We start from the raw sequence: 144,179 nt of genomic DNA, 5'->3' as shown, positions 1-144,179 counted from the left end.
GTAGCAGTGGTTCTGGAAGACAATTTGGCTTAAGCGAGAAATGGTCTCGCTTAAGCCAAAGACCTTACCTGAACATGAAGAAACCTGCTCGCTTAAGCGACACCTTTATCAGCTTAAGCGAGATTGTTGTCCTGTTTTATAAAAAGCTCGACCAAATCAGAATTTAATGATCTCTTGACATATTTTGGACCTCTTAGAGAGAAAATTGCAGAGAGAAGGAGGAAAGGAACTTTGGGAGCTTTGATCCACCATCCATCGTGCTGGAGACACACCGAGGACGGCACGGGTCATCGCTTTCACCTTAGTTTCCTCTTGTAAGCTTTGTAAGCAATCCATGGATATGGGTTGCTAAGTTTCTTTGTTGGATTTGGATGTAGCCTTTAACCATGATTTGTTCTTCTTGATTTCTATATGAAAATATAATTTCTATTACATGATTCAATGGTTTTCTCTTGTTCTTAATGCTATGTTTTAGTTTGCGCACCTAGAACATATCGATTGATTCGGCGTAAGAGCGGAAGCTACGGCGTCTAGAGTCCGACCTATAGTTAACCATCTAATAAATCTAATTGCTAGGAATAGAGTTAGGTTTGTTAGTCCCTTAAACATCTGAGCTTAAAGATAACTTAGCTTTTCTATGCATGTGAGGAATCAATGTTTAGGAAAGTGAGTTATAGATATCCACTCATGTGAGGAATCAATGAAGTAGGGTAGAAATGGTGTAGATGAATCATGGATAGGAATGAATATTCATATAGAATCATAGGACACTAATAGTTAAACGGTGAACTCCAATTCCAACAACTTTCTCATCTTGATATCTATCCTTTTTATTCTCGCTTTGTTTAATTTGCATGTGCTTTGGCCACCGAAACAATTATCAACCTTTTGAAAATCTATTGCTTGGGTAATTTTACTAAAGAACGGCATTTGTGTTAGCAATTCCCTGCGGATACGACAAAACCCTATGCTATACTACAATTGAATCTTGAGGATTTTGAAAGTAGTATCAGTGTAGAAAAATCTCTCAGCACGCATCATAAGCAGATTTAGAGGAGAATATGCTGTCATTAGTAAGACCCCAAATTACACGATCGGGGCCAATATTTGGAGCAGGTTGAGGCTTGGCCATGATCTCAGCCAACACAGGAGGAGGTAAAAGGTGTTGGAAGAGAGAAAGACGCCAGATACCGCTACCACTATCAAAGTAATCCCCCACTGATTTCATACTCTCCACGAGAGGCACTGGAGCAACAGCGACTGTCACGACCCGAAAACCTAAGTCGTGACCGGCACAGACTACCACCCTAGTCTGGCAAGCCTCATCCTCACAGAATCATTTTCCAAACAATTTATTCAACATAACCTTGTACACTTAATTTATAAAAACACCAGAATCTCATTTGTAATTTCAATAGTTACAAAATGATAAAATCTGCCAATAAGCTCTCCCATAACCAGTATTTCAGGTAAAATATAAAATCAACTCGAGCACTCAAGTGCCAACTCTTAAAATAAAATAAAAAGTCACAATCCCAAATCTAAATCCACCTAGGACTCCCTATAGCTGCATATAACCAAGATTAAATAAAAGACACCAATGTGACAACCGGCCCAAGGAAATAAGTCGAATGATCTGAATCTGACAACAGTCTGCTACTCAGTTGCCTGAAAATCTGTGGAGGTAAATAAGGAATGGGGTAAGTCACAAAGACTTAGTGAGGATTTAACAACCACCATGAACAGGAAGGGGAAACATATGAAGCACGAGTTTTTCAATGTCAGTTCAGAGTGTGTAATATATATAATATTAACAAAGTTAATAAGAATCATTTTAAATAAGAGATGATCAAACTGTCAAGTTTATAAATAACCATTTCAATGAAACTGAATAAAAATCATGTCAATCATATGAAAGCATTTCAAAATCAGAATATAATTTAATAGGGTCACACATGTAGAACCGTGAGGCAGCTCCATCTCGTTGATAGCCCTCTCCTCCTAAGGGATGGCCTATCCGATAGGGGCGGCTCCATCTAACGGATAGCCCTTTCCTCTCTCGTATCACATGTCACATCGTATCATATCATCGGGGGAAGCTACATCTCGTTGATAGCCCTTTCCGTGCACTGGCGGCTCCATCTAACGGATAGCCCTCTCCTCCCGGAATCAAACTAGCTAGGTGCACCTAGGCTGTTACCTCCGTTAACGGCTACGGGGTTCTATCAAGGATCCCCAAAACCGTTTTCTCAAACCAGTTCAAGTCTCGTCAAAAGTCTCATAATCAACTTTCTAAGTTCACAATCTCAGTTTCACATAATTTCCAAAATCAAAGCAATATAAATTACTTTCTCATGTCAGTTCATAATCAGAATCAAATAAACTTCATAAAATCAGCTTTCAGAGTTCAAGAATGATAATCAAACATATAAAAACATGTTTCCCCAATTTAGATAAATAGACAATATAATAAAGTAATTAAATCAGTTATAAGACTGTTAAAAATATGTCATAGCAGTTGAAAACCACTCACAGCTACAACGAGCCAACCAGACCGTCCTCAGCAATTTCGCGACAACCCAACGAATCTTCACCCGGCAAATCTGAACACCAAAATTAATTTTCAACCTTTAGCAACTATAATCTTATGTCGTACTACCCGTGAGCAACTACGAAAACCTCAATTGTACACCCAAAGCCCTAAATAATCATACATTTATCTAACATACAGTACAATGCTAATCTCCAAATTCGTGGGATTTAGAATATACCTTTAGTAAAATTAAAGTATACAATTTGAAGGACCAAGTACTCCTCTCGACAAACTCTGGTTTCCAAATACTATCCCAAGAGGTCTCCCACGTGAATGCCAAGGCTTTCCAATATGAATGTGTATTCAATATGGTGGGATTTGGTGACAAAGAGAACACTGAAGAAGAGAAAAGATGGAGGCACGGGCGCTAGGTTTCCATCGCAAAGAGAAAGAGAGAACTGACGTGATGGAGAGGGAGGGTTACGGTTTTATTTTTTTCTTCTTTGAATTGGTAATCAAGGTGGGGGGGGGGGGGGGGGCTACGCGAGTTTAAAGGTAGGCTAGGTTATTATTTGTTTTTTTTCCTATTTGTTTATTAACATTATTATCTAGTTTTTTTTTTAACCTTTCCTAGTTACCATTAAAACGGTGCGTTTCAATCTTCCCCCCTTATAAAAATTCGTCCTCGAATTTTATAGATTTAGCTAACTTTAAGTTTCTAATAGCGAGAGACACTTTTACTCCACGTTCCCAAGACTTCTCTTCACCAGGTGGTCCTCACCAAAGAACTTTCATTGAATCAATTCTCTTAGAATGCATACATTTCACCCTCATGTCAACCATGGCTACTGGATGTTCCATAAGATAAATGTTCATCTAATTATACATCCTGCAAAAGTTTCATGCCTACAAGTTTAGCTTGTCCAATTTCAAATTAACATATTTGGTGACCTGCATCACTGACCATACCAGACCTCAAGTAGTGTAATCCAATTGCTAGACTAACAATTGTTATTATAAGCAAATTCCAACAAGGACAACTTCTGATCTGAACTCCCTCTTTGTTCATGAACTCCAAGCATATCCTGCAAGCTCTTAATAGTCCCCCTCATACTTGTCTAAGCAATAGCTTGAGTATAAAAACAGTACTAAGTTCAAGTGAGTCCTCAAGCAAACCTAAACAAAACACCTCCAAAATTGTGCAATGAATTGAGCCCCTCAATATAAATTCACAACTAAGGGTACACTATGCAAATAAATAATCTCTTCCGAATAAAACATAGCATATTGAGTTGCGGTTTAAGTAGTGTTCACTTGTAAAAAGTATGCAAACTTAGTCAACCGGTCCATGATTACCTAAACAGAATCCTAACCTTTGATCCTAAGAAAACTTGTCACCAGATTCACCACAATACTTTCCAACTTCCATAGTGATATCTCGAAAAATTGATCTAGCTCTTCTAGATCTTAGTGATTTTCCTTCAATCCACGTCATACTAAACATTTGGAAACAAAAGCCACTATGTCTTTCTTCATCTCTTCCCACTAATAAAATTCCTCCACATCTTGGTACATTTTACTAGAACCAAAATGTATGGTTTAAAAATAATGATAGAAATCCTCTCATATTTTCCTTCCCAAACTATTGTATTAGGCACACACAACTATCATTCAAGTCATAAAATGTCATCAGATTCTACCGGAAATATGGAACCTTTTCACTTCAAAATTCCTCTACCATCTTCACCACCTATGAATCTTGACCTTGATCATGTTTAACATCATCAACCCAATCACCAACCAAATTAAAATGAATCTGCACAAAAGTCGATAATCCTTCGGGATGGACAATCCCAAACATAACTCTTCTATTAGCAAGCTTATATTGCTCTTCTTTATCCTCAGAATGAACAAGAATACCTTCAATAAACACAATATCAAAGTGCTAAAAGAATGACTTAAAGATGCGGTTCATTGAATTCTTAAAACAGCGTTGGCATCACTAAGTCTAAAGGCATGACTAACAACCCATTACAGTCATAACATGTTTTGTAGATGGTCTTCGAAATTCTCTTTCTTAATATTCCATTTATGGTACCTAGATCACTAAGTCTTTTTTTTTTTTACCATCATATTCTCCATTTGCTTGTAATCTACACATAACTACATAGTCTTGACTCTCTTCTTCACAGTAAATCTGGTTTAGAAACTAACTATATGGAAAACTCTATCCCTTTATTGGAAGGTACACCCGAAAATTCTCTAGGGAATACATTCTGCAAAATACACTACAAAAATCTCTTCTAGTTTCAATTTCGCTAATTGAGTATCTCTTACCAAGATCAATTGTCACCTACAACTCTTCCGTAGTAACTTTTTAACTTTCCATGCTGAAACTGGATTATGAGGTGTCCAACTTCACTCTCCCGGAAATGAGAAAAATGACTCTCGCTGTACTTTAAATCTCACTACCCTATTTATGACAGTCCAAAGTATCATTGACAAAAGATTATCCAATCTATATCCAAAGATCACATTAAAATCAATTATGTCTTAAGCTGTAACGACTATCAACAACTCTCAATCGATCTCCAATGGATACCTTAAAAATAATGGTTCACAAACTCAACTATCAAATACTCTCCAAGAGGTTCAGCAATGACCAACATCTTATTCATGAAAGAAGATAATTCACTAAGCTGACAACAATGATAAAAGAGTATATATCTTTAGCACTGATGACCCGGATTTAGTAGTGTTTTTAGGGTCATTTCTTTGTAGGTTTTGAGTCTTTTTCTTGTGTCTCATGTAGTGTTTCATGCATTCTCATGCATTTTTATCTTTTCTTGAGTCTTTGTTTTGTTTTGGTAATTTTGTAGTTTTATAGGGAGTTTTCTTGCATTTTAAGTTAAGTTTAGGACTTGCATGATTTTCTTTTGTTTTATGAAGGACCTCTTGTGCTAATGAGTTCTTTGAGCTTCTAGATTCTTCCTTGACTTGTTAGTTAGGTTTGGAGAGCAGAAACTGAAGGTAATAGAAGGCCAAGAAGCATGGAATTGAAGGAGGACTTAAAGAGGATTGAAAGAGGAGTTACAGAAGCCAAAGAGTCTTTTCCAAGCGAGCTGGAGCGCCTAGGCGTTGGCAGGCGCTGGGTAGGCGCCAATTAGCTCCAGAGAGCATGTTTTGGGCATGCAATTGGCGCTCCGGCGCTCTGAATTGGCGCCTGAGCGCCCAGAACAGCCCAGCCTCGTTTATTTTGCCTATAAATAGGATTTTAGTCATTTTCTTTTGTAATCTTGGATACTTTGTAAAATTCAGAGGTAGAGGATCATCTAGGAGAGTGAGAGAGGGCTTCCAAGCTTGTAATTCAGGTTCTTAGCCAAGCATGCTTGGCTAATCTCTCTTCTTTACTTTGATTTTCTTGTAAGACTTTTCCTTTTAAGTTATAATCTTAAGTTCTTTCCCACATGTTCTTCTTCTTCCCTTGAATCCCATATCCATGCTTTATGTTTCAAGTTAGAACATGTGCTAGCTTTATGCTTTTCTATAATAGAACGGAAGTTTGTTATAGATTAGGGACTTGTTATGGGATTACCTCTTCTATACTTGCTGCTAGGAATAGAGGAAGGGTTGGGGTTTGTTGGCCTGAACTTTATAATCTTTATGCTTCAAACAAATGTTTAAGTACACAAGGAATTGGGCTTATCTTTTGGTTTGAAAGAATTATCTATGTAAGGCATCGATAGGTAGTTGCTTAGGCTATAACATCAAGGAGAGATTCATGAGAACATGTGCTTAGAATGATGTGCTTGAATTGATTAGTTGAGCAAGAACCCAAAGTAAATCACTCTTTCTTTTCATTTTCTGTTTCATTTCTGAGTTTATGTTTATTTTCCCCTTTTTACTACTTCGACATTTCATCATTTCAATAATACAAACCTTCATACTCAAGGCTTGAACCGAATTCATTCACTCACAATCCCTGTGGTTCGATATTTAAAACCGGGTGGATTCCGTACACTTGCGGATTTACCAACAAGCACTAAGCAAAACAGAATCATCTCAATATCATATAGGGAGTATACTTACTGCCACTTCCTTGGTTGCCTAAACATCTTGATGGGTCAAAATAAAGACTCGAGCTCAACTCTCCTTACATGTCGTTAACATCGACTACTGTTTCATTTACCATTATTTTTAGATACTGCACGACCTCGGCGAAAAGAACTCATAGCTTGTCTACAAGTGTTGTAGGGGTTAAAGAAGATGCCAAATCTGCTTCTACTAACACTTACTCATGACCAAAGGAAGTTGCACAACCACCACTAGACAATCCTCCACAATATGACTTGTCTAACTGCACTACTATTACACCCCTCTATCTCCAAAGAAAGCTACATTATGATCTTTTGACAAGCAAAATAAGGTGTAGATCTCATGCAAAAATGCATTTGAGGAAAAGTGGATAGTAAGGGCCCCTTAAATCTAGTCTATGACTCTACATAAAGCTTTAAGATTATATACTATGATTACTCTAGAGAGTAATTATTATCAATTTTCTCCAGCAGTTCAAACTTATAAGCCAAGTCATATCTAACAATTTAGAAGTAAACGATTTATGAGTTTCTAGGAAAATTCATCCACGTTATCAGAGGCGATCCAATCGCTCACGTACCATAAAGTCATTAGATCAATCATGTGCTACAATCCTCCAACTGAATGATGTTAACTTTACCGCCCTTAAGGGTGAGCATCTAAATGCTCTCTATAGCTTCTCCAAAGCATTACTAAACCTTTATAGATTCGGCCTTGCACTAGTACTAGAAAATTAGGAGATTTAAGTTGTATGTGACCAGTTAATATGACCTCAATCTGTCCAGTGGCACTTACTTCTTGTTACTTTCCTCTATCTAACCTCAAGCTGACGCTCGTAAATTTTTTCTCATGTGGGCTCCCTTGTTGCTGTCCAACAACCACTCAAACACGTTATTTCAAATCATGTTAAAATTCCTTTGTACCAACTGTAAGCTCTAACATCCCTGAATTTCATAACCTCAATATAAGCACGTTAATATTGGCTACAACAGCAAACAACTAGCGCCTACAGGCAATGGTCCTTGGCCTAAACCACAACGCCGACCACGACCTCCTAAAAGATGGTCCTAATAAGTTAACTCATCTTATGATAAAAATCTTAATTTGGGTGACATCCTCACTAAACAAAGAATATTCATGGAATAAATGACATGACTCGGAATACAGTGAATGAGGAGCGAACTCAAATCACACTTGGAAACAACTTTAGGACTCTCATGAGGCGTTAATAGCATCTTTAAAGTAAATGGTGCCGCGGTTCACAATTTACTAAAAAGATTCTATCACTACCTCATGTCTGCAGCTAATAGGACCTACAACCAGGCTCTGATACCAACTTTGTCACGACCCGAAAACCTAAGCCGTGACCGGCGCACAGACTACCACCCTAGTCTGGCAAGCCTCATCCTCACAGAATCATTTTCCAAACAATTTATTCAACATAACCTTGTACACTTAATTTATAAAAACATCAGAATCTCATTTGTAATTTCAATAGTTACAAAATGATAAAATCTGCCAATAAGCTCTCCCATAACCAGTATTTCAGGTAAAATATAAAATCAACTCGAGCACTCAAGTGCCAACTCTTAAAATAAAATAAAAAGTCACAATCCCAAATCCACCTATGACTCCCTATAGCTGCAGATAACCAAGATTAAATAAAAGACACCAATGTGACAACCGGCCCAAGGAAATAAGTCGAATGATCTGAATCTGACAACAGTCTGCTACTCAGTTGCCTGAAAATCTGTGGAGGTAAATAAGGAATGGGGTAAGTCACAAAGACTTAGTGAGGATTTAACAACCACCATGAACAGGAAGGGGAAACATATGAAGCACGAGTTTTTCAATGTCAGTTCAGAGTGTGTAATATATATAATATTAACAAAGTTAATAAGAATCATTTTAAATAAGAGATGATCAAACTGTCAAGTTTATAAATAACCATTTCAATGAAACTGAATAAAAATCATGTCAATCATATGAAAGCATTTCAAAATCAGAATATAATTTAATAGGGTCACACATGTAGAACCGTGAGGCAGCTTCATCTCGTTGATAGCCCTCTCCTCCTAAGGGATGGCCTATCCGATAGGGGCGGCTCCATCTAACGGATAGCCCTTTCCTCTCTCGTATCACATGTCACATCGTATCATATCATCGGGGGAAGCTACATCTCGTTGATAGCCCTTTTCGTGCACTGGCGGCTCCATCTAACGGATAGCCCTCTCCTCCCGGAATCAAACTAGCTAGGTGCACCTAGGCCGTTACCTCCGTTAACGGCTACGGGGTTCTATCAAGGATCCCCTAAACCGTTTTCTCAAACCAGTTCAAGTCTCGTCAAAAGTCTCATAATCAACTTTCTAAGTTCACAATCTCAGTTTCACATAATTTCCAAAATCAAAGCAATATAAATTACTTTCTCATGTCAGTTCATAATCAGAATCAAATAAACTTCATAAAATCAGCTTTCAGAGTTCAAGAATGATAATCAAACATATAAAAACATGTTTCCCCAATTTAGATAAATAGACAATATAATAAAGTAATTAAATCAGTTATAAGACTGTTAAAAATATGTCATAGCAGTTGAAAACCACTCACAGCTACAACGAGCCAACCGGACCGTCCTCAGCAATTTCGCGACAACCCAACGAATCTTCACCCGGCAAATCTGAACACCAAAATTAATTTTCAACCTTCAGCAACTATAATCTTATGTCGTACTACCCGTGAGCAACTACGAAAACCTCAATTGTACACCCAAAGCCCTAAATAATCATACATTTATCTAACATACAGTACAATGCTAATCTCCAAATTCGTGGGATTTAGAATATACCTTTAGTAAAATTAAAGTATACAATTTGAAGGACCAAGTACTCCTCTCGACAAACTCTGGTTTCCAAATACTATCCCAAGAGGTCTCCCACGTGAATGCCAAGGCTTTCCAATATGAATGCTTTCCAATATGAATGTGTATTCAATATGGTGGGATTTGGTGACAAAGAGAACACTGAAGAAGAGAAAAGATGGAGGCAGGGGCGCTAGGTTTCCATCGCAAAGAGAAAGAGAGAACTGACGTGATGGAGAGGGAGGGTTACGGTTTTATTTTTTTCTTCTTTGAATTGGTAATCAAGGTGGGGGGGGTGGGGGGCTACGCGAGTTTAAAGGTAGGCTAGGTTATTATTTGTTTTTTTTTTCCTATTTGTTTATTAACATCATTATCTAGTTTTTTTTTTAACCTTTCCTAGTTACCATTAAAATGGTGCGTTTCAGCGACGTCCTGCAGGATCACTCCTGAATGAACCCAGCGATCCCTCCAGAAAGAAATCTGGGAGCCATCTCCTACGCGCCACCTGAGCTTCTGGTTAAGATCATCCTAGGTTTGCCTTATCGAGCGCCAGACATGGGATTCCGAGTTCCGCTTCTGCACCACAGGGATCTGGTTACTACCACAGGCATACTTGTCACGGAGCACCCTTTCCCACAAGGCATCAGGGTTGGAGACAAGACCCCAGCCAAGCTTTATTACAAGGGACCGGTTAAATGCTTGCAACTGACGGATGCCCAGACCACCTTCCTCACGAGGGCGACATATCTTTGACCAAGCTAATGGATGAGCTACCCTATTACCCTCCACTGAGCCCCAAACAAAATCCCTCTGGATCTTTTCAAGTTTATAGCACACCTCTTTGGGGAGAAGATTGGTTTGCATGCAGTACGTCGGAAGCGCAGCAATAAAAGACTTGGTGAGAGTCGCTTTCCCGGCAAAATTCAACACATTAGTGCGCCAAGATGCCAATCTATTTTGAGTACGATCAAGGATATATTGATAGGAACTAGTTCGCAGACGTTGGTGAGCCAAAGGCACACCCAAATAGCGCCCCAAGTCACTAGTGAGAGAGATCTCAGCTATAGAGCAAAGTTGATTGGCAACTGTGGCTCCCACATTTGTGGAAACCATCATTTTAGTCTTGGCTACACTGACTTTCATCCCAGAAGCTGAGCAAAAGGATTCCAAGCAGCTCACAATAACCTCCATTTGATCCAAAGAGGTCTCCCTGAACAAGAGAAGATCATCAGCGAAGAATGAGTGAGATAGAGGAGGCCCATTACGAGAAATCTTGATGGGAGTCCAGTCTCCACTCCTAACTGCATCATTAATAAGATGGGCCAAACGTTCCATGCACAGAACAAATAAGTACGGGGATAGAGGGTATCCCTGGCGGAGGCCTCTTTGAGGAGTAAATGAATCAGTTCTATCCCCATTAAAACAGACCTGGAAGCTGCACGAAGAAACACATTGCATAATAAGAGTGCACATGTGCTCCCCCAAACCAATAAGCTGCAAGGTCTCAAGAAGAAAAGACCATCTCAAACGATCATAAGACTTTTCCAAGTCAACTTTGATGGCCAACCATCCCTTTGCTCGCTTCAGGTTCCGCATGGAATGAAAGACCTCCTGAGCAATAACAATATTGTCTAAACTGTGTCTACCAGGAACAAAGCTACACTGATTCGGGGAGACCAAGTCGCTCATGACACCCCGCAGCCTATTAGTGATCACCTTTGTTACTGTCTTGTAGATCACATTACACAAAGAAATGGGGCGGAACTGGGTAATTCTTTCTGGGCTCTCCACCTTGGGAATGAGTACTATTAAGGTCTCATTTACCTGCTTAATCATCGAAGGGTCAGAAAAACAATTCAAAACAAAGTTTACAGTAGACTCACCAACATGGTGCCATTGGGAGTGAAAGAAAATGGCCTGGAACCCATTACGACCCGGTGCTTTGAGGGGACCCATGCTGAAAACCGCATCCTTAATTTCCAGGCTATCCAACTCATCTTGCAAGAGCTCTAGGGAAACCTGCGAGAGCACAGGAAAGGATGACTGACTCGTCAGGGAAGCACCAACACCATCCTCTAGATAACTCTTTCTGTAGAACTCGAAGATCATGCCCTTAAGGACATCAAAATCGGTGACAAGGTTGCCATCCTCACCAAGAATATTTGACTTATTAGAATATTTGTACTAACATTAATTAACATTTTTCTTAGAGTTAATTCTCAAATTAGTCTTTGTCTCTATCTGCTGTCTGAACTAGGTTCCTCCCGGAAAAATTATTGAAAAAAACTCTTCTTCTGTGTAAATCATTTGGAGCAGGTCCTCGTCGGAGCCCGGGGCTCCGACGAGTGATAAAATGGCATGTTGACTGGTTTAAAGATGCTTACGTGGATTTTAAAAATAAATTACACATCAGAAAATTAAATTAAATTAAAAACTCAAATTACTCCAAATTAATTAATTAAAATTAAATTATTAAGTAAAAACTAAAAATCACAACAATCTTTTCAGAAAAACAACTTTCTACCGTCATCATCATCATCATCATCTTCTACCATCTTTCATCAATTCTTTTCTCAAACAAATTTTCTCCATCTTCTCATCTTCCCCCTCACCCACCATACCGACTAACTCCCCACCGCCACCCTTAACCTTAACCCCACCGACACAAACACAAACACCAACCCTAAACCCAGCCCACCCGAAAGGAGATGAACAAAGCAATCACCACCTTGCCTTTCCTCTATCTGAACCACCATGGCCGAGGCCATCCCCTCCACTTTCCTCTGTGGGAAGGTCCATAAAGCTTCCACGTTTGGCCTCCTCAGTTCCTCAAAAGCATTTTTTGGGTTGGAAATATGAGTTCCTAGGCGAAAGGAGATGAAGAATGGAGACATCTCCTTCGCACTCCGTCGGGCTCCGACGCCGGATGATATTTCTGACAACAACTATGGGGAGCTTTTTTCTGAAAAAGGAGGGTCATTTCTTGAAGATCTTCACCCCCTCTCTTCGGATCCGAAGTCAAATCAGAGAAAACAAGAGCCTTTCCTTGGCCGGCATATCGATTAAACCACCATGGCCGGCACGATCTGGGAGCGGAGGCCCCGATGTAGGCAATCTGGGTTTTAATTTCTGCATCCTCTAAGTTCTTCATGCAATCTCCATGGAATTTGTGTTGTTTCTTTCTTTCTTCTCCCCTTTCTGGTGTTAAATAGGGGTTGGGGTTGAGGTTGGTGGTGGGGGTGGGGATTGGGAGGTTTGGGTTTGGGTTGGGGGTGGGGTTGGGGAGTCGTGGGTTTGGGTTAGGGTGGGGTTTCTGTTGAGGATGGGGGTGGGTTTGTTTGCTCCGGTGACTGATGAAGCCCCGGTGGGTTTGGGTTTGGGGATTTCTGTTGAGGTTGGGGGTGGGTTTGAGGTTGTTGGGGTTTGGGGTTGGTGTTCTGGGTTTATGTTGTTGTGTTCAGGGTTTGGGGTTGGTTCGTTCTAGATTCGTGGAGATTGAGGTGGTGGTGTTGTGGCTATTGTGGAGGTTAAGCGACGGTAGTGGTGAGATTGGGAGGTTGAGTTTTCTGGTTATGGGTTTTGTGTTGCATATTTGATTGAGTTTGTTGGACCTCACCTTCTATATTCTGAAAATTGTTGTTGTTAAAAAAAAACATATGAAAGTCTCTTGAAATGTATGAAGAACTGATGAAGAAGTGTGTTCATGTAATTTATATTTTTAAGGGTTGATTAATCATCCATAAGGTTTTTTTAATTGTTTTTATTTATTTTAATTAAATTAAATTTCTGATGTGTTATTTAATTTTCTTAAATCCACATAAGCGTCTTTAAACCAGTCAGCGTTTCATTTCATCACTCGCCGGAGCTCCGAGTTCCGACGAGAACATGTTTCAAATGATTTACAAAAAAATGAGTTTTTTCAATAAAGCCTTTTTAGTTGTTAAAAAAAAATAAAGCCTCTTTTATTAACCATAAAAAAACTCACTCTACTAATTGAGTTCTCATCCCAAATGAGTATCTACTTAATATTAGTATTGTATATGGAATTATGAATCCTTCTTTGCTGGATTTGCACGCTCGAGCACGAGCATATACGGACACACTTGACCAGAAGGCTGAAACCAAACCCCATTTACATTTTCTGTTGACTTTTACTCCATATACAGGGAATCTTTCCATTAATGGAAACTGTTTGGTGGGAAGTTATGCCAGAATCAAAATACTTATTTGTTTATTCATTTAATTATTTATTAATCCAAGTTGTTTTTCCTTTTTCGTTTCTATTTTTTTTAGATTATTGATTTTTGAGTAAAGTACACTCACCCCCCTCAAGTTTTGTTAGAATAACACTCCGCCTCATTCTTATCTAAAATCTACACCCCACCCCATTTTATATAGAGGCAAATTTAGTGACGAAAAATATTCTTCATTAATAATTAGTTATTATTTAAATTGTGAATCAATAATTTCAAAAAATATTTTCAATATAATCCAATAAATATAAAAATGAAAACATCACAGTCCTCCTCATTCTCTCAATCGCGTTCTTCCTCCGTAAATTCACAATGCAAATTCTGCAATAGCACACATGACCGGTTGACAAACCATATCTCGAACATAGTGAAACATGCTTGTGTTTTCATATTTGGTAATAATTCAATTTTAATCAAAATAATCTATTTATACCTCCAATTTTTAAAATTGGATTGTATCCGGATAACGCTTGCATCCTCTGTCTTACCGCGGCTGCTGGCACAGAGTTAGCCGATGCTTATTCCCCGGATACCGTCATTGCTTCTTCTCCTGGAAAAGAAGTTCACGACCCGTAGGCCCTCTACCTCCACGCGGCATTGTTCCGTCAGGCTTTCGCCCATTGCGGAAAATTCCCCACTACTGCCTCCCGTTCCAAAAAGCAACACAAATGGGTGGTGAAGAAAATAGAGAAACAAAATTAAGAAATATGAAGTGGATCAGAGGTTATTAGAACCCAACGATGCGGTGGAGCACCGTTTTTAACAAAATTCAACAACATCTTAAACCAACAAAGTGTTCGCTCACAACTTAAAGGGGTGAAGTTCACAACAAGTAGTTGAACAAGTGGCTTTGGGGATGTGCGATTCACGTTCTGGGGTTCAGGTCACAACAAAACTTTGAGGCATGGTGGTGCCATGGGGTTTCACATTCTGGGATGGTGGTCGTCGTGTTAAAGGGAGCAAAGGTTTGGTGGTGACCGTTTGTGGTGAGAAATACGATTTGGAGATAGATGAGACGTGGACTTAACAGGCAGAGTGGATGGTTTTTTTAAATGTAATTCAGTAAAATTATTTTCATAAATTGATGTATGATAGTGTATATGCATTTAATTTATATAAATTTTAACTAATTAGTAATTATTTTTTATTAGTGACGAATTTGTTTTCGTCACTAAATTTTGCCTTTATAAAAAATGGGGTGGAGTGTAGATTTTAAAAAACAATGGGGTGGAGTGTCATTCTTGCAAACCTTGAGGGGAGTGAGTGTATTTTACTCTTAATTTTTAGATGCAAATTGCGTCACTTTCTTTCACACGTCCCAACAAGTGCCCATGCCCATCCAACCCTACAATACCCTTAAGTGGCAACATGCCCTGACACAAATACAATGCACTCCTGTAATTAAAAGAAAATGAGAAAAACTTATTTGCATTTTTACTTTGTTAGTAAAATCAATGTGCATGCCCTATCATTAATACTTATTTCCTCTTTAAAAAATGAAGGATGTACATGAATAAATTAAAGTATAATCACATGACTAAAATCACGTCGAATAAAAAGACAATCTCTCACCTATTGGGTGGAAAAATAAAATAAAAATTCAATTACGTTAATAACTATTTTTTTTTTGTTACAGGAGGAAAATAATTACGCTAATAACTTATATAATTTGTAGAATTGATTATTGATATAGAATAAATTTATATATATGTTCAAAGAGTTTGAATTTTTGTAGTATTTCATTATTTGGATAAAACATTTTAATATATTAAGAAACAAATCAATACAAAGAATCAGAAGACAAAGGCAAGAGCCAAATTAATATGGCCCTCCTCCAACTAAGTACAATTTAGTGAAGATAAGGTGATTTTAACCATAAAATTAGCAGTGCACTTGTCACTTCTCTTAACAAAAGACTAACTAACAAAAGAGAAATCATGAGCCAACGCTCGACGTTGAGGTTAGTACCAAAAGTACTATGTTTGTTCACCTGATGTTATATGGGCTAGAAATAACTTTGAATTTCGAGGTCAAATACTGATGAAAGATAGTTTGAGTAAGGCTCATAGATTTGAGAAAAAGCCAAGGTGGCTTGGAGATCATGTATGAGATGGGCTATGTGAGCATTGGCAAACTGAGAAGTTCAAGGAGAAAAGTGTCAAAGCAAAGGCAAATCAGGCATCTGATCGTGAAGGATTTGGAGGGACCCTTCACATTGGTGACTCTATCACAACGTCTCAACATAGAGACAATTTGGTTAAATTTTTTCTCTTGTAGTGTATTCTCTTAATTTAGATATAAATGATATTGTCCTAATTTTTTGGTACTTGTTTTAGATGAAGAGAAATGGATTCAACCCTTCTCCACTAGAGTTGTTTCGCTATACACATCAACGCAAGGATGGTACATTTGTGGATAAGAAATCAGAGCATGTAGATGTATGATATGCTAAACTCTTCTTTAATTTAGTATACATGAATTGTATTGGACTAGTCTATGGGACAAATATTTATGGATTGGTTGGGCCCTTGTGACATCTTTTAGTGTTTTTGTCTTTGTTGCTCATACAAGGTTGTGCCTGAAATTATGGTAAATATAGGTTAGGTATTGTAAAAGAGAATACATAGTTGATTTTATTGTAACTAATTCTTGCTAACACGGTACATTTGTGCGTGAAATGGAAGATAAGACGCAAAGAGCATCTGAGCAAAATCTTCCTCCGCCCAATGAGCTAGATGTGTGGCGTGAAGTGGTTGGTGTAAAAAAAGGTAGAATATATGGGTTGGGATTGGAGTCTACTGTTATCAATAAACAGTATCATGACTCATGTTCTTCATCATCTGAATGGGTAAGAAGATCAGAATTTGATCAATTGAGAAACACATTATTGGAGGAGACTCAAAGAATAGTAATACAAATGATGGAAGAAAAGATGCAACAACCACCAATACCAACCCCAAATCAAGAGGAGTCAGAGAATGAGGAGAATCTTGGTGGTTCTTCATGAAAACTTTGTCAAGCTTTTTTTCTATATTTAATGTAATAGACTATGTTTAATGTAATAGACTATTTTGAAACTACTAGACTAGTTTAAGTAGTTCATGGTATACTTTTTGTGATGATTTAGTGATGAATTTTGGTGGATATGTTAAAATTGTGTGTTTTGTGATGATTCAGTGCTTATTATGGTTATATTCATATTTTTAACACTAAAAAAATCCGTCGCAAAACTGATTATTATTGTTAATTTTATATCTATTTCCGTCACTGAACTCATCACTAACTTTCTAAATCTGTTGCTAAATCTGTCGCTATATTATAGGTGAAACCGTCACAAACGGTCGCTAATTTCTATCGCTAAATCGTTCGCTAAATTCCGTCGCTAAATCAATTGCTAATTGTCCTCGCTAAATCAGTCGCTAAATTCTGTCGCTAATTTCCGTCGCTAATTTTCGTCGCTAAGTCAGTCGCTAAAACAGTTGCTACAAATCGGTCGCTAACTTTAGCGACTTAGGTAATAACAACGAACAAAATTCGGTCGCTAACAATTTTAGCGATCGATTTAGCCCATTTAGCGACCGATTTTGGTCTGTCGCTAAATGACTGTTTTCTGGTAGTGAAATAAGAGCAATTATGAGCTTTTAAAAGTCCTTTGCCTATCATGTTCAAAAATAAATCCAGAAACCTAAGTCCTTTGCCTATGAAATAGCTCAACGAAAGAACAAAGCTACGCAAAAGCAGGGGAACCCGCGAAAGAGATCAAAATAATAGTACATGTAGCCATAAAAACACTTGCATGGTCACAAACCACCACTCCCCCAAAATAAGAGCAGTTAGGAGCTCTTAAAAGTCTTTTGCCTATCATGTTCAAAAATAAATCCAAGAAACCTAAGTCCTTTGCCTATGAAATTGCACAACGAAGGCACAAAGCTACGCAAAAGCAAGAGAACCCGCGAAAGAGATCAAAATTGTACATGTAGCCATAAAATCACTTGCATGGTCACAAACCATCACTGCCTCTGCTACTAGGCCAGACAAACCCAAAGTCACAATACAGTTGAGCTTTACCACACCCATTTAGGAGAACTCCAAACCTGGTTGTGGACCTTGGCTGGAACAAGAGCATCAAGCCACGAAAACACCGAGAAGGCCATCTGTACTACTCGCAAATCAATACTGTCAATGGTAGCTCTAGTGTTCTAAAAATTGAGGCCATTATGACGCTCCTAGATCACATACGCTAGGGACATGAAATCGCGAGTGGTGGTTTCACTATTCCTCGAGTCATCACCATCATTTCTCCTCGACAGATCACGATCCACCATCACCACCACTTCTACTCGACATATCACGATCCACCACCACAACCACTTTTTAAATAACAGACTTATACATTATTTTTAATTATTACAAGTAAATACCTTATAGAAAAACCAAAAACAATACCTTACAGCATCATATTTAAAATGTAAAACAATTTCTGTGTCAATAATTAATTAATTAATATTTTATTATTTATTAATTTTAATTATTAATATTTTCATATATAAAAATATTACTCCCTCCGTTCCAGAAAGTTTGTTGTTTTGGACCATCTTTCAATATCCCAAAATGTTTGTTGTTTTAGAAAACCAATGCATTTTTTGCTAATTTTTTCCACCTATACCCTCATTTAATACATTTTCTCTCACTTATCACCTTTCATATTAACCAACCACAACTCTTCTCTATTAATTACATTCTTTTCTATCTAAGTATAATTTAATAGTTGCACATCATACTAGTAAAATTAAATAAGGGCAATCTAGTCAAATTATACTATCAATAATTACTTTCTTAGTCTTTGTGCCACAACCTTAAACTACAAACTTTCTGGAACGGATGGAGTACTTAGTTTATTTCAATATTTTAAATTTTTCCTCAATTTATACTTATAGTTAATATTGTAATTAATACTTTTATTTAAAATGTCAGTAAAAAATTATTATATTTATAAAAAAATTTAATATTTAAAATTTTTAAAAATTTCAGAACTATAATATTGTATCTATACTTCAAATTGGAGGACCTTGAGACAAATGTGGCAATTGATTCATAATTTGGTCATTTGGACCTTGAAGTATATGCTCATGTATTTAATGTTAAACTCAAGTTTCCTTTACATATGTATCTTGAGTGTGATACTTGTAAGTGACTCAATAGATTATCATGGTTTGATGAATGAAAAGTGATAGGGTTCTGCCCGTCGAGTCTACTAACTTCCTTGTCGGGATGAGGGTGCCATTTGCAAAGTGATTATACAGAGCTTGATGATCCTGTTAAGAGCATTGAAGCATTTTCATTTCTGTCTAGAATTGTGATAGCCTTGTAGTTTGTTGTTTATTTTTTTTTTCTGTTCACAGAAAAAGTGGGAAGATACAAATGTACATCTAAGCAAAAATAAATTTTTTTGACAGAAAAAAAATTTATTGAACAACAAAATCACATGGAAACAATTTATGATAATAAATTTATTATTATATAATCACTCTTTTTCGTTTCTATTAATTTTTATACATTGGTCACTAGGCTAGCCTGTAAGACCTGGATTTTCAGAACAAGTTAATTTCCGACTCACGCGTAGAATCAGGGTAAGCGTGACAGGAGTTTGCTGTTTGAGAGAGATTAATGAAGAAGAAAGTTCAGGAATTGCTTGAGGAATGTTGCGTAGTCACTGTAGGAATTAGTGCGAGTTGTCTGCACACCTGCCTTATGGCGAGCGTGTCCAGAATAGGCTAATTTCGCTTTTAAAGCAATGTTTAGGCGATATTTCGAATCCTTGGAAAATTTAAAGATTCTCTTTATTTTTCCTTCGACCAGCGTTTCATTTCGGAACCCTGGACTGTACGCACGATAGTATTTACTTTTCGGAAGTCCGACGACGCTAATTTCTTTGCTTCGAAACCCTAGATTCGAGCGATGGATGAAGACTTTTTCTATTCGGGACTTCTAACGAAGTTTCGGTCTGCGTTGCCAGATTTTTTTCGACATTTCCAATCTTTCTTCAGAAGGAAGTTTTGTCGTTTGAGCATCACAGCAAAAAGTAGTTTTTCGGGACATATTAACTTACACCGCTTTTGGGATTTTAGATATCGTTTTTCCCAAATGTCAGAGATTTGTTTTGAGTTCTGGAATTCTGTCGCCAGAATCTCTCTTAGAATTCATCCGTGAACGTGCTGCAAAAATCGGAATCGCGAAATTTTCATTTTCCCGCGATTTCACCTGCCTATAAATAGCTCGAAAAAGCAAAAATCTCACCATTTGCAACCTTTGAGGCCGCGAGTTTGAGGGAGCTTGGGGGAGAAGAGATTTTCGCGAAACCTTGACCAATCTTCGTGCAGTTCGTCCCTACTTCTAGGTATTGAGGTAACTAGCATGATTCCTACCTCTGATTACTGTTTCTGTTGCGTTTCTGAAGTCGTTTATGTGCTCACAGTTTTGAGCTTTTTCTAAAATTGTCCGATTTCTTCGATTTCTTGCTTGGGTTATGTTCTCTAGGTTCCCAAGAGCCTAAAACCTCTGTCAGTAAACGCTGATTGTGATTCGGTTGATAAGGATCTGAAAAACTGATTCAAAACTCTTTTTGTCTCACATTTCGAAACTTTATTGTCTAAAAGCTGTAATCTGACTTCGTGCCTTTAGGATTTGTTGTCACGGATGTCATGAGGATCAATGCTGTCAAATTTGTTTTCAGAACTGATAACTTTGAAGTTTTGAGCCTTTATTTTGGACCAAAATGCCCCTGGATAGCCGTATTTCGACCCGATTGTCCGAAAATTGTTCTGACGGTTTCTTTGCCTTAGTTTTACCCTAAAACTACCTTGTAAACAGATTTGATCGAAGAAAAAGAGCCGAAGCCCTTTTTCCTCTGAGGCCGTGGGTTATTCCTTTAGGGGGGAAGTTTTTCGTTTTCGAAAACTTGTCTTTTCGTACCCAGATGTCGTATTCTGAAGCTTTAATGCTTTGTCTATCGTTTATGTATTGTATTGCGATCGAACTAATCGATTTTGTGTGGATTCTGCTTTGTTTTTCCTCCGAGGTTCAGTTGAAGGAACTTTGGAAGGTTCAGAGCACTTGAGTGAAGGAGCTTGTGATTTCGAAGCTGGATCAGCTCGAGGTTAGGGCAACTTACATATTTAGCTATGATTGCATGATAGGTGTCGATAAATTCGACTTATGCTTTATCTGATATTGTTTATGATGATGAGTTGATGTTATGATGCTTTTCCATAACCTGTGATGTTGTGCTTTTGTTGGATTGAGCGTTTTGACGCGACTTCGGAGTGGAGATTCATTGATCTGGTGATCTTTGATAGTTCGGGTTGGATGAACAACCCTAGGCAAGTTCAGATGCGGGGTCTGAGACTTAGCCATTTGTTGGTATTCGTTGGTTTACTTAGACTTTCCCCGGGAAACTTCTTTTGGGTGGTTGGTTTTCGGAAAACCTAGAATGAATAGAATTTCGAAAACTAGAGACTTTGGGAGACTTAGACTTTGAGAAATAAACTCATAACTTGACTAATTCAATTCGAAACATTTTTACTAAACGAATAATCATAGGAGAACTAAAGGGGAAAATAATTGCGAAAGACGGGGAAAAGTCGACTTTGGTTGTGGGTTTGGAGAGTTTTGGAATTGGGGAAAGCCACTAAGGTGAGCTAAGGTGATGATTGAAAGTCACCGAGTACTCTAGTACTCTTGGGAGTGTTGTTCGAGTCGTGCTGTATTGACCGGCACAGACTCTGGGCTTTGTTTGTGGGTTTTGTGGTGGGAGTTGTGTTGTATTGACCGACACTAACTCCGAGTCGTGTTGTATTGACCGACACTGACTCTGGCTTTGATTCTGGGTCTTGTTGTTGGGGTTGTGTTGTATTGACCGACACTAATCCCTTGGGTTATCTTGTTGTTGGAGCCGTGTTGTATTGACCGACACTTAGTGCTCTTGTTGTTTGGGCTGTGTTGTATTGACCGACACTAGACCCTTGTGTATTCTTGTTGGTGGAGTTGTGTTGTATTGACCGACACTAACTCCGAGTTGTGTTGTATTGACCGACACTAACTCTTGGGTTTGTTTTGAGTTTGGGTTTGAGTTAAACACTTATGTGGTGAGGACGATTCGATGTTTGGCTAACCATATTGCATCAATCGGGTGAATAACGGGAATGGTTCACCTGTGCATCTCATGGTGAATAACGGGAATGGTTCACCAATGCATTAATGATGAATAACGGGAATGGTTCACCAAGGATGAATAACGGGAATGGTTCATCCAGGATGAATAACGGGAATGGTTCATCCATAGTGAAGAACGGGAATGCTTCACTTGTGGCGAACGGGAACGCGTCACAAATCCGGATCATGATTGCATTTCACGCATACATTCATTCTGACTTGAACTGTGTGCTGTTTGATTATTGAAGCATTGTTAGAGCCATAACATGCTAGGATTGTTTATATATATATATATATATATATATATATATATCAACATATATCTATACCCCATATCACATGTTGAGTGTATATCTACTTATTTCTGTGAGTTGACCCTAGCGCCTTGGCTTTGGTTGCATGTTTGTGTTTGGGTGGTCGGCCTGCTGCCAGATGTCGATGGCCGACTGGTTTTCGATGGTCTCTCCCTCGGGGGGGATCAGGCTTGAGTTGGAGGACCGAACTGACGAGCGTGACGTCTGACGAAAGGAGTCTTACGACGCATGGAGCTGAGCTTCAACTTGCTGTCTTCAGTTCGTTGTGGGCTTGGTACTGGAAGGGTAGGTTTAGGCAGGCGTCATACTTTGTGTAGAGCTCTGATTCGTTTTGCTTTTGGGACAGGGTAGGTTCCCGACGCATGACTTTTGTGTGGTCCTCTTACTGAGGGATCACAGTGAGTCGGTCGGACTGTAGGGGTCTTTGCTTAGGCCATTTTGAGGCCGACTTTCTCCTTGTGGATTGTAACTATAATTTTCTCACTTACACTTCTGGTTTTGTATATATTTGCCTGCGGGCACACTACTTTGGAGTCACTGCGAGTGCGCGTGACGTGGGAGTGCAGCTGAGGCTGTACATGTTTATATTTGATGTATATTGGTTAGTTTAGTGGTTGAGCTATGTCTTTATTTGCTATTGCTTTATTTAAAAGGAATCAAACGAAAAAAAAATTACCTATTTTCCGCGTAGAGTTATTTTTTGTTACTAAAGTGACACCCGGAAATCGGGGTGTTACATAGCCCCTCCCTGTAAAAAAAATTCATTGATCACTGGGTTTAATATACACAGAATTTGCCATATATATATAGTTATTTTTAACATGATATACAAAATGCCAAGGAACCTGATATGTTCAAAATTTCCATTAAAATCTTCTCCACTTTTTAAAGATAAAGGAATAGAGGAAAATGTCATTGTAGCAATTTTTATTCAACAACTATGTATGTCTACGGCTTAAAGGAATATTGGATGATGTTATATTTTGTGTGATTTTGTGTTTGGTGAGTGTGTAGCACCATTATTTGCTGTATTTTGTTTAATGGTGGGACCCAACAACAATCATTTGAGTATTTGACGATATTTAAATGGGAAAACATTAACAACTTTAAGCAAGAAAATTTGTTTTTAAAATATTAATTTTTTATACCTTATGAATTTCAATCTTGTGCATTATATATATAGTTTTTTTTTTTAAAGTGTGCATTATATATAGTTAGAGCAACACAATAGAGAGATCCTTTCAAACAAAATAAACCACTACCAATACATAAAAATTGATGAAAGCAATAACAAATTCAAATTAAACCAATACAATGATCCGTGCACAAAATTGATTAAGTTAACATCTCAGAACAGGAAAATCACCAAAAATAAAAATGCATCAGCTTTACAAATATGAGAGAGAGCAAGGGAGCATCGGATTTCACAAGCTATGTAAAGCAAACAACACAAGATATCCAATAATAACTTGAAAGAACAATGCTCCTATGAACACTTATATAAAACACGAAGTCCAATGAAAACTTTAGGTTCAATATTCCAGTGAGTATTGATGCAAAAAGAAAAAAAAAAGCTTGAGAAGATATTGCAAAAACTGAAATGATCACAAAAACAATTGGATTAAATTGTGCAAGAAATGAAAAAAAATACCAACTACTTACTTACGTGTGACACCTAGTTGATATTTTTGCAACAATAGATATAAGGTTTTTTTAGTGTTCAATTGTAAGATGTTCAACCCTAATTTTAAATGAAAAACTGCTACTTAGAGTCTTAGACCATCTACAATGGTTTTCAACACTCAACACCACTTTTTCTCTTCCCAACACTCCACATCATCTTCTCTCTCCAATTCAACATTCATTCAACTTTTACCCACTCCAATAGTTTTTCATTCAACACCCTACCCCACCACTCACCCTACCCCACCACTTTTTTATTTCATATTTTTATTTAATCTTATATTTTTGTTTTTATGATTACATAAAATTACAATTATCGATTTAAATTAAATTAAAACAATAAACATTTAAAAATTTAATTTTTTTTAAATATAGAAAATAATATATTTTATTTTCTTAACTTAAAATGCAAGACAACAAACTAATCACACAATAATTTAAGAAGATAAAAATCCAGCGACCCAATCAGGAATCGCCACGTGTCAGCAGCAATCCACCCACTCACTTTCTCTCTCCGCTCCGGGCTGCTCCCACGCGCCCTGTCAGGCCGTGTGGACCACGAGCCTGGTGCGGCCAATATTTGGCCGCCACGTGGCCAGCCCGCCCCACTCTCAACATGTTGAGTTTACTCAACACCTCTCTCCTTTCTCCTCAATCTCAACACACCACTACACTACTCTCTCAACACTCAACACACCACTCAACTCCCCCATTGCACTTGGTCTTATAATATTTATGATAATAACTACCAACTTGATCATACAAATGAAATTAGAAATGAAACATAACTTTCTAATCTATGTCATAAATCGGCCTAACACTGATGCTCAAACTCAACACCGCTGCTCGATTTGATCAGTAATTGTTGTGGGCTTATGCTCCCATAACATATGTTAGTGCCTCTCTCTTTGAAGCTGCTTCAAACCTTTGATGGTGGAGCTAGTTGATATGGTATCGAATAAACTTGGAAGATTGAACTTGGCTTGATCTTAAGTGACTTGTTGTCTTGACACCACCTTCGAACCTAAGCTTGTGTCTCTTAACACTAAAACAAATTGTGCATTTTGCGGCGGTTCTAACCCCGCTAAATTCATATCGTGGCGGTTGCTAAACCACCTCCTTTACAGGTATCGATATGCTTCCTGCGGTGGTTGTTGGAACCGCTGGAACAATCGCCGCAAAAATAATATGTGCATATTGCGTGTCAAACTCAGGAAAATGGAATGAAAATACTGTTTTGATGTTGAGTACACAACATAGAGCTAACATTATAATGATAACATATTACAAATATGGAAATAATACTTCTCTTAATTATGAGAATAAATTCTCTGATCTGTAACAGCTAATCAACAATTAATCATAATTACTGTCTTTGTCAACTACAATTATATACAGCAGTTAATCTGGTCAGTAACAATTATTCAATTGATTAATCAATCAATTCATTTGACATCCCCCCTTAAATAGATATCGGTAAGTCTACAAGCATCAATTTACTAGCTATGACAATGTGGCGCTGACGTGTCAAGGATTTGGTGAAAATATCAGCAATCTAAACAACAGTTGAGATATGAGGTAGAGTGATAACTCGGCAGTCATAAACTTCTCGTATAGAGTGACAATCAACCTATATGTGCTTTGTTCGTTCATGGTATACTGGGATTTGTTGCGATTTGTATGGCCCTGGTGTTGTCGGAATGTAGTGAAATTGGTTGTGTTTGAGGAAACCCAAGATCTGCAAGAAGACCACGCAACCAAATTATCTCAGAGCAAGCAACAGACATGGCGCGATACTCTGCTTTAATTGATGACTTTGAGACCGAATCTTGTTTCTTGCATTTCCATTAGATTATAGCATCACCCAGAAACATACACCAACCAATAGTAGATTTCCTTGTGTCTGGACATCCGGCCCAATCAGCATCACTATATGCTTGGAGCTGAAGTGATGATCCAGTAGAAAAGAATAAGCCACGTTTAGAGGTACCAAGGGGGTATCGAATGATGCGGTGCAATGCTGAAAGGTGCAAATGTCGAGGTGATTGCATGAACTTACTTAGTGTGTGGACAACAAAAGAAATGTTAGGTCGGGTGATGGTGAGGTAGATAAGACTACCTACCAGCTTACGATATAAAGTGGGATCTTCTAGAAGGTCACCTTCGTCCCGTCTATACTTCACATTAACTTCCATGGGGGTGTCAATTGAGGTCACATTGGTGAGGCTAGCTAATTGGATCAAGTCTTAAATATACTTGTGCTGATTTAAAAATATGTCTTTGGGCTGATAATGTACCTCTAACCCCAAAAAGTAAGTGAGTTGTCCAAGATCTTTCATGTGAAAAGTTGAATGTAACAATTGTTTAATTGTAGAAATAGCCTCTTGATCAGACCCTGTCACCACAATATCATCCACATAAACTAGGAGTACCACGATACCTTTTGAAGTCCTTTGTAGGAAAAATGATGGATCATATTGGCTCTGTGTGAAGGAAAATCCAAGTAGTGTGGATCGAAACTTCTCGAACCAGACTCTTGGTGCTTGTTTCAAACCATACAAAGAGCGCTTAAGTTTGCAAACTTCTTTAGGGTAGAGTGTGGGCATACCACTCGGAAGTTTGATGTAAACTTCCTCCTTGAGATCACTGTGCAAGAATGCGTTTTTGACATCCATTTGACGTAATGTCCAGGACTGGGAGGCAGCAATTGCAAGAACAGTACGCACCGTTGTCATCTTGGCGACAGGTGCAAATGTCTCATCATAGTCAAGTCCCTATTAATGCTTATTTCCAAGAACAACCAACCGAGCCTTGTACCGATCTATTGAGCCATCCGAACGAAGTTTTATAGAAAACACAAACTTGCTGTCAAGAGGTTTGACAGATGCTGGACACGGAACCACATCCCATGTCTGATTTTCTTCTAATGCTAGAAGTTATGTTTCAACAGCTTTTTGTTAACAGTCATGCTCCATTGCCTGTTTATAAGAGGAAGGGATAGAAACAAAAGATAAAGTTACCGTCAAAGACAAGAGAGAGGTGAAACCATACTTTTCAGGTGGATTACGAACGCGAGAACTGCGTCGTAAAAATACTGGTAGTGCAACATGTACTGGATCAGCATGCAGGGAAGGATCTTGAAGAGGCCTTGGAGGTTCTGGTGGCAGATTTTGAGTGACAATACCACACCTTTGATACGTCAAGATAGGTCTTGCTGATTGTGGTCCTATAGCAGAGTAAGAAAACAATGGCAAAACATAAATTGAAGGAGAGATATGGTCTAGGTGAGATTCAAAAAAATATTTATTTTCTTGAAATATGACATTTCTAGAGACCCGAATCCGACATTGACTAGGATCATAACATAGAAAACCTTTCTGGTGAGTAGAGCATCCAAGGAAAGCACATTCAATAGCGGTGAGTCCCACATATCAGCAACTTTGAATGGTCGAAGATTAAGAACGATGCTGGGATCAACAGAGTTGATGATCCATGTCTTGACTTGAGCATCTTTTACCTCCCACTTGGCATGTTCAGTCTTATGTTTGTCTTTATCAAGAGCTGGGTCGCTGCGATCAACATGACCCCAATGGTCCTTACCCGTGACAAATATTTCGAATTGGAATGCCCAGGTCGAGTAGTTCTTACCATTAAGGTGAACATATAAGACATCATATTTTTCTGTAGCCATGAGGTTGAGTAAAAAAATGCTAACGAAGAACCAATTTTTTTTTTATAAAGGATGTATCGATGATAACCACGAAGAAACGTGGTATGAACTTGGACAAGGCTAAGAAAAAAAACGTGGTCTAGGACAAGAGACTAGGAATTTCTGGCTAGGAAACGATATGATCGAAAACCAGCTGTGATACCATGTCAAACTCAGGAAAATGAAATGAAAATATTGTCTTGATGCTGAGTACACAGCATAGAGCTAACTTTATAATGATAACATATTACAAATATGAAAATTATATCTCTCCTAATTATGAGAATAAATTCTCTTATCTGTATCAGCTAATCAACAATTAATCCTAATTACAACCTTGGTCAACTACAATTATATACATCAATTAATCTGGTCAGTAACAGTTATTCAATTGATTAGTCAATCAATTCCTTTGACATTGCGGCGGTTTCGCAGATGAGATGAACTTATTGCATTTGGTGGCGGTTAAACCGCCACAAAGATGTCGTATTAAAATTAGTTTATTTATCCTGTTGCGACGATTCGATCCCCCTATTGTTCTCCTTTTTTTCTTAAGCTCGCAACTACCGCAATAAGTTTTTTATTTTTAATTTCTAGAATTTTTCCCATAATAATTTTTCTCCTGTAATTATATATTAAAATCAGCCTGATTTCTAAATAAAATTTAGTCATTAATTTTTCATGACAACAAAATAGATAATCATATGAAAATAACAGTACCTCTTATAACAAAAATCTCTCAACTGAGGATCCAATGCTTGAAACAGCCAACACATACAATGCTAAACATCAATACTAATTTAAAAACGAAAGCAACAGCAGCCCGTCAAAGCCTATAAGTAACATAATGCTACACTAACACAAAAATCACCACTAAACAAAGCGAAACATGACTTAAACAACCATGAACCAAAGACGCATGACCTCCAAGGATAGCACCAGATGCAACAAACCATGCGCCAAGCCTTGAGATTCAACCAAGTACCATAAAATCAAGGCAACATCAAACCACAAGTTGCTGCCTCCCACTATTTGAAAATTCATTCATCGATAAGAGCATCTCCAATGGGAGTGTCTCACATCAAAGAGACTCTTCCATTAGTGTCTCATACCATTGGAGAGAAATGGTTCTTCCACCATGTCTAATTTGGGTGTGGTAGTGTAGAAACTTCTCTCTTATGTGTCTCTCATAAATATGTTCTTATAAAATATTACTCCCTCCGTTTCTAAATAACTGACACTTTAAGGTTGTTGCACAAGTATTAAGAAATAGCAATTAATGTTCTTTTTTTATTAAAATTACAATTCAACTTCCTACTATACTCTTTATCTCTCATTAATTCGAACTTTTCAACTTTTCTACCACCAATAAATGAAGGGTACAATTGGTAAAGTATAATTAATGATTTCTTGAATTTTGTAAAGTAACAGATAATTAGGAATAAAAAATTTAGCTAGAAATAGTAGTTATTTAGGAACGGAGGGAGTATTATATTTGCTTATCATTTTATCTATAAAGTGTGTAGTTGAATGTGAGGTCTACTAGAGAAACTTTTAAGAGTTTTTGGATTGGAGTAAAAAGTTAGTAAAATTGTTTAGATGATGTGACACTATAGGAAATTGTAAAGAATGAAGTGTAGATACTCTAGTGAGTGTAATAGATAAAGATGCTTTAAAAATACTAAATTAACTTATAAATGATTTCTGAAAGTTCACTCTCCTTACTATGGATTGGTTGAAACAAAGGTGGTGAAGTGATTAAACCCAATGGTGAAAGGACACGTGTAACAATCTGAAACAGTGACCACTTCCTAGAGATCCTAAAAACTACTACAATAATTTGGGAGGATACCCAATAAGAAAACGACGACAGTTATGTTGTAACCGTGCATGGGACCCACCGCATCAACTTGTTGGTCTGTGTCATTTACCACCCATACATCTCAACCGTTTCATTGGCGGCTACCTCGGGTTCACCAAAATGTCCCTGCTCATAATTCATTTTTTGTTATGATATTAAATTATAAATCAGTATTTTCAACAAAAAAAATTTAAAAATATACCAATATAAAAATGTTCAGAAAAACAAGTATATGAAGGTAGGCGGTGATCATGAGAGATTGAGAGGGATTGAAGACTGGTCATAACGTTACACTTAGCTTGACTTAACTTAATTTCTTAAAATATGTGATATTTAGAGCAACTCCAACCCACAATTTCTTATCTGGTTTCTTAACACACTATTCAGCACTATTCCTGTGGGCCCTGTCTGCCACATCAGACTTAAGAAACTCCTAAGAAATTGAAGCAGATTTTGCTCCAACCCATGGTTTCTTAAATTACTATTTGAAGGATCACACCCGTGTCCCACCATACAAAATAAATTAATAATATTTATTTTCACTCAATTTAGATTTAAAATTTAATACTAAATCAATACTTCAACTTAAAAATAATTTAATTAAAATTAATACGAATTTAATTTAAATTTAATTTTACTTAATATTTAAAACAATTAAATTTAAATATCGGCATGTTAACTTGAAACAAAAATAAAAAAGTACATTGTGTTATTTCTAGCAAAAACAATTTTATTGAATGATAGAAATAAAGACGAAAGAAAATACATGACAATGAAAAATAAGCAACAATACATTTGAAATGAAATACATAATAACACTTGAAGGTTAATTTTCATTATTCTCGTTTTCGGGAAGCTGCCAAATATGCTCCACCAAGTCTGCTTGAAGCTGGTGATGAATTGACCTATCAATTTGATGTGCTCTTCTTTCCAAGATATTTCTAAAAGCGGGAATAAGACCACTTACTACTTCAACATCCAATATGTCATTATTGACCTGATCATAAACAAAATTACCTCGGTACGTGTTGCGCTCATCTTCAACAATCATGTTGTGCAATATGATGCAAGCATACATTATTGACTTCATCTCATTCGGATGCCAAAAGCGTGATGGACCACGAACAATTGCAAACCGAGATTGGAGAACGCCGAATGCACGTTCAACGTCCTTTCTTGCTCCTTCTTGTCTTTTCGCAAATTTTTGCCTTTTTTCTCCTTGCGGCATTGGGATGGTCTTCACAAATGTAGCCCACGGGGGATATATACCGTCTGCTAGATAGTATCCCATGTTATACATTGTTCCATTCACGCTAAAGTTCACCATGGGAGCATTTCCACTCAAAACCTCATTGAAAACCGGAGATTGATTTAGCACATTAATGTCATTGTTAGAACCTGCAATGCCAAAAAATGCATGCCAAATCCACAAGTCTTGTGATGCCACTGCTTCAAGCATGATTGTGGGCTTTCCATGATCACCTCGGGTGAATTGACCTTTCCACGCAACTGGACAATTCTTCCATTCCCAATGCATACAATCAATAGAACCCAACATACCTGGAAATCCACGAGACTCGCCCCATTGAAGTAAGCGGGTAATGTCTTCCTGGTTCGGGCGCCTCAAGTATGTTTCACCAAATACTGCACACACACCTTCCACAAAATTCTTTAAGCACTCAATTGCAGTACTTTCACCAATTCGAACGTACTCGTCAACACTGTCAGCAGGTGATCCGTACGCCAACATACGAATAGCGGCGGTGCACTTTTGTAATGGTGACAGGCCTTGTCTTCCAACTGCATCGACAGACATTAAAAAGTACGGGTCATGAGACCCAAGGGCCCCTACAATTCTGAGGAACACATGCTTTCGCATTCGAAACCTTCGTCGGAAAAGCTCTTCCGTGTACACAGGATTTTCGGAGAAGTAGTCATTCCACAACCGCTCGTTCCCAGCTTCACGATCTCTCTCTATCACCTTTCTTGTTCGCTTGGGCCTAACGGTGTTGGCACGTCGTTGATAAAACTCCATCTCCTCCTGCATCATATCTTCTATAGTCGTGTCATTGATAAGTTCGTCAATGACAACGTCGTAAATGTCCAAGTCGGCCATATTGTTTGGATCCATTCTATGACACAATGAGAAACTATCAGTGTAATTGGATAGGAGGAAGACAATATGAGAGGACAAAACAACTCTTGAATGTTGAGATGAATGAAATATGACATGTATAAATAAGAGAAACAACAACGGCTATATTCTCCAACGGCTATATTCCCCAACGGCTATATTCTACAACGGCTATATTCCCCAACGGCTATATTCTCCAACGGCTATATTCCCCAACGGCTATATTCCCCAACGGCTATATTCTCGAACGACTATATTCCCCAACGACTATATAGAACACATAAGTAGAAACGCAGTACACATTAAGAAAAATTCGAATACTGAAAGTACAACATTAATGCAGAATACATAAGTAGAAATGCTAAAATTACAACACTGATGCAATACACATAAGTAGAAATGCTAAAATTACAACACTGATGCAATACACATAAGTAGAAATGCTAAAATTACAACACTAATGCAGAATCAATAAGTAGAAATGCTAAAATCACAACATTGGCACACGCTAAGAAAGACAACAACAAGAATTAAGACATTCCTAGTTCTTTCATGGCGAATTCAACTAGGCGCTGATGCGTTGCTAACTGCACCTCGTTCATTTCAGATGTGTCCTCCATAAGGATATCTTTGTATTCCTTCAATAACCGCGCCTTTTGAAGTTTGTTTTTTTTCCTTTTTCACCTCCAGTTCTTCAGTCTTGAGCTTCTCAAAACTCGCAAGGAATCCCAGTTTAGCTTTCCCGATGGCTATCATCTCGGAGTTAGGAACATAATCGAGATCACTTGAAGCTGTGTCTCCTACTTTGGCCTTCCTTTTCTGGTTCTTTTTTCCCAACGGGCGGGTTGCTGGTTGTGTGGCCTCATATTCGTCGCCCTCAATTGATGCACTCCGGTCAGACGATGTTGCATACACCCCATCTCCTGACTTCTTCTGCCTCGTTGAACTGGTTGTCATAAATGTTCCCTTCCACTTTGGTTCATCCTTCACCAACCGCCATTCATTCTCATGTTTGAAATCTTTACCCGTATCTACATGATATAATTGATGCGCCGTAGCCATGATGTCCTTATCTGAGTGTCCACTTTTCCAATGATTGACGGCTTTAGTGTGGCAACCGACAAATTTTTGAAGATCAGCATTCAATTTATTAAAATGAGATTTCAGGGATAACCATGTCCTCGAAGGAGAGGCATCGTCGCGGTACTCTTCATATTGGGCTCGAATCTTATTCCAGAACAAATCTGACTTTTGCTCATTTCCCACGACCCGATCGGTAGAAACGTTGAGCCATGATTGAAGAAGAAGTATATTATCTTTACCACTCCATTTGGTGCGTTTCTTTCCGGATTCTTCAAGATCAATATCATCTAGACCCCGTTGAGTAGAAAATTCAGGCTCATCGGGCATAGCCTCACATTGTGTACTTGAGACTTTTGAACTACTGCTGCTACCAGTAGGAGGTGCTTGGTATTGTGTGAAGGTATGAAAAACGGTAGAAAGGGGGGGTTTGAATAACGTTTTCAGTATAAAACTTCCACCTTAAAGATTTTGACAAATCTTTCGCGAACTTAAGTGCTAAAGATAAGAGATAGAAAAGCACACAAGGATTTTATCCTGGTTCACTTGATAAATCACTCAAGCTACTCCAGTCCACCCGTTAAGGTGATTTCTTCCTTCTTAGAATGAAGGCAATCCACTAATCAGGTAAGAGTTACAACTGCACTTGAAACCTACAAGTGACTAACAATTACACTGACTTAGCTCACACTAAGATTCACTCTCTTAGTCTTCTCTAGGATCCGATCAACCTTGATCTCCTAAAGGAACTAAACAAACTGTTTATCAAAGAATTGTTTACAAGAGATTTGCTTCTAAAAAGCTAATAGTAAACTCAATGAATTTCAGATGAAAGAAAGCTTAGAAGAATTTAAGTTTGTCTTGCGCGTATGTGAATGCTTCTAGCCGCTTCTTTCAGTCTTCAGCCTCTATATATACTCCAAGGATTAGGGTTGAGCGTTGCATGGGAAATGCTACCGTTGGAGGGCAGTTCTGGAAAATCCAGCTTCTGCTGTGTCTGAGACTGTTAGGTAGGTCGTCAGGAAGGTACAGTTGCTTTTGTACTTGGATAGCGACTTGACCTTTAAACCTAGGAGACTTCTGATCAGGGGAATGCTTCATATTGGAACTTGTGAAGCCGGTTGATCAGAGTCAGAGGGAAAGCCCAGATCCTCTGACCATTGTTTCTTCTGATTCTGAACTCAGAGGGAAGAACATGGTCTTCAGAGTATCTTGCTTCTGGACATCAGAGTTTCCACTATTCAGCTTCTGGATCTTCAGAGTCTTCTACACCATCAGAATATCTGAGCCTTCAGTGTTTCTTGGTTATCAGACTTTCTGGATCTTCAGAGCTTCTAGTGACTGAGTCCACATCAGAGTTTGTATACCTTCAGAACTTCTGAAGCTTTTCCACTGTTCATACTGAACATGGTGAATGCGAAAGCGTTGCTTGGGTTGCTCTTTATACACAGTGCTTCTGATTTGTGTGAGATTGAGTTGAGGTCAGAGCCTGTAAATAGCACACTCAGAAAAACACGTTAGAGTACCACAATTGTTCATATCAAAAGGTTAACTTGTAATCATCAAAACATAGAGTTGTACTACTAGATCAAAACTTGATCTTACAATCTCCCCCTTTTTGATGATGACAAAACTAAGATTTTTGATGAACAATTCTTAAACATTAAACTGAATTCACTCAGAGTTTAGAGATATAGAATAAGACTTATCCTGATGTGAATAGTTTATCTTGCTCATTCTGAATTCAAGTCACTGCTTGATTCTGAGCTTAGCTCCCCCTGAATCTAATACTTGATGAAAACGTTAGTAAAGTCTAGATTCTGAGCTAAATGATATAAGAGTTCAGAGTGAAAAATTTATGACATAGATGAAAATCGAGTAATCAGAGCGCATAAGTAATCAGAGTCACGGACAAGGTATCAGAGTCTTGGGTATCAGAGTCAACTAGAATCACTTCAGAAGAAGTGAAATGTATTCCTTGTATTTGCCCAGTGACACATCTATGGTCATGAAGGTGGAACTCTTAAATTCTCCAAAAGAAAAAATAAATCACACTAACACATCTTACACATCAAAAACTGGGTTTACTCCCCCTTTTTGTCATAAGCAAAAAGCTTGGGGTGTGAAAAACTTAGCTTGAAGTACAAGGTACTCCCCCTTAGAGAAGGTCTAAGTTTAAAGAAAATGAAAATTATGCAAGAATCAGAGTTAGGCGAAATAAATAGAAGAGTTAATGCAAGAGAAGAACGTCTATCACCGGTCAAGGGAGTAAAGAGAAGGGTCAGTTACCAAGAACTTAACCTCGAGAAACCGTAGGAGCATTAACTTGCAGAGAGAAAGTGAAGCCTATATAAAGCGTTGGAGAGAAAGGTAAGCTTCACACCTCGAACAATTTTCAGTAAGAAAAAAAAATGGCATCATACATCGTAGCACTAGAAGAGCTGAGGAAGAAGGCCTTCGAGGAGGACTTGTTCATGAACATCAGGCATCCAGAGGGTACAACGACCATCTCGGAGCTAACACGGACACTGCTGGAGGAGGACCTGCGTCCAGAGTTGGAGAGAGACCTGAGGGAATTTCTTGCCTTCGTTGAGGAGGTGCAAGAACTCAGCCGGCTTGAACTCAAGCTGCTGGAAGAAAAAGAGAGTTTGGAAGAGAAGCTCAAGACTGCAGAAGAGATTCTGGAGAGGGATGAGCTAAAGAACAGGCTCAGCAACATCCAGCATGCACTGGAGCGTCTGGAGAAGGATAGGTCAGAGCAGCGCCAGGAGTGCAAAAGAATGAGGAGAGATCCTCCATTCTAGACTTTAGGGAAAGAATGTATGATGTAAACATAAAGATATTATGAATAAAAAGATTTTTGCAAACATATGTGACACAAATATATATAGATAGGCATAGATAATCACAAACGAACAAAGTAGAATAAATAAATAAAAAGAAACAGAAGTTAACAAAAATAAAACAACGTTAAAGAAAAAAATGAAGAGATCCTAAAACTAAGGTTTATCAGTTCGACGCAGAAGTTCCATCATCATGTGCTTCATTTCAATTTGCATGGATTCATGAATGTCAAGACGCTGTTCCATGATGTCGAGTCTGGATGAGCTTGACTGAGTAGAACCGGAAGGAACATTCTGAGCAGCTTGAGGATCTGGAATGGAAGCAGAAGCAGCAGGAGTAAACACTACTGGTGCAAGTGCTTGGCATCTAAGGGCTTCAGCCTCAGCTTCAAGTCGTTCTGCCTCTAGTCTGGCTTGTTCAGCTTGAGCTGCTGCTTGACGTGCAGCTTCTTCTGCTTGAGCTTTCTTTCTCTTGGCTTCTTCAATAGCTTCAAGAAGCTTATTTCTCTGTTCTTGTTCATGAAGAGCCACCCTTCGAGCAAACCTTTGCTTGGCAGCCTCAATCCTCTGACTTCCCTCTGCATGCAGGAGCTGCATCATAATTGGAACTTGAGCCACTAGCCAAGTGCCCAGAGTGTTCCACTCATCAGCCACACGTTCAGCATTCTCACTTAGGTCAGTCTGACCGTGCACATTGCGTAGCCTCAAGGAGGCTTCATGATAGAAAATATTGATGCACTCAGAGAGAGATGTGGGTCGGAGGGGAGTATAAGAAATTATGGAGAGGTTGGTTTCAGGAGAGGCTGGGTGATTGCTGCTGTGAGCTTCAGAGGCACCTTGTGGAGAGCCAATGTTAAACATTTGAGCATTGGGTTCAGAGGTTCCAAGGTGAGGTTCTGAAGTTTCAACCAGAGGATGAGGTGATCTAACCGAGGATTGGTTAGACACAGATTGTTCTGGTTCAGGTTCTGGTTGAATAGGCTCTTGTTGGTCAGGGGCAGGGTGAGCTTGTTGAGCCAAAGGGTCTGCCTCTTGTAAAGGATTGGCCAAGATAGGTTCATCTGGGTCAACTAGACGTTCAGGTCTAGGGCCAGGATATCTCCTAGGGCTTGGACAAGTGAGATAATACTCTTCTAAAGTAGACACCTTTTCTTTTCTGACCTCCATGAATTTTCTAATGGATTCAGAGTTATTGGAGGGAGAAGAGTCAGCAACATTGGTTGGGAAGGATACAGGTGTATAGGCTGTGGAAGAGTCTGTATCAGTAGTTATGGGAGCCAGACGTTCTGATGCTCTTGGGACAGAGTGATCAGAGGTTCTGGGTCCAGGTTCTGTTTGGGTAGGCTCTGGTTGGTCATGAATGATGGGTTCAGAAGTCAATGGGTTGTATGGAATGGTAATGGGAGAGGTTGGTTCTTCTGACCTAGAGGGTTGGTTCTGGAGCAAATTCCAGAGAGGTGCTTCAGTAGGGGAAGGTTGAAAGAATGAAGACCTTGGGGAATGTGGTGGAGAGGTGGTTTGTGCAGCTGGTTGGGATTCAGGAATAGGAGTGAGGGGATTTGAAGAGTGTTTGAGCATGGCAGATATGGGGAGTGCATCAAATAAGTTCAAATCATCATCAGAAGCAATTGCAGACTTACTTGAAAGTGCTGATGATCTTGTCACTCTGGCAGGAGGTTCAGTCCTTCTGATCACTTCAGCAGCTGGTTCCACCCGAGTAGGCTTCACCACGATTCTGACCTGCTTCTTCTTCTTCTTAGGAGGACCATCCTCATTATCACCATCATCACCATCATCACCATCATCAGGCTTGCTGGTTTCATCTTGCTTTCTCTTGAGTTGACCAGCCTTCTTCTTTTTGATCAGAGGGACATCTGATTCCTCAGAGGATTCTTCTAGGACCATCTTCCTCTGAACTTTCTTCTTGGGAGGAGAAGGAAACTCTGGAGCTGGCGGCAGTCTGCTGAAGAAGTCATCGAGATCAATCTCGAATCCTTGAGCCCTTAGGTCTTCAACATAGCACCTAATGGCGTCAGGATTGTCTGCCTGAGTCCACAGAGGGTAGTCATTCAGAGGCATCCTTCTGCTTCTGATCTCAGAAGATGTGTCTTCATGGGCAGGAGCAATCTTCTTCTTGATTAGGCCCATCTTCTTTAGAGAGTTTGCCGTGAAGACATCACTGACAATGGTGGTCAGATCCTCTGTGCATCCAGCATTTATCAGATCTTGAACGAGGCCACTCTCAATGAAGAGATCAGACAAGAGTCTCCCGAAGGGAATATACTTGATCGCTGACTTGATGGAGGCAGTGGTACGAGACTTCCGGATACATTCCTTCAAGTAGGAGAACAGGAAGTAGGGAAGGCAGATCTTCTTCTGGTCTTGGATGAAGAACAACATCACCTTCTGGTTGAAGTTGATGTAGTTTGGAGAACTGCCCTTTGGTCTCTGGTTTATGCAGTGGAGCAAAATTTTGTGCCAGATCCTGAGCTTGGGATGAAGGTCCATCACCTTGTAATTCGTCTTGCCCGGTTTGTAAGTGGTGTACAGGGCCTGGTTGATTGTATCCTTGGTGCTGGGTTTCAGCTTCGATTCCGTGAGTTGGAAACGATACCTCTGCACCCAGCAAGTTTACGAAGGACTTCTCTGTGATGATGATCTTTCTTCCAAGAATGTAAGATACCACCTGAGTATCATCGCAGTCGGCGTGCTTCCAGAATTCCTTGATTAGTTTATCATACACCGGTCCTCGAAGTCTGTTGAAGTAATTTCCCCAACCTTGAGCTTGGACTTCGGGACGAAGATCATACCCATTTGCAGCCAGGTTGTCGAGGTCGAATCTCCATTCTGCCAGGACTTGAAGTTCCTCAGGAGAATATACGCAGTGAACGGCACAGCCCCGTTCTGCAATTGGAAGAATCTGCTCTTGAGCTTGACCTTGATCTTGTGTCGGATTCTCAGGACCCCTTTGACCCGTTGCTAGACCAACTACCATGTGAGGGAACTGGGTTGCATCTGCAGTAGTTCTTCTGGTTTGACTCACCATTTTTGAAGCGGTTGAAGGTTTAAGGTAGAAGATGAAGGTTGAAAGATGAAGAGAGATCGAGAGAGAAATCGAGGATAAGCGGTTTTGAAAATCAGAGAGAGAGAGAGTAAAAACCGGAAGTGAACGAGATCGTGTGTGTATAGTGGGTTTTAACAAATAACCGTTGTTGATTCAAAAAGCACTTTAAGATCAACGGTTGAAAATTAAAGATAGATAGTAACAGTAAATACACAAATCACACACAGGAGAGAATCACATCTACACGCAATCATAACAGACTGTCACACGGGCACAAGGAACTATGCATCAGAAATACTGACACACGTGTTGCTGTCTCAGCTTCAGAGTCAGTACCAGTGGGTACACACACTCTGATTGAGTTACCTTCTGGACTAGACATCTTCTGATCAAGAAGTATCATAGTCAGAGGTTCTGATCCATCTTCACTCTGGACAAAAGTCCATGTTTAGATTTTTCAGAATAAAATTAAATCTATCCTCTGCTAAGGGCTTTGTAAAGATATCTGCCCATTGATGGTCAGTATCAACAAACTTCAGAAGAAGTACGCCCTTCTGTACATAATCTCTAATAAAGTGATACTTTACCTCAATGTGCTTTGCCCTTGAATGCAAGATAGGATTCTTACTCAATGAGATTGCAGCAGTGTTATCACAATAGATTGGGATATTGCTCTCAAGGATCTGATAATCCTCCAGCTGATGTTTCATCCAGAGCATCTGAGTGCTGCATATTGCTGCTGAGATACATTCTGCCTCTGCAGTTGATAGTGCAATGGTTGATTGCCTCTTGCTTGCCCATGAGACTAGATTGCTTCCCAGAAATTGACAATTTCCAGAAGTACTTTTTCTCTCTGTTCCATCTCCAGCATAATCAGCATCACAGTAACCTGAAAGCTTATACTCTGATGTTTTCTTATACATCAAGCCAAGGTTAGTGGTGCCTTTCAGATACCTTAGGATCCTCTTAACAGCAGTTAAGTGGGTTTCCCTTGGATCTGATTGGAAACGAGCACATAAATGAACACTAAATAGTATGTCTGGCCTAGATGCAGTTAAGTATAGAAGTGAACCTATCATGCCACGATAGAGCTTCTGACATACTTTACCACTTTTATCTTCTTTCTCCAGAATGCATGTAGGATGCATTGGAGTCTTGGCCACTGTAGATTCCAGCATATTGAACTTCTTCAGAAGTTCTTTAGTGTACTTGCTCTGATGGATATATGTTCCTTCTGGTGTTTGATCAACTTGTATTCCCAGAAAGTACTTTAATTCTCCCATCATACTCATCTCAAATTCAGCCTGCATCATCTCAGAAAATTCTTTGCATAGAGATTGATTAGCAGAACCAAATATAATATCATCAACATAAATTTGCACAATTAAGATATCATCTTTATAAGTCTTGCAAAAAAGAGTTGTATCTACTTTACCCCTTACAAACTCATTCTCCAGAAGGAATGAGCTAAGTCTCTCATACCATGCTCTGGGAGCTTGCTTCAGACCGTAGAGTGATTTCTTCAATTTGAACACATGGTCTGGTTTCTTCTCATCTTCAAAACCTGGGGGTTGATGAACATAGACTTCCTCTGAGATATAACCATTTAGGAAGGCACTCTTCACGTCCATCTGATGTAGAACTATGTTGTGATTTACTGAGAAAGAGATCAACAGTCTGATTGCCTCCAGTCTTGCTACTGGAGCAAATGTTTCAGTGTAGTCTATTCCTTCCTGCTGGCTGTAGCCTTGAGCAACTAGCCTTGCCTTGTTTCTGACTACATCTCCTTTCTCATTCAGCTTGTTTCTGAATACCCATTTCGTTCCAATAACATGGACACTCTCAGGCTTCTTCACTAAGCTCCAAACATCGTTCTTGGAGAATTGATTCAATTCTTCTTCCATGGCCAGAATCCAATCCTTGTCCTGAAGAGCTTCATCTATGGACTTGGGTTCAATTAAGGACACCAATCCTTTCAGACTGAGCAAGGTCTCTTCAGAGGGTCTAAAGGCAGATCTAGTTCTGACTGGTTCGTCTTTGTTGCCCAGAATCAATTCCTTAGGGTGAGCTGCAGTGATTCTGCTCTTCTTCAGAGTTTGTGAGTTAGAGGGACCAGCTTCTTCCTCTGGTTCATCTTCCTCTGGCTCATCTTCCTCTGGAGCTTTACCTTTGTCAGAAACATTAATGCTTAAATCTGCAAACTTTTCAACTAGCTTTGACTGGTCAGAGTCAAGCTTATCGTCAAATCTAACATGAATAGATTCTTCAATAGTTTTAGCATCAGTATTATAAAATCTAAAACCTTTAGATCTCTCAGAGTAACCGAGTAATAGACATTTAGAAGACTTAGCATCAAATTTATGCAATCTATCCTTAGTATTGAGAACATAACAAACACAGCCAAAAGGATGAAAATAAGAAATGTTGGGCTTTATGTTCTTCCACAATTCATAAGGAGTCTTATTCAGAATTGGTCTCACAGAGATTCTGTTCTGAATGTAACATGCTGTATTTACTGCCTCTGCCCAAAAGTGCTTAGCCATGCCAGTTTCTTGGAGCATGGTTCTAGCCATCTCCTGAAGAGTTCTGTTCTTCCTCTCAACAACACCATTTTGTTGAGGAGTTCTGGGACAAGAGAAATCATGTGCAATTCCATAGGAATCAAACAGACTCTCAAACTTGTCATTCTCAAACTCTCCACCATGGTCACTTCTGACACGCACAATCCTACAAGCCTTCTCGTTTTGCACTTGAGCAATGAAGGTAGAGAACACAGCATAAGACTCATCCTTGCGGGTTAGAAACTTTACCCATGTCCAGCGGCTATAGTCATCAACGATAACCATCCCATATCTCTTGCCACCTATAGACTCAGTTTTCACTGGTCCAAAAAGGTCGATATGCAGAAGTTCCAACGGCCTTGAGGTTGAGACAACATTCTTTGCCTTGAAAGGGACTTTTGTGAATTTGCCTTTCTGACATGCTTCACAAAGAGCGTCTGAAGCGAACTTCAGATTGGGTAAGCCCCTGACAAGGTTTAACTTGCTCAGCTGAGAAATCTTTCTCATACTGGCATGCCCTAACCGTCTATGCCATACCCACTGCTCTTCATTAACAGACAGAAGGCACTTCACATTCTGAGCCTCCAACTCAGATAATCTGATCTTATAAATGTTGTTCTTCCTCTTGCTGTTAAACAGAACAAAGCCATCGATTTGACTTACAGCCCGGCAGGACTTTTGATTGAATATAACATCATAACCCTTGTCAGCTAATTGACTTATAGACAATAAGTTATGTGTTAAGCCGTCTACCAATAACACATTATCAATGCATGGACTACTATCTACACAAATAGTACCAGTACCAACAATTTTACCCTTTTCATTTCCTCCAAAGCCAACTTCGCCTCCAGGCTTAAGTTTCAGCTCTCGGAACATACGCCTTTCTCCCGTCATGTGACGCGAGCATCCACTGTCCAGATACCATGATTGGTGTTTCAGTGGAGCTATCAAGGATATCTGCAACATAGATAATCTTGTCCTTAGGTACCCACTTTCTGGGTCCTCTTTTGTTAGTTACCCCAGAGGTTCTGATCACCTTGGGTGTCTCAACATGATATTTTAAAGGAATATTTGCATGATATTTAGTCATAGAGAAGGATCCCTTTTTAAGAGGGTTTTTAGCAACTTTAGCAGGTACAGGATCAGGCAATATGGTACCAGAGGGAACAAAGCATTCATACAAGGATTTAGCTTTAGACACAGAGGGCTCATTTCTAATTGGTTTAGAATAGCCAATGCCATGCATTCCATTTCTGCTTACGCCATAGATCATTGAAGCCATTAAGCTTCTATCCACGCTTTTAGCTAGGAATCTTTGAAAAGACTTTTCATACTTAGATTCATTTCTACAATCAGAGGCATCACAGGCAACAATTTCTTCTAACTTAGCAATCTGGTTCTTAAGCACAGAGTTAGAATTGATCAAGGCATGATTATCATTTTTCAAATCAGAAATAATTTTCTCATGTTCAGAAGGAGTCTTGGAAACAACAGATAAGTTCTTTTTAAGCTTCTTATGCTTAGACAATAAGGAGTTATACTTATCCATAATATCAGACAATGCATGTTTCAGTTCAGAGGTAGAGAAAGAAGCGAATACCTCATTTTCATCGTCTGAGTTAGGATTTCCTTCTGATTCTGAGTCAGAGTCAACAGCTCCCTTTGACTCTGCTTCCTTGTCCTTGACAATAGCCATGAGTCCTTGGACTTCACCATCAGAGTCAACATCCTCTGACTCTGATTCATCAAATGTCACCATCAGACTCTTCTTTGTCTTGAAGTGCTTCTTTGGCTTCTTGTCCTTCTTCAATTTTGGACAGTCACTTTTGTAGTGCCCTGATTCTTTGCACTCAAAGCATGTGACTTCCTTAAGTGAGGACTTCTTCTGACCTGAGGATTCAGACTTTCCTCTTGCCTTTCCAGAGCCTTTGTATTTGCTCTGCCTGTGCTTCCAGATGCGATTGAGTCTCTTGGAGATCAGAGTCAGCTCATCTTCATCAGAATCTTCTGATGCTTCTTCAGATTCCTCTTCTTCAGCTTGAAGAGCTTTTGACTTCTCAACCTTAGCCTTTTCAGATTTAGATTTCAAGGCTATGGACTTTTTCCTTAGATCTTGCATCTCTGAGCGCTTCAGCTCATGGCATTTCAAAATGCTGATGAGTTCTTCTAAACTCATATTCTCAACGTCTCTCGTGAGCTCTATTGAAGTCACCAAAGGCATCCAACTTTCAGGAAGACACCTGATGACCCTTATGACATGATCTTTTGTTGTGTAGCTCTTGTTGAGAGGTCGTATGCCAGCTACAAGCAACTGAAATCTGGAGAACATTTCTTCAATGGACTCATTTGGCTCCATGATGAAGGATTCATACTTTTGGATCAAAGACAATGCCTTTGATTCTTTGACTTTCTTGTTTCCTTCATGAGACATCTTCAGAGATTCGAAAATGCCTTTTGCAAACTCACGATCTGTAATCTTCTGGTACTCTTCATAGGGAATAGCACTTAGAAGAATTGCTCTTGCTTTGTGATGTTGTGAGTACAGCTTCTTTTGATCTGCAGTCATCTCTGACCTTGGGATCTTCTTGCCATCTGCATCAACTGGACGCTCGTAGCCATCCACAATAATATCCCAGAGATCTGCATCGAAACCCAGAAAGAAACTTTCCAGTCTATCTTTCCAATATTCGAACCTTTGACCGTCGAACATAGGAGGCTTTGCATTGTAACCATCTCTTTGAGTTTCACTGGTGGTGGCAGCCATTGTTTTTCACACCGGCCCGGATCACTGAACACTGTTAGGTGTGGTAATCAGAACTTGCGCTCTGATACCAATTGAAGGTATGAAAAACGGTAGAAAGGGGGGGTTTGAATAACGTTTTCAGTATAAAACTTCCACCTTAAAGATTTTGACAAATCTTTCGCGAACTTAAGTGCTAAAGATAAGAGATAGAAAAGCACACAAGGATTTTATCCTGGTTCACTTGATAAATCACTCAAGCTACTCCAGTCCACCCGTTAAGGTGATTTCTTCCTTCTTAGAATGAAGGCAATCCACTAATCAGGTAAGAGTTACAACTGCACTTGAAACCTACAAGTGACTAACAATTACACTGACTTAGCTCACACTAAGATTCACTCTCTTAGTCTTCTCTAGGATCCGATCAACCTTGATCTCCTAAAGGAACTAAACAAACTGTTTATCAAAGAATTGTTTACAAGAGATTTGCTTCTAAAAAGCTAATAGTAAACTCAATGAATTTCAGATGAAAGAAAGCTTAGAAGAATTTAAGTTTGTCTTGCGCGTATGTGAATGCTTCTAGCCGCTTCTTTCAGTCTTCAGCCTCTATATATACTCCAAGGATTAGGGTTGAGCGTTGCATGGGAAATGCTACCGTTGGAGGGCAGTTCTGGAAAATCCAGCTTCTGCTGTGTCTGAGACTGTTAGGTAGGTCGTCAGGAAGGTACAATTGCTTTTGTACTTGGATAGCGACTTGACCTTTAAACCTAGGAGACTTCTGATCAGGGGAATGCTTCATATTGGAACTTGTGAAGCCGGTTGATCAGAGTCAGAGGGAAAGCCCAGATCGTCTGACCATTGTTTCTTCTGATTCTGAACTCAGAGGGAAGAACATGGTCTTCAGAGTATCTTGCTTCTGGACATCAGAGTTTCCACTATTCAGCTTCTGGATCTTCAGAGTCTTCTACACCATCAGAATATCTGAGCCTTCAGTGTTTCTTGGTTATCAGACTTTTTGGATCTTCAGAGCTTCTAGTGACTGAGTCCACATCAGAGTTTGTATACCTTCAGAACTTCTGAAGCTTTTCCACTGTTCATACTGAACATTTCAGAACTTCTGAAGCTTTTCCACTGTTCATACTGAACATGGTGAATGCGAAAGCGTTGCTTGGGTTGCTCTTTATACACAGTGCTTCTGATTTGTGTGAGATTGAGTTGAGGTCAGAGCCTGTAAATAGCACACTCAGAAAAACACGTTAGAGTACCACAATTGTTCATATCAAAAGGTTAACTTGTAATCATCAAAACATAGAGTTGTACTACTAGATCAAAACTTGATCTTACATTGTGGTGGATACATGCAATATTGTGGATTGTTTGGATAAGGCATTTGTGGTGGATATGGTCCCATTTGACCCTGAGGTTGGTTTTGATGGTAGAACGATTGTGGAAACATTTGATACGAAGGATTTTGAACATTACCACCGGTGTGAGGAGGTTCGTTTTGAGGGTGACACATCTGCGGATGTTGGCTTTGTGGTTGATACATTTGCGGATGTGGGTTTTGTTGTTGGAACATCGGCATAGGTTGGCTTTGCGGGCGAATCATCTGCGAATGTTGGTTTTGTTGTTGGAACACCATCATAGGTTGGCTTTGCGGGTGAATCATCTGCGGAGGTTGGTTTTGTGGCGGAAACATAGGCGAAGGTTGCAAACCTTCACTGGTAGGAGGTGTTTCATTGTCGAGCAGTGGATAATATTGCTCATAAGGATTAGACATTTTGAGAAATTTGAGAATTTTTGGACAAGAGAGAAATTGTGAGAGTAAAGAAGCTGGGAATTGAAGGTTAAATACTGGTTTGGGCCAATGAATACAATACTTGTTGTTGTTCTTGTTATTGCTGAGACTATATATAAGGTAAAGATGCTGAGAATTGAAAAACGGTAAGAAAACCGGTCAAACCGGTCAATTCAAAAAAATTCAAAAAAAAAAAAGCCCAAACGGGCATAAAACCGGCTCCAGCCGGTCTACAACGGTGGGATGACCGGCTCAGCCGGTCACCCACTATAAATACATTTTCTTTTCTCCCATCCCCTTCATTCTAACCCTAGCAGCCTCCCTTCCAATCCCTTCCACGCTCTCTTCCTCCTAACCCAGCAGCCTCCCTTCCACTCCCTTCCACGCTCTCTTCCTCCTAACCCAGCAGCCTCCTCACCCATCCCCTTCCTCCTAACCCTAGCAGCCTCCCTTCCACGCTCTCTTCCTCAAGCTCTCTCCCTCTCCACCTAGCCGCCTCCTTCCTCCTTTCTCGCTCACCCACTCACTGTCTCCTTCCTCCTTTCTCGGTCACCCACTCACTGTCTCCTACCACGCCACGATCCACCCACGAATCAGCCTCCACCGCCCCTCTTCCATGCGCTCAAGGCCTGATATCTCTCAAAAGAGTTTTCTTTTCACACATGCAAGCCGATTTGAGGCAAGTTTATGTTGATTTTGTTGATTTTCGTCAGTTCCTGTACTCTTCTATTGAACTTCTCTCATTTCCCTTCCAGATTGGAGCAAAAAACAACCGGATCGGAGCTCCACCGACCCTTTCAGCTGCTGTGTTTTTTGGTTTTTATTTTTTCTATGTAAAAAATTCATCTTCACAACATTTCATTAGCTTTGTAATTATTTTCTTATTTTGTTGAATAAAATTTATGGAATTGTGGTATATGTTCATGCTATGTGTGTTGATTCCACATTCTGTTTCTTTCCCTCTGAACATTTCATTAGCTGTGTGTTGATGTTCATTCTGTTTCTTTCCCTCTGAAATCCGTTGATGCAAAGTGAGAGAAAATATCATTTTTTTAATCTAAGAAACCAAAAAGCAGAGTTCCTTGTGGAAGGAACTCTGCACTGTTGCTAAGAAACCAAAAGTGCCAAGTAAGCAAACTCCAATGCAGCCACAAAATAAGAAACGGATCTTAGCAACTTCAGCTGGGTTAAGAAACCAGCGTTGGAGTTGCTCTTATATTCTATATTAGGATTGACATACAATTCAGATTAACTTGGTCTGATTTAGATGTCATACTCATATGACACTTTTCTTTTTTTTAATTTAGATAAAAAAATTCTAAACGTCACATACTCACATTTTTTGTATGTTATTTAATGAGAAAATGATTGATACATTATGCATGTAAACTTCTTTTGTACCTGCATTTAATTGATTTCCAACACATCAAAAAATTATTTTTAATATAATTAAAATTAATTTAAAATTTTATTAATCTTTTATTTAATTTAATTTGTACATGCATTTAATTGATTTCCACAACCCCAAAAATTTATTTTTAATGTCATGTTCATTAATCTTTTATTTAATTTAAAATTATACTGTATATAATAATATTTAATCTATTTATTCTTATTTAAATTTAAATTGACCCGGTCTCTACTTGATGATTATGAATCTTTCTTGATGATTATGAATTTTTTTTTGTTTACATGAGGAAAAGATGATTATGAATCTGATCGTGTCTTAATTTGAATAAAAAGGGGCTAAACTCAAATATTAGATTAAAGTTTAAACCAGTTTGAATATATTCCAACTCAACTTATGAACATATATGACAGAAAAATTGAGTCAAATATATAATTTCATAAACAAATTGTGCACAGTTGGCTTAGCATGCTTTGGATGATATAAGAAATTTATGACTCGTTATAGTGCGGAGCAGGTGAGCTTCCATCATTCATGGTGAGCTGCCAATCCTCGTTTCTTTTGACAACTCCAACCAAAAGAAAAATTAAAAATAATGAATAAATTAATCATTCTAAGTCTCTGATATATTTTTATTTGAAAAGATTGATAGACACCTTGATGAGAGAACTGAAAGCTTTATAATTTTTTAATTTGATTACAAGATTTGTTCACTAATCACAATTTTATTTGAGTTAGGAACATTTATATTTGGACCGTAATTTTGTTTTCACATTAATATTTTTTTCTATACACGACATTGCTTCAGAAAAACTAATTGTTTACCACTTCAATTAATTACATGTTAGTAAGGGTTGGAGCTACTATATGAATAAAAAATTAATATTCATGTATCACTTAAACCAATTACTCGTTAGTAAAATTTGGACCTACTACATGTGTACTAAATATGATTTTTTAATCATATGTTTTGTAAAAGAATGCACATAATCTGAGATTATATTACATAAAAGCGGTATAACTTTTCACGTCTCTCCTTCGTACTCATTTTACACACTTATTATTTCTCTTTTTTTTTATTATTGGAGAGATAGATGAAGTCTAAAGTATGAGACCATACACCAATGAATCAACACTGAAGACCACCAAGAGAACTCGATAACACAACTTTACCCAAAATCGAAAGGAATTGACATTTTAGATGACATTTTTTATAAAGTTTTCACCCCATTCATCCTTAATTAACATGAGACTGTAACTCACACTTGAATACTTAACCATGTCACATATTCCATCATAAATTTCACTTTTTTTTTCATCCCACTCACATTCACACAGATGTCACATCCCATTACAAACTTTTCTTTTTTCTCATCATAATCACATTTACAAGACTGGAATGTAAATAGAATGCCCAACAACTGAGAAACAAACATCATTTTCTATATAATAAGAGGGAACTTTTGCTGTCACTGCAACAAGTACCCACACACACACACATTATATCCAATCACAGCTCACCAGCTTTTCATAACTTTCTTTTTCTTGGTGGTTCCTCTTTGTTGGAAAAACTTAGCAATCTTTGTTTAGATTCATTTCTCCAAGCCTGGTTACTTGCTTTTCATCACCTTGCATATAATAGCTCTTTCCTATTTTGGGATCCAATCTTTTTCTTTTCTGTGCTTAATTGTTTTTCTTTTTTATCATTATTTCTTCTCTTTTCTTTGTTGCTCAGACAGGGAAAAGGAAGAAAGAACAGTTTTTTTTTTGAACCAGCTTTTCTGTACCTTCACCTGCTCATAAATTCTTAGCTCTCTCTGCTGTTTCCTAATTTGGTTTGCACATTCATTGTGTTCAGTTCCTCTCCATCTATTTTCTTTCCCAATTGGGGTTGTCTTGTTTTTCTCTATCCCAGTTCCAGTTTATTGAGTTTAGATCTTACAAGTGTTTCAGTGTTATCTTATTAGACCAATTAGATAACAGATAAAAGTCTTTCAATCTTCATTCAATATCAATTTGGAGCATTCTCTCTGAATTTTCTGTCAAGTGGGTCTTTTCTAGATTCTTGAAAAGTATTCTATCATAAAAGGGTATTCTGATTCCCTTCCAAATGCTTGTGAATTTGTCCCTGAGAAAATTGTTCTGGTAAAACCTCCACCTCTGCTCTCATTTTTCTTTTCTCTCTGCTCTATCTATCTTCCTCTGTTTTTCCTCTGTTTCCTTATCAAGTTCAAGTTTTTCCTGTGAATTCCTTGAGCTTACAACCATAATCACTGGTCTATTGGCTCAAATTTGATTCTATGCAGCAATAGCCTGTGCTTGTGAATTGATGCAATGAAGTGGGAAATGGAAATCCTCTCTCCTGCACCTTTTTCACCCAACTCCAGTTGGTGTGTGGAAGATAACAATAGGAGCACAAGATGGACTTCTGCAGAGAACAAGCTGTTTGAAAATGCCCTGGCAGTGTATGATAAGGACATGCCGGATCGTTGGCACCGAGTGGCTGAAATGATTCCAGGGAAGACAGTTGAGGATGTGATCAGGCAGTACCAGGAGTTAGAAGTAGATGTTTGCAATATAGAAGCTGGTTTGGTCCCAGTTCCTGGATATACCACTCCAATCTCACCCTTCACCTTAGATTGGGTGAACACTCCAGGGTATGATGGCTTCAAAGGAAGTGGAAAGAGATCTTCCTCAGTTAGAACTCCTGAGCAGGAAAGGAAGAAAGGAGTGCCATGGACTGAAGAAGAACACAAGTAAGTTTTTGCCTTTTGCATTTCTTTTCCAACTTATTATGTATATGTAGTTTTAACAGTTTATAAAGTTTTTCATATATGATATTATGATCAGTTGGTAAATGTTTGAATCAGCTTAGTCAATTCCAGCACCTAGACGTTACTCATATAAGTTTCTCTCTACAATTGATTTTGCTTTCAGAATTGTAGATAGATATCCAAACATGCACATAATTGGTGGGTGGATTTTGAAGTTAATTTTAACCTAGAAGGGTAGGAACAATAATTCTGTGTAGATATTAAAGGATTGGATACATCAGATTGGTAGGAAGGTCTTTTAGCTTTTATGACATAGCTATAGGTTGTTTGTTAAGTCAAATACATTTGGTTACTCTCTATTTTAGTATTGGAGTTTTAAACTTTGTTTTGATATTTCCTTCCAGATTGTTTCTACTGGGTCTGAAGAAGTATGGCAAAGGTGATTGGAGGAACATTTCGCGCAATTTCGTCATCACGCGAACCCCAACTCAGGTGGCTAGCCATGCTCAGAAATACTTCATCAGACAACTCTCAGGAGGCAAAGATAAGAGGAGGGCTAGCATCCATGACATAACAACAGTTAATCTCTCAGAAACCACCAACAATTCTTCTCCAGAAGACACCAATAGATCCACTTCACCACAACATTCCATGATGCTCTCGCACCAGCACCAGTATCAGCAGCAGCCAAATTCTACTCCTATTACACCCAGATCCCATTTTCAGTGGAACAATCAGCCGAATTCGGGAGCAGCAATGAATTTCAATCCTGCACATGAAAAAGTTTTCATGTCTCCACATGGTGTTAACTCCTATGGAGTTAGTATGCAGGGTCAAAATCTGCACAAGGGTGCTCTTCATGAGTCTTCTTACTTAGGACCTCTGTCACAGAATATGGTTTTCCAAGGGCAACAGTCTTCCCAACAATATTCCCATGCATAAATGGGTAGAAACAGAATCTTTGTTTTATGCAGTAGTGCAGTGTTTGTGCTTTTTCCCAATTTCTATGTGAATATCTTACATTAGGATTTTATTAAGTCATTGGTATATGAACTTGAAGGAAGGTGCATGCATTTGTTTCTTCCATGGTAAAAAAAAACTTCCTAAAAGGTGAAAGCCTCCGAGGCAAGCAAGTTCCCAATGTTGGGTCTGGGGTTGGTTTTTTCTATGTTGTTGCCTTGTTGGAGAATAATTGGTTTCAAGCCAGGTTTATAATGGAAAATGTCAAGCTCACTTTAAATTTGAAAAGCTGCAAGGCACATGTGTATCTGGAGGATACCGGTACTAATGATTATTTGATGCCAAATATCATTGGGGAAGATATACATTATTTGATAACTTGGCATTGATTCTTCAAAGGTGAAATTAAGATGGTACTGTGCATTAGTAGACCAACCCTCTGAGCTGCTTAGTGAAAGACCAAAAGGACAGTACTAAGATTAGTATTTTCACAAAAGTTTGAAAGTGCAGCACATGCTATGCAACTGTAAAGTTGTCTATTTTATTTTGAGGGGGTGCATCACAAGTGTTCTCCATGACAGTTAGTCCTATACTCCTATTAGAGCCAAAAACATCTACATCATAGTCGGGCAAGCTCTTCCACTATGGTGTTTTCCATTCACAAGACTCGAACTTCAGATATTGTTTAAGGAGAATCAGACATGTATCACCTGAACCAACCGAACCATTATCTTGTTGTAGAGTGTAAAGTTGTCTATGCCAATAAAAAGTTTATACAGGCAACTTTTCAAAAGTAAATGTCTTTGAAACCTGATCTCTTTTATGTAAATTCCATAACTTCATGGAGATCTTGTGATTAAGATACAAGGAGTCAAGTAATGAGATTAATAAAACAATAAAGACTGGTGCCCGCTAGGGTGGACAACTTTGAAATTGGTCCACCCATGGACCAAGGGGTTCTTTAGTAATTTACAACAGATAAAAAAAAATTAAACCCTAAAATTTTCACCCCTTCACCCACTCTAGTCGTTTTCACCATCTTCCTCTCCTCTCTGATCTCTTCTGCTCTCCACCACCACCACCTTCTTCTTTTTCCTCTTCTCCGGCCATCTCTGCGGCTCTCGTCTCTCGGTCTCTTCTTCTCTTCACTTGTCATCCTCTCCGCCGCCATCACTTTCTTCCTTTTCGTTTCTGCACTTCTCCGGCCACCACCTTCGCCTCTTCTTCTTCTTCGACCCTCTCTTTTCTACACCCAACCTCCTCCGCCCCTCTCCGACCCTTCAATCTCCCTTAAATCATCAAAAACCTCACCTTTCTCCCTGAAATCCGGCATCCCCATCACTTCCCGTCATCAACTTCATCAGATCGGAGCAAAGGTGCTTCCTTTTCCACCAGATCGGACCAAAGGTGGTTCATTTTCTACTTGATCGGAGGAAATAAAGATCTTTTTCACACATGCAATCGATTTGAGGTATGCTTTTGTAGATTGGAGCAATACTGCAAGGTTGGAGCTTCTCAATCAAGACCAAGCTTCTGTAATTTTTTTTTATGTTTTTTTTTATGTAATATTGCAAGAAATTCCCTCTTCTGTTCTGCAGTTTTTGTGTTTTTTTCTGTAATATTTAAAAAATTTATAAATTCGTAATAAATTTTATGACTATTCAATGCAAAGATGTTGAGAAAGTGAGAATGACAGTGTTTTTTGGTGCTGCTGCTGCATTTCCTTTTCCGTTTCTATTTTGAAGATGTTCAACACTTTGATAAGAACAAAGAACTGAGATGTCCTTCTCACTTGCCATCTTCATGTTTTTCTTTAACCAAGATTAACTCAAATTAATTCCGAGTTCAAAAAAAATATCACAGTTACTTTTGTATTTCGATTTCTGGGTTAGTGTATACAGAGAATGGTTTGTTGGTGGGGAAGAAGTGTGACACTTACATTTTTACCATTTTTTCATCTATGAAATCCTGACCCTTCAATTAGAGAATATTCTAAAATGCTAAAATCTAATGGTTATAAATCATGGTGCACTAGTGGACCAGTTTATTAATAGTCCACTAGAGAGAGATTGAAAGAGATAATAGACAAGTGATAAATGTAATATGTGATGTAATGTGACCGGAAGAGAGAGGGAAAAAAGTGTCCCAAGATATATGCATTGTTTGATGGTACACGTATAATTAAGTTACTAATAATTTGATGCAAAATATCATTTGAGATATTCATAAATTATTTGAGCCGGCATTGGTTTTTCAAAGGTGAAATTAAAATGGTACTGCGCATTAGTAGACCAACCTTTGCATCAACTTGTTTTTCCCTTGAGTTAATTTACTAACTCAATATCTACTTGCTTTTCCTTATAATTAATTTTGGTTTCAGAATAGATTATAGAATGATTTTCAAACATATTATGAGTGAGTAACAAGATGTTGGTCAAGTGATAGGTAAGTTAGATCTCGTAAGAATGATGACATAAGTTTGAATTCATACTATGAGTGAAAGAGTAAAAGGAGAGTCCTAAGATTAGTATTTTTACAAAGTTCGAAAGTGTAGCACATGCTATGCAACTCTAAAGTTGTCTATGCCAATAAAAAGTTTATGCTAGCATGTTGTTAAAAGGAAATGTCCTTGAAGCCTGATATCTTTTATGCAAATTCCCAAACTTCATGGAGATCTTGTGATTTATAGACAGAGTCAAGTCATGAAATTAGTAAAAACACTAAATTTAAAACTCACTATTAAATAGAGACAAAAGTTCAATTTGATTTGCAGATATAACCGCACCCAAAAGATGATGGTGTTAACATTTTATCAAACCTTTTAAGTATTCAGTGTGATCTTACTAGTGAAGGTCTCTTCCAATATATATATATATATATATATATATATATATATATATATATATATATTACTTCTTGCTTTATTACTAGAAAAGTCTATCTGTATGATCGGATTCTCATTTAAAATTGGTTGAATAATATATCACTCAATTTATAATTTTTTGCTTGGAGTTGGCTCCATTGTGTCAAAGTATTTAATGATCTGCCATGCATGGTAGATTCAAGTGATACATGTTCGACTGTATTTTAAACTGAGTTTTGGTTCGAGCCTTGAATATGAAAAATGAATATTGAATTGTCTCTCATGAAAAATACATGTAATCAAGCAAAAAGAAAAAAATGTATTTGATGACCTACTTTCTTTTCTATCCCAATTCTTTTTTTTTACAATTGAATTCAAGATAGTATCAATATTTAGGATTTATACACTTAAAATGGACAAGTTGACTTGGTATGCTCTTGCTAACTGTGCTTGCACAAGAAAATGAATTCATGTTCCTCTTTTGTTTGTTAATCCTTGTGATTATATGGGATCTTTCTTTTTAATCGAATCATGAAGAGGAAGATTCCATCCAGGTCTACTCTTAATTATGTAATTAGAATAATATAATATATAGTACAAAGAGAGATTCAAGAGTGATTAGACAAGCAATATATTGTTAACAAAGCGAGTTTGGTCATATAGTGTTGTAAATTGTAATAGTACACATAGTCCAAACAAAGCATCATAGTCTTTGTGATTCTTTATGTACGGAGCCTACCATTAAACAAGACTTTGTTCTCCACATCATGGTTTGAATAGTTGATCCCATTTATGGAGACAAACCTAAGCCTTTTATTTTACCAAAAGAAATCTTAGCTTTTCCTAATCAGATCCCTTCATAGATTTCTTTCCACAAAATATAGAGGATTTGGGATCCTCTGTTGGTAAGAAAATTAAGTGACCACATGTTGCTTTCTTTCAAATTTAGTGTGTTTAAGAATTGATTTTGAATAGAACGTGTGTATTTAGAAGTGATTTATATTTGAATCATCTACTTTGTATCATATAAATTAGAGTCGTCACTTTGGAGAGTGAGACTATAGTGAATTCTACTCTTTCAATGAGGTTATGTCCAATACTCTCTCTTCTTACAATGGAGAGTGAGTTTCACACACTGTCTATAAGAGTTTGATTCTCCTAACTTAAATTAATTATTTAAATCCAATCATTTTTGAATTTTAATGTTTACATTTTGTTTTAAAATTCGAATTTAAAACGTTTACTTTTTTGTTTTAATTATAATTATTATTTTTAATATAAATTTAAATTCCTTTCTAATAGTTTAAATTTTTTTGAATAGCCCCATACAAGTATAAAAAATTATTTAAATTAAATAATCATACTAAATATATCAGAATTTTATTTTTAATTAAATTATCACTGTATTTTTTTTATCTTTAAATACTTATTTTTTAATTCTTACTTTACTTTCTATGATTCTTTTTTTTTTTTTTGAAGGAAACAAAAATTCCATTAATCAAGATGAAACCAAATCCGAAGAAAGCACCGTCTCTAAACCGACAGGGTACTCCTCAATCCCAACAAAACAGTAACTAGACAAAGCAAATTTGGCCAAAAAGTCTGCAGCCATATTACTAACTCGCAACACATGAGCTATAGAAAAGCGGTAAAAAGACTGGGAAATAAAAACTGAATCAGAAATCACTAAAGCTAAATAAGAAGCTTGCTGACGATGGTTCCTCCAGGAATCTACCACAAGCTTGCTGTCAAGTTCCACCTCCACATTAAAGAAACCAAGCTCCAAAGAAAGTTGTAAAGCCCACCTCAATGCCATAGCTTCTGCAAGTTCCACTGATGTCGCCTTGGGCCACTTCGAAGCTGCAGTTGCTAAAACTTGTCCCAAAGAATTCCTGGCAATATAACCGTAGCCCATCACCGAACCAGCAGGGACCGAAGCATCAACATTAATCTTGATCGTTCCCGGCTGTGGAGCGCGCCAGCGATCCCTCCGTCCATTCCGCAGCTGATCTATGATTCTTATTATCACAATGATATCATTAAAATTTTAATTCATATCTTAAGATCTTTTCAATAGATATGTACAAAAAAAAAGATAGATACTGAATTAAGATTAAATTTAGACTTGAAATTCTGGTTCTCGCACAGGACAGATGTTCTACGCGATGCTGAAACAATCGGTTCAACAATTGATTAACAGTAACAACATAAACTTTAAAAACATAAGTAAATAAGACACAAGAATTGTTAACCCAATTCGGTGAAACCTCACTTACGTATGGAGGGCTTCGCCCAAAGAAAGGAAATCCACTATCTCAAGATTTAGGAACTACAGACACTCATGAACACCTCAGCTCATAGTTCTTTTTCTAATTTACCCAGTGTTTTTCTACTTACTATATCGACCTAAGTATGAGAGTCCCTCTCACTTTCTCTCAATCATTGCCACAGTGATTGGTAACAACAATCAACACATGTTTGAAGAGACTACAACTCAACTAAAACAAACCAACTCTATGCCATATGATGATCAATGGAGGCAGTAGAGTGGTGTACAAAATAACAGAACAAAGACTCACAAAACACAACCCTAAAAACCCAATCCTTGGGTGCCCAACGCACACTTAACAACTAGGGTTAAGCCTCCTTAAATAGCCGTTCTTCAGGTCTTGATCTTCAATGGGCTTGCACGAAAATAGAGTCCACAAAACAGATCTGAAACAAATCTTTTTAAACCAGTACCAAATCTTATCAAATAAGATTTGAAAATAAAAAGATATAATCTTCTAGAATTTAAACCAAATCAAATCTTCTTCAGCAGATTTGATTACACTATAATATATTCAGATAACACATAGAAGCTTCTTCAACAACCCTAACTTGTTGATCACGCAAACAATCCAAAGCTTCCTTTTTAAATCAGCCAAACGCACAGCAGATTCGCAGGGACACATGTCACAGCACGATGTTACAACATCTGTTTCGACATCAGGTTGTTTTTGACAAAATGTAGACAACCAAAAGTAACAACAAGACTTATAAATTAAAAATTTTAAAAATATTTATTTAAAAATTTATCCTTTAATATCTAAATATAAGACATTATCTATTTCATTTTAAATTCATAATAAAAAATTTAAAATAATTATTATAAAATTTATGTTAATGATTTTAAAATTATTTTTCTCATGCATTGCACGGTTAGCTAGTTTATGAAAAACATTGATCAATCTTGAAGATACCAACTAGTTTGGTTGATGCCGAGATCAGACACAACCCTCCTCTTTTATTTGAGTTTCAGATCTATCTATACTATATATAAATGAAGAGTTTTTGCAATCTTTGGGGTAAAACTGTAATTTAATACTTTAATACACATGGGTGGAAATTTTTCCATGGTCATATACGTAAATTTGTGAGTAATTCAATATGAAATCAATCCTGGTCATTCATTGCTTCTAATCCTAACCGTTGATCATTTTCTTATGAAACCTTTTGTACAACCTTTTCATATTCTTAGCCGTTTTATTTGTTGCTTTTGTAACTCCTGATTATGGATTATGGTTACAAAATCACCAAGAGTTTCTTCCTTCTTCTCCTATATATAAAACATTTTTCCATTTCCCTTTCAACTTATTTTCATCTCTCTCATTTTGACCTTCAGCATCTCCAATCATGTGCAGGTTATATCACTTCGATTTGAATTCTCCAACAGCATCATTCCAGCACAAGAAGATCTTCCATCAGGTTAGAAAATTTTCTTTTGCGTCTTTTCTTCTCCAACAGTCACTTCTTCTTCGTCACTTTTCATTCTCAAGCATTGACGTTTTTCTCCATCATCATCTTCCATCCGGTAAGAGCTCTTCTTTTTTCTCCTTATTTATCCTTTTGATTTATTTGTTCTGATTTCTCCATTTCTTCTTCTTTAGATTTTGTTCTCATGCTACGTTCTTCGCAAACGATCTTTTTTGTCTCATTCGTTCTTCTCATTCTTCATCTCCCGCTCCTGTAAAATTCAGTCTTTATTCGCAATATACACATTGTTATTGCTTATTCAATAGATGAAAGTTACAAATTTTATTTTGCTTTTGTAATTTATGCATGTTTTGTTCTTTGTTGTTGATTATCAATATTATTATGATCTGTTTGTAACTTCTATTTCATTTCAAAAATATTTTTTCTTCATAAATTATTAAGGTCATCTCCTTGACTATTTTACTAATTGTGTTTCATTATTTTTCTTGCACAATTTTATGAAGTTTGATTCCATTTCTTTGACAGTTTAATCTTCAACCAATGTAAGTTTCTTGTTTTTTTTTTTAATTTAGATTAGTTTATTATCAATTTAGTTGACCAAATGATAATCTTTTCTTCTAATCCGGTACAATGAAGCCTCTTTTTCTCTTTTATATTTCATTGATTTAGTTTCAATTTGTTTCTTTTTTCAGATTTTCCCATTGTTGTTTTTCATTCTTCCAATGTTACATCTTGAAAACATGTAAGTTTCTTGCATTTTTCGTAATTTTTATTGTTTCATTATGAACTTAGTCGACTAAATGAGAGTCACCTTTATTTTATTTTACAACTTGGTGTGGTGTTGTCATCTTCATCGTCTACCTTAAGTTTCATTCAATTTATGTCATTTTTAGTTGATATTTATACTATGAATGTGATCACTAATTTTACACTATTTTTTCAGTTTTTGTTTTGTTTTTCCTTCTTATTCCTTTTACCTATCAACTCTATTTGGAGAGTTTTGTTTTTTTGTTTTTTTCTATTGAAAGTAAATCCTTGAATTAAAAAAAAAATGTTTCATATAGTTGTTTTTACCTATGAGGTGTTGAGTAGTTAATTATAAATATTATTTTATATGTAATTACTTTGAACCCGTTCGATATTCAGCAGACTTTAAATCTCAGTCGTTCGATATTCCCCTTGAACATCCTTCATCAATGTTAGTATATAATTTTCTACTATTAAGATCAAAATTATTTTAAATGAATTTATTATTATTTAATTTATATGAGTTATAAAATGTCTTAGGTCAACATTAATATCAAATATGATATAAGTTATGAATTCCATAAGACGCATATCATTAGTTTAGGTTTGTTGAAGTATTAATCAATTAATATTTAATATTAATAATAAACCTTAAAAGTTAAAGGTCACTAAATAAAAAAAACTCTCATATTCCTTCCTCTTGAACTTCCTTCATCAATGTCATTCTATAGACTTCTACTATGAATTGAAATAAATAATTTTTTTTTGAAAATGAAAGAGAATATATTATAAATAATGAAGAAAACCTGTGCCAAAACGAGCAACAGGCAAATTACAAATGACCAAAATATTGAGCCAAAAAACTCACCACCAACCCGCAAAGTGGCATCAACGAAATAAATAAATTTATTATTATTTATTTCATATGAGTTATGAAATTCAAAAACATATTTATATTTATTTATATATTGAGAAGTTTAGTAACCTCGAGGGTAAAATAGTCAATCAATAAACAATGTTTCATATATTTATTTTTATCTATGAGCATTTAAGTAGTTATGCGTATTATTTCATATGTGATTTTTCAGAACCGTTCAATATACAGCAGACTTTTAATCTCAGTCGTTCGATATTCCCCTTCAATTTCCTCCATCAATGTTAGTATATAAGTTTCTACTATTAAGCTCAAAATTATTTTAAATGAATTTATCATTATTTAATTTATGAGTTATGGAATGTCATAGGTCGAAATTAATATTAAATATGATATTAGTTATGAATTCTATAAGACACATATTATTAGTTTAGGTTTGTTGAAGAGTTTAGGTTTGTTGAAGTATTAATCAACTAATAATTAATATTAATAATAAACCTTAAAAGTTAAATGCCACTCAATAAAAAAAACTCCACTATCACTTCCTCTTGAACTTCCTTCATCAATGTCATTCTAAACATCTACTATTAATTGAAAATTACTTTAAATCAATTTATTATTATTTATTTTATATGAGTTATGAAATTCAAAAAAGTATGCTTAATACTAAATAAGATCTTATCAAAAAGAAAAAAAAACCATCACTAACCATTTTCTCTACAACTATATAAATTAATAAGTGTTAATACTCATTCAACATGTGCACGTCACATAAGTTTTGTTGAAGCATTTGCTTTTGTATTTTCAAAGGCTCAAGCTTCAAGACATTTTTCAAGGTACATATATCCAACGGCTAACTATTGATGTGCTAACCTAGAATGTTAACATGTGTTATAACATGCTTTTTATTTCATGATGATCTTCAACTTGATTTCATCATCTAAAATTGAAACACCTAAAGAATTATTTTCTCATTGATTTGCTCAACTTTTTTGTTATGTAGGATGACTCAAACAGTTCGTATGTTCCATGTGTGGGAAACAAGAGATTTCAATACACCTGGAATTGTTAATAGTATTGAAGTGCTCTTAATCATTGAAAATGTATTCAATTTCTTTGTTATCCCCACTTTCAATGGTACCTAATTCAAACTATTTGTTGTTACCATAGCAAAGTGAATTTTTAAAATTGTAGTTTTTTAAATGTCACAGTTTAGTGACACACTATGTGCAAGACAAGTTTATGCGATTCAGAATTTTATGGTTCAAGCACCTGCTAGAAAATATAGAGTCACAAAGCACAAATACATGATTACTTGAATGAGCATCTCAAGAATTGAAGAGGCTACAAGTGACACTATTCCTAAAGTAAAATATAATTGTGTACAATTTAATATAGTTGATATCATAACATGTGATGCAAAAAGAAAAGGAAAACCATCTCTATCTCTTTACTTCCTTCATCAATGTTAGTCATATAACTTTCTACTATTAACCTCAAAATTATTTTAAATGAATTTATTATTATTTAATTCATTTGAGTTATGGAATGTCATTGGACAAAATTATTATTAAATATGATATCACTAAAAAAATATATATAGGGAATTTCATAAGACAAGTTTAGATTTGTTGAAATATTAATCAACTAATAATTAATATAATTAAAAAACCTTAAAAGTTAAGGCCATTCAATAAAAAATTCCCCTAACCCTTCCTCTTGATCCTCCTTTATTATTGTCATTCTATGAACTTATACTATTAACTTCAAATTATTATAAATAAATTTATTATTATTAATTTCATGAGTTATAAACCTCGAAAAGACAAACTTAATATTAAATAAGATCTTACCAAAAAATATCACTTCTATCTGTAAAGTACAATAAAATTGTTATATCAAAAGAATATATCCAAAACATCAATTAGATAAATAAGGACAAACAACACAAATAAAAAAGACAAGTACACTCATAAGAAAATCTACCACAAAAAAAAAAACAATTTTAAAAACATAAATTAACACTTCGAAAAAAAACCTAATTATCACAAAAAATATTGTTTTTTCTCTTTTCATATGAATAAATAATTTTAAAAAAACATAAAAACACAATAAAAAATAATAAAGAATGTCCCCGTGCAACGCACGGGTTAAAAGTACTAGTTGGTTATACAAGAATAGACAGACTTATAATAAAGACTTTTTTTGGAAAGAGAAAAACATTTATTAGAAGAATAAAACCTTCAAACTATCCCTCTCAAGTAAGAATAAACACAAGATTAAGCAGATTCAAATTGTTCCTAAAATTAAGGGTTGAATCCTACCACAACCAATCTTAATTAGCTAGATAGTCATACCACAACATTAATGTTATTTTTATTCTACTGCGACGGAAATTTCAGTCGCTAATAGTTCAGTCGCTAATAATGATGGATATATCTGTCGCTAAATAATACGTTGCTAATACGGCCGTTACTTTGTTTTGTTATTTTTATTTTACTTTTTAGCGACGAAAATTTCGGTCGCTACTTTGTTTTGTTATTTTTATACTACTTTTTAGCGACGGAAATTTCGGTTGCTAATAATTTCGTCGCTAACTCGATCGCTAATACGTCAAATGTGGAGTATGACCAAAATATCATGAATTCCGTCGCAAAATCATTTGTGACTGAAATATTTCGATCGCTAAATCCGTCGCTAAAGAGCGAATTTCTAGTAGTGATTTATTATAATAAAGACTTATATTGTTGTTGGTGTATGAAAAAAATTATTCATGTAGAGTATTTTAAAATCAAGTTGTGAAATCTATTATTTTATAGTTTTATCCCAAAATATTTAGTTACTTACAATTAATTGTGAAAGAAAACATTTAAACACATCAAAATTAATTTTACCCGTTTAAGGCAATTCTAACATTTTTAAACCCCTACCTAAACACTTTATAAGGAAAAAAAATCATACATTACCTTCTACGTGAATCCACATTGTTTAATAAGAATTCAAACGAGCACTAATTCTCTTGTGAACATTGAACACAATTGAAATTCAAGCATATGCGTGATAGACAAGTTTCAATGTTTGTCGCCTTCCAACCATAGGTTCATAAAACTTTATATTTAAAAAATTTTCTGAAGTTATCGAGAATTTTAATGATAGTTGTTTTGGCTATGCCTGCCATTTGCATAGCCTAATAAAACAACCAACATGTCGATCTTATTTTACCTGTGAAGTGAAGAATGTATGATTGGCAATTGGCATTAGCCTAATGGGCCTGCAACTAGCTTTTCCTACAGTATAGAATGAGACTAAGGACCATCTTTTTCAAAAGGCAAAGCGCGTTTGTTGTGCAAGTGGTACTAAAAAGTAGCCTGCCCACTTATTCTTACTTATAAGGATACACGGGTTGGATCGACTGATCAAATCGACTGACTCGAACTGATCCGAAGCTAAAAAAGCGGATGGAATTGAACTCGTGAATTGGATTGGTTATGGAAGGGGAAATCATATGAGTTTAGTTGAGACTTAAAATTTGAGAAAATGAAATCGAAACCTGTTAAGTATGGCTCAATGCAGTGTTAAGTGGGCAATGGGTCGTGGTCCGCGGAGCGGCCATATGACTTATTGCCCTTGCGGTTTGGCACAACGGTTGTTGGGAGGGGGGTGGGGGTTGGGCGATTAAGGTGTGGGGTGCGGGGGGGGGGGGGGGGAGTAGCTCCCCGTGGTACGGTTTAGGGGTATTATGTTAAGTTCAAACACATCATATCGTTTTAAAATCTAATTTTGATCAATAACAATTTTTATATATAGAAGCACTTCGCTGAAATCTAAGCTTCTAAATTAATTTGAATTTCAGGATTTATTCTATTATGAATAAAGGACTTCAACGTCAATCTATCCTAAAGATAAAGATTCAAATTTGCAAGACTGTCTTGTACACATGTGACACAAGCTGAGCCACATCCACTTCTGATCGTTTAATTCCAGCTCATCATTCAGAAAGTTGAAGACAAATGTCAAGCGTCAACGATAAAGTCATAATGGAAGCAGCTGCTAAGGATTCAAACGAGATCACGTGAAGATTTTCTCTTTCCTTGAAGCACGCTGACCAACGAGGAAAAGTACAATATGTCGACATCAAATTTCCCAATTGTCTGACTTCTGAAAAGTAGTCAACGTCTATTGTCACCTACTAGCTGACAAGCCTCGCCTTTTCGGCAAAAAAACAGACTTAAACAGTAGCATGCATTTAATGCATCTACCAACCGGAGCCATTTGAATCAACAGATGGATCTATCTCACAACGGTCAGAACAACAGTTGGATTTGTCTCACAACGGCTACAACAAATGCAAGCAAGTATATAAGACAACTATGAAGGAATAATATGAAGAAGAGTTAAGACCGAAAGAATAAGAACCCTAAGCATTCATTTTCCTTCATTCTTCTAAGCATTCAAAGCTCTTCAAGTTCACAACAGAAATTCTTTTAGTGTCAAATCTTTGAACACCAAATCTGCAAGAAAAGAGAGAAAACCTAGAACCTTAAAGAGTCGAATCTCTTCATTTATTTCCCTCTAAGAATCAGAACTCTTGAGTGATCCAAAATCAGATCTGTATCAAAACACTTAGAGTTCCAGTGCCATGAATTCTCTTCCATCACTCTTGTAAGAAGAGAATCGTTGTAGAACCAAACGATCTTGTAAAGATTGTAGGAGAAGTCTTGGACAATACTTGTAGGAGAAGTCATGTAGAATACTTGTAGGAAAAGTCCTGGAGAATACTTGTATTGGAGAAGTTCTTGATACTTGCTAGTGAAAATCTTGGTGGTGGCCAAGTACTGGACGTAGCCCATCGTTTAAGGGTGTACTAGTATAAATCTGTGTGTGTTGATCGTCTGATAACTCTGCTTACATTTCCGTTGCACTAAACGTTTACGAAAAGTTTTCAAAAACATATATTCTTTTCAAAAAACTAAGTTTTAAAAGAACACAATTCAAACCCTCCCTTTCTTGTGTTATTTACTTACATCTCATATTATTGTAATCTGGATCATTAGTATCCCTATATATGCTTATAACACTGAAACCCTAATTATTGTATTTAGAACGAATCAATAAATAGAACTATAGATGCTCTATAATCGCAGACGTAGGCAATTTAGCCAAACTGCGTGACCAAAGTTTTTGTGTGTTTCTCTCTACTCTGTTTCGTATTCGCGTTGCTGTTCTAACAAAACCATATAATGAAAGCGAACATATATAATTATTAGTGTATTGTTGAGATAAGTTTTAGGTGTCTTCTGGTTTATTGGGAGAAATTAATAACTTGATTGTTGATTCACCTCAATAACTTGTTGTATGATTCATTTAAATCCATGTTGCATTACTTTCTACTACTTTTTAATAAACTTTTACATTTTCTATTTCATATTCAATATTATTTTAATAGAAATCCCATCAATCCATCTGATCCAACTCGAACATCATCAGTTTGGTTCAACTTGGCTTTGAAGGTAGAAAAATGTAAAACCTCATCAAATCCATCTCAAACACTTTTGATTGGTTCAGATTTTGTTGGTCATGAAGCAATTCAATCTAACTCATGTACACCCCTATTTATATCGACATGCTAGCAACGCACTATTTTGTTTGGTACATCGAAATATAAATTACACCCTCTATAGATTGATCCATGGACCTTCCCCTTCCTAACATGTATGTCTTCAAATTCTTACCACTTGAACTATTTTGCGGGGACAACAACACACTATTTTATTTACACTTTTTAAATACATCATTTTAAGAAAAGTTAGGTAAATGTGTTGACTTTGTAAAAAATAAACCTATAACATAAAATGTGTAGGTGAATGAGGTTTAAGGACTGGCTTATTAGCATCTGCATTTCTCTTCTATCAAATCAAACACTTGCCTTTGTTACAACCGCATTCATTAAATGACTCATAACTCTTTAGTCTTTATGGTAGTGATGATTTTTAGTTTGGACAAAAGTGTTTATAAGAGAAAATTGTGGACCCAAACACGCGATGACTTTGACTCCTGGTGCTTAAGCAGTACATGTATGTGATTCTCCTTCATTAGCCTCAAGTGAATCAGGGTTGACCTTTCTATTGTTTATCAGCTTGTCTGAATTCATAGTTAAACTTTACATAATCAGTTTCTTTCCACAAAAGTTTTCTCAGAATCACTAGTCTATATTTGTATTAGCATTCCTTTCCAAGTTTCCATTGAACGCTAATGAAATCATATTGTTCCGTACATGTTTGTAATATAGAAAAGTGATATTTCACTTTCTCAAACAATACAAACTGACTTCAAAGGCATTCAGCCTGTTTGTTTTTAAGTTCAGTTGGACTGAACGTAGAAGTGATAAAATTTCCCCTTTCACGTTTTTTCTCTTGGAACGTGTTTTCCCGATTTCCTAGGTGTCAAACGTAGTAGCCAACAGAAAAACAAACAAGCACATTGTTGGTGAGTTTTTAAAGGAGTGGAGGGAAAAGCTGAGAGGGGGACGGGAGAGGAAGAGGAGAAGGCAAGAGAGAGGGAATGAGGTAAGCCCCCCTTTTCAAAACCCTTCAATTTGGGAAATATTTCAAATATAACTAAAATAGAGTTTTTGACGGGTTTTGGAGGGTTTTTAGAAATATCTAAAATAATTTTTCTTCTTAAAAGATCTCAAATAAGTGGAAGGTCTCTCATAGGTCTTCTCTAGTCTAAAATGTCTTAAAGTAATTAGACTTCTAAAACTCACACTTATTAACCGTTGTCTTGCTCTTCATTCTACCCATGTTATCTTTTATCACTCTCCCTTAAGTCCAACTCGACTTGTCTTGTCCCGTTGGACTTGCTCTGTCTAGTGTACTCGAGTGAAACTTTAAAAACCGTCATTTTGGGTTTGTGCTTCTATGTGAACTTGAGTCTCAATGCCCATTACTTGACTTTAGTTTTATTTTTTATTTTTTTATTTTGAGTCGTTGGAAAAGCGGGTTCTAATACTACTTGTTGGGTTGGATGCACGGCGGTCAAAAATTATGTTGTAGGTCCAGGAGAGTGATGTCTGGACTTTAGTCTCACAGGCCGTCTATGTGGGATTGTGGTCCTATGTCTAAATTCAAGGGCCAATGACTTGATTTAAGTTGATAGATTTTTATATTGTTTTGGATTATTGGGTAAGTGGACTTTGATGCAACTTATTGGGCCGGATGCGTGGCGATCCAAAATTATGTTGTAGGTCCAAGAGAGTGATATCATCTTTGTGAGATTGTGCTCTTATGTCTACTCAAGGGCCCCATGACTTAATTTTGGCCAATAGTTTTTTATCTTGGATTGTTAGGCAAGTGGAATCTAATATTACCTATTGGGCTGGATGCGTGTGACCCAAAATTATAGGGAATGTCCAAGAGAGTGATGATCATGAATATGCGTGTGATCTAGTCTAAAATATATTCAGACCCTCATTGTATGGTAAATGACTGACACGATTTGACGTGTATCAATAGGAAACCGACATCTGAAAGTGTATTTGAATTTTTTATCCATTTTAAAACATGAGATCTTAAAACATATATGGTAAAAAGAAGAAACACCCACTTAAATGTTATTGGTTCACGTCACGTCTTGTATCATACCCCAATTAAGTGTTGAGGTATCCTAGCAAGCACCGTTAAACTTTCAACACTCACATTTATAAACCATTGTTTTGCTCTTCATCTCACCCATGTGAGACTTTTTTAACTTTCATCGTTCACTTCACTCCCCTCCAAAACTCAATTACAATTTACAAACGCAGCCTAAGAATAATTCACACAAACACTTATTATTGAATAAAAATAAAAACACTTATTAGGTTTCCAAATTCACACAATGATGAATTGGAATTCTAGTAATCAAACATTGCAACCAAAGTTGAAGTCCCTGCTAAAGGGCTGTGAATAAATTGGGTAGGATTACGTACGCTCCTAATCGGCCAAGACTCTAACAATTTATTTTGGTAAGGCTTAAGTAGCAAAAGGACAAAAAAATAACAATTGATTGCAGTGTAAGAAGATTATAACATTCAATATTGGGATTCGAATCTCTAAATCACATTTCAGGGAGGGCTTTATATATATAACCACTATTTGTTTTACATTTTGCTGCTGTAAGTTCTACATTTTTAACTTTGTTCTCCTCTTGTATTTGGGTTAGCACCCCTTGTGCTACATTTGAATACAATTTTTGCCTTATCAAAAAAAATATTATATATATATATATATATATATATATATATATATATAACCACTATTCCGATTCCAGCTTTAGAGAGTTAGGTTTATAAAGATACCATTTTGAAAAAAATAAATGAAGAAGCACTATGACATAATGCGGGTGCATCATATCCAGTTGGGTGAAGCAATTGTATCCACAAGATTTGGCATCAATTTATGGGCATAAACCAGAATATCAGGCAACATGCTTAATAATTTAGGCATTTGTGGACAAATAGAAACGGTAAAGGTCATATCCTCTCACTAATATTATGATAGAAATATGAAATTCAAAGTTTGAAAGCATCTATCAACAAACACACGTTGACTCAATTGGCAATGACAAATCATTTTGGGAATTTGGGTTAAAAAGTTGTATGTTCGATTCTCATTGTTGATGTAAGACTGTGTTGCCGAACGATTTGTAAATATCCTTTATAAGCGACCTATACTTTTAAAGGTCTACCCTGATGCATAGTGATGATGGGAGCCGTATGCACCTAAACTTTCCTTAAAAAAGAAGAATTCTCAAGTATCCAATACATGGACTAAAATAAGCCAAACTAATACATATCATTGTAGACATCTTCAAAACATAACCCTGAATACTAACGGCGATAATCAATTGACCAAATTCATGAGTGCAAATGTCATGGACATTCAAATTGTAGGAGGGAAACCAATTAGATACATGCATAGATTGGAGGACTGAAAAATGATGTCAAGGGCAAAGCTTTTGGTAGAGCTTTCTGGTTCTACCAAAGGAAACTCTAGCAGAGTAGCAGAGATAAACAAAAGCAATCTAAGAACTCAAAATGGTTCAACGTACAACTTTATTGTGTCATATTCCTTAAACGTGTTTGTGTAAAACTGTTTATATTGTTACTTGTTAGTGTATACTAACCAATTTCTGTATTGAATCCTTGAGCTCAGTGTGTTTGGTTTCTAGTTAATAGCATAATGATCAACTGATATAATTAGCTTTCCAAGACAGTTTTTCCAACTAAACAAAGTTGTTGGATTGAGGAAAAACACATTCACATCTAATCTAAGGGATAAACAAACACACACAGGTCACATACATTTTCCTAATTATAAGCTAGCCCATAACCAAGAGGGAATAAGGGGTTACTATTATTCTCTCCATCAACTGGTTGATCAAGCTGTTCAACTCTTCTGAACCAAGTAATTGGTAATTGACCCTTGAAGTCATGATCCCCAAAGATAACATCTGTGATTCCTTGTCCTTCAGTACCTGGCAACCATGCAGCAACAAGAGCTTCAACCTTTTCCAACAGATATTGCTCTAAGACCAAAGGTCTTCCAGATATCAGAATCACAAGTGTTGGGATTTTATCAGCAACTAAGTTTATAATTTCAGCTCCATTTAGTGGGATAACAAGCTCTGAATTGTCACCACCGCACTCAGCATAGGGATCTTCACCAACAACAACAATGGCATAAGAAACTTCATTATATTCTACGCCTACGGTGTCTGTTGATGGAGATTGCTCGTAAACAACTTCTGTTTCATCTCCCACAGCTTCCTTAACAGCATCCAAGATAGTCATGCCTGAAATTGTAGTCAATAAGGTAACAAAAGAAAAAGCAATGGTATATAATATGGAACAATTTGAAGTAACAGCCATATATGGTTAAAACTTGAGGCTAGGTGACAGTATAGAGAAATTATTTCTACAATTATAGAATGGTTAATTATAGCAAAAGCACAACCAATCAGAAACTCAAAATACATAAAAATACCAATGAAAAAGATGACAAAGCCTTTACTGAGATTATTTAATAGTATTATTTTTAGTTTTTGGTTGATTGTACCAATAGGCACTGTGATCATGCGAAAATTGGGATCTGGATTCCCTGCAATCAAAATTGCCTAAAGTCACTGCCGTCATAGTTTGGCACGATCAAGATCTAATGGTTAATTGGGATTTAAAATTACAATCATTCACATAAAACTGATCTCTTGAAATTTAAACCGTTTGATTAAGATTTGACGGCTATGAAGCATGACTGCACTGACTAGGAATTTTTTACAATGTGATATTCGAATCCCAAAAATTGACATGAACTCTACCCAAGCAGCATCAAGATTAAGTGATTAAAAATGAATGTATAGCACTAGAAATGGCAGAAACAACAGCTTACCAGTTGTGATCTGGCCACTAGACCCATACTTGGTACCTGTCCATCCTCCACATTGATATCCAATATCATTAGCATGAGTTCCAGCAACAAGAATTCTCATAGCATTCCTGCTCAGTGGAAGAAAAGGTTTCCTAGGATCCTTTCCATTTTTCAGCAGAACCAAGGACTTTCGAACGGCTTCACATGCTAGATCTCTATGTATCTGTGGAAACAATTTGATGGTTAGCAAAATCTATCAATTACATTTGGTGAAGCATGCAACACATATAAAGCCTACTAAAGGCCCTATATGTATGTTAAAATAATTCAACCTGATCTGACATGGATGTATGTTAAAATATGCAAACAATATTAACCAACAACAGCCTAAGCACCTGAGAGAAACTATGAGCTGAATTCCGTTTACCTTGCAACCAACTAAATCTAATAAAGATCTGTCAGTTAAAGGAAATTCAAAAAGCTCAGCTGCAAACTTCACTCGCAAAATCCGCTCAACAGCATCATCAATCCTGGCTATTGGTATTTCCCCTGATTGAACTAGAAATGTCAACTCTTCCATAAAATTTTCATATCTAAGAGGGACCATCACCTGCATTTGTTCTTGAATATATGGATTAAAATCAAATCAAATAAATTATGTTAAAATATTATGGAAATTGAAGATTTATACCATGTCAATTCCAGCATTAATGGCAGTGGAGATGCAATAGCGATAATCACAGCCATAAGGTTGACATAATTCATCAATTCCTTCCCAGTCAGAAATCACAAATCCCTGCAGTGGAGCATTGGTCCAAATAAAATGCTTTATTTGAATTCATAGTTCAAAGAAAATGCAAAACAGCTTCAATCATGTTCTGTAGTTTATTTCACTTCACCCCGAATTAATAAATATGGAAGAAGTTCTCTTGTCTTCCAAAACAAAGAGAAATAATATGTAAATAATTTTCTAGGCCATTCTCTACCTTGAAGCCTAACTTTTCTTTCAAAATTTCATTTAGAAGAAAATGGTGACCGTGGAGCTTGTTTCCATTCCAGCTGGAATATGACACCATAATGGTTGTGTTCTGGGAATGAACATTGAAGAGAGGCATAGTACCTAGAGGTAGAGGGATAGTGCTAAGAGAGAATGAGAGTGAGAGAGAGTGCTGAATTTCGAGTGTTATTTCATCAAATGAGCCAAAAGTCCCTTACACTTGATAACTACCTCCTATTTATAGAGCTTGGGTACTACCTATTGGGCCAATTGGGCCTCCGAGGTCAAGGCCCATCTGAAGGCCAGGGCCCCGCCTCAGGGCGGGATACATGCTGGGCGTTGCCCCTCTAGGGGCTCGCCCAGTCCACTAGTCCACAAGACACCGAGCTCGAGGTATGAGAGCTAAGTGTGTCTTTTAAATGCTTTTACATATGTCTTACAGTACACCGGAATCTGCACTGCCAACATGGCTTGAGAAAAGAGAAGTAAACTATATCGCCAACATGGCGTGAGCAAAAGGAAACTAGCATTTTCGGTTACCCAGTCCACTGACTTGACGAGCAATCCGAGCTGGCAAGTCCACAAGTCCACAAGCGGCGAGAACGATTACTTCGTATTGGCGATAAGTTGGAGCAGGTGTATGATCGTTCGCCGGCGGGAAAGGTGGCAGGCATGGGTCATGTGCTGATCATTCAATCATTGACTGGCGGTAACCCCGGCGAGCGACTGAACTTTGTTGTTGGTGTCACCCGTCAGGCGATGGTGTTTGATCCTTATAGTGGCGAGGCTTTTCGCGCTTTCCCTTATTTTAAAACCCTTTCAAATCTCTATCTGCCTCACGTGGCTGCCCCACGTGATGTGTCGGTTACATCAATTTCCCTCTTTCTCCGGAACCGTCACTTCACCTTTCATAACCGTCCCATCGTGCGCAGTAACTCCCCATTGCACGCGACCCACCTCCCCAAAACCATCATGACTTCCAACCTTCCACACGCGTCCAACACGCGTCACCCTTCCAGCTTCTCCCCTTCTCCTATAAAAACCCTTCTTCCCCACAGTCATCCCTTTCCGAGACCCCTCTTTACTTCCCTAATCGCTTACCAAACTCCCTCTGCCCACTTCCGCTCCGGAGCCGTCGCTTATCACCCTTTCCGCTACCCACTCTTCACATCCTACTCCGGTGAGTCCCACTGTCCTTATCTTTGCATCACACACATACTCATCTTTTCCTTTCTTTCACTTCACTGTCTTCTAAAAATGGCTTCAAGCCCTGCCTCCCCTAACCACTCCTCTTCTTCCTCCGGAAGCGACCCTGATGCCACCGCCGCCGGCGGCCTCCGTTTAGAGGCCCCGGAGATCCCACCTTACCGACTAAAAACCTACGCCACTCTGCCCCTTCCAGTCCAAATAGCCCCCACTCACGAGGCTATAGACCAACCTTCTATTTTCCAGAACAGCGATCTCATCGTGCAGTTCGTGAACTCCCTGGGTGGTTTGTCGAATGACGATGAGTTTAGCGCGAAACTCAGGATCTGGATTTGCAGTCCTGGGGACCGCCCCTGGCTTCATAAGCCAGACGGCGACGTAAAGAGATCCCATTTTTTCTTTGCGTATGAATACATGTTTAGCGAGCTTGGAATCAGGCTTCCTTTCTCGCCCTTTGTCCAAACCGTCCTCCGCGACATCAACGCGGCTCCCTGCCAACTCCACCCTAACGCCTGGGCCTTCATTCGATGTTTTGAAATCTTAAGCGCCGCTGTCGGCATCGCCCCATCCCCCACCAGTTTCTTCTACCTCTACGACGTCGACCCCAAGTCCATCAAAAACAAAGGATGGATTTCCTTGAAGGCCCGAGCCGGCCGGAAGTGCTTGCATCCCCACAAAAGTAACGCGAAGTCCTCCTTCGCACGGAAGTACTTCCGTGTGGCGGTTCATCCCGCCTACCCAGAGGCATTCACCCTTAGAGACGGGACCGCCCTTTTTCCTCTTTACTGGACGGAGAAGCCCAATGGGATCACCGATCCTTCAGAGGAATCTTTGTCCGCCAACGACAAAGCCTTTCTTAATCTCCTTGCCCCACTTCCCATCCTTGACTGCACAACAGTCCTTGAGGGCGCTGACCTCTCAAGAACTCCCAAATACTTAGGTTGCCCATAGCTCACTTTTATTATTGACATTTCCTTTCTCGTCTCCTATGTTGTCACTGATCGTATTTTTTATTGTTACAGAAGATATGAATTTCACGAACGCCGAGCTCCTGAAGGCCCGCGAGAGGAGAATGGCTCGCTTTTCCCCAAAATTCAACACTGAAGGCGACGCGAAAAAACGGGGCGGTGCTGAGAACCAAGCCGAGAGCACCAAAGCTACCAAGAGGAGAAGATTGGTCAAAGCCTCCTCCGGCGCCGGCACATCCAACCCTGGCGCTCAGCCCACCACTGCTGCCGCGCCTAAAGGCAAAAATGTCACTGAAGCCTCCGTCGCCGGTTTGTCGAAACGCTTTTCCCAAGCAGCGGCGGCTTCTTGATGCTTAGCACTTTCGGCCTTCAACCGCTCAGCTTCAACGGTGGCGGCATTGAACTTCTCAAACGCGTGAGAAAAGATGCACCCAGCGCGTAGGAGGCAAGCAAGAGTCTCCTCCTTGGTGTCATTAAGGCCCCGACTCAAAACTTCTTTTTCTATGACGTCACGGTTAAGACCAGCAAGTAAGAATTCTGAGGGTTCAATGGCGTTGGGGAGCAAGTAATATACTCTCAGTCACACTGTAGTGGACTGGGCGAGCCCCTAGAGGGGCAACGCCCAGCATGTATCCCGCCCTGAGGCGGGGCCCTGGCCTTCAGATGGGCCTTGACCTCGGAGGCCCAATTGGCCCAATAGGTAGTACCCAAGCTCTATAAATAGGAGGTAGTTATCAAGTGTAAGGGACTTTTGGCTCATTTGATGAAATAACACTCGAAATTCAGCACTCTCTCTCACTCTCATTCTCTCTTAGCACTATCCCTCTACCTCTAGGTACTATGCCTCTCTTCAATGTTCATTCCCAGAACAGGTTGACACTCCCTTTGCTATGCAGTCCAAATAAGGAGCCATGTGGATCCTTTCCAAGTCTTCATATGATAATATAGCATTCCCTTCATTTACACCTTTCTCTGTGCCTCCTTCTCCAACAAAATGCTTGGCACAGGCAACAACATTGTTCCTAAAGCATTAACTATAAGTGTGGAAATGACTTTGATACAGAAAATAATGAAATTAATTGTTGTCCTACTGCAGTCTATTCTCTATAAATTGTTATCAAAATGGAAGTAGATATTTTAACAATTCAATATTGCTAAAGATATGCAAATTTTATGTGCAATGGAAGTTATATTGATGGCTTCTTCCTACCTTCCTGCCACAAATGGGTAGCCCTTTGGATGTCTTTCTGGAGGTTGGCCCTGCAAGCCTAAAACAAAAGAAGTCATCTTTCTGACAATTTCGGTGTTTTTGCTGTAACTCTCGTAGCATCTTCCCCATCTGGGATCCTTGCAGACCTGTGCATTTATCGATCCAAGTGAGTCGCACATTTGCAGTTCATCTATTTTGTTAACCAGAGAATTTTAGGAGGCATAAATAAATGATATATATCTTAATTATGCTGAAATTTTTTGAACTCTAAAGTTTAAGTCCCATCTGTATTTTCTTTATATAAAGAATGAACATTAGAGGATTGTGAATGTGTGAATATGTAACAAGACATCAGAGTAGTAGTAAGAAATACTCAAATACAATAAGAGTATAGCTGTTGTGTGAGTGTGTGTTATTTAACTATTTCAAGGCTTTAGATGCAATAATATTTTCATGTAAGGACAAATCAACCACATATTATACAGATTAAAATTTAAATTGAATTAATAAACTATGGAAGTTTTTGTTCCTTACTTATAGACATATAGGCTGGTTATCTATTACAGTTTTTCCAAGCTTATATTAAAGAACTCTAACATTCTCATCTTGTGGAATTGCCTCTATCATGCTACCAACACAAGGAGCAGGGAAAAAAAATACAAATCCATGTCTACCCAATGTCAGCATTATATGAATTGCATGAAGTTGATATACTCCCTTACTTCCGCTTATAGAAGATCAAATTATGGATGCAAAAGTTTATTGTATCAATCAACCAAGACAACAGGGAAAACACTCAAAACAGGAACTAGATGATCTTTCATGGAGAATGTTAGGATGCATGATTAGGACAGAATAAGGGTAGTTGTTAGTCAGTTAGCTAGTTAGTTAGTAAATTAGTTAGTTAGTTGGTTGGTTAGTTAGTTAGAAGAGGTAAGTCAGATAAATAGTGAAACTCAGAATAGGTAGATCCGGGAATTCAATAGTGTCAAGTGTCAATGTCCTTTGTGACTGGAAAACCCTTGGGAAGATTTTTCTTCTCCATTTTCTGTTCAGTTTTAATAAAATAGTTTTATTCTTTTATAGTTCATTCTATCACTCTCCCATTTCAACTTCTCTTGTGTTTAAGAAATTTGATCTTCTTAGTTTCTTCATTTCGATAGCAAGTTAAGTTCATAAGTTGTATTGTTTCCTTTCAGGAATGCTTTAACAAATTATGCAATGAATAATCAGGGATAAGAATAAACAGCAAGGGAAATGCCACTTAGAAGAACACAGCCACATATGTAGTCAAGTTAATTAGGATGCCTTACTGCCACACATGGAGCAAAAGTATAGTGTATTCCACATGCTCTAAGCTCAAGTGATGTCGCGGCCCCAATTCTTTGAACTAAATTTGCATCTCTACAAGTACACCAAGAATGAAAAATAAAGCTTGTTAATTAAAGATAGAAGCATGAATTGTTTGTCAAGACGAATTGTTTGTCAAGACAAACAATTTACTTGACTGTAAGGAGCAATCTCTGATCAAATCAGAAGGTGACTTGCTCTTGAGAATCTAGAAAAAATTAAGAACTTGAAATATATGGTATTGAACATCTTTTAACTGTGACAAAAAGCAGTAATGGAAACATTTATAGGTCTCAATAGCTACTTATCTTCCAAGTGGAATGATTACATTTTGAAAATTTTGATTTCAAGCACAGTTTTTTCTTTAGTAAATTACCAAATTGATCCTCCAAAATTCCACCTTTCACAGCATTAGTTCTTTCAGTATTTTTGTCACTGATCCCTTAAAAATCTAAAACATCCCTACATCAACATGCATCCTTGTTCGAAACTAAAAATGGGACACGAAAAGCAAACAAATTTAGTATCTTCTTTATACTTTTGAAAGACTGATCGATGATAAAAATACTTGGGCAATATTTTAAGTGTCAATTTAAGATTGTTTGCTTGCTAAATAGCTAAAATCTAAGAGTTGCAAGGTCAACTAATAACAAAGTGAATTTAATAACCCAAAAAAGAAAAAGAACAACAACAAAATGAACACTAAACCTGGTAGCTCCAAGTCCAACATTGTGAGGAAATATAGTAGCACCATAAACACTATTATTGCCATGAACAGCATCAATACCATAAATGATTGGTATGCCTAACCGTGATTCAAGTGCCAACTTCTGATACCCTTCCACCATATCAGCCCAATCAGATGACAGTGCCTTCTCAAAAGGTCCATTGTTTGGAGCACTGAATATACTCCCTTCATACAAACCAACAACAAAAAAACAAGTTTACCAATGAATAATGAGAGTAATAAAACAACAACATTGATCAGAGGCTTCAACAGAAAAAAATACACTCTTTCACTTCAAATTTCATATGGGTTTTAGTGGAGTTGTAGATACCAATGGAGAAGTCTTTAATGGCAGTGGGGGTAGCAACTGAACGCTCAATTTGAGTCATTTGACCAATCTTCTCCTTCAAGGTCATAAGAGAAAGAAGGTGTTTGACACGAGCTTCAATGGGTTCATTGGGATTCAAGTACATGCGATCCATGCCACTCTCTGCACTCTGCAAGTGCAAGTGTGTAGTGTCTCTCCACCGATGCAGGTTGATGCTTATATGATGTTGAACAAACAGGTTGATCAAAGACACACTTGAAGACTAGAAGTCAAAGGTTATGCAAAAGTCTTATTTTAAGGTTACATTATTAATGGCTAAGGACAACAATGTGGCACAATTAACCATGCTCTTAGGATATATATTTAAAAGGTTGTCTATATTGCTTATTACAGTGATTTAACCTCATCTAGCATATCAATATAATTTAGGCTTAAATGCATTTTGTGCCTCTGATGTTTCAGGGGCGTGCAAATGACACCCCTCTTCTAATTTTGTCGACGTTTGTACCCTCAATGTTTTGAGAAAGTATAGCGAATGCCCCTCCGTCAAATTGACGTTAAAAAGGGGCTGACGTGGCTTTTCTTTTTTATTTTTCTTTTATTTCCTCATATGACACGTCATTAAATAAAAATCAGAAACTTCAAAAGGGGTGGGGGAGATTCGAACCCAGGACTTGAAAGTGGCAAAACACACACTTTACCAGTTAAGCTACACAAACAATTAATAATATTACGAACAAAGATTTATTTATATCATGTTTATTCATCAAAATGCAATAAACATAAACCCAGATAATTCTCACAATTTCATTCCCTTCATCTTCATCCAAACACCACACCCATTAACGAAAATGTTCAAAGCATCTCAATTTAGCACAGAACAAATAGAAATTGAACTTTTCTTCTCCACTTAATTACCATGTCATTAGAAAACAAAAAGAGAAAGAATTGGATCAATTACAGACAAAATCGCAATCAAATCCATTAATACAACAAAAAATTATCAAATTGAAAAGAAAGGGAAAATAATACCAGAAGAGAAACTTAAGCCAAAGATAGTGGAGGAAGAAGAAGAGGAACAAGAAGGCGAAGAGGACGATGGAGCCCCTGATGCTTGTTTGAAACAAGAAGGAACCAGAGCTCACAGCGGTGGCATTTTCATGGGAGCCAGGGATCCCAAATCGAAGACAAATGGGGCTCGAAGCAGAGCAACCATGGTAATGGCAGAGGCGAGCATGATTGAGCGGAGGAACACGCGCCTCGCTATGGACCCATTGAGGATCTGAAATTTTAGGGTTTTCTTCTCCATGAAATTGAGAAGTTAAGGTTTTTTGCCGAAAGAAGTTTGAGTTGAGGATTGTTTGTTGTTGAAATTGAAAGCCAGAGAGGGAGAAATGAGAGGATTTAGCGAGTGAAAAACCTGGAGGATGAGAGGGGATGAGGAATTGGGTTTGCAGAATAAGAGGAGATGAGAGAGTGGTGGTGCGAGAGAAGAGAAGCTAGACATAAGTGTGGGTTTTTGGAGAAAAATTGATGGAAGTTTTGAAGGAGAAAATGCTGGATGTGGGTCTGGATGAAGAAATCAGTTCATGGATGTGGGGTGTTTGGATGAAGAAGAAGGGAATGAAATAGTGAGAACTATCTGGGTTTATGTTTATTGCATTTTGATGAATAAACATGGTATAAATAAATCTTTGTTCGTAATATTATTAATTGTTTGTGTAGCTTAACTGGTAAAGTGTGTGTTTTGCCACTTTCAAGTCCTGGGTTTGAATCTCCCCCACCCCTTTTGAAGTTTCTGATTTTTATTTAATGACGTGTCATCTGAGGAAATAAAAGAAAAATAAAAAAGAAAAGCCACGTCAGCCCCTCTGTTAGTTTCTTAACGTCAATTTGACGGAGGGGCATTCGCTATACTTTCTCAAAACATTGAGGGTACAAACGTCGACAAAATTAGAAGAGGGGTGCCAATTGCACGCCCCTGAAACATCAGGGGCACAAAATGCATTTAAGCCTAGAATTTAACATATGCGGGTAAAGAATTTCATAGCTTTTAATTTTATTTTTTAGAAATTATGTGGTTGGTCTACTTGGATGCGATTAAATCACTCTCAACTTCATATTAAAACTAGACCACGACCCGCGCGTTGCGTGGGCGTATACAACTGACTCAATAGGTAGGTAGTGAATTGCCATAATTTTTTTTATTATATTAATGGTCATTCTTAAGACATACAAAGTGTTATTTTAAACTAAGACCATGGTGTAATCAAAATATACTTTTGATTTAGAAATAAAATAGTCAAATACATGATATAAATTGTAGGAAATAAAATATAAGCTATGCATGAAATTGCTCTTTTTATTTTTTTGTCTTGTTATTCTTTTTGGCTTCCTCGTGGTGTTTGTATTGCTAACTTTGGTTCTCTTAGATGTGTTTGTCCTTAAGGTTTGAATCAAAATTTGTTCTTCATCAGAGGAAGTAATGACATATGTGTCGTTGATTTCTTCCTGATCAAATGATGCACATTGCCTCAGCTTTGTCGATGCTGCCTTTGTTTTCTTTTTGAACACCAATGGTTCTTCTTCTTCTTCAGATGATATTTGTTGTGGTGACATTGGATCCTTTTATAATCAAATGAAAGATATTTAGTATTTTGTTCAAAGTTAATAAAGCAATTATTTAAATAAGATTAAATGGGCAGAATAGAAGGCTTCTAAATTGTTAGTATTGCAGAACCAGAATCTAAGGGGAACCCATTGTTGAAGGGGAATATTTCTATATTCTTTCTATGTCCTCTAACCTCAAATACTATGTCAAAATAACACAAATCACATCATTAGATGAAAAATAAGAGTCAAAATTCAATCTTAGTACTGGATTTTTAAGTCTGAACCATAACATCTAATTGTTTCATCTGCTGCAATAATAATTAGAGAATATGAAAAGAAATCTTCTTATAGATCAAACTTTTCTCATAGAAGGTTAGCAAGAACCTAGAACACAAAATTTGTTCACAACTTCGTATAGAGCAAAATTTTCTCATAGAAGGTTAGTTTTGGTATCATAAAAATATGCGAACAATATTACACCATGATATAAAGTGGCATTAAACTCACCAAGGCATCGAAGCATCTCAACCACATGAGCTATTTCTGAATCCGGTTTCTTGGCAACCATCTTCATACGTCTCTTTAACCTCACTATATTGCTCCTTAATTTATGAAGGCCATATTTGAATTGGGGACAAATGTATCCCTCTTTAACCTCATTATATTGCTCCTTAATCTACGGAGGCCATATTCAAATTGGGGACAAATGTATCTCTGGACAAACACAGCAGATTCACTGTTATTCATGGCAGTACAACAACAAACAAAGAGAAAGATGCAAATGTGGATTGAAAGTGAATTGAATTTGTATGTCTATGCATATTTATACACACTAATGTGATAATTATTTTTAATCCTTTTCATAACGTTAAAATTTGAATTTCAACAAATTTGCATCCATTTAAGTGAATGTCAACAGATTATTCTTAGATATATAAGTGTGTTAACTATGTTTGAATTTTTCTTGTAACCTTCAGATTTGAATCACAAATACGTGACAGATAGTGTACAAATCTAGAGATTATATTTAGAAAAAATGACTATAAATATAGAGGCACGTAGAAAATTAGAAAAATGTCACTCTTTGAAACAACGGTGGTGGTCCGTCCCATATACAATTTTGAAACAGGCAGTCATCCTGCATAGAAAATGATATTACTATCAGTCCACCTCAATTGCTATATGCTAACACATATTGGCAGCAACAGGGAGATTGGCAGCACATTTGAAGCAGTGCTCATTTTGTTGGCTACATCATGAGCACATTACTTTCCTTTCTAAAGCTGACACTTACAAATATATACATGTACTGATTTAGATTTGAAAGTTTTAGATTGTTTCCCTGTTCAAAAAAAAGAATCCTATTAATTATGAAATTAAAAATTGAATAAATCAAAGAGAAAACCAGGATTACTATCAGCAATAAAAAGAGTCACTACTCCAAACTACTCCAATCTTGAGTATTGCAATCAGCAGTATTATGGTTTGTTGTATAAAAAACAGAGTAGGATTGGACACATGAACTAATCACAGGTTGAACAATCGTACTCAACTTCAGGTTTGGGAAAGTAACACTAACCACATAGCAATTGTTGTTTCAAATCGGATCAAACACTCAAATTCTCTAATAACTAGAAGCAAATGTAAGTTGAGAAAAAAATCTTCATTTATCACTTAACACGCATAAATATTCTTTGGGTCTCAATTAAGCAGAATTGAAAAACTAAAAATAGAGAGTAGCATTTTTCAAATAACATACCGGAAATTGGGGCATAGCAGATCCATTAGAGGCACAAGTCAGTGGCTCAAAGAGCATCAGCTGAAGGTTGAGATCGGAAGGAGGACACCGCTGCTGCGAGGACGCATGGAGGCGGAGGCGGGCGTCAATTGCTGATTCTGGACTCTGAGGATGCGACGCAGGGAGGTGGAGGCGTGCGTCAGTTGCTGCACTCGTTGATGCAGCAACAGTAGGAAGCCAGGACACAATTGGTCCTCTTGACGATTTTGCAACAGATGATAGTGCTAAGGTTATCTAAGACAACAGTTAGAGTAAAAGCTCAAAGCAGAAGGTTCTTTGCTTCAAATACCAAGCATATATTTCCTACCAGTTTGAAACTTGACCTGTTTTTAATTGAATCATCTCTAGTTGATCATAATTTTGGTTCAAGTCCAACAGACTATTGGAACTTTTTCCATAAAAGAAAAAATAAATAAGGAAACAATACCCTCACAAATGAGCTAGTAAAAAAAACCTCTCAAATGAAGAACCTATCGCATCAGCATGTAACAGAGGCTCCAACTCAGCAGAGGGTCCTGAACCACTCTATATGCCAAGGATTGGCGGGCACCAACCTGGGATCCCTCTGCACCAAGCGACTCGTGGCGAGATGATTAAAGGAATCGTTGGAGGCAATATGTGAAAGCAGAATATCTAGAGGCACCTGCATCTACTCAAAGGTCCAACTATTTCTTGCACACTAGAAAGCCCAAAGCATAGGCAAACTACTAAACTGAGTTCTAGTAAACTGTTTCTTGCGCAATGCCTTACGCAATGGAGGTTGTTTTCAACAACTCATTGGATTCAATACGAAAATATTTTTTCTAATTAAAGTTTTTTGACGGTGCTGCACATGGAGCTTCTAGCAATCTTTCATGGTTTGCAGATTGCTTGGAACCTGGGTCATCGTCAGGTGGATTGTTTTTTTTTTCAGATTCCTTGTTGCATGTTATCTTGATTCAAAAGCCCCCCTCTCATTTTCATGTGGATGTTGTTTTGGTTAGCTTTATCCTTGATTTGTTGATGCGGGATTGGGTTGTCTGGGTAGCTCATGTCTTGCGTGAAGGGAATGCCTGTGCAGATTTCTTGGCTAAAGCAGGAGCATCTTAGAAGCGTGATTTTTTCCTCCTCTAGGATCCCCCTCCTAGAATGGAGGCTTTGCTTTTGGCAGACTCTATGGGTTTTGTAAGAGTTAGGCAATAAGGGATTCTTTGTTGTTTTTTCCTTTTGTTCTCTTTGTTGTTAAGCATAAAAAAAAGTGTTACATATGTGTAATTTGATACATCCCATATATATCCAAAATTGTTATTGTTTTAGGTTTTATTAACCTATATCATTTATTATTCTCTAAAGCTTTCAATAACTTTTTTTATACAAGCAACAAAAGAGAAAAGCAAAAAAGAAACAGCATAAGAGGACTAGGGCCTCAAGACGCTAGTTCCAACAGCATCCGCAAGCAGCAGAGGAACAAGCTCTAGTGGGGGATCCTGCAGCAAGCAAAAATCTAAACCTTGGCTAGCATCTGCCTTAGCCAAACGATCGGCACACGCATTCCCTTCGCGCAGGGTATGAAGCAGACGAACCTCCCAATCCCTCTGAATAAGGTCCCTGATGCAACCAACTAGCCCAACAAGCTCATGGAACATCAAAGGAGGATGATGGACCAGAGAGATCGCTAGTTGAGAATCAGAAAAACACACAAGCTGCCAGTAACCCATGTTCCAAGTTTGAAGCAAACCACGGTAAATCACCATAAGCTCCAGGTGAAGAACTGAAGCACTACGACCAAAAACTATAAATCCAAAATTATACGCGCCAGTACTATCATGAAGACAACCGCCATATCCACTGCTATCAACCGCAGCACCACGACTGCTATCACAGTTCAAAGCCACCTATAGGGTCGCTGGTTGGGTCCAAGCCGCCCAACGAGGAGGCTGAGTCTGCGAGGCCACCACCCAACCCCGCTGAAACTCACCCCTAAGTTGGACCACCCAAGACAGCACCGCATCGTCTGCCATCACCCGCTGCTCCATGACTGCTATATTTCGCGCGTTCCAAATAGCCCACAAGGTAGCAAGCGTAGTGTGTTCTTCAGAACGAAGACACCTGGCCGCCCACTCCAAAGGATCACCTGTCAACGCAAAGGGGGTAAGAGTGGGGAGTCCAAGCCGCATCCAAATCCGCCGAGCATAGAAATAATCTCGAAGGCAATGGGCCACCATCTCTAAATAAAGATGACATTGGGAACACAGAGGAGAGGTCGACATGTTACGCCGGAAGCGGAGCTGATTGGTGGGAAGAGCATCCCTTCCGATGAGCCACACCAAGAAGCAAACCTTGAAAGGCGCCGAAAGCTTCCAAATCCCCTTCTAGGAACCTTCTCGGGCTGATTGACCAGTCCCTCCTACATCAGATACAACCTTATACATAAGCCAATGAAAACCCGACCTCACAGAAAACTCACCCGAAGCATCTCCCTTCCAAGTGTAACAATCCGAAATATTACCATGCATCAAAACCGAGGACTGGTAGATGACCTCTTGAAGCTCAGTAGGTAGGAGAGTGTAGAGACCCGAGAGATTCCTCCTTCCTTCACCATCTACAACATCACAGATCCTGACTTCCAGGTCATGAATATCCACCCAAGGAACTCTGTCACATAGATTGTACCTGCCCAACCAATCTAAGAACCAAAAGGAAGAGTTACCATTTCCAATTTTAAACGAAAATCCATCTCTTAACTGATCAAGCGCTCGAGATATGGATCTCCAAACCGTAGAGCCTCCAGACGGATCAGATGACAAAAGAATCCCATGAACAACATACTTCCCTTTCAGCAGAGTAACCCAAGGCTTACTCTCCCCCTTAATGATCTGCCACACATTTTTTCCCAGAAGAGCCACATTATGATCCCTGTCTTTTCTGAGACCAAGACAGCCTCGCTCCTTCAGCTGAGTGATAGACTCCCAACCCACAAGATGGATACCTCTGGCCGTTGTGCCCTTCCAAATAAATCTCTGAATGCTAGCATCAATGTCATCACAAATACCTTGAGGGATCCAAAGGTTATGCATACAATATGTGGGCATAGAGGAAAGAACTGACTAAGTAAGAGGGAGCCGACCCGCCTTGTTCAGCAGTCTATTCTTCCACGAAGAAATTCCGGGATTGACTCTATCCACCATAAATCGAAAGTCTCTCAATGTTGCCCCTCTATTAAAAATGGGAAAACCCAAATAGCGACCAATTTCTCCAGTAAATTGGATACCAGTTGATAGCAATTCCGCAAGTGTACGGATTGATCGAAGTAATAAAAAGATATCGAACCACAGAGATAGTTGTTTATCAATTTGTTCTAAGAGTTTTGTGTTCATAATGTGAAAAAGAAAGCAATATAAGTTTGAGGTTTTGTTGTGTTTAACACACTTTTGATGAAAAACAAGAATTGTAATTCAGATAAAAAAGTACCCTGGGTAAAGTTTCACTTAATCCAATTATGTTTCTTACAACCAAATCCTTATATGAACTTTAGAACCCCTTCTATGGTCATGTAGCCTTTACCTTCACTTGTTAATACCTTAATCAAGCAAATCATTCAATCTCAGGTTGCTAAGCCTAATACCTTAGTACCTAGTCAATTCAATTGAAGAATTATTGTTCTATGTTCAGGCCAACATAATAAGTTCCCACCCTTATACCTAAGTGGTAGCAAACAAATCAATCTAATCGCAAGTCCCTTAGTTCTTACCAACTACCGTTGTGCAAGAAGAAAGCCAAACACTTGCATGCATTCAAGAGAGTATTGAAACAGAGAAGAGATACATAGAAATGAAACTTTATTCATATAATAAACTCAGAAGTTCAAACCATAATAAGAACTAAGGTTCACTTTACCCAAAGTACAAAGATAATTAGCCAAGCATGGCAAAGGAATTCATAATGCAAATTAAAAGAACAAAAACCTGAAACAAGAGTGCCAAGAAGCCTCCCACAAGCTCCAAGAACCTAAACTCTAAGTTTTGTTCAAAAAGTTCCAAGATACCTAAAAGAAATAACAAAATCCCTATTTATAGAGTTTCCAGCAGTAATCCACGCATGTGCGTGGCCTCCTCCACGCACATGCGTGGGAAAAACGCTCAAAATCGCACAATTCGCAGCATCAGGTTTTGCCTCCACGCATGTGCGTGGATCAGGCGGCGCACATGCGTGGGCATCAGGTTTATCCAAGGAGAGGCCTGGATGTGGATGTTATATGTCCGGTTTGTGGAGAGAATGAAGAAACAACTGAGCATGCTTTATTTTTCTGTCCCTTTGTTATGCGTATGTGGTTTGTTTCTCCTTTGGCTTTGACGTTTGTAATGCAGCAAGAAAATTTCTCCTTGAAGGGGTGGCTGATGAGTCTAATGGAGGTGCGGGATGAGTGGGTGGTTGATCAAGTTTTTTGTATGTGTTGGGCGATTTGGGAGCGAATGAACCACTGGTTGTTTGAGCAGCGCTTAGCAACAATGGAGCAGACTTTGCATAGAGCTCAGACGCTTGTTGCAATCCAAAATGCTGATATGGAACTGGATTCTTGGCTGAATGCAGGGGGCAGTGGGTGAGGAGCAACAGCCGCAAACATGACGTTGTTGCAGCGAGGTTGGGCTGTCCACGGTCGTAGCAGCTCGCGTATTACAGTAGAGGGTGTGGCAACCTCCTCCACGAGGAGTGATCAATGTTAATGTGGATGTTGCAATGCCCCAAGGATCGACGATGGGCATGGGAATGGTAGCGAGGAACGATAGGGGACTGCTGATGGCTACATTAGCTGGAAAACAACATGGTACTTATGATGTGGCTATGGCAGAAGCTATGGGAGTAAGATGGGCTATGCAACTTGCATTGGAGCTTGGTTTTCGGGATGTGATGTTCGAAACAAATAGCTTGACGGTCTACAATAATTGGTCACGTCCGGGAGACAACCGCTCTTATTTGGGCGCTGCTATTGCAGATTGTGTTTTTATGTCGTGTTATTTTGCTTCGTTTCGTTTTATGCATGTTCGTAGGACTGGTAATTTAGCCGCTGACTTTATGACTAAATATGTTATTTCTTATCCATGTTTTGTGTGGATTGATGACTACCCACCCGGTTTGGGAGGTATTCTATCATCTGATGTAGCTAGTATTGTTTTTGAATAAATGAGTGCCATTGATTATAGAAAGATATAGGTGTTAATGGCAAAGCATGGTTTCACCATACCCACGAATAATTTTCCGACGTTATAGCCTTCAGCACCTGTTTGGTGGACAGGATAAACAAACAAGATATTATACTGCAATCGTATCTTGCTCTAATTTGTTGTTGGTTAGAATAAGGCAATCGTGTCATTATCAAATGATGCTTATCAGGAGTAAAAGTTATCTCGAGAGAGATCTGGGCTAGAATTATCCTAAAAGGATAACATTCTTCTATTCTTTTTTTCCAAAAATTCAATTATTTCAAAATTTATATTTTATATAATTTATATTATTATTAATTAATAAATATAAAAATTTTAATTTTAATAATATATTAATTTTATTATTTATCAAGTAAAGTTTTTTTGCCGAGTTAAAATTATTTAGTTACTCGTAAATTTAATTAAAATATGATATAAATTTTTAACTGTGATATTATTTAATTTAATCACATAAAATAATTAAATTATCATTATCACTTGCTAACACTTATTATTTTAATTGAATTTACTACTTGTTTTATTATCATAAAAATAAATAAAACAATTATTCACTAGCAATTGAATAACAGACTATTCACTTAAAAATAGGATATGTTAATAGTAAATATAGACTAATTTTATATTATTTAAAATTATTTCTCTACATATATAATAATTTATAATTTAAATATAAAGCACTTTTGAAATTTTTAATTATATTTTTTAATTTAATAAATTTTATTGTTTTTTTTACTTTACACTACAAAGTTAAAACCAATCGGTTGACTATTTATTTTTTTATTAAAATAGGCTCCCTTGAAAAAAAATTAAAATATACTAATTAATTAAAATTTAATTTTCGTTAATTTTAAAACATAGGCTCATTTACAAAAATGTTAAAAAAAATAAATTTAATAAAATAATCACTTTTTTTAAAGTTAGTTTAGAAAATTAATTTTTAAATTTTTTTATGTATCTTTTAATCAAAAGAAAATTTAATACATTTTTCATTGTTTATATCATATCCTATCAATATCCTGCTCAGGTTAAACACAAAATATGATAAGAGTTTATTATGCTCTTTTCATGTTCTACCTTTATCCAACTCTTTATTATATCATGTTCTTATCATATCTTGACCACCAAATAACAAATAAACACAGGGCCTACAATGTTTCAAGTTTCAAAATAAATGAAATTTTCCTTAAAATCAACTAGTTTCTGTCGATGATGTTCACTCAATTAAATTGTCCATTGAGAAAAGGGTGAAAAAATCAAATGTAATCTTTCAATTTAACCAAGTCATTTATTACAAGTCTTTTATTGTAAGAGATAACATTGACCTGTTTAGTGATTATGGTAGGATAAGAGTAGGATAAGTCAAAGAATTGGATAATGACAAGATATGATAAGAACATAATAGACTCTTATCCTATATATCATGTTGTTATTTGCATCTATATATAAATGGTAGACCTTACCCATGAGAGAATATATACTAGCTAGAGAGAGCATAAGGCTAACTAGCTTCATAGACTTAAAGACCAGCAAAAACATAATGGCTAAAATTATCTATGGATTTCTTCTCATATTTGCCATGACTTATGTCATTCAACTTGTCACTGTAAGTGAACTCTCTTAACTTACGCTTTCACAATCACATGTTACACCAATGAACATGTAATTGCTATTTACTTTCCCTTGACATCATACTAACATATGGTTTTTTTTCCTTTACAGGCGGGCGGTGAAGGATCACTTACTCCCGATCGTACTAATTCTAGCTTTTAATTTTATTCTATTTTTATGTAGATAAGAGAATTTGACGCAAATTAATTTAATTTATTAATTTTGTTGACCAATCTAAATTATGTTTTTCAGAATGCCCTGGTGCATGCGATGTTCGTTGCTCAGCCACTCAATACAAGAAGGCTTGTTTGACCTACTGTAACTTATGTTGTAATAAATGTTTATGTGTCCCATCAGGAACATATGGTCATAAGGAAGAATGTCCATGCTACAATAACTGGAAGACCCAAGAAGGAGGACCAAAGTGCCCATAATTCAAGTTTATTTGTGGTTATATATTGTTGGTCATGCAAGTGGCATTTTCCTAATTAGTTTAAATAAATGTTGTTTGATTTTGCTCGTTTTATTTATCTACAACAATGATATGTTCGCACTTCATTTTTTATGCAATTCATTTTCACCCATTTTTATACTAACATCCTACAACCAATGGTGGTCTTGCTTGGTTTATAATGAAAATATAAAAATATAAAAATTGAAAAATAAAATAAAAATATAATTTTAAACAATATTGAACATAACAAAATTCAAATCCTTTGACTAATTTCAGTATATTTGATGATAAGTGTGGATTAAAAGCACATAATTATTATTGCATAAATAATAAAATATGAATTCATATTATTTAAAACATATGTACAATTTTATTCATGAATTACATGATCAAATAAAAGAATAAATATTAAAAATAAATAAAATAACGGGCAATAATTATGAGAGTGAAAACTTCACAAAAAGTGAAAAAATTAGGATGCCGGTATACAATTGTGAAGTACAACCATACATGATATGATATGACATAATACAACATTAGGACGCCAGGATACTATTGATCCCTCAATTTGTTTTTTTGAGATCAATCCAAGTGACTTCACTTTAGCTTGCATGACCAATTTTCCGCTGAGACAGCCATCCCCCGGGTGAGCCCCCTACAAGAAGAGTGTTCATTGGTTTTGGCTTGAGCTCCGGTCACCAGAGGTGGAGGTAAAATGTGTGACAGATCGGAAGCAATGTTTCAGGCTTGAGCTCTGGGTACCATATTAGAAACTAAATAAAGACAGAATTTATCATATTCATCTTAATCAGCTAGTACAAAGTAAAACTATATTTATAGCTTGTACAATCTTTACCTAGAAGCTATTGAACAATTACAACAGAATCCTAACTCAGCATAACAGAATGCTGAGTTAGCATAACAGAACACATGAACAAAAACTCAACTAACTAAAATGCTGAGTTAGCATAACAGAACACATGAACAGAAACTCAACTAACTAAAATGCTGACTTAGCTTTTATAATAATTTACATAACTGCAATAGATTCTAACAGATAGAACATCGTACATGTCTCAGCTTTTATATATTATAATAGATGTTATGAACATCTAGTGAAACATGCACTTAAAGTTTGTTAGTGTATTTGCAGTTTCTATGTTAGTCCTCTAATTTTGGCAAGTTCAGACTCCTACTCAATCTGCCATTTGATTGTGGAAATTAACTAATACACAACTTCACTTTTCTTCAAACTAATTTTGAAGTGTGCAGCACCAAAAAATAGCAGGTTCTAACACTTGCCAAGGTGCACCACTTTATGAGTCCTCTGCATGTCCCTCTTTTGCTTCTTTTTGGGGAATCATTGATTCAGTGACCCTTGGCTGCAACAAGTCCTCATTGTCATCACCACTATTTCCCTTCTCAACCTAATTTGTTGACACTTTTAGAAGAATTTTACTCATTTTGAGCTATCATTTGGTTTATCTGCATTTGATGCATTAAAATCCTCTTGATCATTCATGTGATATGTTGCTAACATGATCAACTTCTCTTTCTGGTTCAGATAAAACCATGGTTTCATGATTCTTGTTAAATTCTTGGTCAGTAGCGTCATCCTTGTTCATCTTTTCAGATTCTCCTATGGTATCTTCAGCATTATTGGTTACTTCAGTGACCATTGGTAGTGGAGAATCTTCAGAGATGTCATCTTTGTCCAAATTTTCCTTCTCTAAATGATCTTTAACCTCTTGCTTTGACTCACTTTGCAAATAGTTCACTTCTTCTGAGCAATGATTCTCCTTGTTCTTTTCACTCAACTTGTCCCTTTCCTCTTCTGGTATGCATGATGATAGTAGGGTTTCATTCTCATTCAAGTCATTGTGTTTTCCTTCAAAATCATTGGCAGAACTCGTGCCTGTTTCATCAGCGTTGATAAATTTTTCTGTGCTAGCCTCCTCTCTCACTGACGCTTGGGATTTTTCTTCATTCTCTCTGTGAATTTCTGAGGATGATTCTAGCATTAAAGAAATCAATGGCACCTGCTCAGTTTCACAGCAAAGATTTATACTGTAAGTGTATTGTCTAATCTACTAACATTTTTTGAGTTCAAAATATTCATATGTTACCTTGTCATCAAATAATTCTCTAGATTTCTCCTTCATATCCTGTGAAGTAATCAACCCTTCTAGTCCAGGGGGTTCAGCTGAAGCATCCTGTACCTTTAGAGGGGTAAATTTGTCTTCATTGTTCTCATCATTTTTCAACTTATTTTCATCTTCCTTACTGCAAACTTCTTCACCATTCATCTTGCTAGAAATATTTGGCTCCTGGTCAATATCACAAAATACATGATAGTTAAGACTTGAAGCTCTTCTATTTTTGTTCGTTGGGAAAGGAAAACTAAGCATGTTCAAATGATGTTCTGATTTGTGGTGTCTGCCAAATATACAAACATTATTAAGATATGATGCAAACCAATCATATAAAACCTTGGCCTTCCAGCCTATTGACAGTGCACTCAACCATTTAAGCATGACTGCATGAGACTAGATTGTCCTCTCACTTGTTATGAAGCTATAATATGAGTGTGTTTGGGTAAGAAACTAAATTAAGATCACATAAGCACTTATTCATAAGCTAATTTGTGAAATTTATTGAAATAAACTCAAAATATGTTATAGAAAATAAGCTCAGTACAGATTATATGAATGTCATAAGCTACTTACATAAGCTCTCTCAAACACTTGCATAAGCGCATATGCTAAGGTAAGCTCACATAAGCTTTTATGCTATAAGAGAAGCTCGTGTAAGCTCTTCCTAACAAGGTCTGTGTCAATATAACAAAAACAATGACAAAAGCCTTTTCCCACTAGGTGGGGTTGGTTATATAGATCTAACAACACCATTTGTCCTATTTAAAATATTGCCTAATGAGATTTAAATCAAAATCGCCCCTGAAGGTTTGAATTGTATCTATGATATGTCCATGATGAGTAACTTTTTAAAATATATGAAGAGCAAATAATGAACCACAATTCACACCTGAGAATGACTTGAGTTATTGTTTTGTGATTTATAAGTTGGATCACCCGTTGGAGGCTGAATATTTTGAGGCATGGAGTCATAAGGTGGAGCTTCACCATTTAATGTTTCTTGTACCATATCTTCCATGTTAGGTTGTTGAACTCCTTGGTGTATCTCTTGATTGTTAGCAGATGAGGAAACTTGGTCTGCCATGTTCTTCTGTGGTATGGGCAATACAGACCTTGGTGATGATGATGAACTTGAGCTGATGGAGACTTCACCAGTTGCTTCTTGTCGCGCAACTGATGTGTTATCTTCATTACTTCTTGTGTCTTGTGTGTTATCTTGCTCAGTGGATTCTAGGTTATTCACATCATTAATAACTGGTGCCTTACGAAGTAAATTCTCTGACTGGTTACTCCATTCCTGTTGAACAATTAATAACTTTTTCAAAATGACAACAAAAAATATCAACTTCATCTCACCAATTAGCTTCCATAGTAAACAAATGAAATTTTAAGTGCACAAGGCAAAAAAAGTGTTTAAGTATGAAATCAGAAAAGTCCCTTTCCCTTGTAAGTGAATAAAATATGTTCACTATTTGTAAAAGCCAAGACAGACAAAAGTGTTAGAAAAATGTATTTTCGATGGTGTTTGTCTTCCATTGATTTCAACACATTGGTTGAGTGGTATCCTGATGTTCCTAGATTATCCATTTTGTGATCAGTGATACTGTTTAAGCCCCCCAAAAATATTTATTGTGTATTCTTCAATTAGTAACTGTTGATTTTGCTTATATATTCAATCCCCCCCACCCCTCTACCAAATTTTCCTGGTTCCGTCCCTGATGATATGTGTGCTTGAATAGCATAACTGTAGTTGATATGAATCTTAACAGGTTTGAACCATTATAGCTTTTCATGCAAGGGATATAGTAGCACCAAAATTACTCGCCTCTAGTTTTTCTGAATTTATTGCATTAGGTGAATGATTAGCTTGAGTATCCATCAATTGCATCAACCTCTTCCAACGTGATAACACATGTGAAGAAGGGGAAGGTTTGTCTGATCCATTTTCACTCACATAATCTTTCATATTACCAAAGATGTTATGATCACTGCTTACTGCATGGGTTGGAGTATCTTCAGGCATGTCAGACCTTGAGGACATAGAGCTCACATCAGCTGCATTTTGGATAGACATTGGTGAACCAAAATCCCTCCAATTGTTTCCTTCTAAAACATCATGCTCACTAGCTCCATGTACTTCTCTTGAATGGAGTGATGCTCCCCACATATCTTCACTGCCAGAAGTAACATCTTTATCAGCATCCCCATCATCATACACTATAGATGATTCTCCGTCTGTGCTTGTGATTAACTCATGACTCTCAATATCAGATGTGAGTCTTGATGATCCAACTTCAGAAACCTCCACTTGCAAGTCAGAAGCTAATGAACATGATGGTGTGTGACAAATGCTCCTACCATTAAAAGACAATTCTTCCTTGTTCTTACCAACAGGAGTTGAAAGAGATTCATACAAAGAATCATTTATGTTAGTAGCACTATTACTAGATATTGGAAAATCAAGGACAGTTTCCTGAGGGTTAGAAGAAGCACTTGATCCTTGCTTCCCTGAAATTACAACACTTTCGACATTTGGTGTTATTAGAATTAAGTTTGAGTCATTTGTATGGTCTAACTTAGACTTAGCTGCATCAGCATTGTGGATTTCTTCACCTCTCAGGCCAGCCATATGAGTTTTACATTTCCCATCCTCTTTATGTGTGGTTTCCTCTTCTTCATATGGTGGTCTAGGAGGTTTTTCATTTTCACTGCTTTCTTTGGAGATAAATTGTTCAGGCATGTCATGATTTCCATAACCTGCAAAAGAAAAATAAATTCAATCTCATTATCAAATTTTGTGCAATTTCCTTGACTATAAAACCAAAGACGTGAGGGATTAGGATCCTCTCACATGGAAAATTGATCATGTTCCCTCATGTTGAAATTTTATGTCTATCTATCTTAGGCAGAGCCATCCGTGCATTTATAGAGAGAGAAATAGACACAGTATTTCACTTGACATTGTCATGTGACATGAGAGGATCCTAAGCCAGAGGCGTGAGGGATTAGGATCCTCTTATGTGGAAACTTCATCTTGTTCCCCATGTTGAAATTTTGTGTCTATCTCTCACTTCATATGTATTAAATACGCAGAACCCTTTGGACATTTATATAGAGAGAGATGAACACAAAGTTTCACTTGAGATTGTCTGACATTAGAGGATCCTAATCTATAGAGGTGAGAGTGTAAAAGAAAGTATGGGAGAAAATAAAGTGGTTATGACCTGGAAGCATTCTAACTGTTGGGTATACCAGCCTTTTCTCCCTAGCATCAGGGTCTTGTCTAGGTTCTAATAGCAAGTCCTTGCTTGTGAATTCTATATTGAAACTGCCCCCTGTGAGAATGGGTTTCTCTTCAAAAGGATCATAAGGAATATCAAATGGGCTTCTCAAAGCAGATGGGGCAGAACCAGGCATTTCTATGCTATCAATCCCTTCAAACTCTCTTGGAGAATCAAAAGGGTTCACTCTTGTAATGAAAAGTGGTGCAATTAGGCTTGGTTTAATTGTTTTTGCATTTATTAGACCCTTCTCAAGCTGCATCTTCAATTGTTTTCTTGCTCTTCTTCTTGCTATGAGACTCTCCAGCCTTTTGGTTCTCTCCATCTCACAATCCCCAAGGTCCATTTGATTTTTCTGATCATCCCCTAAAAATTCTTTGTTACCATCCTCTTGTGCTTTTTTCTCATCCTCCCTTTTTCCTATCTTTTTCTCTATTTCCTCACAACTAGCATCACAAGTCACCAAGTCCACCATTGAAGGTTCAGAAAACAATGGTTGTTGTGTAGGAGCCTCAAGCTTGTTTCCTGAAAACTTATAATCCGAAATGTCAAGTTCTGTCTCAAAAAACTTAGCTCTTCTCATATCTATGTTCCTATTAGTGAATTCGTTACGAAACACCTCTGATAAATCCTTAGCTTTTTCCTCTAAACCACCATACACATCCAACTTCTTCCTTGTGAAATTTCTTCTTCTGCTTGTTGCACTGTGTGATGGACATTTGTAAAGAAATCCACGCCTCTCATTCCTGAACATCTTTGGTTGTTTTTTTGGTTCAACCCTTTCCTTCTCACCCTTCTTCTGGACATACTTAAGTTGTGTTTGCTCAGAACTCCAAAAGATTCTAACCAAAATGGCAGTGCACACAAGATATGGGGACAAGAAAACCACCAAGTTGTAAATATAAGATAGAAATATATACATGATGAATAGGATTGACAAAGCACCCCAAAACAATGGATGCTTTTTCATATAAGTGTAGCTATTCTCAACTGAAACCTGAAGCATTATGAACAACCGAATTTGAATGTCCTTTGCATTCAAACCCATCTTTGTTTTTTTTTTTTTTCTGTATAATGTTGGTAGGTACAAAGAATTCAATGTCCTGGTTGCATGTATTTTTTTTCTCAAATGGGGGACATTTTAGCCATTCCCAGATTCAAACAAGTAATGATAATCATCATAGTAATCATCAAATGAGATTGACATGTTAGTTAGAAACCCCCATTGAAGAAACATTTAAGATAATGTGGCTTTGGATAGGAAGCTAACAAAGTGGAATATGTTAATGTAAATGGTGTTCTAGCTGAAGAACAATCTAATTAGATCAATGATGGAAATTGAAAATGCTGCATTGAATGTGATTTTTTAACTGAGTCCATAGAAACCATCCATAAAATTGAAAAACTAAAGAAGGAATAAAAGAGAAAATTGGTAAACTAGGTTCCAAATTATGGTCAGAAGTGAAAAGTTCTTTGACCTCCCCCCTAACAAATGGTTAGCCGTTGAACCATAATTTAGTTCTTCTTTTTTAGGACACTTTTCGTTTGGCTGAAAATTTCATAGGACCCTCAAATTTAGGAATTATATTATGTGTTTCTTATCCATTTTGATAACCGCAAACATAGGACAAAATATATACAAGATTACTGACAGTTTCACAAGTCCAAGTTCCATCACTGCATAGTGTGGATTAGGATCCATCAGTGATGTGCAGTACACTATAGTTGGATTAGGATCGTGACAATTACTGCTGAGAATTTCAGCGGTTGAAATTGTCTTTTATGATAAATGATTGCGGTAACGGTAGTAAGATGCCCAAATAGTTAGACATCTCATACATTCAATTTTTCTTTGTATCTCTATTTACTTATCATCTTATATCATATATCACATCCAAATATCCAATATTTCTTTCAATTCTCTTCATTTCCCATTCGGGGTATTTACGTATGTATTTTTACTATGCGACTCACTAATTATTTTCCAAAATATTAATATCATACATGGTTTAGCAATTAGCGAGTTCTTTTTGTTTAGATTTGTACTTTTGGTAAGGCTGTAGAAGAATTTTTTTCCTAATGTATTCCCACAACTGGTAGTCATGAGATTGATCTCATTGAGACTCAAAGATTACATCAAGTGGGTAGACCTCTCACAACAAATCATTCTCCATACGCATCGTCAAATGATTGAACTCTAGGAGTGGAGTGGGTAGCTTACATGATAGAGCTAAGGATAATTGCAGGTGAAGGGTCAGGGTTCGAACCCTGAAGAGGGATAATTTGTACTAATTTACTAACAACTAACATTTGTCAATAAGAAAAATGATCGAACTCTAAATTAAATGCTTAAAGAGTCTAACTACCTACCAATACCAATTGTATTAGACCTTGTTAATGACGTAGAAAATATTAGTCTCCACAATTTATTCACTTTACCAACTCTTTTTATCTTTATTTTTCTTACTACTAATAATCATAACATAAAAGTGCTAATTTACCTCAAATTTTGTATTCTAGTTATTTATAAATAGTTTCATTGAATTATTTGCATTATAAAAGTTACCAAATGGAAATTTTAAGAATTAGATCTATTAATCTACTTTCCCATGTACCAACAAAAAAGCTCTATTAGTCTCGGTCAAGCTGAGGCTAATGAGAAAAAGGTTGATGCAAAACGTCATTTAATGTTAGGTTGTGGCCGATGCTCACCAGGTCAGCACAAACACAGTAGAGTCGGCCTTGTGATCGATGATAACTTAGTGTCAAATAAGCTGGCGTTGTTCACTTGGCAGAAATGTTGACGCTAACGTAGCTGAATTAGCGTCGGCTAGGCCAACGCAAATTATAAAAGTAAAAATGTTAATTTTTTGCTTTATCATTGACTTGACTCATGTTTTTATGAAAATTAAACTCTTAAGTATTGATGCATCAATAATTCTAACATCGTTATTCAAGGTTGTTTTATGGTGTAACAAAAAAATTTTGATATACCAGTGCATCAAGGGTATTTCTGACAAACTAACTATTTTATGTCTCCCTCCCACTCTGTCCTCTCCCCTTCTTTTCCCTTTCTCTCCTTCCATCCCCCTTTCTCCCTCACCCTTCCACTCTTGAAACCATCTACAACCTTGCCTTTACTGATTTTCAAGCCGGAGAAGTTACAATAGAGAAGTAACACTACTAGAATTAAACACGATAAACTTACCATCCGACGAGCATGTTGGGAAAGCATTGTTTATGTTGTTATCTACGGTGAGAATCTTAACCATAGGCAGAATCTCATCCTGATCATCCTTTAAATGAGCCGGATCGAACTCGATTCTTGCAATCTGAACCGTTTTGGAAGCCAACTCGGAGATTGGACTGATTGATGTGTATATCACATTCTTCTTTGTGGAGCTCCACGTGTTGTAAAAGCATATGTTCGTCGTTTTGAGCCGTTGATCTGATTATCTTTATGTCGTTGTTGGAATCAAAATCATAGTTGAAAGCAATGAAGTTGTTGTCGGGGGAGAAGCTCGAGAATGAATTATTTAGTCTCAATAACTTTAGGTCTGGGACTAAAGACAACACACAGTTGATGTTGGCACCAGTCTAGGCCCCAAGGGCATGAACAAGATGAATCTCCACCTCATCTGATGAGGTCATCCTCACAAACTATGACCCATCCATCGTCAACAAGATGCAGGTCCTCTAACTGGCCACCAAGATGCTCGTTGAGCTCTCCAAGTCATAGGACTCTACCTGTTCTTGGAATGAACATTGAAGAGAGGTATAGTACCTAGAGGTAGAGGATTGTGCTAAGAGAGAATGAGAATGAGAGAGAGAGTGCTGAATTTCATGCGTGATTTCCTCAAATGAGCCAAAGTCCCTTACACTTGATAACTACCTCCTATTTATAGAGCTTGGGTACTACCTATTGGGTCAATTGGGCCTCCGAGGTCAAGGCCCAACTGAAGGCCAGGGCTGAGGCGGGATACATGCTGGGCGTTGCCCCTCTAGGGGCTCGCCCAGTCCACTAGTCCACAAGACACCGAGCTCGAAGTATGAGAGCTAAGTGTGTCTTTTAAATGCTTTTACATATGTCTTACAGTACACCGGAATCTGCACTGCCAACATGGCTTGAGAAAAGAGAAGTAAACTATATCGCCAACATGGCGTGAGCAAAAGGAAACTAGCATTTTCAGTTACCCAGTCCACTGACTTGACGAGCAACCCGAGCTGGCAAGTCCACAAGTCCACGAGCGGCGAGAGCGATTACTTCGTATTGGCGATAAGTTGGAGCAGGTGTATGATCGTTCGCCGGCGGGAAAGGTGGCAGGCATGGGTCACGTGCTGATCATTCAATCATTGACTGGCGGTAACCCCGGCGAGCGACTGAACTTTGTTGTTGGTGTCACCTGTCAGGCGATGGTGTTTGATCTTTACAGTGGCGAGGCTTTTCACGCTTTCCCTTATTTTAAAACCCTTTCAAATCCCTAACTGCCCCACGTGACTGCCCCACGTGATGTGTTAGTTACATCAATTTCCCTCTTTCTCCGGAACCGTCACTTCACTTTTCATAACCGTCCCATCGTGCGCAGTAACTCCCCATTGCACGCGACCCACCTCCCCAAAACCATCATGACTTCCAACCTTCCACACGCGTCCAACACGCGTCACCCTTCCAGCTTCCCCCCTTCTCCTATAAAAACCCTTCTTCCCCACAGTCATCCCTTTCCGAGACCTCTCTTTACTTCCCTAATCGCTTACCAAACTCCCTCTGCCCACTTCCGTTCCGGAGCCGTCGCTTATCACCCTTTCCGCTACCCACTCTTCACATCCTACTCCGGTGAGTCCCACTGTCCTTATCTTTGCATCATACACATACTCATCTTTTCCTTTCTTTCACTTCACTGTCTTCTAAAAATGGCTTCAAACCCTACCTCCCCTAACCACTCCTCTTCTTCCTCCGGAAGCGACCCTGATGCCACCGCCGCCGGCGGCCTCCGTTTAGAGGTCCCGGAGATCCCACCTTACCGACTAAAAACCTACGCCACTCTGCCCCTTCCAGTCCAAATAGCCCCCACTCACGAGGCTATAGACCAACCTTCTATTTTCCAGAATAGCGATCTCATCGTGCAGTTCGTGAACTCCCTGGGTGGTTTGTCTAATGACGATGAGTTTAACGCCAAACTCAGGATCTGGATTTGCAGTCCTGGGGATCGCCCCTGGCTTCATAAGCCAGACGGCGACGTAAAGAGATCCCATTTTTTCTTTGCGTATGAATACATGTTTAGCGAGCTTGGAATCAGGCTTCCTTTCTCGCCCTTTGTCCAAACCGTCCTCCGCGACATCAACGCGGCTCCCTGCCAACTCCACCCCAACGCCTGGGCCTTCATTCGATGTTTTGAAATCTTAAGCGCCGCTGTCGGCATCGCCCCATCCCCCACCAGTTTCTTCTACCTCTACGACGTCGACCCCAAGTCCATCAAAAACAAAGGATGGATTTCCTTGAAGGCCCGAGCCGGCCGGAAGTGCTTGCATCCCGACAAAAGTAACGCGAAGTCCTCCTTCGCGCGGAAGTACTTCCGTGTGGCGGTTCATCCCGCCTACCCAGAGGCATTCACCCTTAGAGACGGGACCGCCCTTTTTCCTCTTTACTGGACGGAGAAGCCCAATGGGATCACCGATCCTTCAGAGGAATCTTTGTCCGCCAACGACAAAGCCTTTCTTAATCTCCTTGCCCCACTTCCCATCCTTGACTGCACAACAGTCCTTGAGGGCGCTGACCTCTCAAGAACTCCCAAATACTTAGGTTGTCCATAGCTCACTTTTATTATTGACATTTCCTTTCTCGTCTCCTATGTTGTCACTGATCGTCTTTTTTTATTGTTACAGAAGATATGAATTTCACGAACGCCGAGCTCCTGAAGGCCCGCGAGAGGAGAATGGCTCGCTTTTCCCCAAAATTCAACGCTGAGGGCGACGTGAAAAAGCGGGGTGGTGCTGAGAACCAAGCCGAGAGCACCAAAGCTCCCAAGAGGAGAAAATTGGTCAAAGCCTCCTCCGGCGCCGGCACATCCAACCCTGGCGCTCAGCCCACCACTGCTGCTGCGCCTAAAGGCAAAAATGTCACTGAAGCCTCCGTCGCCGCGGCTACCGAGCCAACCACCGTACCAGCCTCTACTCCTGCCACCGCCGGTGCGACCGCTGCTGTTGCCGCTGAGTCCACTGCTGGCGCCACAGCCGCCTCCGTCGGTGCCACAACCACCAACATTTCTCAATCCTCAGCTGCCGAGAAACTCGCCGGCGTCAACGCCACAAAAGCTGCTGCGTCTTCCGACACTCCCGTTGGAGAGAAGGAAAAAGAAAATGAAACCCCGAAGTCTCCCTCTCGCCAAGATGCGCCTCCTAGCCCGCCCTCAACACATGATGCGGGCTCCATGCCTTCCCCGCCTCATCAAGGGGAAAAATCCTGTCCTGGCGCTGCCACTACCTCTGAAGCGGCTCGAATTGAACAAGCCCCTGCTCCCGAGGTCGGTTCTTCAAGCTATTATAATATGCTCCCCAACGCCATTGAACCCTCAGAATTCTTACTTACTGGTCTTAACCGTGACGCCATAGAAAAAGAAGTTTTGAGTCGGGGCCTTAATGAAACCAAGGAGGAGACTCTTGCTTGTCTCCTACGCGCTGGGTGCATCTTTGCCCACGCGTTTGAGAAGTTCAATGCCGCCACCGTTGAAGCTGAGCGGTTGAAGGCCGAAAGTGCTAAGCATCAAGAAGCCGCCGCTGCTTGGGAAAAGCGTTTCGACAAACTGGCGACGCAGGCAGGAAAAGACAAAGTCTATGCCGACAAGATGATTGGCACGGCGGGGATTAAAATCGGCGAGCTGGAGGATCAGCTGGCGCTGATGAAGGAAGAAGCAGATGAGCTTGATGCAAGCCTTCAAGCTTGCAAAAAGGAAAAAGAGCAAGCTGAGAAGGACTTGATCGCCCGAGGCGAGGCGCTGGTTGCTAAGGAGTCAGAGCTTGCCATACTGCGCGCTGAGCTGGAGTTAGTGAAGAAGGCGTTGGCGGAGCAAGAGAAAAAGTCTGCGGAGTCCTTGGCCTTGGCGAAGTCTGACATGGAGGCGGTGATGCAGGCTACGTCCGAGGAGATCAAGAAAGCGACCGAAACTCATGCCGAGGCCCTCGCCACGAAAGATGCTGAGATTGCTTCCCAACTGGAAAAGATCAAAAGGCTAGAGGACGAGCTGGCGACGGAGAAGGCCAAAGCCACTGAGGCGAGGGAACAAGCCGCTGACATCGCCCTTGACAACCGCGAGCGCGGTTTCTACCTCGCCAAAGATCAGGTCCAACATTTGTACCCGAACTTTGACTTTAGCGCCATGGGAGTAATGAAAGAGATAACCGCCGAAGGACTGGCTGGTCCCGACGATCCTCCCCTGATTGACCAACACCTCTGGACAGCGACTGAAGAAGAAGAGGAAGAAGAAGAACAGGAGAAAGAAAACAATGAATAATGTAATTTTAACATTACTTTAGCTTTTACTGTCACCTTGTAGTGTACTTTTCCGCCATTCGTCTATGTTTAAGCAACCCTTCGCCATAGCTTTTTATATCGCCGTTGGATATTTTGTAAATCATGTTGGAATGCTTCCGCCGTACATTTTTTAGTCGCCGCCTTCTTATGGCTTAAAAAATTTAAGAATAAGTTTCATAGTTTAACCCCTCAACACGCCAGAGTAGTAAAATACTCAACATCCTGAGTGACCAAGCACTCGCCTTCCACCTTATTCATTCGTCGACCTTATATCTTGCGCTATTTTTCACGCGTCATATGATTGAATTACGCCTAACGATTTCGTGCCTTAATTTTAACTAGGACTTGTTGCTTGGTATTCCACCACCAAGACTTTAGACGTTTTCCCCAAAGGAAGAAACGGCCTCCATTCTCGAGGACTTCGCCCGGGGCTTTGCCCGCTCGGGGCTTACAATGCTTGCCAATGGCCATTTGGGGGTCCCAAGACTTTTGCCTAGTTAACGGCGCTCGTCGTATTCTGGCGAGACTTACCCAGCACATCGTTTACGGGACCGGCGATCACGTCAGACTTTCCGGAGGGTGATTCCCAGGCGTCAAAGGCCATTTGCGGAATCGCCGCAACCTTCAGGGTTCCAGCAAGCCCCTTTGGGGATCAAGCTTGTCCCACTTAGTGATTGCCGTAATTCTTTATGTCGATCGGCAATTCCGATCGTCAGGGAATCCCTGAAATTTTTGGACACGAATTTCGTGAATTTTCGTTTTATTTTATTGATGGAGTGCCTCATTAAAAAACTCCTTTCGGAGAAAAAGAGCACGCTTTGTTATTGCAATACATTGGAGAATTTGAAAACACTTCGGAAAATTTTAAAGATATCTGGCTCCGGCGACTCCGCCTTGTTCACTTTCTCGCCTGCGATCAACTATAATAGTAGCGCAAGCTCAAACCATTGAACGACCGAGGTAACCGCCTTCCATCAAGCTCTTCTAAGTGATAGGCCCCATTACCAAGAACTTTAATAATGCGGTAGGGCCCTTCCCAGTTAGGAGTAAGCTTGTTCCCCGGGGCTCCCGATCGCCACTTGAGGACCAGGTCGCCGACCTGCATATCTCGGACGCGAACCCTGCTGTTGAACTTTGCCGCCACGCGCTGCTTCATCGCTGTTTCCCGAATGTGCGCCTCGTCGCGCGTTTCCGACAAAAGGTCCAGCTCCATCGCCATGTTGGCCTGATTTTCCCCTTCAAAACCTGGTTGAGTCCGCCATGTAAAGTTGTCAATCTCCACCGGCAACATGGCATCTACCCCATAGGTCATTCTAAAGGGGGTTTCCCTTGTAGTAGATTGCTCGGTGGTGTTGTACGACCACAGCACCGCCGGAAGTTCATCCAACCAAGCTCCCTTAGCCTCCGCAAGCCGTCGTCTTAGTCCTCGTAGGATTACCCTGTTTGCAGATTCCACCTGCCCGTTCGTCTGCGGATGCTCAACAGAGGCGAACCTCATCTGTATGCCCATTTCCCTGCAGAACTCCCTTGTTTGGCTGCTTGAAAACTGGGTCCCGTTTTCAGATACGATCGCCCTTGGGATCCCGAACCTGCAAACAATACGCTTCCAGTAGAAATTGACTATCTTTGCAGAAGTAATCTTGGCCAGGGGTTCAGCCTCAATCCACTTAGTGAAGTAGTCCACCGCCACTAATATAAACTTCATTTGTGCCCTGGCGGTCGGAAAAGGTCCGACTAAGTCCACACCCCACATGGCGAAAGGCCACGGGGCGCTCATCGTTACCAACTCTTTTGGCGGTGCCTTAGACAAATCCGCGAACACTTGACATTTCTTGCACTGCTTCACGAAGTCCATACAATCTTTCCTGAGGGTGGGCCAGTAAAAACCCGCCCTCAACACCTTGCAAGCCAAAGACCTTCCCCCGATGTGGCTCGCGCACACTCCTTCATGTACCTCAGACATTATCGCTTCGTACTTCTCTGGCGGTACGCATTTCAACAATGGCGTTGAGAAACCACGGCGATACAAGTGTCCGTCAATGAGAGTATAGTGGTTCGCCTCCCGCCGTTGTTCCTTCCTGCATTGCTCCACTTCTGCCGGGTCCCCCGTCAAGATAGATATTATGGGACCCATCCATGTCCCCCCTCTGTTCACGCAGGCCATGAGCTCGCCTTCGATGCTTGGGTACGCCAGCGTTTCCTGAATCACACTTTTGTTATTGCCAGGCTTCCGCGTGCTCGCCAATTTGGCCAGCGCGTCCGCCCGCTGATTTTCTGCCCGAGGAACGTACTCCACCACGACCTCTTGAAAAAGTGTCATCAAATACCGTACCCGCTCAAGGTACTTGATCAGATTGGGATCTTTGACCTGGAAAGTTCCCTTCACTTGATTCTCCACCAATTGTGAGTCCGTTCTTATCAACAAACTCCCGATCTTCACTTCCCGCGCCAACTTCAATCCGGCGATGAGAGCTTCATATTCTGCCTGGTTGTTCGTTGCTTTGAACTCGAATTTCAGGGATTGCTCCAACACTAGTTCCCCCGGCCCTTCTAACGTTACTCCCGCGCCGCTGCCACTACTATTGGAGGATCCATCCACGAAGAGAGTCCACTGAGTGTCCACTCTTTCAAACCGATCTGGAGTCAACTCGACCACAAAGTCAGCTAGTGACTGCGCACCAACCGTGCCCCGCTTATCATATTGCAAACCATACTCTGACAATTCAACCGACCAGGCGACCAATCTACCTGATAAATCCGGTTTTTGTAATACTTGTCTCAAGGGCAAATCCGTCCGCACCTTCACGGGAAAACTCTGAAAATAAGGTCTCAACCGTCGGGCGGTGACGAGGACCGCCAGCGCCGCCTTCTCAATTTTCTGATATCTGACCTCTGCGCCCTGGAGTGTGTGACTAACAAAATAAACAATTCGATGCTCGCCATCTACCTCCTGCAACATCACAGAACTCAGAGCACTATCGCTCACAGCAAAATACAAATGCAGCGGGTGTCCCTGTTTTGGTTTCGACAAGATTGGCGGTGACGATAGGAGTTCCTTGAGGCGAACAAAAGCTTCCTCACACTCCGCCGTCCACTCAAAAGTGACATTCTTGCGAAGACACTTGAAAAAAGGGAAAGATCTGTCACCAGACTTGGGAAGAAACCGAGATAATGCTGCTATTCGCCCTGTTAAACGTTGGACCTCTTTCACATTAGAAGGGCTTTTCATCTGCTGAATCGCCTTGCATTTATCTGGGTTTATCTCGATTCCTCTGGATGTGATCATGAATCCCAAAAACTTGCCACCCTGAACACCAAAAGAGCATTTCTCCGGGTTGAGGCGCATATTGTGCTTCCTTATCTCGCCAAATGCTTCCTCCAGATCTTGATGATGGTCTAAACCACGTACTGATTTAACAATCATGTCATCAACGTAAACCTCCATGTTTCTTCCCACCTGCCCAGCAAAAACCCTATCCATCAATCTTTGGTAGGTCGCCCCAGCGTTCTTTAGTCCAAACGGCATGGTGCGATAGCAATAATTGACTCTGGCGGTCATAAAAGCCGTTTTGTCCTCGTCTGCCGGGTGCATTCGGATTTGATGATAGCCAGAATAAGCATCCATCAAGCTAAGCAGTTCGTTGCCCGAGGCACCATCAACAAGGCTATCGATGCTGGGAAGGGGATACGAATCTTTTGGACATGCTTTGTTTAAGTCTGTGTAATTTACACACATTCGCCATTTCCCGTTCGCCTTCTTCACCATTACGACGTTCGCCAACCACGTCGGATACTTCACTTCCCTAATGAACTCTGCCGCCAGCAACTTGTCGACTTCCTGTTGCACCGCCTTCCCTTTGTCGCCACCCAAGCGCCTCCTGAGTTGTGAAACTGGCTTGACACTTGGATTCAATGCTAATCGATGGCATATGAAGTTTGGATCAATTCCAGGCATGTCTTTGCAGCTCCAAGCAAACAAGTCTAAGTTCTCCCCAAGCAGTTTTGTCAAGCGCGTCTCCTGCTCTTCCGTCAGTCTGGTCCCAATCTTCAAAGTGCGATCGCCAAACTTTAGCGCCTTCGTTTCCTCAATTGGCGTGGGCCTATTTACTCGCCCCTCGCCCCGGGGGTCAAGATTTTCATCCGAAGCTTCGATTTCATAACATCTATGACCAACCAACGCACTCTTCTTGCCATACAAGTTAAGGCAATTATTGTAACACTCCCTCGCCATCTTCTGGTCCACCTTCAGCTTTCCCACCTTTCCACTGCTTAGCAGATACTTGACCGCCAAGTGGGCTGTTGAAATTACAGCACAAAGGCGATTCAATGTATTTCGCCCAATGATTACATTGTAAGATGCCACCACCTGGAGAACCAGATACCTTACCTTCAAAACCCTGGCACACTCATCTTCCCCAAATATTGTGTCTAGATCAATGTATCCCCGCACCATTACTTGCTCCCCCGCGAAACCTACCAAGGTTCCCGCATATGGAGTCAGATCATTGTCAGTTAGTCCCAACTTGTCAAATGCATCACCATAGATAATATCAGCCGAACTACCCTGATCCAGGAGTACCCTTCTAACGTTGAAACTGTTCATCCTTAACTGCACCACAATCGGGTCGTCCTTATGAGGCTTTATCCCCTCAAAGTCCGCCATCGAGATTGTTATGTCAGGGTGTACGAATCCAAAAGCGACCTCATGAACGGAATTAACGGCACGAACATGGCGTTTACGCGCCGCATGAGTGTCGCCACCGCCGCCAAATCCCCCGGCGATGGTGTTGATGGTCCCGACGGGCGGTCCTGAGTGTTGAGCGAACGTGTCATCAGCCCCTCTTGTGGCGATAGCCGCTGATTCTTGCTTTTTCTTGCCCTTAGTGTCCGCTCGCTCCTCCTCCCGCTTGTGCGCTTTGTTTTGATCGCCACCGTTGCGCCACGGACCTTGGCGATTTCCTTGATATCCCGCCCGAATCAACTTATCAATCTCCCGCTGCAAAGTCCAACAGTCATCCGTATCATGCCCGGCGGACCGGTGGAACTCACACCACTTCTTGGGATTGGCGTCCCGTGGCTGATACTTTGGGGCCTCCGGTTCATCCACTAGATTTGCGTCCCTCGCCCCTCGGAGCATATCCGATAAATCTGTGTTCTACCCATAGTAAAATGGAGATAAACACTTATAAACTACCAAATAGAGCGCCAATGATATGCTAGAGAGACCAACATAAGTCAACTCTTTGGTAAGAGCATCCCCGATGAGGATTACCCACCGATTGAGATTTTACTAAACGAGATTTGAACATTCAACCTAAGTTAAACTTGAAATCAGTGATCTTTGTCGTACTTCTGATTAGATAGATGAACCATTGCCCATGCCATGCTCACATGAGTAATGATATATACACACCTCATTTTTTAAACATTTCATTTCCACCTCTTTTTATTTCTATCTCTCTCATCTTATTATCTATCGCATCTCATATTTTCTCTCTCTTACTTTTTCTTTTCTTCCTATCTTTCTCACCATTCCACCTCTCCACCTCAAAAGAGAAGTGTGGATGAAACATTATCCTCCTCACATACATTTCAAACTCGTGTTCTTAATTTGTACACGAAACACCACACTCATCAGCAGCCCCACCTTCACTTCTCAGTTCTCATTGCTACCTAACACGTGTCAATAACACAACCTGGCACACAACACACTCCACTGCACTAGTCTCCACCAAATCCCTCCCCTTACACACAACCATTGCCACGAACTACTCAAACCAAATCAACCCTCAACAATAAAAAACACATATAAAAAACAAAACACAACATCAACGGTCGAGATCTTTATCTCTTATTCAATCCGACGGCTCCAATTTCATGTCGGATCTCCTTGTCTCTTTCTCTCTCTTCCTCCCATTGGAGCTCACCAGAGACGAAGAAGAAGAAGATAATCTCTGAAACTCACCTATATATACACACTCTGATGCATGAAACACGAAGTGGATATTCACAGTTTCGATTTTTCCCTTGTGGGTATCTCTGGTTTTCTTCTACCAATGTCGTTGGAGTGTCTATCTCCCTTAACACACACCAAAATCTACCTCAGTTCCACCACCGCCAAATCCACGCTTCTCCGCCGCAACGCGCGTCGTTTCGTTCCCAATTCGGTGTCGTTTAGGGTTCCGAGGAACGGGACTCTATGGGGGGAGTTTGATTTGTTGGGTGGGTTGAGGTTGAATAAGAGGGTTTGCTCCGGCGATGGATTTAGGAAGAGGGGCGGTGTAAGCGCTGCTACTGGCGGTGAGGGGAGTGATTCCGGTGAGAAGAGTGGGGAGGGGGAGAAGGGTTCGAACAGGAGGAGGGAGAAGCAGGGGAAGGGGTGGTGGTCGTGGTTGGGTTCGATAGGTGAGAAGTGGAGGTGGCAGCCTATAGTGCAGGCTCAGGAAGTTGGGGTTTTGGTTTTGCAATTGGGGATTGTGATTTTTGTTATGCGGTTGTTGAGGCCTGGGATTCCTTTACCTGGCTCGGAGCCGCGGGCGGCGACGGCGTTTGTGAGTGTGCCTTATAGTGAGTTCTTGAGTAGGATTAACAATGATCAGGTGCTGAAGGTGGAGGTTGATGGGGTTCATATTATGTTCAAGTTGAAGACTGATGTGGGGAGTGTTGGTGGTGGTGAGGTTGCTTCTAGTGGTAGGTTGCAGGCGGAGTCGGAGTCGTTGGTTAAGAGTGTTGCTCCTACAAAGAGGGTTGTGTATACTACAACAAGGCCTAGTGATATAAGAACTCCTTATGAAAAGATGCTGGAGAATGAGGTGGAGTTTGGGTCGCCGGATAAGCGTTCTGGTGGATTCTTCAACTCTGCTCTGGTAAGCAAGTTGCATTTTGTGTGATTGTTGAAGGTTTTGTTGTGTGATGATGATCACCTGCAGTATTATAGAATTGGAAACCCCAGTCATTAGTCATTCCTCAATCTAGGAAGCTCATATATGGAGATACTTTTAGCTCTTAAAATTTCAAGATACAACTTAGATACATGAACAAGAATGTGTATCATGCATGCATTAGTGTTGGATATGCGCACAACACTGGTACTTTGCAAATTTTAAAGTATCTGTGATTCATAGACCTGAACTAAATTTAATTAAGATTGTGAGGAGGTTGATCTTGGGAGGGGGCTGGTGAGTGGTGATTTCATGTTCAACGTACAGATTCCAATATATTTGTTACTTTAGAGCAAACCTTCTGAGACCCAAAAGAGAAATAAGAGTCGTGGTTCTTTCTCCAATTAAAATCTGTTTGTCAAATCACTTAAAACTGTGACAGCTCAATGGCTATGGAACAGGAGCTGGCGTAGAGGCTTTATCCTTATGTCTTCCCTACTTTTGGAAAGGCCACTGTAAACTTGGTTGTAGTACTCCATTCTTACTGCCATTTTCGAAGGGAAATTTTAAACACATAATCACCCCCTCCAGCTGTTTGAAATCCTATTTTCTCTTCCTGTATTCTTCACTCGCTCTATATGCTTTTGACCTGTTAACTTGTTACATCATAATGATGGTAAACTCTTGGTTTCTTGTTTGCTTTATTAAAACATAAATTGTGGAAAATGCATTTATGAGTTTTTGAGATCCCACATCGACTGAAGATATGGCTAGAGCTTGTAAACACTTGACAAATCCCCATCTCATAAGCTAGATTTTGGGCTGACGCTTTGATCCGAATTTTGAGATTATATTAGGGTCTATCGTAGATCCGATACTATCCTAGAAACTTGTGTTTACACAGGTCTCATGAGTTGATCATCCTTACAGTAGTGAAAACCTTCACAGTTTTAAATATGCATGCTGTAGTTTACTATTAGATCAATAACTGTCTCTTTAACCAGTATGTTGCTTGTGTATATTTGCTCTAATCTATCAGTGGTTTATGATATTTAACTTCTCATTCCAGTTCATTATGAATTCCCTTCATTGTGTGGGTTGACACTATATCATATGACATGCTGAACTCATTCACATATTCTCAGATAGCCTTGTTTTATATTTCTGTGCTTGTGCTGCTTCTCCAACGATTCCCTGTAAGCTTTTCACAGGTGAGTTTGATTTCTCCCTAGTCCCTCTCAATTTCATAGGCCATTGTATCCAACTTTGTTTCCTACACCTTTAAAACAATGTTTTATTAGCTGTCATATGCTATGGCAGCATGCGGCTGGTCAGATAAGGAACCGCAAATCAGGAATTTCTGCTGGTACTAAATCATCTGAAAAAGGTGAAACAATCACTTTTGCTGATGTTGCTGGTGTTGATGAGGCTAAGGAGGAGCTGGAAGAGATTGTGGTAGGCTGGCCTCTTTCTTCAGCTCATTTTCAGCACATAAAATTCTTAGGGTGTATATGAGGCTTTCTATTCTTCAAATAACCTTCTACTGTTTTTCATAGTTTTTCTAGTAATATTGGAAAGCATTTTTTATTTTAATGATGTTTACTTTCCAGGAATTCCTTCGAAATCCAGATAAATATGTACGACTTGGAGCCCGTCCTCCTCGAGGTGTTCTCTTGGTGAGTCATAGCCAAAGATATCTGATATGACCTCATGGTCTCAGGATGAAATCTCATGATGTCTACCAGAAAAGCCTTTACAATTGACGATATTAGCTTTTGGAAGGGGTTAAATATGGGAAATGCCTCTTGGGAATATTTTGGGTTAAAATTTTGGCAAAATATTCTACCGTATTATATTAAATCTGCTTTCTCTTATTTACATAATTATTACCTTGCAAAAACCTGGATCACTATTGTGTTTCATTGAACTGGTGGTTGTAGGAATAAATCCTTGAATAGTTTTCAACTCACACCTCTCCTGCACGTATGAGCTTGTATTTATACTTGTATTATGTTGATTCAATATTATTATTGACTTAGTTTGTCATGTAGGGTGTAAATATCTGTTGGTTTATCTTACAGGTAGGTCTTCCGGGGACAGGCAAGACTTTACTAGCAAAGGCTGTAGCTGGGGAAGCTGATGTGCCATTTATAAGTTGTTCCGCTAGTGAGTTTGTAGAGTTGTATGTTGGAATGGGTGCTTCCCGTGTGAGAGATCTCTTTGCAAGGGCAAAGAAGGAAGCACCATCCATAATATTTATTGATGAGGTAGGAATATGTATTCTTCTGCTGTGTAGGAATTTAATTTATTAATTTTTTTTTTCTGAACTTTAATTTAATATTTACTACTTAATATTCAGCCAATTAAACTTTCTTTTGGTTTGCAGATAGATGCTGTGGCTAAAAGTCGTGATGGAAAATTTCGCATAGTCAGCAATGATGAAAGAGAACAAACCTTGAACCAGTTGCTCACTGTTAGTATTCCCTTTGTTGTTATTTTTCTTGTCATTGTTGGGTTGGGGGTTATGATACAATGAGGCTAATGTGTTAAAACTACCTTGCAGGAGATGGACGGGTTTGACAGCAATTCAGCAGTGATTGTTCTTGGGGCAACTAATCGAGCAGATGTCTTAGACCCTGCACTTCGCCGACCAGGAAGATTTGATCGAGTAGTTATGGTCTGTAATAGGATTCTATTTTTAGAAGTCTTCCTCCTTCGCTTTTTATAGTGATATAAAACCAAAGATACTTGACTTTGTATATCTTAAGCAAAATTGCTTTGTTTTCTCCTTAGGTAGAAACACCTGATAGGATTGGAAGAGAAGCCATCCTGAAAGTTCATGTTTCCAGGAAAGAACTTCCTTTAGCCAAGGATGTTGACCTTAGCAACATAGCTTCTATGACTACTGGTTTCACAGGGTATTGTGCTATTTCCTCCATACTCTTTTTCCCCTTTTAATACATTGAGAATATTGTATTTTCAATCTGACTTAATACACATCATTGAAGAGCGGATCTTGCAAACCTAGTAAATGAGGCTGCTTTATTGGCGGGAAGACTGAGCAAAGTGGTTGTAGAGAAAATTGATTTCATCCAAGCTGTGGAAAGATCAATAGCTGTAAGTGAGATTTTAGTGGAGAAACTTGATATCAGCCACAATAGCTAATGGTTGATGCAAATCATTTTACACTTGGAATTTGGTCTCATCATGAAATGTTAAATTTTGAGTTTTAGGTCTGCAATGTGGTCGTACTTTACCAATTGTGGTTAAAATGACCAAATTACTTGTTACAGGGCATAGAAAAGAAGACTGCCAAGTTGCAAGGAACTGAGAAGGCTGTTGTTGCACGACATGAAGCTGGTCATGCTGTAGTAGGCACTGCAGTTGCAAATCTTATTGCTGGACAGCCACGTGTTGAGGTAAGCCATGGAAGATGCTCTTATCTTGGCTATTGAAACATTCTATTGCCATTACAGCTGATTTTTCTTGTACCACGTACAAGCCTACTTGACTTTTGTGGAATTATCACACTATTTATTTTAAGCATATTTATACTCGAAGTTACTCAGATGATTGATGATTTCTTGTTGAGGATGGCTTAAGAGATATTACAATGGATAGGCATGCTGTTTAAGCATCAAATAATGCAATGAGTAGTGTAAGTGAAGTTGATGTGTTTGTAGAACATGATGTTAGCAGCGCTGGAGAAGTTCCTATACTGACTTACAATGATATGGTCAGAGATGAAGGAGACAATGGTGATAGAGAGGAAGTGGTGATTGATGTACATGAAGATAATAGTGATGAAAGTTCACTATCATCTAAAGAAACACCCCTCTCACTTTCGTCATTTCTATCTTCATGTTATCATGTACATCAATCACATTTTCCTCTATCACTTCTGTCTCCTCATCTCTGACCTCATGTTCTACTAACACTCCATTACTCATTGCGTAAGTTAATGCTCCAAGAGCATGCCTGTCAATTGTAATCTCCCCTTAAGCCATCCTCAAACTCCGACTTTCTAGTTATCCTTGACTCTCTAGTTTTCCACCATAACTTCACGTTACCTTTGTATCCAAATACTTCCTCCGCAATCCCTAGAGCTTTGAAGTATACATATCCACATCTACTCCACGCACAACATGAATATCTCCACCTACCTCAGTGTTGGTTCACCCACAAATTTCCCCATGTGATGAAATTGGATTGAAAAAGCCATGCCTAAAATACGGACAGTAGTTTGCAACTAAATCAAGAGATGATACCCTTAACTATTTGCAACAATAGAATCAAAAAACCCTAATCCCTAAACTAAATTAAGACCTACCTACTTATCGTACTTCTCCCTGAACGCTCAATCGCTTGCCTTCCTCGGTCCACCTTCGTCGCAACAACTTGCAATTCCTTTGACGGTAATGACAACAATCTCTAATGGTAGAAGGAACGTGGTGGTTGACTTGTTTTCGGGGGAAAGGAGGGAAACTTGCGTACAATTTAGGGTTCAATTTTGGATTAATTAGGGCTCAATTAGGGATTCCTTAGCTAATCTGGTAAAACTAGAGTTATTCCTACACGGCTACACGTAGGATATTGTAATATCCACATAGGCTACGTCCAAAATATATATGTACACGTTGGGCTGGTGACTAAGCCAAAAATGGTCTAGGTCATATTTATGACGTCATGAGGAATTAAAAAAAACGGAGGAATTTTTATTGCAGGGACCAATAAAGATTTTTCCGTATTTTACAGGGGACTAAACACATTTAACCCTACAAAAGAAAAATTCTTTATCTTTATTTGAATTTTTAGACCAATATGGTACTTATGACGTATTTTGAATTTGATGATGTAAAGGATTATTATGTCAAAGAGATAAAAGTTTTTGAAATCGGTGATAAAGTTTGGGCTTATGAATTTATCTTATGTAAAGTTATTCTTGTGTACAGGATTATTCGCAACATTTTTTTGCTCCTCATCTATGTGTTGAGAAATTCTTTGATATTTCAGTGCCTTACTATCTTGTGTATATTTTCAGAAATTAAGCATATTGCCTAGGTCAGGAGGGGCCTTGGGCTTTACTTATATTCCTCCAACAAATGAGGATAGGTACTTGCTTTTCATTGATGAGTTGCGTGGCCGCCTGGTGACCCTTCTTGGAGGACGTGCAGCAGAAGAAGTTGTTTATTCTGGTCGAGTGTCAACAGGTGCACTTGATGACATTCGGCGTGCAACTGACATGGCGTACAAAGCTATAGCTGAATATGGTCTTAGTCAGACAATAGGCCCTGTGTCAATTGGCACTCTTTCTAATGGTGGAATGGATGAGTCTGGGGGTTCAGTTCCTTGGGGAAGAGATCAGGTTCAATATTTCATTTTAATTTGTCTTCCTATTTGTGATTTTCTATATGCTGATATTAATATGAATCCAACAGGGACGCCTAGTTGATCTTGTTCAAAGTGAGGTGAAAGCATTGCTGCAGTCTGCTATGGAAGTAGCGCTTTCCATTGTGCGAGCTAATCCTACTGTTTTGGAGGGTCTTGGTGCTCATTTGGAAGGTACTTTCTATATTTTAGGTAGAAGGGTGATGAAGGAAACTTCATTTTGTTTCTATGTGCTTGGATTGTATTTCTTTTGGTGCCTTTTCATTTTATTATGTTTGCTTCAGGCAAGAAATAATTTGTTCTTATTAGCAGGCTAAATCCAAATGTTTGCTAGTTGGAACGTATTAAAATCATTTTGTATGTTTGAAAAGATGATAATTTTCTAGGTGCCTTATGCATGTGTTGATTCTTTTCTTTACTTACATCCACACAAACAGCGTACACTGTTTCCAGCCACCAATCAAAATTACATTTGTATGGATGAATTTTACTTTAGTTCAACATGGTTGTTAAACTTTTTAACTTTTAACTCATAAAATTGTATTGAGTTTGCGATTCTAGGTAACCAAAACGTGTTACATTGCATGTGAACTCTCTTTTTGATAAACTCGGGCGAACTCAGGTAAACTAACGAATTTACTTCCAAGTTCACGAGTTCAGCAAAACATGGAGAAAAATCATTTTTTTTTTACCAAAATGACAACATTTATGGCACAGTCCTTGCAATTCTAACTACTTTTATTCTTCACAAGTCTCTCTTGCTTGTGTCCCTTTTCCTCTTTTCTCTAATAGTTCTTTGGCTATTGCGCTCAAGAGTGACCTGAGCTGCTGCAGTATTTCTAAAATTCTCTACAAACCTTGATTTTGAATCTTCATGTTATATAAATTCCTCTTAGTTTCAATTTCAAATTATGAATTGATAATCACATACTGAGAGGATTATAAAAAGTTAGATTTCTACTCTTGTTTGAAGATAATGACTTATTTACGCTCGTTTGAAGTTCATTATTTTACCTTATGAACTTGTGCTAATTTTTTTCTATGAAATTATATTTAGTAATTTTTGTACGATTTTAGCTTTTTCATATATGTTTGTTATTGTATGATTTGGCTATTTTAGTATATTTTTTATTTGTGTTTTTCATCATCATTGTGGTTTTTGAATATTATTTTTGCATGAGCTGAACACTTACGAGTTTACGAGCACTCCACGAGTTTATGTAAACTTTCGAGTTTAACAACCTTTGATGTCAGCTTAGGCTTCATATACTGATGATGTTGAACCACTTTTGACTTTTTTTTGATAAGCTGTGGTTTTCTAATAATGCTTAACTACTTATTCTTCAGAAAAGGAGAAAGTAGAGGGTGAAGAGCTACAGAAGTGGTTAAGATTGGTGGTTGCTCCAACAGAGCTTGCAATTTTTTTAGAAGGCAAGCAAAAGTCTCTTGCTCCAACAGAGCTTGCAATTGCAGACAGGTTCCTGAACAGTTAAGAGTTACCTATAATGCTACCAGTGTGAAATGGAACGCCGAGGTACGATATTTCACATCATTCAGCTAAAGGCAGTGAAATTATATCTCTCACACAGCATGCCATACAACATTGTATATTCCTGTAAGGTGAATTTTGGCATCATTTTTAACACATGACCAGTCTGCTATATGTATTTACTCAACAATTCACTCAACCAAAGCCACAGGGAAAAAGAAAAATGAAGAAATACATACATTAGTGCCACTCTCTGTCTCTAACTACATAGGTACTGGTAATTGAATTTGTTGTATATTGACTATTATTTCAGTCATGATGAAATGTAAATAATGTATAGTTGTATACATTATGATTCTGTGAAATATATAGGACTCTGCTACATTTTAGCACCAAAATGTTTTATTGAAATTGCTAGCAACATGGTTAGTAATAAATTCCATTTTCAAATTCTCTACATCAAATCAGGCCCATCATTCGACTGCAGTTTGGTTTGGGGCAACTTCTTTCAGATTTGCAATCAACTTAATAAAATTTTGGATGGATAATCATAGCAAATGGGATCTTCTAGTTCTTTGTCCAGGACCAGGTCCGAATGATTGTGATGAATTTGTATATATATAGCAAAATTGTGACATTTTCAAGGCTGAAAAAAAATCCGGTGCTCTATGAATGCGACTTTTTGTAGTTTTCAATTGAAAAAAGACAATATCATGCTACCCAGCAATGTGCATCTGGTAGCTGGTGCACCATTGATATATGTGGCTGAGTTTTGTTGTGGAAATTCACATGTCATGTTCCTGTCACTACTATAGTACTATATATCATTATCTTATATCCATCAACCGCTCAGAAGCATGGACAATCAAAGTTACAAGTGGAGAAATAAGTGAATAGCTGCAGCATGGCCTTGGTAGTTCAGAAAAACTTTGAAAACCTTTGATATTATTTATCTAGTTAATATCTAGAGGAGTTGAAAACCAAAGGAAAAAAAAAAATTTGTTCTACAGAGAGCTCTGCTTTCAGAAACACCAGAGACATTGAGAGCCAAATAGTGAGGATTTTCAGGCACAGGTGCCGATAAAGGTATTATAAAAATTGAAAGGCATATAGTGGCTGAAGGCGAAATGACCTAATTATTAAAGTTTACTTCTAAAATGCATGATTTTACGAGGTTAAAAGACTTGCATCTTTAAAAATAAAAATTATAATTATTTATCTCTTAAGGGAAGAGAGTATACGATTTGAAATAAGAGAAGCAGCGAGTATAACTTAAGCTTCACTCAATGGAATGAAGTGTAAGTTTTGAAATAAGAGATAAGAGTGTAATTTAAACTTCTCTCGAAGGACAAGAGAATAATTTACTCAAATTAATTATAACACACAAAAGTTTCTCTCCATACATGATTTTAGCTGTAAAATCAATTGTGAAAAGGCTCCCAACCATGTTATTAAAGATACCTTATTTTATGTTTAGTTTTTATAAATGAATTTTTTAATGGTTTGGTTTAAATGACAATGAACGGGTTTATAGACAACTTTTGTTTTCTATATAACTATCATGATTAATTTCAAAAATAAATCATGATTAACTAACTTTAAATTTTAAGATTAACTTAAACTCTTGAAATATTTTGTTTATGAGCTTGTGAACATCATCTAAAATATTTATTTCATTTTTAAAATGTCCTATAATTGATAGTAGGAAATCGAAACTACATATTAATAGTAGAATAGTTAATAGAGGTAACAAATACAAGAAGTCTATTTGTACGGAAATGAACTTATAATATATATTCATTTCAAAAAAAATACTTATAATATATATTATCTCTTAAGAGATGAGAGTAAAAGTATATTGAAAGAGGCGGAAGATGGCGAATAGAGGATGGTAGGTCTGTGGATATTGTGAGGGATGCTTGGCTCCCTAATGGTTCTCCTATGGTGTATCACCATGATCTAATTGACGAGTTAAATTTAAAATTTGTGGCCGATTTGCTGGACCATGGGAGGTGGTGAGTAAACTTGGTGGAGCTGGTTTTTAACCCAGCTACAGCAGCAGCTATTCTTGCTGTGCCTTTGCCTATTCAGCCCTCCGGTGATCGTTTGTTTTGGCCCGAGTCGTCGGATGGTTGGTACTCTGTGAAATCTGGATATGAGTTCATTAGGAGGCTGAATACTCAGGAGGAAGCATCGTCTTCAAGAGCTCCTACTCTACCAGCCTCGGTTTGGAAGCTTATTTGGAAATCATGTGCGTTACCTCGCTGTAAAGAGGTTGTGTGGAGGGCTGTTTCGGGTTTCATGCCTGTTCGAACCAAGCTTCGCAAGAGAGGTTTAGATGTGGATCCTTTATGCCCATGGTGTGGGATTGAGGAGGAATCAATTCCTCATGTGTTGCTCGAGTGCTTCTGTATTAGGAGGGTTTGGTTTGCTGTTTTGGGTGTTCATGTGACAGGGGCAACATCTTTTCATGCATCGGTATTGCAAATATTGGAGGGGGTGGGGGCTGAGATGGTGGCCAGGTTCTTCACGACAGTGTATGCTATTTGGGAGGCCAGAAACGCCTGCGTGTTTGAGGATAGGGAGCTGTCCATTGGTGCGATTATGGACCGTGTGCGTGCATTGGAGGCGTTTCCACGTCCAACGGTTCTTCCACGTTCGTCTATTCACACCGGGGTTGCTACATGGAACCGGCCTGCAGCTGGGTGGATTAAGGTGAATTTCGACGCTTCTGTTCGACGTTCCATGGCGGGGTTTGGTATGGTGGCGCGGGATGAGGAGGGTATGATCCTTGCGGCAGTGACTTTAGCTTCTGTGATGATGCAATCAGCAGGTTTGGCAGAGGCACTTTGTCTGAGATGGGTGATGAGTCTTGCTCTAGAGCTTGGTTTCTTCAATGTCTGTTTTGAGACGGATTCTCTTCAGCTTTTCCAGTGGTGGAGGATCCGCAGCAGAGGATGCTCTTATTTAGATTTAATTATTTCTGATTGTCGTTCTTTAGTTTCATCTTTTACTCTGATGGATCTTTTGTTTGTTCGTCGTTCCGGCAACACTGCCGCTGACTTTTTAGCCCGGGGAGCCTCCTCTTTTGCTGTTTGGATAGAGGAAGGCCCTCCTGGTCTTGACACTTTTGTTGCTTCTGATGCTTTGGCTTCGATGCCGGCTTGATTTATATGTTTGAACCACTTTCAAAAAAAAAAAAAAGTATAGATTTTGAAATAAGAGGGAATAGGAGTGTAATTTAAGCTTCTCTTATGAGATAGAAGTGCAGGTTTCAAAATAAGAAAGGAGAATGTAATTTAAGCTTTTCTTAAGGGGAAGAGATAGTAATTTACTCAATTAATTATGAGGAATATGTCGTCTTTGCACCGCGTCGCCGGAGACGCATCTCCACTCCTTGCGTGACTGCACTAGCGCTGCTGTAGTGTGGAGTAATTTGGCCCTTTCCCTTGCCCATGGGTTCTTTGTCGCGAGTTCGTTTGAAGCTTGGTTGGGCACACTACCTCAGGAGCAGACGACGCAGCTGCTGGTTCATGCTTTGTTCATTTGGCGACGCCGCTGCAATGTGGTTTTCAATCACGTCGCTGAGCCTTGGTAGCTCGTTCTGCAGAACGCTGCTGCAATGCTCAAGGTGCTTCGCAAGCCTCCGTTGAGCGCTCCTGAGCCTCGTTGGGTCGCGTGGCGGCGGCCTCCCAAGGGTTAGGTCGCTCTCAATGTGGATGGCTCCTCTCTCGGGAATCCAGGTCGAGCTGGTGCAGGTGGGGTGGTTCGAGATGGCTTGGGCAGGTGGTGCTACAGGCTCTCTGCGTTTGTTGGTTTCTCTGAAATTCTCAAGGCGGAATTACTGACCATGTTTTATGGTTTGCGTCTTTGCTAGTCCAAGGGTGCGAGGATAGTCCTTGTGTTCTCGGATTCCCAGCTGGCTCTTTCTCTTGTTCAGCATGGGTGTGGTCGCTTCCATCTGTATGCGTCTATTATTGGGATGATCTATGATACTATGAGCTTAGATTGGCAGGTCAATTTTCATCACATCCTCCGAGAAGACAATGCTGTTGCTGATCTCTTAGCTAAAGAGGGTGTCGCGACTCTTGTCGGTTGAAGCTTCTTGAGAACCCCCCACAGGCCGCACTTCCCTTGTTGGCGAATGATTACCGTGACACCTTATTCATGAGGCGTTAGCATTGTAATCTTTGTTTTTATTTTCTTTTTTTCAAGCAGTTGTTTACCAAAATAAAATTATGAGGAAAAATAATTTATGTAGTATTTTTGGTGTAGTTTGAGTTGTTGATGAATAAAAAACTCAGTTACGTGCTATCTTACTAAACTACCCTTTCCCAATTAAGTGTCATATTCTAACAGGGCAAAATAAAAAATTGGACATATGAAACTTACCAAAATAAAAGCATGAACAGTTTTGTAAAATAATTCATTTCAATAGTTTAATAATTTTTTCACAAACTCATCTAATTAGAATTAATTAATTTAACATGTCATTATTAAATTTAAATTTAAAATAGAAAATATCCCATATATTTATTTATTAGTTTTCCAAGGTATATTCACCGCCGGCAGCCATGAGACTAATTCTCGAGGCTCTGAGATTACATTAAATGGATAAACCTCTTCCAAAATATCACATTTATATACACCAACAATGTCAAGAGAAAATTTAATTATGACATGATAAGTTTAAAAAAAAATTATGATGATAAATAATTAATTTTAATTGAATGTCATTGTAAAACTTGTTTACACTATCCGTGCATGATATTTAAATATAAATAGAAAATGAAGTAACCTGATTAGATTCAGGTAAAAGAGGCTTTACCTACATCATATAAATTAAAGACTGATTCATATCAAATATATATTTCTGTACTTTTTACTACTAAAAATTCAAAATTATTTTACTAAAATTTGATATATAAAAAAAAACCTCAAAATCTTTTCACATATGCACAATCTGCAAATTCAGAACCTGCTTTCCTTCTTCTTCATCGAATTTGAAGCAACTACCACCTTCAATGGCAACTGGGAATTCCCATGTCTATCACGAAAGGCAAAGGTTGCAGTTCTGTCTCCTGCACTCTCTCAACTCTCTCTTTCAGGTACTTCTTCTTCTTCTTCTTCTCTCCACACCCTTTTCATTTCATCATTTTTCAATTTCAAGTTTTCAACCCAATCCCTCAGATACCCATCTCTGAATTCCTAAAGAAATGATGATTTTTGCTTCCAAGTTCGTTTCTTTTTCCATAATCTGGTTGATTCATGCTTTTTCCTGCTTCTGGGTATGTTTGTTTTCTCTCCAATCAGCAAAAGGATGCTTTTACTCGAACAACATTGAATGCAATTTCTGAAAGACTTGCACTTGATGAGTCCAGCAATGAAACCTGGACACCACTACCTTTCCTTTTCAAACCCCATCACAATGCATTGACTGGAAACTATGATATCAATGTTCTCATTGCGGCTTTGGAAGAGAAAGGGAAGAGTGTGGTTTGGCATGATCGTCGAAACGGGGCGTCGTCGATTGATCTCGATGCGCCTGAAGATGTTTTGATGGGGATTGTGATCAATGTTTTGGTGACTAGGTTTGCTGGGATTTGGAAAGGTAGGCATTGGATCACATTGAGGAAGATTGATGGGGTTTGGTATAACTTGGATAGTGACCTTGCTGCTCCTAAAGCTTTCTGTGATAAGGAGAAAGTAAGGGAATTCTTGGATTTTACTATTGCTCATGGTGGGGAGGTTTTGCTTGTCATGAATGAGAAACATTCTTGAAGTATTTATTAGATGTTTAACTCTGGGTCTGAGCATTTGGGTCAAATTTTGTGCATGTTGATGTATAGTACAAGGTTGATGGCATTCCAATGGAGCATTTGGGTCTGATGAATCTTTGTGAATTCAGTTTGTGAATGACAGTAAAATGGTTGCTTCTGGAGGATGTTCATGACCATGAATTGTGTGTCTTGGATCAGTACTGCACCTTTGAACTAGTATGTGCCCTGAAATTTGATTAAGAATGGAGTTAGAAGTGAGGGTATATAGTCATTTAGGACAGGTTTAGATATACTCTTGTCACAGTTTTCTCAGGGGAACCATTGCTTGTCTTACGGGCTAAGGTTTCTTGTTGAGTTTTTGAATTTCTGGGAGGGAATTAAATGTTTTGTCTTTCTTTAACTGTTGTGAATGCAAACTTTACTATTACAAACCTATTGTATAAATCAGCATACTATCTTGGAAACTGACTGTAGACATTCATTGTATTCTGAATCATGTTGTTTTCTGAATGAAAGATGTATCTTTATCTTTACTCAATTTCATAAAGCTGCAGATCTCCTTGTTTTGTATCATTTCCTCATTGAAGTTGTAAGAAGCTAGTTTTTTGTTTTGTTATTTATGTTCTCATTTATAAGTCATGTAGACTGCAACTATTAGAGTGGATGAGTGAAGATCCTCTGTGATCTTATAGTTTCATGCTTTGGAGACCACCTAATGTGGTTGTATATGTAACTATGTGCTTGTTTTGTTTTCACTTAGGAAGTCCGTTTGAAACATTGGAATTCGAGATCACGATTTCCAATGCACATTTAGCCAACGGAATGCACTTGTTGCGTTGAGTGAATGTGCTTTCACATTCACCCAACTGAAAACCAAACAGGCTCATAATATCCTCTGGTATTGATTGTCACATGATTTTGATAACAAATGAAAGCAAGTCCCTATTTCTTGTCCCTTGCTCACCAGCCCCACCAGATATGACTTGTAGTTACTCACCTTTAGCAAATAGCCCTTTGGGTTATGCATGGGACTGATAGGAGAAAAGAAAATTCATCATTCATAGAGATGATTATGTTGTATGAATTTATTTTATCTCACTCATTCTTGGCCTCCTATTGTTCAATTCTAATTGATACAATAGACTACTTATGATGTTAGAAATTGTCTAGTCTGGCTCACCACACCATGAGGGTTAGTCTCAACTCTCATGGGGGTGTTTTTACTTTTATTTACAAGATCATGAGGTAAATATCATAATGATGTATTGATGTTCTCATTTTGTAAGCAGTAGCTGCTAAAATTTTAAAGTCCCAATTATCAAACTTATTGTCACTCCATTTCATGCTTGAGTTGTTAAACCATTTCAACATCTCAGTGGAGAATATCAACCTCCTGGCTATTTCAGTTGGCATGTGGTCCTCGGTGATCATTTTTTCTAATAATTTTCTGACAGAAGGATAAGAAACCTAATAAGCTTGGTTTGCTGCATAGAAATAAAAAATTGCAGCATGTTGTTCATACGAAGCTCCAAAGGGGTCATAGGTTTCACACTGGCGTATTGACATGGACCTTTTGCCAATATATCTGTTATTTTACCTGGACTCACCACTATTCATCTCAAGGAGTAGAAAAATTGATTTGGACATTAAAGCATCAAATTTTAAAGCATGCTAGATGAATCACCTTTGCTTTCTCTCATACAATAGGTCCAGGAAACAATATTAGGGCCTGATTATGTGGTGAAAATATTCTGTTTTCACATTTTGTTCACTTTTAATTATAAAAATATTATCTTGTCACTTTATTTTTTATTTTCAAATATTTGTAAAGGAAACAATAAAGATAGTTTATATTTTTGTAATTAAAAGTTAAAACAAAAACATTTTCACTAAGTTTAACATGCTCTTATATCTTTTTAACTTTCCAAGTTTCACATTAACCTTTAAATTTAAATCTTGGATCATCTTTACTCTACAACTTTTTTTTTTTGATTTCCCATTTAGTTAAAAGAAACCACATGCCTTTACTACCTTAAATAGGTCATTTGTTAAGGTAGTGTGTATATTTTGATAAACAAATGACTTCATTTTCAATTGCTAAATGAAGCATCATCATATCATGTCAACTAGTTCACACTGGACCTGTTCTTTATGGATAAAATATTGAGCAGCAAATCAGTTGGCAGTGTGTCTGGTTGCACTTGGGGCTTTGAGGAAAGAGTAAACAAATAACAATGTTGCAATCCTAGTGGTGGTTTTGCAAGTTTCTTTAGTGGAGTGGAGTGTGTGACAGAGAGTAGCCCCCACATTCTCATTTTAAAATTGGTAGTTTGGGTAGGAATAATGACTCAATTGCTTTTAACTGAAAATATTCCTGCTATCTTTGATTTCACTCAACTTAGATACCCCTTGTCCTGCTCTCCATTACATGGAAAGCATATAAAAGTATCTGCAAAGTCACAAGGTGGCAATGCAGCTGAAAATGAAAGTCATAAAGAGGGCAAGTGCATCTGCTACTTTAGCTTCTTAAATATGCCTCTTTCCTCTCCACCTTAATCCCCTTTTCTGCCACTTTATACTTGTTTTCGAACTTTCCTTTGTGCTTTTACGCAGCTTTTCATGATAAACATACTCATGTGTGAAACAATGAAATACAGTTTTTTGGTTTAAATCACATATATCCTCCACCGAGTCAATCATGTTCGAGCCGGATAAGACTGCCATGTGCGACAAAATTCTCCCTACCAAGTATTTAATGCAGCTGCATTTATAGAGACTCGAACCCGAGACCTCTGATTAAATTAGAACAACCTCACGTCCGATAATCTATGCGATTTGTGGTACGATTACGATGAAATACTATAAATGCTTGTTTCTCACTCAAGCACACAAGACCCTCTTCATTACATAGTTTCCCTTTTGAGTTATGAGCCTCACCTACAATTCCTTTTAACTTGCAACAGCAGTTTCTCATTCTTCTCTCTATCCTGCATACAACATTAATATTTTCACCCTACAATCCATAATAAGCTTCTAAATGAGTCACAAGGGCCACTTCAATGAGAAAGCAAGCTTGTCCTGGAGACAGAATTCTAGTAGGAAATCGGCTCGAAACCGACATGTGAGGAGCTGCATATTCAGGATTCCTTGGCAGTCTGAGTTCTCTCCGGTTGAGCTTATGAAGGATCTAGCAGAAAGAGTAACAAATGCTCTACGCCTGGTCTCTCTAAAGAGACCTTTACACCGAGACACATCTTCCTTAGGAAGATCAGAATCAGCAGGATCATCCGCTGATTCTTATAGGACAGCTGCTGTTGAGGACTGCATTGAGTTCATCCACTCTTCATTTTCAAGATCGAATTCCTCAACCACAAGGTCCACAAGTGAAGATATTGTGCATGCTCCTTCAGAAACTCAAAATAACATACTGTGAACTACTAAGGTGTGCTTGCTTTTATAGTTTAGGTATGCAATCTAGTATGAGAGGGAAAGCGAAAAACTTCTTTGCAAGTAATAATTCATGTAAAAATTTACTATTTGTTTTTCAAAGTCATACTAGTGAGCATTCTTAGTTTTATGTATCTGTGCAATCAGAACTACTGTATATTTTCTTGATGGGTTTATAACAATGTGCATTTTATTTCAAGCTAAAACAATTAGTTTGAATTTCAATGAACAGGCATAGGGTCATGCCTTATTATTTTGGTTCTTTTGAAGATTAGGTGTCCTGCTGAAAACAAACTTATTATGTGTTCAAATCTACCTGCGCAACTTTTAAAATAGTTGCTTCATGACATCATATCGGAGTTTCTATCACCAAGTGGTCTGAGTCTTTGTTGCCCTCATTATTCCAATTAAAAGTTGAATATACCCTCAGGGAGGATGTAGTTTAAAGTTTTTAGGATAATTGATTTATAACATCTACACATACCAAACTAACAAATGATTATATGATTCAAAAGGTTAAAGAATGTATATTATATGAAATCCTTAGCTTATAGCTCTATTACAATAACATCTTTCTTCTATTGAATCTGTATAGCAGAGTTACTCATTCAGCTACTCTCGTCAGAGCATCAAATATTTTTAAGCAATAAAAATCTCCCTGTATCTACATCACATGCACTGATGACCCTGACTTTGTACAAATCTAAATGGTTCTATCTAGACAATTTTGCAACAGATGATAGTGCTAAGGTTATCTGAGACAACAGTTAGAGTGAAAGCTCAAAGCAGAAGATTCTTTGCTTCAAATACCAAGCATCTATTTCCTGCCAGTTTGAAACTTGACCAGTTTTTAAAGACATTGAAGCATCTCTAGTTGATCCTAATGTTGGTTCAATTCCACCTAACTTGTGGAACTATTTCCATAAATGAATTAAGAGTTCAGTAAATTAACGTCTGAATTTGACATCAACAAACAGAATAGGCCATAAGCCCATACTCATCCCCACATAGATCAACAATTTTAACTGGGTCATCAAGCTAATTGGATTGCATGACTTATAGCATGCTTGGAAATCTTTCTATAATATATTCTGAAGTCAAAATCAATTCTAAAGAAAAAGAAACTGATCCAAACATGTTGTTAATAAGGTTCTTTACAATGAATTTCAAAGACAGAAAAATGAGGGCCAAAATCGCCATACAAGCCAGAGCATTTAAATTGTCATGCATATTGTATTTGTACCTAGTTGATAAGTAGCAATTTGTTCAATATAAATTTCAATAAACCAGAAGAGCAAAACACAATTTAAAACTCCATAATGGTCATTAGATTCATCAAAAGCTAAATGGACAGGGATACAATGCATTTGATTTGAACCTGCATGGAAATTGATTCAATTCTTGGCAAAGAAGCCTCCAAAACCACCACCCTTCTTCTTTTGAGGCACAGCAACAGAGTTCTTGCCTCCACTGGTGGTGCCTCCACTTTTCCCCTCCACTTTCTTGAGGATAGGATCAGTCTCTAGAAGCTGATCTTCCTTCTGAAGACCCCCAATAATCCAATCCAGCAACCCTTTCTCCTCCTTGCTACCACCACCCTTTGCAGCTGTTGCTGCAAACACACTTCCTGTTGCTGGAGCAAATGACATGATGAGGGAAGCCATAACACAGCCTAGAAATGTTTAGGTTGGATTTGAAGAGTAGTGGAGAGTGGAGGCCAAGTGCCAATGGTAATATATCTGTTGTGGCAGATTCTGTGAACCAAATGGATTGGGTTTGCATTGGTAACATCATGTGAACCATGTAGCATGAGCTCTCCACAAGTGTATTATCTTGATTGTTTTGAATTTTTTTGGTACCTGAAAATTTTCTCAATAATGGAATGATTATGGCTAGGTTCTGAATTTGACATGTGGCGCACTAAAGGCTCCTGTCTTTCTTTGACATGTGGCGCACTAGTAAATGATTATGGCTAGGTTCTGAATTTGTCATGCATCATTACTTTTTTTCATCTCATTTTCACTAATTTTTTATTCTTATTTATTCTATCTTTTCTTCATGTCGGTGAATTGAGTGTAAAGATAACATTTTCTTGATCTTTAGCTATATCTTTTTACTAGTGCGATAACCCGTGCGCTGCACGAAATTTTATGTTGGAAATTTTTAATAAATAAATTATTTTTCATATAAATGTAATTTTTAAATTATAATTAAGTCAATCATGTATAAGTCAACTGTATAATAATATATGAGAAAAAAATAGAATAAATAAATGAAATTGTGACGTATACATTAAACATTTCAAAAAACTTTTTCATTTACAGTACCGGTCTGTTGTTTGTCTGACTCATCCAGTATACAAAGTTTAAGACTCTTTCTTGAATCTTGAGCGTACTCTAGAGAGAGGTACACATAACTGACCATGAGTGAAGGTCTCGGAAGGAAGAGCCCAACCTGAGATAGTGTTTATCATTGGCTTTTGTTTATGGTCATAGCAAAGCATACTGCAATTGTAAACTATCTTCTTCTGAATTTCATTGGAAATTTGGAATCATAAGGAACTAAGTCCATTCTTGAAATGTGCACTTTGTCATCAACATTTGTTCTCGTGATAACAGTTGCACCAATAACACGTTCACCGAGTTCATCCATAATTAACCTGGTTCCATTGCATAAACCTGCTGCTTGGTCTATATTTCTCAAAAGCATGACTGAAGTACCAACTTTTGATAATAGTTTGTGGTTTGACATTACATAACATTTAGTGTCGTTCAAAAATTCTGTGGTAAACCACTCACCTCGGATTTCGTAATCCTCAACAAATCGCAAGGCAGAGTCGGAGATCAGATATTCATGTTCTGGTGCAGCTATCATGCCAAGCATTAAGTGTGTATCATTTCAACAACCTCAAGTGTAGGGGACAATATTGCTCTATCTTGAACGAATTGCTGGTCTTTCATTTTGTGCGGAAGGTCAGAATGTGTATATTTAACCAATTCTATTAATTGGTCAGGACTAATTGAGATGAGAAGATCTGGCGGAATTTGAACATCATGCTCTCCTGCTCCGAAATCAGGATGATCGCTATTTCCAATTTTAAGAATCAAATCTGCACTCTTTGATTTCTTTTGCTTCATCAGTCGTCTTAGCTGTCGTTAGCCGCATGTTCTTAGACAATTTCATAAATTTGCTATGCTTCCACAATGATGAAGATTTTAAAATAGCTTCCACAACTTCCTGTTTGCTTCCTCTAGTTATTACAGGTAGTATTTGTTTAAAATCACCTCCAAGTATTACTACTTTTCCTCCAAAAGGTTTATGTATGTTGTCTTCATTTTTCAACCTCATTAAATCTTGTAGTGCAACGTCTAGGGCTTCGAAAAAAAACTTTTTCAACATTGGAGCTTCATCTCATATAATAAGGCTTGTTTCAAGCAGAAGCTTTGCTCGTAAACTTTACTGCTTTATATTACATGTTGAGGTCTTTGTAGCATCTAATAGAATGCAAAATTTAGAATGAGTTGTTCTGCCTCAAAGCAAGAGTAATAATGCTATGCCACTGGAAGCAGCATTAAGCACAATTAGTCATCTGGATTTATATGACGCGGATAAAGCGTTCCAAACAAAAGTCTTTCTGATTCCACCAAAGCCATATAAAAAGTAGAAGCCTCCTGATTTGACAATGCAGATGTGACAACACTCTAATATACAGACTTTTACTCCGGTGTAAGCATACTAAGCAACTCTTCATATTGTATCTTTAATGCATATTTGTCATAGTTTAGTTCATCGACAATAAATCTATTGTCAAATTGCAGGACTTTATCATATTATGGAGTTGACAAAGATGAGTAATCATTTAATGACCTATCATTTTTTTGGAGTAACTTCTCAATTTCAATGATACATAAATTTTTCAAATCAGTATCTGTAATTTGTAGTTTTGTAGTCGGGAAGGAAGATTAACTAATGATTTTTAATTGTTTCGAAGATAACTAATGTTCTTCACACGCTTTGCATAATTATCATGCGCAACGTGATTTTCTAAACTTTTGAATTTCATTTAAATTAAATCCAAGCAATAATTATATTATTAAAGCAACATTTCAAATATTAATAATATAACTTGAAAACCTACATACCTGTATTATGAAATGTTTTTCTTCTATGATGTAGAATGCCTTCTGATAAGAGAAGTCAACATGCGTCTCAAACATCATTAGGTTTTGAGATTGAATTCATCATTAACATTCTTACAAAGAGTTTCCTCATTTGTTCTCCGAAAGGTAAATCAGAGACTTGTGTAATTGCATCTATATATTCTTTATCATCTGTTAGGAACCTCAATTGATAGCATGCTTCCTTAAAAGTATGATATGTTATTCCTTCACTGCTCTGATACTTCTATATGATAAACAACATTTTTGCATTGTTAGTAGGATTCTCATGTATTATAACTCTATGATGCCTTGAGGGATATGTTGTAGTCTTCCAAAACCTTTTTTTCTTGGTTTCCAGATTCTATCATTTTTATGATAAACAAATATACTGGAAATTCAGCATATGTTAGATTCCGCATGTCCCGCTATTTCTCATTAGCTGGAAACCAAGTCATAAACATTGTGGATTTTGTACACTGTTTTCAAGAACATCTCTAACGTCTTCATCATCATTATAATATACCAAATATTCATTTGGAAGATGAAAATTTAGTTTTAGCACCTAATGCAGAAGTGGTTTCGAGCGAAAATGAAAAACAAATGGAGCCTAACTCAAAATCAAGTGAGTAAGGAGGAATTGGGTTGCAGTTTGAAAACAGATGAATAAAAAAGTTTTGTAATTATGATATAGTTTATTGTATTTCGTTTCAGAATAAAATGGACTGGTTTTAATTATTGTTATCTCATTTTTATTAAGAACATATTCTAACAAAATTTACTCGTGAATTTCCATTATTTTTATCACAATTTTATTTGGTAATAGGTAATATAAAGTTATAATAATATAGGTAAAACCTATAGTAATAAGTAACATATAGCTCCACATTCAAAAGACGCCATGCAAGACAAATCAAGTTTATAAACTTAGAATAACATGATACTATTTTTAATAATAATAATAATAATAAGATTCCAAAATTTAAAATGCATAATAAGAAAAAAAAGTTGGTAATCTCATACAAAATCTAAACAGTGTTTCACCATTGTAAACTTTCACAACAATGGTTCTATACATACTATTGAAAAAATTAAAACAGCAGAAGTCACCTTCACGGACGTTCATGAGGTAACAAAACCCATTCCAACATAAATGGACAAAATGTTACTAATAAAAACATTAAGAAGGCAATAAATACTCAAAAGGAAAGGGAAAATCATATATGGCACGACTAATTTCTCCACGACTAGGCACGATGTAGTTGTTTGTAGATTGCTTACGCAATTTTCTCTCTCCTATACTTTATTCTCTCCAATTCTGATTGGTTCCTTTTTCTCTTCGTGGTGCTCGTGTCAGTGTTTCTTCGTGCCTTGTAGTGGCACTCAAAGGAAAGTCCAACTTATGAACTGGACTCCTGAAGCCTCATAAGCCGAAAGTCTCACAATGATTTGAGGAAGTTTCCTCTTATATGATAAGAATTCGGCGATCGCTATCAATTTTTGATATAGAAGGAATGCCTCTATTTAAGTAAAAGGAACTAAAGCACGAACCAACATAAGATTTTTAGGTTTTGTGACAACAGGATAACTGTGATACTTTATCTCGTCTAAAGTCTCAATAGAGATATTAAAGATGAATTTTCTTATTTGGCAAAAAAGAAACCAACAATTGGAACTAAATTTGTAAAATGATCGAATGTCAGCCAATCCATTGGTTTACAACAAAACCATCATGAGCTTCGGACTTCAACACTAAAGTTTTTCCTAGAGGGTCAACAATGTAGCACGTCCCGACATTCAAAAGTTTAAGCCGCATGACATCGTATTCAATAACCAAACCAAAGTCCTGCAAATTAAAACAACAACTAAAATTATATGTGAGCCAATACAAAAGAGATATGACCATTTCATAAAAAAAATGTAAGATTAAACCTTCCCGATATCGTGTAGAACAACAAAGTTTTGCAAAGCCATGGATCAAAAGATATATAATTGCACGGAAAAGATGAAATTAACAGTATGGAAGAGAATTTTTTTCGTGTTTGAACTGTAATGAAGTTCAGGAGTTTTATAGCACTGAGTGTATGAAAAAGGCACAATTTTTAAAAATTTTAATTTTTTTCAAGGCCTAAATATATTGTAGGTCTCTCTATTATAGTGTTATTTTGGTTTAAGTCCTTCTAAAAAAAAATCTTTGGAAAACCCTCTTAATTGGAAAATAATAGTGAGCTTTTAGCCCCTATCGCCAATGTCCGTAAAAAAATGATGACGTGGCTAATAGAAGGACTAAAATCAAAACCCCATTTCATTTTTTTATTAACAAAATATAATTTTTTTATACATCGAAAAATATATAATTAAATATTATTTAATTAGGTTAATTAAATTAATTAACCAATAAGACTCTTCTCAATCATCTTCTTCTCCCAATCACACACCCAGCAAAAATCCTTCTCCTTCATCTTCTTCCAATCATCACCTCACTACCAAACTTCATATGAAGCTTAATTATATAGCCAAAATAAATATCTCTCCCAACACAAACATAAAACCCAAATCTTAAAGCTGAAGAGCACCGAATCAAAGCCAAATCCCCCGAACAGAAACATAAACACATGAGGAAATCGACCACCAAATTTCAAAGCCAAAAGCAGGAACTCAAATAAAAAAATTCACGAATAGAAGAACCAAGGTGAGAGAAGTTATTTTCCAAAAACTTGGGGTGTTCTCATTTTAGAAGACTACAAATTCATTCATCTGGTGATTTATATGATTTATCAAGGCAGGTTTATTCTAGTCCTGATTTGTAGCATTTTTTTAATCTATTCAATCGGTGATAGCTCATTTTGTTATTTTTTTGATAATATAATTGCATAAACAAATGGGCTAATCCGGATTGCCAACTGGACTGGGCGAGACCCCAGAGGCCCTCACCCAGGGATACTCGCCCCAAGGCGACGCACAAGTCAGGGGTCTGGGCCTCCTCCGAGAGGCCCAACCAGCCCACAAGGACGGTTAGACACGCCAGGCCCAACCCCAATCCTATAAATAGGGGGCGGTTACCAATTGTAAGAGACTCTTAGCTCATTTCATGAATAACAAACTCAAGATTCGGTTACACTCCCTCTCTAAGCGGTTACACGCTCTCTCTCTCTAGATTCTCTCATTGCAATCCTCTCACTCTAGGTACTATACCCCCTTTCTATGTTCTTGGCTGGAACATTTGGCGCTGTCTGTGGGGATCGGTATATTTCGATTCCCAAACTACGTGGATTGCTGTTTTAACTTGTTTTTTGATAAAGTTCGAAATTCTGTGCAATTTCCTCTGATTAACTTGTTTTTTGGTTGAATTTCTGATTCGCGGTTGAAATCTGATGGAGACTCGCCGTCGTCGACGCAGCGAAACGTTGGAGCAGCGCCGTGCTTCACCACCATGTCGTGTGAGGGGAAGGTCGCGTCGCGAGGAGGTTCGTCGCGAGCAACCTGAGCAACCGACCCCTCCTCCGCCTCCGCCGCCTCCTCCCTCTCCGACACCTCCATTACCTACCCCACTGTCCTCACCTTCGCAGCAAGGATCTCCAGCACACTCGCCGGAGGCCTCGGGAGGCGGATCGCCATTACCTCTGAAGGTATGAAAAACGATAGAAGGGGGGGTTTGAATAGCGTTTTCAATCTAAAACCTTTCTCACTTGAGATTTTAACAAATTTCTTCAAACACCAAAGATAAAAGTGCTAAGATAAGAGTTGAGGAAAGCACACAATGATTTTATCCTGGTTCACTTGATAAATCCTTCAAGCTAATCCAGTCCACCCGTTAAGGTGATTTTTTCCTTCTTAGAATGAAGGCAATCCACTAATCAGAGTTTGTTACAACTGCACTTGCAACCTGCAAAGTGACTAACAACACACTGACTTAGCTATCACTAAGATTCACTCTCTTAGTCTTCTCAAGGATCCGACCAACCTTGGTCTCCTTAAGGAAGAAAACAAACAACTGTTTGAAAGTTTGGGTTTACAAAGAAATGCTTCTCAGAAAGCTAATAGTAAACACAATAAGTACAATGTGAAGAAAGATTGCTTAAAAGAATATTTGAATTTCGCGTGAGCTTGACAAAGTTTCTTCAGGCGGCATCTTTCATCTTCAGCCTCTTTATATACTCCAAGGAATAAGGTTTGGAAGTTTGCATGGAATGCTACCGTTGGAGGGCAGATCTGGGTTTTCCTGGTTCTGCTGTGGCTGAATAAGTTAGGTAAGGTCGTCAGGAATGGTACAATTGCTTTTGTACTTTGGATAGTGAAATGACCTTTATCCTAATTGACTTCTGATCAGAGCGACGCTTCATATTGGAACTTGTGAAGCTTGGTGATCAGAGTCAGAGGGAAGCTTGGATCCTCTGACCTTTGTATTTTCTGCTTCTGGACTCAGAGGAGAAGTACTTGGTCTTCAGAGCCAGCTTACTCTTGGACTTCAGAATCTTCACTACTCAGCTTCTGGACCTTCAGAGCTTTTGGACCTTCAGATCTTCTGATCCTTCAGAGCTTCTGATCCTTCAGAGCTTCTAGTGAACTGAATCCATATCAGAGCTTTCCTATCTTCAGATCTTCTGAAGCTTAATCTACTATTCAGATTGAACATATTAAGTGCGAAAGCGTTGCGGAGGTTACTCTTTGAGCATAGTGCTTCTGAATTATGTGAAATAAGAATAGAGTCATAGCCTGTCATTAGAACACTCAGAAAACAACGTTAAAGTACCATAATTGTGCATACACAATAATTAACGTGTAATCATCAAAACATAGAGTTGTACTACTAGATCAAAACTTGATCTTACAATCTCCCCCTTTTTGTTGATGACAAAACCAAGTATTTTGATGAACAATTCTTAAACAATAAATTGAATTCACTCAGAGTTTAGAGAATAGAGATAAACTTATCCTAAGGTGAATGGTTTTCCAAGCCACAGCTTGATTATGAGCTTAGCTCCCCCTGAATCTAAGACTTAATGAAAACATTAGTAATATCTAGATTCTGAGCTAAATAATAGAAGAGTTCAGAGTGAGAATTTATGACATAGATAATATGTGAATATTAGAGCGCATAAATATTCAGAGTCAAGAGCAAGGTAAAAGTATCAGAGTCAACTGATTTAACATATGATCACTTCAGAAGAAGTGAAAATGTATTCCTTGCAAATGCCCACGGACAGATCTATGGTTATAAAGAGTGGAACTCTTAAATTCTCCAAAAGAAAAAGAAATCACACTAACACAATTTACACATCAAAAACTGAATATCAGGCGTAACACCTTGAATCGATTATGCGCCGTGATTTTGACGGCACATTTGGCTGTCAAATACCCACTGCCAGAGATTGTTACAACAACTCAGTGGATCGGTATGGACGAAAGAATGCCCCAATAGGACACCGATGCAACGAGGTTGATGCACCAGAGGAGAACCTTGATCCAAGAGGTGAAGGGTGCCTAAATAGGCCCACGCCAATTGAGGAGACCAAGGAACTGAAATTTGGAGACAAAGTCTTGAAAATCGGGACCAGGCTGACTGAGGGCCAGGAACAGAGGCTGGCAAAGCTGTTAGGCAAGAATTTAGATCTTTTTGCATGGAGTCACAAGGACATGCCGGGAATAGACCCAAACTTCATCCGCCATAGGCTGACTTTGAACCCCAGAATCAAGCCAGTAACCCAGACGCGCCGGCGCATGGGCGACGAAAAAGAGAAGGCTATTCAACAAGAGGTAAACAAGTTGCTGGCGGCAGAATTTATTCGTGTGATCAAGTATCCCACATGGCTAGCGAATGTTGTGATGGTAAAGAAGGCAAATGAGAAATGGCGCATGTGCGTAGACTACACGGACCTAAACAAGGCGTGCCCAAAAGACTCTTACCCATTGCCAAGTATAGACAAGCTGGTGGATGGGGCGTCTGACAATGAGTTGCTAAGCTTGATGGACGCTTACTCAGGTTATCATCAAATCAAGATGCACCCGTCAGATGAGGACAAAACGGCCTTCATGACTGCCAGGGTAAACTACTGCTACCTAACGATCTTGTTCGGATTGAAGAACGCTGGGATGAAATATCAGCGGCTGATGGATAGCGTCTTCGCCGACCAGGTGGGGTGATAGCAATTCCGCAAGTGTACGGATTGATCGAAGTAATACAAAAGATTGTCGAACCACAGGGATAGTTGTTCATCAATTGCTTCTAAGAGTTTTGTGTTCATAATGTGAAAAAGAAAGCAATATAAGTTTGAGGGTTTGTTGTGTTTAACACACTTGTGATGAAGAGCAAGAATTATAATTCAGATAAAGAAGTACCTTGGACAAAGCTCCACTTAGTCCAATTATGGTTCTCAGATCAAATTCTTATATGAAGTTCAGAATCCTTATCCATGATGTTATAGCCTCTACCTCTACTTGTTAACTCCTTAATCAAGTAAATCATTCAATTTCATTTGCCAAACCTAATGCCTTAGGGCCTAGTCAATTCAATTGAAGAATGAAGTTTATAAGTTCAGGCCAACACAATAAGTTTCTACCCTTATTCCTAGGTGATAGCAAACAAATCAATCTAATCCCAAGTCCCTTAATCCTCACCAACTTCCGTTGTGCAAGAAGAAAGCAAAACACTTGTGTGCACTCAAGAGAATATTGATTCAGAGAAAAGATACATGAAAAAGAAACTTTATTCATATAAGAAAATAAGAAGTTTAAACCATAATCAGAACTAAGGTTCACTTCACCCAAAGTACAAAGAGAAACTAGCTAAGCATGACTATGGAATTCATAATGCAAATTATAAGAACAAAAACCTGAAATAAGAGTACCAAGAAGCCTCTCACAAGCTCCAAGAAACTAGAACTAAAGTTTTGCTCAGAAAAGTACAAAGATCCCTAAAAGAAATCACAAAATCCTAATTTATAGACTTTTGGGCGGCCCGCCACGCATGTGCGTGGCCTCCTCCACGCACATGCGTGGATCATCTGTTAAAAAAAAACTTCCAGGTTTGCTTACCACGCATGTGCGTGGCCAAAACGGCGCACATGCGTGGCCTTCACGTTCCTTTACTTTTTCCAGCAGAACCACCACGCATGTGCGTGGCATAGGCGGCGCACATGCGTGGTTCATCAAATTCTTCTCCGAATTTTGTAACTCCTTCTTCAACTATCATCATGGCTCAATACTTTGCCTTCAACCATCATCATTGGCCATCAAAATCACCTGAAACCTTCAAAGAATCTAAAAAACCATCATTTCCCCAATGTAACTCATGGAAATACTCATTTAATCACAATAATTCAGAAATCTTTCATTCAATTCATCAAATAAAACTTCTAAAATGCAATCAACTCTCATATTCTCTCAAGACTCTAAATCAAACCTGACCTTAGGACTTAAACCTCAATAAAAACTAATTAAAAGATCATCTAAACAAATTAAAAACACCTAAACTACTCAGATGCAAATATGAACTAAAAAGGGACTTAACTTGACTTAAAACTCAATAAAAGACTCAAAAAGGAAGAAGAAAGAAACAAGAAGGACTCGACAAACATAGAATAAACCTCGGGTCATCACACCACTATACTCAACGGCAGCTTGTCCTCAAGCGTAAACTCAAGGTAGCTTGTCCTCAAGCACAGAATAAATCAACCATTCTTCAGCTACTTAAGCTTTTCAAAACAAGATACTTCACAAAACAAAAGAAAGGTCAAATGCACACAACTAAAGATGAGAAGTCAGCAAGAGTAAGCAAGACTTCCAAGCAAGAGCTCATCAACTTCCTCACATATCAAGCACTTTCCTCAAATTTTGGTGCTCTAACATACAAGCACAAAACTTCAGCCCTGGTAATCAATCAAATCAAAGTTAGTTGCAAAGTAGCAAGAATCAGAGAGAGACTGAAAATGATTGTAACTTTGGCTAGAGTAAAGATAGGGAAACCAAGAAAAAGGGTAGCACAAGGGGCTCTCAAAACATGTTGGGGTGAGTGACTTCTTTATTCAACACAACCTGAGCAGATGTTTAGACTTTGGGATTCCTTCCTTCTTTTTATTTTATTTTATTTTTCTTTTGTTTTTCAATTGTCAAGGCACTTGCTCTTTTGACAATTCAGCTAGCTTTTTTTTTCTTCTTTTCTTTGTTAGGAAGGAAGTCCTTTTATAATTTTACCTGCTCAAACAAAACCATAAGACACTCACCAATAACACAATTCACCATAGTTTGGGGGCCAAGAAAAATTATTCAATTATAAGGCTCAACTTGGGCAACTAGGGAAAAAAAATGCAATTTCAGCAAAGTTCTGAGGCCAGAAAGAATTTCCTACCAAGTCTCTTCAAAGATTCAAGCGCTAAGCAACAACCAACATGCATTTCAAAACAGAGCTTAGTATGTGCAAGCATGTTAGGAATAAACTTTGAGACACTCAGCACTCAACAAAAACAATAGGGTGTTGAAGTGAAACACCCTTTCTTATGAACTCAAGCAAGTAAGATCAAGCTACCTCACCTTCCAATCACAATAGCATGTTCAAAGACCACAAGATAAAAACATGGAAGTATCAACAACTTTCAATAAGAAGCAGCTAATTCAAGGGTGAAACCACTTAAGCAAGTTCAGCATAGCAGCAAGAAACCCAAGGATATCCATACTGACTCAAAGGTAGAAAGCAAAACATGCAAAAGACTCGATGCACTAACTACCTAAAAAGAAAAAGAAAACGATTTTTTTTATCGAAGAACACAAAATTAAAGCAAACTCAAATTAAAGAAAAACAAACCTGGACTTGGGTTGCCTCCCAAGAAGCTCAATTTTTAAGTCTTTGATAGACTACCCCAAACTCAAAGTTCTAGCCGGGGTTTATAGCAAATTGCATTAGATCCTTTAGACCATGCAAATTTTGACACAACTGCATCATCATATTACCTGCATTTCCAGATATCATGGAAACATAAATCAAATTAAAAATGGAGGGTTTAAGAAAATTCTCACTGATTTGGTTCCATTTTATTCTAAGAGACTTCCACCCTCTTGCTTGTTCCTTGCCATGCTTTCCATTGATCCACAGGTCCTTGATATTGATGCTAAGACTTGGAGTTTCCTCCTCATCTTTCTGAATTTTGTGTCCAAAAACAAAATCCTCTATGGATACATCATGAACATCACCCCATTCAATCACATCTTCCATTTGCTCACCCATTGTATTTTCACTTTTTGTCTCAAGAACATTGGTGAAGTATTCTTTTGGGGATTCTTCTTCACTCTGTGGCTCCTCACTTTTCTCCACAATGTCACTTTCATGGATAGTAAGTGATAGCTCTCCCTCCTCCAAAGCTTGAGGGCTGAAATATTCTTGGACCCCTTCAGCTATGGTTTTGGCTATATGTTCCAACTGAGTCTCCAACTTCTTGATGGAAGCTTCTTGATTCCTTAAGCTGGCCCTAGTTTCATTCATGAAACTTTGCATGGTGAGTGCCAACTCTTCTATTTTCTCTTCTAAGCTCTCTTGATATTGAAGGGGTTGTTCTTGGTCAAATGGTTGATGTTCAAACTCTCTATAGTATTGATGACTTGGTAGATCCCATGGATTGGAATTGTCATCACCTTCCCAAAAGATATCGGGTTGCCCTTCCCATCCCTGGTAGTATTGGCATTGGTCATATCCATGGAATCCACTCAAATCAAAAGCATCCATTGAACCTTGTAAAAATCACTTTCACACAAACAGGTTAGTAGCACCGATTCAATGAAGCAATGGTAAAAAATTTCCAAACAATAAAACTCAAGAATCACAGGGATAGTTGTACAATTCCGCAAGTGTACGGATTGATCGAAGTGTACGGATTGATCGAAGTAATACAAAAGATTGATCGAAGTAATACAAAAGATTGTCGAACCACAGGGATAGTTGTTCATCAATTGCTTCTAAGAGTTTTGTGTTCAGAATGTGAAAAAGAAAGCAATATAAGTTTGAGGGTTTGTTGTGTTTAACACACTTGTGATGAAGAGTAAGAATTATAATTCAGATAAAGAAGTACCCTGGACAAAGCTCCACTTAGTCCAATTATGGTTCTCAAATCAAATTCTTATATGAAGTTCAGAATCCTTATCCATGATGTTATAGCCTCTACCTCTACTTGTTAATTCCTTAATCAAGTAAATCATTCAATTTCATTTGCCAAACCTAATGCCTTAGTGCCTAGTCAATTCAATTGAAGAATGAAGTTTATAAGTTCAGGCCAACACAATAAGTTTCTACCCTTATTCCTAAGTGATAGCAAACAAATCAATCTAATCCCAAGTCCCTTAATCCTCACCAACTTCCGTGGTGCAAGAAGAAAGCAAAACACTTGTGTGCACTCAAGAGAATATTGATTCAGAGAAAAGATACATGGAAAAGAAACTTTATTCATATAAGAAAATAAGAAGTTTAAACCATAATCAGAACTAAGGTTCACTTCACCCAAAGTACAAAGAGAAACTAGCCAAGCATGGCTATGGAATTCATAATGCAAATTATAAGAACAAAAATCTGAAATAAGAGGACCAAGAAGCCTCTCACAAGCTCCAAGAAACTAGAACTAAAGTTTTGCTCAGAAAAGTACAAAGATCCCTAAAAGAAATCACAAAATCCTAATTTATAGACTTTTGGGCGGCCCGCCACGCATGTGCGTAGCCTCCTCCACGCACATGCGTGGATCATCTGTTAAAAAAAAACTTCCAGGTCTGCTTACCACGCATGTGCGTGGCAAAAACGGCGCACATGCATGGCCTTCACGTTCCTTTACTTTTTCCAGCAGAACCACCACGCATGTGCGTGGCATAGGCGGCGCACATGCGTGGTTCATCAAATTCTTCTTCGAATTTTGTAACTCCTTCTTCAACTATCATCATGGCTCATTACTTTGCCTTTTACCATCATCATTGGCCATCAAAATCACCTGAAACCTTCAAAGAATCTCGAAAACCATCATTTCCCCAATGTAACTCATGGAAACACTCATTTAATCACAATAATTCAGAAATCTTTCATTCAATTCATCAAATAAAACTTCTAATATGCAATCAACTCTCATATTCTCTCAAGACTCTAAATCAAACCTGACCTTAGGACTTAAACCTCAATAAAAACTAATTAAAAGATCATCTAAACAAATTAAAAACACCTAAACTACTCAGATGCAAATATGAACTAAAAAAGGACTTAACTTGACTTAAAACTCAATAAAAGACTCAAAAAGGAAGAAGTAAGAAACAAGAAGGACTCAACAAACATAGAATAAACCTGGGTCATCAACAAGCTGGTAGATGGGGCGTCTGACAATGAGTTGCTAAGCTTGATGGACGCTTACTCAGGTTATCATCAAATCAAGATGCACCAGTCAGATGAGGACAAAACGACCTTCATGACTGCCAGGGTAAACTACTGCTACCTAACGATGTCGTTCGGATTGAAGAACGCTGGGGTGAAATATCAGCGGCTGATGGATAGCGTCTTCGCCGACCAGGTGGGGAGAAACATGGAGGTTTATGTAGATGACATGATCGTAAAGTCTGCCTTGGGAGCGAACCACCATGAAGATTTGTCAGAAGCTTTTGGCGAAATCCAAAAGCACAACATGAGGCTCAATCCAAAGAAGTGTTCTTTCGGGATACAAGGTGGAAAGTTTTTGGGTTTCATGATAACATCGAGAGGGATTGAGATCAACCCAGACAAGTGCAAAGCGATACAGGAGATGAAGGGTCCAATCAATGTAAAAGAAGTGCAAAGTTTGACGGGGTGGATCGCAACCCTTTTAAGATTCCTCCCTCACTCGGGTGACAAGTCAGCTCCGTTCTTCAAATGCCTCAAGAAAAATGCGGCGTTCGAGTGGAATTCGGAGTGTGAGGAAGCTTTCGGTGGCCTTAAGGAGCTGTTATCCGCACCGCTCATCCTATCAAAGCCCTTCCAAGGTCTTCCCTTGCATTTGTACTTATCTGTCGGCAACCATGCAAGGTGACAAGTCAGCTCCGTTCTTCAAATGCCTCAAGAAAAATACGGCGTTCGAGTGGAATTCGGAGTGTAAGGAAGCTTTCGGTCGCCTTAAGGAGCTGCTATCCGCACCGCTCGTCCTATCAAAGCCCTTCCAAGGTCTTCCCTTGCATTTGTACTTATCTGTCGGCGACCAAGCAATCAGCTCGGTGATTCTTCAAGAAGTGGATGACGAGCAGAAGATAGTCTACTTTGTGAGCCACACCCTTCAGGGGGCAGAGACTAGGTACCAGAAGATAGAGAAGGCAGAATTCGTCGTACTCATGACCTCCAGGTAAAGGTAAGAACTGATTTGCCTTTAAGGCAGGTGTTATAGAAGCCAGACTTATCAGGAAGACTGTTGTGTGGTCGGTAGAGCTGTCGGAGTATGGTTTGTAGTATGACAAGAGAGGGAAGGTTGGAGCGCAAGCTTTAGAGAACTTTGTGGTGGAGCTAACACCGGAAACTGGCGAGAGGGTAAGTACACAGTGGACGCTGTTCATTGATGGGTCGTCGAATGAGAGTGGAAGCGGGGCATGAGTGAAGTTGGAAGGACCTGGGGAACTAATACTGGAGCAATCTTTAAGGTTTCAGTTCAAAGCGAGTAATAATCAAGCAGAGTACGAAGCGTTATTTGCAGGTTTAAAGTTAGCCATCGAGGTTCAGATTGACTGTTTTCTGGTTAGAACAGATTCATTTCTAGTTGCGAATCAAGTGAATGAAGTGTTCCAGGTGAAAGAGCCTATTCTGGTAAAATATCTGAAGCGTGTGCGACTCCTGATAGGTCAACTGCGGGAAGTGGTAGTTGAGTTTGTTCCAAGAGCGAAGAATCAGAGGGCAGATGCCCTGGCAAAGCAGGCGAGTACTCGGAAGCCGGGGAACAATCGGAGTGTGATCCAGGAAACATTAGCTAATCCAAGTATAGGGGGAGAACTGGTGGCCTGCGTCAAACGCTAGAAAACTCGGATGGACCCTATCGTGGGCATCTTGGCGGGAGAACCAAGTGAGGTGGTGAGATACACGAGGGAGCAGAGGCGACAAGCGGGACACTACACGCTGCTAGACGACACGCTATTCCGAAGAGGATTTAGCTCGCCCCTCCTAAGGTGTCTGCCGCCTGAAAGGTACGAGGTCGTCATGAAAGAAGTCCATGAGGGGGTTTGCGCTAGCCACATCGGGGGAAGGTCCTTGGCGTACAAGGTCCTCAGGGCGGGTTTCTATTGGCCCACCATGAGGAAGGCCTGCTCGGAATTTGTGAAAAAATACGAAAAATGCCAAGTGTTTGCAGACTTGCCCAAGGCACCGCCGGAGCAGTTGGCTACAATCAGCGCGCCATGACCCTTCGCCATGTGGGGAGTCGACCTGGTCGGACCCTTCCCGACTGCCTGGTTACAGATGATGTTCATTCTTGTGGCAGTGGATTACTTCACAAAATGAATAGAGGCGGAGCCCCTTGCAAGTATCACCGCAGCCAAAATCGTGAGCTTTTACTGGAAAAGAATTGTGTGCACGTTCGGGGTTCCGAGGGCGATCATTTCAGACAACGGAATGCAGTTCACAAGTAATAAGACAAGGGAGTTCTGTGAGGAAATTGGCATTCAGATGAGGTTTTCTTCGGTGGAGCACCCCCAGACCAATGGCCAAGCAGAGTCGGCGAATAAGGTGATCTTGAGGGGTTTAAAGCGCCGGCTCTCTAAGGCAAAAGGGGCCTGGCTGGACGAACTGCCGGTCGTGATTTGGTCTTACAACCCGACGCTGCACTCAACCACAAGGAAAACGCCTTTCAGGATGACTTACGGGGCGGACGCCATGCTACCAGTGGAGATAGACAACAGCTCATGGCGGACAGAGCCACGGCTCGAGGGCGAGAACTCCTCCAACATGACGATAGAGCTGGACCTGCTATTCGAAACCCGAGAGGAGGCTCGTGTCAGAGAGGCGGCGATGAAGCAGCGGGCTGCGACAAGGTATGACACCAAGGTTCGCCCGCGGGCGACGCAAGAGGGAGACCTGGTTCTCAAAAGGCGGACTGGAAACGTGGGGAACAAGTTGAGTCCAAGTTGGGAAGGCCCTTACAGAATCTTGAAAGCATTGGGGAAAGGGACCTATCACCTCGAGAGCTTGGATGGGAGGCGAGTGCCACGATCTTGGAACGCATCGAATCTGCGGTCAAGCGGGCAAGACCCATGATAGTTGCCGGATTAAAAAAAATAAATGCTCTTGTTCTCCATCACGGGAGTTTGTTGGTTAAAACGTCTAAACTGTAAAAACAAAGATACGTTCTTGATCTCCATCTCGGGAGTTTGTTAGCTATAACGTGTGATTGAAAATAAAAAAATTGTATCAAGCAATTTCAATCAAACTGAATTGCGGCGAGTGCTAGGTGGGAAAAATTCCCTGAAGGTGGCGATCCCAACACGACCTTGATGTCCGGGGATCGCTCCGGAAAACCCGACGCTGCTCGCCGTCACCCGAAATGTGGGCGAACATTTCGAACTAGGCTAAGCCTTGGGCAACCCACATGGCCATTGGGACCCAAGCCACCATAAGTCCTCGCCAGGCAAAACTGGCAAGGCCACATCTGATTTTACGGGAAAAGCGTGTGAACAAAGCCTCAGTTCAAAAACTGAGCAAAAGTTCTAGTTAAACCTGTCACACCACCAATGTTGTCGAACGTAATTCAGATCTAAGAATGAAGCACAGGAAATAGCGTGAAAGGGACATCGAGAATTTTGAAAGGAACATCAAAAGTAAGTTTAAAATAAAACCAAACTAATTAATTTTACTTGAAAAATACATTGTCCATGCTTAGCGGGCAAAAGCAGTACTTGCATTACAATTATCGAAAAGCAGTTAACACCATATTCTTTTTTTCTATTCCGCAGCATCCTCCAGGTCAACGTTGGCAGCTTCTGGTGGATCCTCCGGACCTTCCAGCCCGGTTGGGGTAACCTTCTTTAAAATTCCCATAGGATCAAGGTTGGCAGAAGGATGAAGGTGCTTAACTTGAGCTTTGGGGAGGAGGAAGCCGCGCACACGCTCTTTGGTCGCCGCCTGAGCAGCTTCTTCCCTCATCTTCTCCTTAAGGGCCTCGGCCCGGGCATCCACCTCGGTCGCAAGTTTAACTTTGGACGCCAGGTCCAACTTGGACTCAGCCAGTGTCTTACCCTTGCTCGCCAACTCGCCACGCAAGGAGGCGATTTCTCTGTCTTTGGCGGCAAGATTTTTCTCTTGGGAAGAAACAATGCTTCCTTTGGTGTCAAGATCCCGCTGCAGTTGCTGGATGCGGATCTCAAGTTTCTTTTCCTTCTCATTGGCCGTGATCAGCTCCAACTTCAAGTTTGTGAGCTTATCAAGCATCTTCTTCGTTTTTCTCGCTTGGGTCACAAGTTGGTTGGTCAGTTTAGAGCAAGTCTCGTTGGCTCGGAGGTTGTCAGAGCGGAGTCTCTCCACCTCTTGGCGGAGTTCAGCGACCCCAACAAAGTGTTGTGTATGGTGGGCCACTTGGGCGAACAAGCACCCGACGCGGATGAGGCTTGATACGGCTTCTAGGGCCACGTCCTGCGAGTCCTGGTTCGAGGCCTCCCTCAATTTCTCGAGGTAGGGGTGAGAAAGGAGGAAAGCAAAAAGATCATGAAAGAGCCGGCAGGGGGGCTCTTTGGACGATCCACAGAGGGACTTTCTTTTTCACCACCAGCCTCGGGAAGGTCGGAAGCTGGCGGGTTATTGGTAGTTTGATTGTCAGGACGGGAAGGAAGTGGCGAACGGCCGGAAAGGAGAACAAATAGGTTCTGCCCCTCCGGCGAAACAACGACAGGAGGGGCGGTGGGAAGTGAGGAGGCGCCCGTCTCGCCAGGTTGAGGAGAGGGCCCGAGATTTTGAGTGGGCACTGGGAACCTTCGGCACCGTGCAGAGGAGGATTCCTGGTGACAGACTCAAGCGCAACGGGTTCTTCACCTGTGCTTACTATAGGGGCGGTCTGGGGACTTGGGCCACCCGAGGCTCTCATCTTGGGCGAACAATCGCCAGAGGCGCTCGCCTCGCCAGAAGCGCTCGT

The 144,179-nt window shown here is 38.6% G+C and overlaps 9 protein-coding genes and 2 long non-coding RNA genes across 14 annotated transcripts; 5 read left to right on the top strand and 6 right to left on the bottom strand.

The window, feature by feature from the left end:
- Positions 1 to 1,355: 1,355 nt before the first annotated feature.
- On the bottom strand, positions 1,356 to 9,394 carry LOC130734024 (uncharacterized). Its single transcript, XR_009017717.1, has 3 exons — positions 9,236 to 9,394; positions 2,534 to 2,603; positions 1,356 to 1,676 (listed from the first exon to the last, which is right to left on the bottom strand). It is a non-coding gene; the product is annotated as an uncharacterized LOC130734024 (long non-coding RNA).
- A 20,795-nt stretch (positions 9,395 to 30,189) lies between these two features.
- On the bottom strand, positions 30,190 to 31,822 carry LOC130731689 (uncharacterized). Its single transcript, XM_057583949.1, has one exon. The coding sequence runs from the start codon at positions 31,645 to 31,647 to the stop codon at positions 30,343 to 30,345; it is 1,305 nt and encodes a 434-aa protein (XP_057439932.1). The 5' UTR covers positions 31,648 to 31,822; the 3' UTR covers positions 30,190 to 30,342.
- Positions 31,823 to 48,618: 16,796 nt separating this feature from the next.
- Positions 48,619 to 52,552, top strand: LOC130734023 (transcription factor DIVARICATA-like). The gene is made up of 3 exons (XM_057586312.1): positions 48,619 to 49,292; positions 49,454 to 49,903; positions 50,326 to 52,552. The coding sequence occupies exons 2-3, from the start codon at positions 49,482 to 49,484 to the stop codon at positions 50,861 to 50,863; spliced, it is 960 nt and encodes a 319-aa protein (XP_057442295.1). The 5' UTR covers positions 48,619 to 49,292; positions 49,454 to 49,481; the 3' UTR covers positions 50,864 to 52,552.
- A 15,446-nt stretch (positions 52,553 to 67,998) lies between these two features.
- Positions 67,999 to 76,097, bottom strand: LOC130734021 (uncharacterized). Of its 2 annotated transcripts, XM_057586310.1 has the most exons (7): positions 75,967 to 76,097; positions 75,222 to 75,312; positions 73,909 to 74,054; positions 70,219 to 70,323; positions 69,955 to 70,137; positions 69,549 to 69,750; positions 67,999 to 68,955 (listed from the first exon to the last, which is right to left on the bottom strand). In XM_057586310.1, the coding sequence occupies exons 2-7, from the start codon at positions 75,256 to 75,258 to the stop codon at positions 68,471 to 68,473; spliced, it is 1,158 nt and encodes a 385-aa protein (XP_057442293.1). In that variant the 5' UTR covers positions 75,259 to 75,312; positions 75,967 to 76,097; the 3' UTR covers positions 67,999 to 68,470. The 2 variants fall into 2 exon arrangements, with proteins under 2 accessions (XP_057442293.1, XP_057442294.1); XM_057586311.1 differs by lacking the exons at positions 73,909 to 74,054; positions 75,222 to 75,312; positions 75,967 to 76,097 and adding an exon at positions 70,514 to 73,023 and having other exon boundaries at positions 68,001 to 68,955.
- A 2,491-nt stretch (positions 76,098 to 78,588) lies between these two features.
- On the bottom strand, positions 78,589 to 81,185 carry LOC130734020 (uncharacterized). 2 transcript variants are annotated; one of them, XR_009017715.1, is made up of 3 exons: positions 80,686 to 81,185; positions 79,434 to 80,064; positions 78,589 to 78,938 (listed from the first exon to the last, which is right to left on the bottom strand). It is a non-coding gene; the product is annotated as an uncharacterized LOC130734020 (long non-coding RNA). The 2 variants fall into 2 exon arrangements; XR_009017716.1 differs by having other exon boundaries at positions 79,434 to 79,640.
- Positions 81,186 to 87,418: 6,233 nt separating this feature from the next.
- Positions 87,419 to 88,100, top strand: LOC130731688 (gibberellin-regulated protein 12-like). Its single transcript, XM_057583948.1, has 3 exons — positions 87,419 to 87,528; positions 87,645 to 87,675; positions 87,786 to 88,100. Exons 1-3 carry the CDS (start codon positions 87,463 to 87,465, stop codon positions 87,965 to 87,967), a joined length of 279 nt encoding a protein of 92 aa, XP_057439931.1. The 5' UTR covers positions 87,419 to 87,462; the 3' UTR covers positions 87,968 to 88,100.
- Positions 88,101 to 88,472: 372 nt separating this feature from the next.
- LOC130734019 (uncharacterized) lies at positions 88,473 to 94,850 on the bottom strand. Of its 2 annotated transcripts, none has more exons than XM_057586308.1 (5): positions 93,365 to 94,850; positions 91,966 to 92,897; positions 91,030 to 91,437; positions 90,114 to 90,314; positions 88,473 to 90,026 (listed from the first exon to the last, which is right to left on the bottom strand). In XM_057586308.1, exons 1-5 carry the CDS (start codon positions 94,467 to 94,469, stop codon positions 89,502 to 89,504), a joined length of 3,171 nt encoding a protein of 1,056 aa, XP_057442291.1. In that variant the 5' UTR covers positions 94,470 to 94,850; the 3' UTR covers positions 88,473 to 89,501. The 2 variants fall into 2 exon arrangements, with proteins under 2 accessions (XP_057442291.1, XP_057442292.1); XM_057586309.1 differs by having other exon boundaries at positions 92,137 to 92,897.
- A 12,036-nt stretch (positions 94,851 to 106,886) lies between these two features.
- Positions 106,887 to 115,157, top strand: LOC130734018 (ATP-dependent zinc metalloprotease FTSH 9, chloroplastic-like). Its single transcript, XM_057586307.1, has 13 exons — positions 106,887 to 107,815; positions 108,976 to 109,041; positions 109,151 to 109,285; positions 109,441 to 109,506; positions 109,912 to 110,097; positions 110,217 to 110,303; positions 110,394 to 110,507; positions 110,624 to 110,748; positions 110,839 to 110,947; positions 111,124 to 111,249; positions 112,872 to 113,195; positions 113,269 to 113,392; positions 114,566 to 115,157. Exons 1-13 carry the CDS (start codon positions 106,937 to 106,939, stop codon positions 114,709 to 114,711), a joined length of 2,487 nt encoding a protein of 828 aa, XP_057442290.1. The 5' UTR covers positions 106,887 to 106,936; the 3' UTR covers positions 114,712 to 115,157.
- Positions 115,158 to 117,008: 1,851 nt separating this feature from the next.
- On the top strand, positions 117,009 to 117,875 carry LOC130729288 (uncharacterized). The gene has a single exon (XM_057580990.1). The coding sequence runs from the start codon at positions 117,009 to 117,011 to the stop codon at positions 117,873 to 117,875; it is 867 nt and encodes a 288-aa protein (XP_057436973.1).
- A 1,750-nt stretch (positions 117,876 to 119,625) lies between these two features.
- Positions 119,626 to 121,020, top strand: LOC130734016 (josephin-like protein). Its single transcript, XM_057586305.1, has 2 exons — positions 119,626 to 119,815; positions 120,021 to 121,020. The coding sequence occupies exons 1-2, from the start codon at positions 119,732 to 119,734 to the stop codon at positions 120,486 to 120,488; spliced, it is 552 nt and encodes a 183-aa protein (XP_057442288.1). The 5' UTR covers positions 119,626 to 119,731; the 3' UTR covers positions 120,489 to 121,020.
- A 4,001-nt stretch (positions 121,021 to 125,021) lies between these two features.
- LOC130734017 (uncharacterized) lies at positions 125,022 to 125,723 on the bottom strand. The gene has a single exon (XM_057586306.1). The coding sequence runs from the start codon at positions 125,596 to 125,598 to the stop codon at positions 125,329 to 125,331; it is 270 nt and encodes an 89-aa protein (XP_057442289.1). The 5' UTR covers positions 125,599 to 125,723; the 3' UTR covers positions 125,022 to 125,328.
- Positions 125,724 to 144,179: the final 18,456 nt, after the last annotated feature.

The sequence above is a fragment of the Lotus japonicus genome, chromosome 1 (genome assembly GCF_012489685.1).
Source record: "Lotus japonicus ecotype B-129 chromosome 1, LjGifu_v1.2".
In the NCBI taxonomy this organism is placed as follows: domain Eukaryota; kingdom Viridiplantae; phylum Streptophyta; class Magnoliopsida; order Fabales; family Fabaceae; genus Lotus; species Lotus japonicus.
Note: the sequence above shows the minus strand (reverse complement) of the source record. Positions and strands in the feature narration are given on the sequence as shown.

Excerpts from the sequence above, each read along its gene's own strand:
- LOC130731689 (XM_057583949.1), bottom strand. The coding sequence starts at position 31,647 with ATGGATCCAAACAATATGGCCGACTTGGACATTTACGACGTTGTCATT.
- LOC130734023 (XM_057586312.1), top strand. The coding sequence starts at position 49,482 with ATGAAGTGGGAAATGGAAATCCTCTCTCCTGCACCTTTTTCACCCAAC. Across the intron at positions 49,904-50,325 it reads TGGACTGAAGAAGAACACAA|ATTGTTTCTACTGGGTCTGA; the intron begins GTAAGTTTTTGC and ends ATTTCCTTCCAG.
- LOC130734021 (XM_057586310.1), bottom strand. The coding sequence starts at position 75,258 with ATGTGGAATACACTATACTTTTGCTCCATGTGTGGCA. Across the intron at positions 70,324-73,908 it reads TACCCATTTGTGGCAGGAAG|GGATTTGTGATTTCTGACTG; the intron begins GTAGGAAGAAGC and ends GCTCCACTGCAG. Across the intron at positions 68,956-69,548 it reads TAGTGGCCAGATCACAACTG|GCATGACTATCTTGGATGCT; the intron begins GTAAGCTGTTGT and ends CTACAATTTCAG.
- LOC130731688 (XM_057583948.1), top strand. The coding sequence starts at position 87,463 with ATGGCTAAAATTATCTATGGATTTCTTCTCATATTTGCCATGACTTAT. Across the intron at positions 87,529-87,644 it reads ATGTCATTCAACTTGTCACT|GCGGGCGGTGAAGGATCACT; the intron begins GTAAGTGAACTC and ends TTTCCTTTACAG. Across the intron at positions 87,676-87,785 it reads AGGATCACTTACTCCCGATC|AATGCCCTGGTGCATGCGAT; the intron begins GTACTAATTCTA and ends TATGTTTTTCAG.
- LOC130734019 (XM_057586308.1), bottom strand. The coding sequence starts at position 94,469 with ATGGGTTTGAATGCAAAGGACATTCAAATTCGGTTGTTCATAATGCTT. Across the intron at positions 91,438-91,965 it reads TAAATTCAGAAAAACTAGAG|GAATGGAGTAACCAGTCAGA; the intron begins GCGAGTAATTTT and ends ATTGTTCAACAG. Across the intron at positions 90,027-90,113 it reads GAGAATTATTTGATGACAAG|GTGCCATTGATTTCTTTAAT; the intron begins GTAACATATGAA and ends GAAACTGAGCAG.
- LOC130734018 (XM_057586307.1), top strand. The coding sequence starts at position 106,937 with ATGAAACACGAAGTGGATATTCACAGTTTCGATTTTTCCCTTGTGGGT. Across the intron at positions 109,042-109,150 it reads TCCCTGTAAGCTTTTCACAG|CATGCGGCTGGTCAGATAAG; the intron begins GTGAGTTTGATT and ends ATGCTATGGCAG. Across the intron at positions 113,393-114,565 it reads TCTTGGTGCTCATTTGGAAG|AAAAGGAGAAAGTAGAGGGT; the intron begins GTACTTTCTATA and ends CTTATTCTTCAG.
- LOC130729288 (XM_057580990.1), top strand. The coding sequence starts at position 117,009 with ATGCCTGTTCGAACCAAGCTTCGCAAGAGAGGTTTAGATGTGGATCCT.
- LOC130734016 (XM_057586305.1), top strand. The coding sequence starts at position 119,732 with ATGGCAACTGGGAATTCCCATGTCTATCACGAAAGGCAAAGGTTGCAG. Across the intron at positions 119,816-120,020 it reads CTCTCAACTCTCTCTTTCAG|CAAAAGGATGCTTTTACTCG; the intron begins GTACTTCTTCTT and ends CTCTCCAATCAG.
- LOC130734017 (XM_057586306.1), bottom strand. The coding sequence starts at position 125,598 with ATGGCTTCCCTCATCATGTCATTTGCTCCAGCAACAGGAAGTGTGTTT.